The sequence below is a fragment of the Hevea brasiliensis genome, chromosome 16 (assembly GCF_030052815.1).
Source record: "Hevea brasiliensis isolate MT/VB/25A 57/8 chromosome 16, ASM3005281v1, whole genome shotgun sequence".
NCBI lineage: Eukaryota > Viridiplantae > Streptophyta > Magnoliopsida > Malpighiales > Euphorbiaceae > Hevea > Hevea brasiliensis.
Window position 1 is genome coordinate 18444087 of NC_079508.1, and position 144179 is coordinate 18588265.

The window sequence follows — 144179 nt, forward strand, 5'->3', positions numbered from 1 at the left end:
ATCCTTCTAGGTCAATATTCTGCCTATACTTCCATGAATACATACATTTACTCAAGTGTTCCCAAGCTGCCGAAAATTGTCCTTCAACATCAAAGTGCCCTACAATTTACCAATTCCCATCCAAGTGTATAAATCACCATATATATGTGAAATAATTCACTAGGATATTAAATCACCGTGATCAACATTATTTCTCATCAATTATATGCATAATAAATCATTAAATGCGTGACCCCATGGCTATCCAAAAATGGCTATCTCAATAACTATTTAAACTTTAAAATTTCCTTCACAAAACTAACACCCATAACATGAACATAAAGTTTAACAAACGAATTCTCAAAAATGTAAACTTACCTTTAATTGTAACTTGCTAAACCTTGCTTAAACTTCTCAAATTTAGTATCAAACTCTTCCTTGTGATGAGTAGACAAAGTTTCATGAAGGAACCTAAGTGATTGGAGTTGAAATGGAGGGTGTTAAGTGAGCTTGAAGAAAATGGCCATGGAGTTTTCCTTTACCTTCAATTCGGCATGGATGGAGCATTTGGAGAAGATGAAGTTTCTGATTGCATTTTAGGTGTACACATGTCCCACTTAACTCTTAGTTTATTCCTTTAGTGGCCCACTCACTCACTTAATCATATAATATGTTAAACTTTCACTTAATCCCACATTAAACCCTTAATTCTCACTATTTACTTTAGGTACCACTAAATTAATTTTTCATTTTATTTTCTAAGTCTAATATTATTTATTTTTAATGGACATTTAGGTCAAAAGACAATTCGGGATGTCAAATGACCATAATGCCCCTGTTCGGGTTGCATTCCCGATTTTTCGGTAACACCGGGTTTTGTCTATTTTTCGATTTCTCACTTTTCTTTGTACTAATTATTTAATTTTTCTTTGATCTTTCTAATGATATTTATTCTTCTATAAGGGTCTATTTAAGTCCTAAAAATGTTTTCCAGGGTTCCCCGCAGTCCAGGGCTAGTCAACGGTCCACGCCATGACTTCCCAGTGCGGTCACCCATCGTTAGGTTTCCCGGCTCGTTTAACTTGATCACATTTCTTTGCTATTATTTTTTCTTTATTTTTCTTGTATTTTCTTTTCTTGTATTTCATTATTTTATGTCTCCTCCCTCATGTCAAAGTGTAGTTCTAGGCATCCTAGCTGTCCGGACAACACTGGTCACCGGAGCAGTAGAACGCACTACCGAACTTTGGGGTGTTACAATTCTCCCCCCCTTAAATAAATTTCGTCTCAAAATTTTACCTGGCATTAGTCTCTGAATAGCTGTGCGTGCTGTCTCCTCATAACCTCTTCACGTTCCCAAGTAGCTTCCTAGCCTGAATGATGGTTCCACAGCACTTTAACCAGGTGTATCTGTTTGTTCCTCAGCTGTTTCACCTCATAAGCCAGAATTTTTATGGGTTCTTCCTCATATGAGAGGTCTGGATTTACTTCAATCTCTTCAACTGACAGTACATGAGATGGGTCAGATCTGTACCTCCTTAACATGGACACATGGAAGACACTGTGTATCCTTGCTAGCTCTGGAGGTAATGCCAACCGATATGCCAAAGGACCCACTCTTTCCAGAACTTCATATGGTCCGATGAAACGAGGACTCAGTTTCCCCTTTCTGCCAAATCTCATAATCCTCTTCCAAGGAGAAACTTTGAGGAATACTTTATCACCCACTGCATACTCAATGTCTCTTCTTTTCAAACCAACATAGGACTTCTGACGGTCTGATGCAGCCTTGAGTCTATCTCTAATCAATTTGATCTTTTCCTCTGTCTGCTGGACAATTTATGGCCCAATGATCTTCCTTTCACCTACTTCATCCCAACATAAGGGAGTTCTGCACTTCCTACCAAGCAAAGCTTCATATGGAGGCATCCCAATGCTTGATTGGTAGCTGTTGTTATAAGCAAACTCAATCAAAGGCAAGTGTGTATCCCAACTACCTTCAAATTTAATCACACAAGCCCGTAGCATATCCTCCAATATCTGAATAACCCTCTCAGACTGGCCATCTGTTTGTGGGTGGAATGCTGTGCTGAAGTTCAATCTAGTTCCTAGGGCTCTCTGAAGACTACCCCAGAATCTAGAAGTGAACAAAGGATCTCTATAAGATATAATCTATACTGGCACTCCATGCAATTTTACAATTTCATATATGTAAAATCTGGCCAATCTCTCCAACTATAGTCCATTTAGAATGGCAAAAAGTGAGTAGACTTGGTTAGTCTATCAACTATAACCCATACTGCATCATGACTATTCTGTGTCCTCGGAAGTCTCATCACAAAATCCATAGTTATCTATTCCCTTATAATGTTTTCATAGGGTGCCACTTGTATGCTAGCTTGACACTTATTAATGTATACAAATTCTATTAGTGGGATTTATCTGTCCCATCTCCCCTCGGATTCAATGACACAAGTTCTCAGTATATTCTCGAGGGCTTATCACGTATTACATGTTATTATTATCATTTCATTTCATTATTTACAGGAACTCAATGAGTTTCCGAATTTACCTGAATTACTTGTTTCGACTGTCCATCCGTTTGGGGATGATAAGTCGTACTGATATCTTTAAGCTTATAGCAATTACTGTGGTACAGGTAATTCACATTAATATAACTGAGTCACTGACTCTAGCTACCTTACAAGTGTAGTCATTTGATAGGCTAGTTCTGAAGTCTTAATGTAACACCCTCCCGGTAGCAACTCCGTACATTCTACTGTTCCGGTGACCGGTGTCGGTCCGGACAGCTAGAACGTCCGGAAAAATATTTAAACTAAAGTGAGGGACCATAATTAACTCAAATATTAATAAGAAAAATTTAGTAAAAATTTTAGAAATAAAATACAACCAAGTTAAACGAGCCGGTGCCCAAGCGATGGGTAACCAGAGGGAAGTTGCGGTTCTCGCAACGAGGAGCCCTAGACCCGGGGAAAAATTCATAAAATAATTTTTGGGACTCCAAAGAAGGGTCATTGAGGTTCCTATGGCATTAGAATGCCAAGAAAATATTTATAAAAATTTTACAATCGGTACAGACAATTTTGACCCGTTAAGCCAAACTGAGGGCATTTTGGTCATTTCGCCTTCAGAGACGATTTTTGGCCGACTTGTCCAGTTGAGTAAATAATTATTATGACATAAAATGTGAATAAATATTGTTGAAAATTGAATTGAAAATGATTAGAAAAGAAAAATCAATAAAATGCCAAATATGACATCATTATGATGTCATTTAAAAGCTCCACCAATCACATGCAAGCAATGCATTTAATTAACTAATAAAAGAGACAAATAAGGACCAAAGAAATTAAAAAAAAAAACAAACAGAAGCCCTTTCTTCTCCTTCAAAAACGTTTTACATCCCCTCCCCTCTTCCTCCATTGAATCTCAACCAAAGCTCCATTTTCATCCTTATTTTACCACAAACTCTCCTAAGTCCCTTCACTAAAAACTTGTCTCTACCTCTGGGGAAGTGTTTGGCAACCTAGAAAGTGAAGGAAAGTGAAGTTTTAGCTTGGAGAAATCTGCCCTACAAGAGTTTAAAGTGAGGTTAGTGCCTACTTATATATATACTTCTTTGATTCCATGTTAGAAGCTTGAAATAAGTGAGAAATTGTAAATTAAATGAATAAAAGTTAAGTGTATGCATCCCTTGAATTTTGGCAGCCCTAAGGAAGGAACAAAGGTGGAGTGTTTTTGATGGTTTTAATGGACTTAGAATGAATTAGAGATTATGTTTAAGGTGTATATACACATAAATAATGAATGGAAGTGCTTAATTAGGTGTATGTGTGAATCATAAGGGAAAACTAGGGTTTTGAGAAGTGAAAAATTGACTTGGCTTAGGAAATTGTTAGAGAACATCTTAATGGTCAATTAGTGACCATTTTAGGTATGTTGACCATGAATTGGACTGAAAAATAGTATAGCCAAGTGAATGTGTAGGCTGCCTTGTTAGTGCAGCAGAGTGACTGAAAATTCAGTCCACTTGGACTGCCATAACTTGGGCTGTGTAGGTCCAATTGATGTTTGGCCAATTGGACATGAAACTAGGCTTATAATGACACATTTTTGCTGAAGAAACCATGCCCAAAAGACCAAAGCAAGAGGACCAAAGCTTGGCCCCAATCCGGATACCCTGCAAACAGCCCCTGCAGAAATGACCAAATGAATAGTAACTGTTCATTTGGCCATACCTCACTGTAGATATGGTCAATTGACCTGAAATTTTTACAGAAACAAGTTAAGACATAGACAAACAGCTTCCATGAAGAAACCTACCCCAAATTATGACCAGAACCTAATCAAATCATTGAGCAAAGTGAAGTTTACTGTACTGAGATTTCCAGAATTTTCATTTGAGCAGCAATGTTTGGAGGACTATAACTCTCTCTAGAAAACTCGGATTTAGGCGATTCTTAAACCGATGGAAACCTAAGGCATAGTAGAACATTTCATATGAAGAAAGTTAGACCAAATTAGGAACTTAACTTGATCAAATTACTGACCAAAGTTGGATCAAAATCTGCCAGAACCCATGATAGCAGCATGAACAGTGCACGTGAACAGTAAACTTATTTTGGCCATAACTTGAGCTACAAAACTCCAAATGGAGTGATTCAAAAAAAGAAATTGAACTAGACAAAATAAGGAACATTTTCTATGAAGGAAGTTTTATCAAATTCTAACAGTAAATCGACCAATGAAACAGTGCAACTTCGGAGCACAAAAATCGAAAATTGGCAATTTTGCCAAAATGACCTAAGCTTTGAGAAAGTGACCAAAACCAACAAATTTTAAATGAAAAATGTAGTATGTTTGAAGTGCCAAAGTCAATGTATATATTTTCTATGCAAAAGTCAACATTTTAGTTGACTAATAAAGTGAATAGTGACATGAAAACTTGGAATAAGATTGGAAATGGATTTGGTAATTGATTCCAACAAGTTTTAAATGCAAAATGTGGTACATCGGGAGTGTTAAAACCAATGTACCTATTGTCTATGAAAAAGTCAATATTTTTGTTGACCAATGAGGTGAATAGTGACACCAAAACTTGAAATTCAAAATTTGAAATTAGAAATGCATCTAGGGGACTTTAAATTGCAATTGGCAATTTATACTAGTAAATGTAAAACTCAAAATGTGGGATCTTGGTGTAATTAGAATTAATATATCCATTAAGTATAAAAAGGTCAACATTTTGGTTGACTAGTATGGTGAATAGTAATCAAAATGATTAGTGAATTAAGATGAAGACTTAGAACCAATTCTAAGCTTAAATGCTTAGAATTGTATGACAAATATGGACTATGCATCATAGTCAAAATTGTTAAAAAGAAATTTAGGCCATAAATTTGAAATCCATGAAATATTCATGGATTACTTGAAACATGAAAAATAAGTCACCTAATTGATGTGAATAGATAGTTAGGGCATATATGCCCATCACAAATGGAATTCATAAAATATTAGTAACTCAACTTGAAATATAAAATTTGTAATTACATAAATAGATTCTTGAATGTATAAATGAGAAAAGAAAAATGTTTTGAATACAATGGTACATGTGAACCATTGCTTAGAATTGTGATCAATATGAATAACATAATGAATGAATAAATGAACCATATTAATGTATGAATGAGACATTAGTTCTCATTATTGTAGAGAGGAGAAATATTTTGAGTACAATGGTATATGAATACCATTATTGTGAATTGTGATCAATAGGAATGTATGAATATTATGATCAATGTACAAATTATGAAATTTATCGTGAAATAATAAAGACATAAAACACAACATATTAATATTTGATGATATTATATGCCCTTGTATTGCCTAGACATGTGTGTCAGATTGGATAGTTTGGCATGCCAATAGGGTATTGTTTTAGCAGTACTGCGAAAGGCTTTATGCCTGTATTCATGGCTTTATGCCCGTATTCATGGCTTTTATGCCCGTATTCATGGCTTTTATGCCCGATTATGTAATATCATGGCTTTTTAGCCATATCGATCGTGCATACATGGTTGGCGTTCTCGTCCCATGGTATGACGGCCCGAGGCAATCATGTGTCCAAAGGCCAACGACCGTTATCGATTTAGTCGACTGTCAGAGGTCACTTGGGCAGTGTAATTTATTGAAATAAATTAAGACTATTAGTAATTAAAAACATTAGAGATCAAATAAATGAGTTAATAAGACTTCAAAAGAATTAGTTACAATTATGAAATGATCCAAACCACATAAAAATTGTTAAGTAAAATGATAAGAGAGTTGCAAAAATAGGTATAACTTAACTAAATATTTTAAATGTACCTTCTATTGCTATATGAATATAAATTGAGTATTTTTATTAATTCTGTATATCGTACATTATCACTGTGAATTTCGGAATTAAACGCTTCCAAAGCGAAACAAATGAGAACAAAAGATAATTAACACTAGACACATTGTATTAAATTAAATTGATTCTTAAGCATTCAAATTATGCTCTGTTCTTTCTTTATTTGTATATATTATTTCTTGTTATATTATTGCACCACTAAGCGAAATGCTTAGCGCGATGGAATTGCTTCCTCACGCAGTCTTCAAGGTAAAAACCAGAGATCGTCGATCGAGATTTTTGGAGTCCAGATCTGCGAAGTGTCGAAGAGTTCAAGATTGTCACCTCCTCGGAATGCATGTAGATAGGGCTCATTTTATACATGTTATGTATATTGTTCATTCCTAGCACATTGTAAATTATTTGTATATCTTGTACAAAATAAACTCATGTAATTAACCTATGAATTATGGAAGCTATTCAAAGTAAGTATTTTAGTATGTGAATTGAATTTGAGTTATAATGAGATTATACTTGTGAATATTGAGATATTGAAAATCTAATGAGATTTCTGAGAAATCTGGATACTGTATTGAGATACATTATGTTTGAAAATTTTTGAGACTATTAAGTTTGAGAAATTGAGTAGATATTGAAATTGTCTTTGGCAGGTTCAGAAGAACTGTTAGTCCAAATTACGGCCGACACTTTGTCGGATTATCGTTAAAATTTTTGAAATTTCCAATTTAGTTAGATTTTGATAAAAGTAAAAATAGCCTAAATCTTCAATAAAGTTTTTGAATAAAGAAATTAAGGACTGTAATGAAATCAGATAAAATAGAGTGCTCCGGCACACTGAGTGGCATAACTTGCTCGGCTACACTGTAGTCGGGTAAGGGGTGTCACACTTAAATTTCTGACTAAAATTTTCACATTTATTTCCAGTAATAGTATTCTATTCGGGTGCAACTGTATCAATTTATAGATTACTTACAAATATTCTTAATTTATTATACCACGAGGAAGCACGTAGCTCTACACAATAATCCCGTGTCAGTACTGTAATCTGCAGCTTACAATACAAACATCGAGAACATTATATAGTCACTACGTTATAACCTCATGGACTAGTTTTTCTAACATCTTAGCTTTCTCGAATCCACTAATATCCCTAACCGATTCTGATTACAATTTCCTTTGACAGTTACTAACAGTAACATCTTTGCCCTCATCTAGAGCAATTCTATTACTGTAACTTACTTTTAGGTCCTCTTGCCTTACATTAAGTAGGCTTGCCAATTAGCTTTATAATTTACGGTATGTTAGAAAATACTTTTAGCTAACAATTCTTCCAAAATAATGTCAATCATACTTATTATTATAGTTATTACCCTAAAGGACTAGTCACTAATACATCAAAATTCATTCCCATGTAAAGGAATGACAACAGAACATATAGTTCTGACACTAACACACAACTAAGTAGTGCTGGGATCAAATAATAACTAAAATTAAGAACTTACCAGCAGCTACATCTGAAGTTTCTGCTCCTTTTACTTGGCGCATAGTGGACACTCCAACTGGTGCGCTACTATATTCGGGTTGATTCACTGTGTTATAGTGGTGAGGAGTACCAACTCTATTTCTATCTTGACTCTGACTGATGGTCTGTGAACTCCGGAGAGCAGATCGAGGTGGTTTAGCACAATCTTTAGCAAAGTGTCCAAGTTTTCCACAATTGTAACAGGCTCCAGAGGCCTTACGACAAATACCTCCATGATATCTTCTACAAGTTTCACATTTGCGGGAAGGGTAGGAACTTCTAGTTATTCGATGACTAGATCTTAGTGGTCTCTGCCCTGATGATCCGCCTCTATCATATTTCTGAGTTCGGGGTTCCTCAAATTCTTTTCTCTTCCCCAAATTACTGTTCGAACTCTGACCCATAGGTTTCTCCCTCTTTTCCATTACACACCGCCCTTGTGGGGTTGGAGTGCAGATTGGGCTTGGGCTGGCAGATTATCAGCCATTTGTTGAAAGAAAGTGGCCATTTGTTGGGCCATTTGTGCAGTAATTTGTACCGGTAAACTGATACACAAAGCCTTCGACATTTTGTGGAGCTGGGGCTTCAACTTGTTCTTCTGCCATTACAGACTGTTCTATTATCTCATTCTTCTCTTCCATTTTTCTCACAGAATTTTCTATTCCTGTACAACCAACACAAGGAGATTCCACTCCATTAGTTCACATTTATGATGTAAATGTACTATATGTATCAAACATTTGAGCAGTTGTAGTTACCGACAAAAAGATTTCAAATTCACAGTTCAAAATTTACTTTAAAACCATTGCTCTGATACCACTAAAACATGTCACACCCTACCCCTCTGTAAGGCATAACATGATCCCTTAGTATACCTAATGAATTACCAACTCCGTCTACTGATAACCCATTAAATACACTACAAGGGATTTTCAAAACTTTTCTTACTTCTTTTACAGTGGTGAGCACTATTTACAGGTGTTAAAACCTTTTTGAACTGAAGTGATAGAATTGACAAATTTGAATTATTTGGAATTTCTGTAAAAATTTTGGCAGAGTGCCTTCTGTATTTTGGATAAAATAGTTCTTCAGAAAACTGTAAAAGTACTTCAATATGTATTTGCAAATCTCAACTCCAACATATTTCTCAACACAACATTTTTCTCAACTCAAATCCATGATGATTTTTCAAAGACTGAGATACAAGAAATATAATACAAAACTATTCAAGTAAATGAAATCTCAAATTTACATTTACAATAATTTACATTTAATTACATACCAAAATATTTTACAAGAGTTTCTATACAACTGCTCAAATAATTTACATACATATTATTACATGCATACATCAAAACCTATGTACATGGGTATACCTATGATATACCTGGAGCTGATCTGAATATATCTTCAAGGAAATTTACTTACTGCTCTATGCTCTTCTTACCTGCGACAGCATACAGAGCTATCGCTGAGTGGTGAACTCAGTGGTGCACAACTATAACTTAAAACATAGTACAATATACATTGACAAAATTTACAGTAAATAAATTGGGAATCTGAATACTCATCAAATTTCAAAACTCAAAATATTCGTTGCTAATAATGTAAATCATTTGTATAAATGACTTTGATCACAAAATTCAATTTATCAAATCATGACTAACCATTTAAGTAATTCCAACAAAATCAATTATACATAAACCATAATTGAAATCACAATTTCTTACCATTCAAAAGCCATTATGTATCTCAAAAATCAATCTTTATCTCAAAACCATGTTGTATCTCAAAAATCATTCTTTATCTCAAAAATCATTCTTTATCTCAAAAATCATTCTTTATCTCAAAAATCATTCTTTATCTCACTAACCATGCAAGACTAATCCGAAAGGGCCATATTCGATGTGATTCTAACTCCCTATGGTCGGGGAGGTCGAATCATCGTGCACAGTACTATCACAATAATGAATCTTCCGCAAGAGCCATAACGATAAAATAAACTTAGATCTAACCTCAAATCAGAGGAAAATCTAAGCCTGTGCACGTACCATGGTAATCAAAACACAACTAACTCCATTGTCTTCTCAACAAATGAGAGAGACGGGTAATAACCTAGTCAAGCATCTATAGTGAGATATAAAACAATATCACAATCCATTTAGTGAGCATAAATCACAATACAATTCGATTCAAAGTCAATTTCAATATCCAATAAAGTTTTATGCTCATCACAATTCAAATCATACAATTGCATTTTTCCATGAAAATTGCCATCACAATTCAAAACATGTTCTATCACAATTTTCTAAAACATAATTTATTCAATCCATAACAATGCTTAATACTTGTGGAAATACCATTTCACAAAGCTGAATTCATACATACTATAACAATTTTCAATAATCATTGAATTAAATCCAATGCTTGTTAAACATAATACATAAGAAAAATATGTCATTTAATCATATGAAATATTCAAAGTAAAATCAGTTAAAAACTAGTTGTGCACAAACCTCTGATAATTGTCTCCTGGTCTGGACTCAGTGTTTCCTTCCCTTTTCCTGAGTCTTTGGTAACTGAGAAACACAATTCGAAGTGTTTCAGTACTAAATTAAACTGTCTCTAACAATAATGTTCGATAAGTAATTCACTGAAGACTATTATTTGCTCAATTACCTAATATACCGACCCTCGATGCGTTTAAGGTAAATTAGGTTTCAGTGTCATTAATATGTCACATTCGATAGAGTTTTAGGGTTGGTACGTTTTACCAAAGTCATTTCCTTGTTCAGTGCATTTTAATGCAACTTGCTGGATTCCGGGATACTAGTTTGACCTAGCCGGACGACCTAGTTCCCTCGGTTTTCGGGTTTCGGTCAAAACTACAAACTTGTAGATCTATGTCTCATTGCACGCGGGGAAAAATTTCAGGTCAATCCGAGTTAAGTAGACCAAGTTATGGTCATTATACTATTGCTGGTCAAATGGCATCAAATTAAGTAAATTTTAGGTCAATTTGGTCAACTTTGGTTCGGCCAGTTTTTGGACCCGAACTTGTGCAAGCTTTTTGACTTGCTTCTGGTCATTTCTGGGTTTTGGTGTCTTCATAAGACTTGTAGGTATGGGTCTTAACTATTCATGGTTAAAATTTCAGGTCAATTGGACCTGTTTTGAGTGAGTTATGGCCTAAACACTCACTGCTGCCCAATTGGTCATTTTTCAGGTCCTAATTGCACCTAATCCGAATTGGTCATTTTCTTAGGTCACCTTGCAAGCAGAATTTTGGTATGTTTTCTCAATGAAAGTTGGCACATTTTGTGCCTAGTTCCACCTCCAATTGGTCTCATACCAATTGAGGTTACACATTTAAACTTATTGGCTAAAATGTACACTGCCCTTGGTTACTTTGCTTAACACACATCAATTACACACATTTACCTTGCAATATGTTTACTTCCCTACCAATCTGTTTTGGTACACTACCAAAAGCATATTCTACTTTACACTAACATTACTTTGGGCAGATTACAATTACCCTCAACACACCAAATATAATTCACATTTACAAGTTCTAAGTACCATTACATACACACCTAACCATTACAAATCTTACATACACTTTACAATATCAATCTCCATACATATCCATCAATCCTTCTAGGTCAATATTCTGCCTACACTTCCATGAATACATACATTTACTCAAGTGTTCCCAAGCTGCCGAAAATTGTTCTTCAACATCAAAGTGCCCTACAATTTACCAATTCCCATCCAAGTGCATAAATCACCATATATATGTGAAATAATTCACTAGGATATTAAATCACCATGATCAACATTATTTCTCATCAATTATATGCATAATAAATCATTAAATGCATGACCCCATGGCTGTCCAAAAATGGCTATCTCAATAACTATTTAAACTTTAAAATTTCCTTCACAAAACTAACACCCATAACATGAACATAAAGTTTAACAAAGAAATTCTCAAAAATGTAAACTTACCTTTAATTGTAACTTGCTAAACCTTGCTTAAACTTCTCAAATTTAGTATCAAACTCTTCCTTGTGATGAGTAGACAAAGTTTCTTGAAGGAACCTAAGTGATTGGAGTTGAAATGGAGGGTGTTAAGTGAGCTTGAAGAAAATGGCCATGGAGTTTTCCTTTTCCTTCAATTCAGCATGGATGGAGCATTTGGAGAAGATGAAGTTTCTGATTGCATTTTAGGTGTACACATGTCCCACTTAACTCTTAGTTTATTCCTTTAGTGGCCCACTCACTCACTTAATCATATAATATGTTAAACTTTCACTTAATCCCACATTAAACCCTTAATTCTCACTATTTACTTTAGGTACCACTAAATTAATTTTTCATTTTATTTTCTAAGTCTAATATTATTTATTTTTAATGGACATTTAGGTCAAAAGATAATTCGGGATGTCAAATGACCATAATGCCCCTGTTCGGGTTGCATTCCCGATTTTTCGGTAACACCGGGTTTTGTCTGTTTTTCGATTTCTCACTTTTCTTTGTACTAATTATTTAATTTTTCTTTGATCTTTCTAATGATATTTATTCTTCTATAAGGGTCTATTTAAGTCCTAAAAATATTTTCCAGGGTTCCCCGCAGTCCAGGGCTAGTCAACGGTCCACGCCATGACTTCCCAGTGCGGTCACCCATCGTTAGGTTTCCCGGCTCGTTTAACTTGATCACATTTCTTTGCTATTATTTTTCCTTTGTTTTTCTTGTATTTTCTTTTCTTGTATTTCATTATTTTATGTCTCTTCCCTCATGTCAAAGTGTAGTTCTAGGCATCCTAGCTGTCCGAACAACACTGGTCACTGGAGCAGTAGAACGCACTACCGAACTTTGGGGTGTTACATCTTGGGCGATGGTGGGGCAAACCTCAGCGAGGACGCTGAGTCCCAAAAGGGGGGGAGAAACGTTCCTTAGGAAAATTCCACATCGTGAAAGCATGGAGATGGTCTTGGGTTCAAAAAGTAATGATATATAAAATAAAATATGTCACACCTTACCCCTCTGTAAGGCATAACATGATTCCGTAGTATACATAATGAATTATCGAACTTCACCTACCGATAACCCATTAAATATACTACAAGAGATTTTAAAATAATTTTCATTGATTTTAAGGTGGTGGGTAATTTTGAAGTATTATTAAAAACCTTAAATTGAAATTTAGGCTCTAAAGTAAATATTGCTTAATTTGGGTTTTTTTGCAAATTTTACAGAAAATTCGGCAAAGTGCCAACTATAATTTGAGAAAATAGTTCTTCAAAAACCTGTGAAAAATACTTACAATACATATTTAAATCCCAAATCTACAATTTTCATGTAGAAACCTTGCCCTAAAACTAACCATAAGTGGGTGTAAAATTAGGTTAAATCTAGATTTCACACACTGCCATTGTACAGAATTAACCATATGAACAGTACTTGTTCAAATGATCATAACTTGGTGTAGAAATGTCTAAATGACCTGATTTTTATATCAATGAAAAGCTTAGACATAGCATAACAACTTTCATGAAGAAAACAAATCCAAATTCTGACCATAATCAAGTCAAATTGCCAACTAAACTTAGGTCCTCAAATCTGCCAGAACCAGAATTGTGTCCAGAATTTTGGATTTTACCAATCTGGCCAGCCACATTAGAAATAACATAACTTAAGCTAAAAAAACTCCAAATGGAGTAATTCAAAAATGGAATTAAAGCTAGGACATTAAGGAACAACTTTGATGAAGGAAAGTTGGCCAAATTTCCACTATAGAGGGTTTAATGGAATAATAGAAATAAGTGACCCAAAACTGAATATTTGCCAATTCTCCTAGGAAACCTTGAATTGAGTTTAGCAATCAATACCAATAAAAATGTGACTCAAAATATGGTATGTGGGTATAATTAGAATTAACATACCCAGTAAGTATGAAAAGTCAATATTTTGACATGAATAGTAAAATGAATAGTACCCCAATATGCCAAATATAAAGAACTCCATTTTAAGAGAATTTAAAAAGTATAATCAAGTATGCATGAATTTACTTGTTGGATTAATTAGGGGACATGGTATTGAAATACTATAAATTGTGTGTTTCAGTTGAAAAAGAGATTAGAAAGGAGGGAAAGAAAAACGTGAGTCAAGGCAAAGAGGCGACTCACTAGAGGTTTGTCCACAACTAAGTTTATTCAATTAATTTTAATATTGAAAATTATTTTGAATAAATTGTGATTTGAATGCTTTAGATCATCCCAGGTTAGGACAGGAGGCTCCACTAGACTATGATGATATATAAAATGGGAGAACTAATCACTAGAGGCACCTTTTGGTGGAATGGCCTGGAGAGTTGGAAAAACTCCAAGGCTAAACGTACTTGCTTGAGAGAAATCCTAGGATGGGTGACCTCCTGGGAAGTTCTCCATTCCACATATGGGACAAAACCGTGAGGATTATGGCCAAAGTGAATAATTCCTCTAGTGGTTGGAGCCCGACCGTTACAAGGCTAAACACTAATTTGGCTTGGGGATTTTTAGTAAAAAGTGGTTGCAATTGGGAGTATATTACTGGAGCTAGGTTGAGGTAAGTGCTTGTCTAAGCTTGTTATAGAAATTGTTACTTTATGAGTCTTTGGTAGTGACTGCCAGGATAGTATATCCAGTAAGCAGTCTGTACTAATTTGGTTATAAGTTGAGTTATAGAGCTCCAATTAAGATGTAATTTATACCAAACTTTTCTCAAGACATAGACCTACAATTGTTATGCTTTGACCCAGACCTAATTCTTAGGGAAAAATGGTTGAAATTTTAGAGAAATTAGAGTTGCAAAATTGGAATTCCTGGAATTCCTGCAATCAGTCCTATGACCACCGGGTAGTAAATAGGGCATATCTTTCTCTGTACAAATCCAATTGAGGTGATACAAGATGCTTTGGAAACTTAAGACATAGGTCTAAAATTTTGCTTTAGAGACCCTATATGAATTTTGGGTGTAAAGTACTTGAATATTGAGTGCAAATCTGAGTTGGAAATCTAAAAACTTGGAATTCTCAGGACTCTGTATCCATGAATGGTAGGTGGAAATTTAGCTATAACTTATGATTTAAGTCTTCAAATTATGTGATTCTTGAACCATTGGAAACTTAAAAATGTAGAAACATATCATATGAAGACTATTTTAATTGAATCTATTTTTAAGATGGTCAAATTGACCTATGAATAGGAACTATGAATTCTGATTGTATCCAACCTGATCAGGTAGAAACTAGATAGTATGTAGAAAAATGAGCATAACTTGAGATCTAGACCTTCAAATAGCGTGATTCTTGATTTAAATGAAAGGTAATACATAAAGTTAAAACTTTAATGAAGGAATGCTGTCCGAATTGTGGGCAAGTAACCTTAAAATTAATTAGAATATAGGGCACAGAATCTGGAACCTGGTAGGAATGCATTCTGGACTGTCTGGATTTAAAAGGGTGTAACTTACCCTAGGAAACTCTAAATGAGGTGGTTCTTATTTTTTTGGAAAGTTCTAAGGGATTAACTTCTATGAAGAATGAATTGACAAAATTTGATTGCAACTTGTTCAAATTTGGACTCTAAAATATATCCAGAATCTGCCCTGTAATTGGTGTAGTTAAATTTTTACTTAAGGACAGCTGTTGATTAATTAACTATAACTTTTGATCCTTGAATCCAAATTAAGTGATTCAAAAGCTATATTAAAATTAAGACATAGATTTAAAAATCTCATAAAGAAATTTGAATTTAAATCCTGCAATTACTAGGTCAAAATACTTTAGCAAAGTAATGCTTAAAGTCTTATTTTTGTTAGAATTTGACAATGGACAACATAGTTGTAAATTTTGTATAAATGTATAAAATTTACATGCCTGTAATATGAAGATATGATAATGGCATAAATTTATGTGCATACAAGTATTGTTGATCACATCATGTGAAAAATAGAAATGATAATTATCCTATTAAGCCCAGGTAAACCTAGACATTGAATTATAGTTTTGGACATCATTAGCAGTACTACATTAATTATGTTACTAGATTGATGAATGTCTATTAAAGGCATCGAGTGCCCATTATTGAACCGGTCAGAGACACTGAGTGTTCAGTACCGGAAGCTCTATATCCAGACAGTTATACAGAGGCACTGAATGCCCATTGTTAAACCGGTCAAAGGCACCGAGTGTTTAGCACCGGGAGTCCCATATCCACTCCATATAGTTCTGTCATAGGTTACTATGGGTACATGACAAATCTTAAAATGTGATTTTAATTAAAAAAATGCATATAAATATAATAAGAACTATGTTAAACCTTAACATTATTTATAAAATCTCTTATAATATATATACAAGTTTTGCTTTTATTCTTTTTAAATTATTAGTGCACCACTAAGCTGTAAAGCTTAGAGCGTAGGTGCTTCCTCGCGTAGATGTTTTCTCGCGTAGGTACAAAAGGGAAAGAGTAAATAACTAGAGATAGGAGAGGAGGGAGTGGATCTGCAGGAGAGTCCGAAGTCACCTCATACTTGGACTTTGTAGTAGATGCACTACTAACACTAGATTCAATTTTGGTCACTCATTTTTGTATTCCAATTGTCATGTATCAAAATACTTGATATAAATTTATTTTGGGATGATTGTAAATTTAGTACAAACATACTTTATTACATTTATAAATTTATATCTGAACATATGTTATGTAAATATTTACATATGATGAGGAAATGAATTTGATTACAAGTATGATAAGAGCTTATTATCAATATTGTCTAAATTAAAAATATGATTATTAACAGGTGTTATTAACAGGTGAATGTTAAAAGTTTAGGAGAAACTCTTGCAGTTTTTTCCTTTGAAATTTATGATTAAAAATTAAAAATAAACACAAATTAAGTAAATTGTTCAAATACAAGTTTAGGTGCTCCGTGCACAGAATGTGGCATTCTTTGCTTGGTTTCACTATAGATCAGATAAAGGGTGTTACATTTAGTAGTATCAGAGCTTTGGTTTTGGCATTCCTAGACCTAGATAGATAGAAAGACATGACATGTGTGTGATCATGCATTGCATCTATAGGAAATTGAGGTGACACTTATATAGATCTACTCTCCTGTCTATTTTAAGTTAAAGAATGGAGTCAGAATCACAGAGGGCTATTGATGAGAAGGTAGAGAGTCATGCCCCTGGTAGTAAAAGTGACAGAGGCATGAGAGATCCAGTTGCACAGGCATCTGAACAGCCTATACAGCTGCAGCAATTCTTTTTCTAACAAATAATTGATTTCTTGAGACAGATGACAGGAGCCATCCCACAGGCTTAGCCTTTACAGAAGTCCCACCTGGAGAAGCTTAGGAAATATGGGGCAGTGGATTTTAAGGGAAAGAAAGAAGATGATCCAGCAGCTGCTGAATATTGGTTGGAGAGGACAGAAAGGATTCTCCAACAATTGCACTGTACTCTTGAGTAGAGTTTAGAGTGTGCAGCTGCATTACTTTAGGAAAATTCATATCAATGGTGGGATAAAGTATCACATGTGGTCCAGCCTGCTGAGTTAACTTGGGAGTTCTTTCTGGCTGATTTCAAGAATAAATATATCAGCCATATCTATCTTCAAGATAGGAGGAGAAAATTGATTAACTTGAGGCAGAGACACCTCACTGTGGCAAAATATGAGAGGGAGTTGGTTTGGCTGAGCAGATATGCTAGGGAGATTGTACCTACAGAGACTGACAGATGCAAGAGATTTGTAGAGGGTCTTAATGATAACATTAAGCTCTACATCATAGCACTACAGATGAAGGATTTTACTCAGCTAGTTGTTGCAGCTATGAGTATTGAGCGGGTCAGAGATAGTGAGCAGAGTAGGAGGACTCGATAGTAGTAGAAGAGAGGTATTGGCCAGTCCAGCTCCACCTATACAGCTAGTAATAGGCCCAAGGGACCCCAAAGATAGGCACGGTCCCAAAGACAGGGACAGGGGTCTACATTCAGGAGGAGTCAGCTAGTAGCTTTAGTGGCTAATGCTCCATGGTCTACAGTAAGGGGACTAGCCCCAGCCATATATTGCCATTATGGGAAGAAGCATACAGGCCAGTGTTGGCAACTGACTAGAGCCTGTTACACATGTGGTGCCACTGATCACTTTTAAAAAGATTGCTCCAGGAGGAGGACTACCACTGCACCACCAATAGAGAGGTCCATTCCTACAGCACAGAGAGGTAGGAGACCTGGCAGATCTGAGGTAGCTAGGGGTGCTCAGAGAGTTGCATTTGAGATAGTAGAGAGACCTGACACCCGAACACCAGTACGTGCCTATGCCATCAGAGCTCGTGAGGAGCAAGACACACCAGATGTGATTATTGTTATATTTACTCTCTTTGACTCCTCAGTACACGCATTGATAGATTCAAGTTCCACACATTCATAAATTTGTACCACTATAACAGAAGAGAAGGGTTTACAAGAAAGTATAATTGAACAAGATATTCTATCACAAACTCTTTAGGCCATATTGTGGCAGTGAATAGTGTCTATAGGGAATGTCCTTTAAAAATTCAAGAAAATGAGTTTTCAGTTGATTTAATAGCATTCCCTTTTCATGAGTTTGATGTGATTTTGGGGATGGATTGATTATCAAAACACTAAGTTATTGTGGATTGTTATCTAAAAAGAATCACATTGAGAACTTCTGACAATGAAGAGGTGACAGTTATGGGTGAGAGAACAGATTTTCTCTGTAATGTCATATCAGCCATTACAGTAAGGAAATTGATGAGGAAGGATTGTGAAGCTTAATTAGCTAGTGTGGTTGATACTAGGAAGGTAGGACCTAGTATTTATAACATACCCACAGTGTGTGATTTCCCGGATGTATTTCCCAAGGAATTGCCTGGTTTGCCACCAGAGAGAGAAGTGGAATTTTCCATTGAGGTGATGCCTGGTACAGCATGTAACACCCCTATTTGCATAACCTGGTACATTTTACTGTTCTGGTGATCGGTGTCAGTCCAGACAATTAAGGGAAGTAGAACCATGTCTAAGATATCTAGATAAGCCCTGAATGAAAATAAGTAGAGATCGCCAGATAGTTAAGTATAACTAAGAAAAATGGAACATAAAAGGTTAAATGAGCCGGGAGTCACAGCGATGGGTGACCTTCCCAGGAAGTGACTACGAGGTTAGTTTTAACTCGAATTTTGATCCGAAAAATGTGACAACACTATCCTTAGGACTATTTTGAACACAGTGGAAAAGAGAAAATCACAAAAAAGACTTGATAAGTAGGTTAAATAATTAGGTCAGGGATCCAGAAGAAATATCGAATAACTTGCAAATTGAATTAAACTAACGAGGGGCAATTTAGTCAATTCACCCCTAGAGCTAACTCCTGACCTAACTGTCCAACAAAATCGGAGAAATGAAAATTTCAGAATCGAGAATTGAATAAAAGAAAAAAAAAGAAAAGAGAAAAAGTTTTATTGCATCATGTGATGACATCCCTAATGACGTCAAAATTAATTTTATTTTCCCACCATATTTGACTAAGTCAATTACACAAAATTAATCATAAAAGGCATAAAATTAAAAAAGAAAATTTCATCTTCTCTCCCATTCATTTCGGCAGCCCCTTTCTCCCTTAGCCATCTCCATGTTCAACCTACATTAAAGCTTGAACTCAAGCTTGTAAACTCCCATTTAACCTTACTTTACCCCCAAATTGTTCCATTAAGCTTGTTAACTTCACTTGAGGAGGCATTTAAAGAAGAAAAGAAAAGGAAAAAGGGAGTGAAGTGAAGAATTGAAGTTTAAAGTAAAGGAAAGCAACTGAAATTGAAAATTTTGGTTTAATTACTTGTGTTTTGGCTCAATTCACCTAGAAATCAACTTAAAAATCAAAAGAAAACTATTATGGGAGATTAATATGGAATTTCAGCCAGCTTATGTGAGGGTTTGAATTGAATGGATTTGGTACAATTGAAATGCTAATTTAGGTGAATTAAAGTTGTAGACAATGAATATATACTTTGATTTCATTAGATTTTAAAATTGTGTAATTAGGGTTCTTGGCATTTTGAGAATTAGTCAATTGATGCAATTGACCTTAATTGAGTTGAGAAATGGTCAATTGGGACCATTTGTGTTGTGTGTGAATTGGGAGAATGAGATTTCAATTCGGATTGGTTAGTGTTCATATTCTAGCAGCTTGACCTAGGTCCCTTTCAGGGACCAAAAGTAAAAATTTACCAACCCAATTGGTGTGAAGCTAATTGGGGATGAAAACAGACACATAATGGTACATTTTTCATTTAGAAACTATGCCCAGAAAATGACCATAACATAGTGAACAATTAGGTCAAACTCGGGTGTAGTGCACTGCCACTGTACCAAAATGACCATAACTTGGGCTATATAGGTCCAAATGACCTCATTTTTATGGCATTGGAAAGGTATGACATAGCACTAAAACTTTTATGAAGAACACCAACCCAAATTCTGCTCATAACCCGGTAATTTTGCCACCTAAAATTAGTGGTCTAAAACTGCAAGAACCAAAGTAGGTGCTCAGAAATCTGGGTTAGGCCAATCCGGCCAACCATGTTCAAATGGCCATATCTTGGGCTACAAAACTCCAAATGTATTGATTCAAAAAGAGAATTAAAGCTAAGATAATAGGGAACAACTTTTTTAAAGAACGTTTAGCCAAATTTCCACAGCAACTTAACCAATGGAACAATGCAAAACAGGACACCAAAACTAAAAATTTGGAAATGCACTTAGGAGACCTAGAAATTGAAGGGGCAACTAAAACCAACAAATTAGGTAACCAAAAAGTGGTATGGGGGTGTAGTTGAAATTCCCACACCTATTAAGCATAAGATAGTCAACATTTTGACTTGAATAGTGCCATGAATAGTAATACCAAAATGAAAATTTCAAAAGACGTTAATTTACGCATATTAGGACTAGAATTGAGTATACATGAATTTAATTATTGGATTTATTGTGAGATAAGATACTGAAACACTATAAATTGTGTGTTTCAGCTGAAAAAGACCTGAAAGGGATAAGGAACTGAGTTAAAGCCTAGAGGGGACTCACATCAGGTTTGTGCACAATAATTCTTGTTTAAGTATTTTATTCTTGAAAATTTGATTTTTGTGTTAATTATGAATTGTGTTGCCATTTTATGATTGCAAATATGACTTTGGACATTGATCAGATTTCTCACAAATTATTTGAATAAATTGTTTTGAATTGATTTTGTGTTCACACTTAGCATGATAGTACCACATTATTCTTCCTTCATTTATGGGGTTGAGATCAATTATTTTCCTCCCTCTCTGGCTTACCAGTTGAGGTCGAGATCAGATGAGTAATCATTAGCTAGCTAGCCACCTCCCTCATTGATTTCGATTACTGAGGTTGTAGATTGCTTTGTCGTGGTGTTCAACACGACATTGATCAGAAATTTTGTGTCATGGCTTAAGATGTGTATGGATTGGCAACACTGTGTTATTAAATTATTTGACTAAAATTGTGTTATAATGAGTGGTGAAATTTGTGAAAAGAAATTGTGAATTATTAATAAATGTTTTACACTATGCATTTTACATTTTATTGTGCACCACTGAGTATTTTTATACTCAGCGATAGCTTCTTTTGCTATCGCAGATAGAGGAAAAGAAAAAGCAGCAGAGTGAGTTGCTGAATTATTGGGGACTATACAGAGACTTTTGTTTGGGTATTTAATTATATCCTTGTAATTATTTGATGTAAATAATTTTGGAGTCATATGTATTATTATAACTGAGTAGTTGTACAGTCAATGTGTAATCGTATTACCTTTTGGATTTTGATGTCTGTATATTTAACTGTAAATGTAAGTTACTTATTTTGAATGCATTGTGCATAGCTTATTTTAAAATATTTGAGATAAAAAATTTATTTTAAATTACGAAGATGGATGGAATTTGTGTTGATATGAGTTTTGGTGGTTGATTTGGTGAAGTGTAATATTATTGCAAGTGTTTTTTCTACAGGTAAAATTTTTGGTTTTTCTCAATTACTGCCGGCACTCTACTGAAATTTTTCCAGAATTTGCGAAAAAATAAAATTGGTCAAAAATTTCACATAACTTTTCAACTTTAATTAAATATTTTTAATTCCTACCAAAAATGCTCACCACTTCCAAAAAGTATGAAAATTATTTTAAAATCCCTTGTAGTATATTTAATGGGTTATCGGTAGACGGAGTTGGTAATTCATTAGGTTTACTACGGGATCATGTTATGCCTTACAGAGGGGTAAGGTGTGACACAGCACCAATATCTATTGCTTCTCATAGGATGGCACTCACAGAGTTGAACGAGTTGAAAATACAGTTGTAGGAGTTGTTTGATAAAGGGTTTATGCGCCCTAGTGTGTCGCTCTAGGGAGCACCGATGTTATTTGTGAAGAAGAAGGACAAGACACTCAGATTATGTACTGATTACAAACAACTAAATAAGGTGACTATGAAGGACAAATATCCCTTACCCAAGATAGATGATTTGTTTGATCAATTGAAGGGAGCAAGAATCTTTTCCAATATTGATCTTAGATCTGGGTATTACCAATTGGCAGTAAAGGAGTCTGCTATGCCTAAGACAGCCTTTAGGACCCACTATGGGCATTATGAGTTCCTGGTGATGCTATTTGGGTAACTAATGCACCAGCTTCTTTCATAGACCTTATGAACTGCATCTTCCATTCTTACCTAAATCGATTTGTAGTGGTCTTTATTGATGACATTTTGGTATATTCCAAGAACTAGGAGGAACATGATGAACATTTGAGGATTGTACTGTAGACATTAAGGGAGAAAAAGCTATATGCCAAGTTGTCCAAGTGTGATTTCTGATTGAATGAAATTTCTTTCCTTAGACATATAGTGTCAGCTGATGGGATTAGGATTGATCCCAAAAAGATAGAAGCCGTTATGGAATGGAAGTTGCCTAAGAATGTGATAAAAGTTAGAAGCTTCTTAGGGTTGATAGGTTACTATAGAAGATTTGTGAAGAAGTTCTCACTCATTGCAACTCTATTGACCAGGTTATTGCATAAGAATGTCAACTTTGAATGGAATGATAAATGTCAAGCAAGCTTTGAGAAGTTGAAGGAAATGCTTACAGAAGCACTCATCTTATACAACCAGTGTCGGGGAAAGACTTTGTGATCTATAGTAATGCCTCGCACAATGGACTGGGGCGTGTGCTAATGCAAGAAGGGAAAATGGTTATTTATGCTTTTAGGCAACTTAAGACACATGAAAAGAATTATCCCACTGACGATTTAAAACTTGCAGCAATCGTGTTTACATTAAAGATATGGAGGCATTATCTATATGGGGAGAAGTGCTATATCTACACAGATCACAAAAGTCTCAAATACTTGCCAACTTAGAAGGAGCTCAATTTGAGGAAAAAAAGATGAATCGAATTCCTGAAATATTATGACTGCATAATTGATTACCACCCTGGGAAGATGAATGTAGTAGCTGATGGCTTAAGCAAAAAATCTCTGGCAGCTTTGAGATTCATGAATGCTCACCTAACTCTAGCACCAGATAGAGCTACTATAGCTGAATTGGAAGTGAAGTCAAGTTTATTGCAACAAATTTAAGAAGCTCATAAGCTGGATGAAAGATTGGTAACTATTATTAGACAAACACAAGAAGGGAAGGAGAGAGTATGATATCAAAGGAGATTGTCACTTGTATTATAAAGGGAAGATATATGTTCCAAATGATGAAGAACTTAAGAGGAGCATTCTTAAAGAGGCACATAGCAGCTTTTATGCCATGTATCCAAGAAGCATTATTGGTGGCCCGGTATGAAGAAAGACATTGCCGATTATGTGATAAAATGCCTAACATGTCAACAAGTCAAGGTCGAACATCAAGTTTCATCAGGTTTTTTGCAACCAATCGTAATACCTGAGTGGGAAATGGGATCGCATCACAATGGATTTTATCATTGGTCTACCTCTTACATAGAAGAAGCATGATGCAGTATGGGTGATAGTTGATAGGTTAACCAAGTCTGCTCACATTTTACCTATCAGAATTGACTACTTATTGGAGAAGTTAGTAGAGTTATACATAAATGAGATAGTTCAATTACATAAAGTGCCTGCATCCATCATATCTAATAGAGACCTGAGGTTCACATCGAGGTTTTGGAAGAAGTTACATGAAGCCTTAGGTACCAAGTTGAATTTTAGCACAGCTTTTCACCCGCAAACGGATGGTCAGTCAGAAAAAGTGATTCAAGTACTTGAGGATATGCTTAAAAGTTACATTATTGATTTTGGAGGGAGCTGAGATAGGTACCTTCCATTAATAAAATTTGCATACAATAATAGTTACCAATCAAGCATAAAGATGGCACCGTATGAGGCTTTTTATGGAAGAAAATGTAGAACGCCTCTAAGTTAGACTGAACTTGGTGAAGATAAGTTAATAGGACCAGACTTGGTGAGACAAACTGAGGAGAAAGTAAAAATCATTAAGGATAGTTTGAAAGCTACCTCAGATAGACAGAAGTCTTATGCAGATTTAAAGAGGAAAGATATTGAGTACGAGGTTGGCGATAAAGTCTTCTTAAAAGTGTCACCATGGAAGAAGGTGCTTAGATTTGGGAAGAAGGATAAGTTGAGCCCTAGGTTTATTTATCCATATGAGATCATTGAATGTGTGGGTCCAATAGCCTATAGGCTAGCATTACCACCATAGCTGACCAAGATTCATAATGTATTTCATGTCTCAATGCTAAGGAGATACAAATCAGATCCCTTACATGTCTTATCAGCGGAAACCATTAACGTACAACCTGATTTGACATATGAAGAGGAACCAGTAAAGATCTTAGCATGAGAAATCAAGGAGCTAAAGAATAAAAGAATTTCATTGGTGAAAGTGCTTTGGAGAAACTACAAAGTGAAGGTAGCAACTTGGGAGAGCAAAAAGATTATGAGACAACAACATCCGCAGTTATTTAAACTAGGTAAATTTCGAGGACCAAATATCCTAAGAGGGGGAGATTTGTAATGCCCCAAATTTACAGATTGTATTCAGTATATTTCAGTGAGAATTCAAATATTGAATATGGTATGTAAATTAGATTAAATAAGGGGTTAAAGTAAAAATTTAAAAAAGATAAGTATGGACTTTATTGCATAAATTAATGAAGTTTAGGGGAGAGGAAAATTAAAATTTCCCAACTTAGCGCATAATTGAGTTTAATTAGTATCATTAAGAATGATTTATTAAGTTAATTAATCACTAATTAAACAAGTCAAAGAGAGGACCAATGGCAAGCCAACACATGTAAAGAAGAAAGAAAAATCTAAGCATATAAAATAAAATGGTCTTATTTCTTCATCATTATCTAGCTGGCCATACCTCTCTCTACTTCTCCATTTTCTTTCACCTAAACTCAAATACAAACCCTAATTCATAGATCTAAGATGATGTTTTGTGTTAGAATTGAAGGTTGGCATGATCAAAGCATGAAATCAAAGTGAAAGTGAAGAAAGAATTCAAGTTTAGATGAGCTGATTCAAGGGGGCAAAATTGGTGGGATGGAACCAAGGCTAAACACTAATTTGGCTTAGAGATTTTTAGTGAAAAGTGGTTGCAATTAGGAGTATATTTCTGGAGCTAGGTTGAGGTAAGTGCTTGTCTAAGCTTGTTATGAAAATTGTTACTTTATGAGTCTTTAGTTTGTGACTGCCAGGATAGTATATCTAGTAAGCAGTCTATACTAATTTGGTTATAAGTTGAGTTATAGAGCTCCAATTGAGATGTAATTTATACCAAAATTTTCTTAAGACTTAGACCTACAATTGTTATGTTTTAACCCAGACCTAATTCTTATGGAAAAGTGGTTGAAATTTTAGAGTAAATTAGAGTTGCAAAACTAGAATTCCTAGAATTCCAGCAATCAATCCTATGACCTCCGGGTAGTAAATAGGGCATATCTTCCTCTGTACAACTCCAATTGAGGTGATACGAGATGCTTTGGAAACTTAAGATATAGGCCTAAAACTTTGCTTTACAGACACTATACAAATTTTGTTGAGTGCAATTCTAAGTTGGAAATCTAAAAACCTGGAATTCTCAGGACTCTGTATCCGCGAATGGTAGTGGTAATTTAACTATAACTTATTATTTAGGTTTTTAAATTAGGTGATTCTTAAACCATTGGAAACTTAAAACATGTAGGAACATATCATATGCAGACTACTTTGATTGAATCTATTTTTAAGATGGTCGAATTGGCCTATGAATAGGAACCATAAATTCTGATTGTATCCAGACCTAGCAGGTAGAAACTGGACAGTATGTAGAAAAATGAGCATAACTTGAGATCTAGAAATTGAAATGTGGTGATTCTTGATTTAAATGAAAGGTAAGACATAAGGCTAAAACTTTCATGAAGGAATATTGTCCAAAAATTGTGGGCATGTGCCCTTAAAATTAACTAGAATATAGGGCACAGAATCTGGAATCTGGTAAAAGTGCATTCTGGACTATCCAGATTTAAAAGGGTATAACTTATCCTAGGAAACTCCAAATGAGGTGATTCTTTTTTTTGTTGGAAAGTTAAGATCTAAGGGATCAACTTCCATGAATAAGGAATTGGCAAAATCTAATTGCAACTTATTCAAATCTAAACTCCAAAATGTATCCAGAATCTGCCCTGTAATTGGTGTAGTTGAAATTTTACTTAAGGACAGCTGTTGATTAATTGACTATAACTTTTGATACTTGAATCCAAATTAAGTGATTCAAAACTATATTAAAGTTAAGACATAGATTTAAAAATCTCATGAAGAAAGTTAAATTTAAATCCTGCAATTACTAGGTCAAAATACTTGAGCAAAATAATGCATAAAGTCTGATTTTTGTTGGAATTTGACAATGGACATCATAGTTGTGAATTTTGTGTAAATGTATGAAATTTACATGCATGTAGTATGAAGGTATGATAATGGCATAAATTTATGTGCATACAAGTATTGTTGATTATATCATGTGAAAAATAGAAATGATAATTATCCTATTAAAGCCTAGTTAAACCTAGACAATGAATTACAGTTTTGGATAAATTGGCATGCCAATAGAGGACATCATTAGCAATACTGCATTAATTATATTACTGGATTGATGAATTTCTATTAGAGGCACCGAGTGCCAATTGTTGACCCGGTCAGAGACACCGAGTGTTCAGTACCGGGAGCTCTATATCCAGACAGTTATACAGAGGCACCGAGTGCCCATTGTTAAACCTGTCAGAGGCACCGAGTGTTCAGTACTGGAAGTCCCATATCCAGTCCATATAGTTCTGTCATAGGTTCCTGTGGGCATATGACAAATCTTAAAATGTGATTTTAATTAAGAAAATGCACATAAATATAATAAGAACTATGTTAAACCTTGAAAATTATTTATAAAATCTCTTATGATATATATACAAGTTTTGCTTTTGTTCTTTTAATTATTAGTGCACCACTAAGTTGTAAAGCTTAGTGTGTAGGTTTTTCCTTGCGTAAGTACAGAAGGTAAATAGTAGATAACCAAAAACAGGAGAGGAGGGAGTGGATCTGCAGGAGAATCCGAAGTCACCTCATACTTGGACTTTATGGTAGATGCATTACCAATACTAGATGCAATTTTGGTCACTCATTTTTGTATTCTAATTGCCATGTATCAAAATACTTTATGTAAATTTATTTTAGGATAACTGTAAATTAAGTATCAACATAGTTTGTCACATTTATAAATTTATGTCTAAATATATGTTATGTAAATATTTACATATGATGAGGAAATGAATTTGATTACAAGTATGATAAGAGTTTATTATCAATATTGTTGAAATTGAAAATATGATTTTTAACAGGTGAATGTTAAAAGTTTAGGAGAAACCTTTGCAATTTTTCCCTTTGAAATTTATGATTAAAAATTTTAAGTAAACATAAATTAAGTAAATTATTCAAATACAAGTTTAGGTGCTTTGTTCACTGGATGTGGCATTCCTTTGCTCAGTTTCATTGTAAATCGGGTAGGAGATGTTACAAAAATACTTAATTCATCCAACACGTAAGGGTTAAAGAAAATATAATGTGCATTTTTGTCAAATACTAAAGTAGTATACAGTAATTTAAGAACATATTTATAATTAGAGCTGATAAAAAAGGCAATGATCAATATCCTATTAACTATCAAATGCTTTTTTAAAATATTTATTAAATATATATCAATTATTAGTTGTGCTCAATAATTAAAGTAGACACCGCGTTAATGGTTAAAAATGGCTAAAGGTAAACTGACTCATGCACTCACAAATATAACCAATCTTACAAACAAATTTTTTAATTATCAAATCAAAACAGAGAATAAAAAAAAAAAAAAAAAAAAAAGATGAGGAAGAAGCTTTCTTCCGTTAAAACAGAGCAGAAAATGAAGAGAAAATATATTTTATCATATGTGAATCGTTGCTATACAGAGTTTATACATATAAGAAAAAGAATGATTTAGAATATAGCTCATATTTACAATTCTCCTATTGGTTAAATGCAGAACAATATTCCTGATTTGTAGCTCTTTCCAGCTGATTGATTCCATTTCAGTTTCTCATGTCATTTGCTGTAGAAGCTGGATGAAGCAACTAGAAGCAGGATTGAGTAAATGGGCTGGGCTCGATTGAGCCCAGCAATTCCTCTTTATGTCATCAGCCCCCCCTCAAGCTAGAGATTGGGGAAGCGATGAGCTCAATTAATCCCTGCTTGGACACAAGAGTAGATAAAAAAGGTGCTCTTAAGCTCTTTGTGAATACATCGGCTAGTTGATCTTGAGCTGGTATGTGCTGGGGTTTAACAAATCCTTTCGTCAGCTGCTCGATTGTCGCAATACAAGGAGATAGAAAGAGAAATTGATATCTGAAATGTTTGAAGCAGGTAGGACAACCATTGAATTTCATAAACTATGGAGGCCATACTTCTATATTTAGACTCGGCAGAAAATCGACCTACAGTCGACTACTTTTAGATTTCCATGAGATAAGAGATTTGCCAAGAAATATGCAAAAACCTATCACTGATCTTCGAGTTTCAGTGCAGAAGGCCCAATCGGCATCGCAAAAGGCTGTTAATTCATTGTTGCCATTATTTACAGCAAAGAATAGCCCTTTCCCAGGACACCCTTTAAGGTATCGTAGGACATGGATGGCAGCATTCCAATGGAGTTGTCAAAGGCACTGCATGTATTGACTAAGTTGCTGAACAGAAAATGCAATATCTGGTTGAGTAAGATTGAGATACAATAATTTTCCAATGTGCCTTCTATATTTGTCTAAAGCCGGAAGGATGTCACTAGTCTCGAAGGAAAGTTTCATGCCTCGTGGGAGAAGTACTTGAGCTGTTTTTGCATTGCATATACCAAGGTCTTTTAAGATATCCAGAATATATTTCTTGTGGCTAACGTATATACTTGCAGTGGAATGAGCAATTTCCAACCCTAGGAAGAACTTTGCAATTCCCACATCCTTGATTGTAAAAGTTCAATCAAGGAATGTCTTAGTGCTAGAAATATCAGCTTTGTAAGGGCCCATAATCAATACGTCATCAACATAAACTATCAGGGCAAGGAAATGTTCTCCAGTTCCTCGAGTAAATAAGCGGTGATCGTGAGGGCACTAAACGAAGCCAAACTGAAGTAATTTTGAAGTGAACTCCTTATTCCATTGGCGGCCAGCTTGCATTAGGCTGTGCAATGATTTTTTTAGCTTACAGACTTGTCCTTCTTTGGCTTTTATGTATCTGGGTGGTGGCAACATGTAAAGCTCTTCATCAATGGACCCGTGGAGATAAGCATTGTTGATATCGATTTAATGGAGGGGCTAATTTTGAGCAGTCGCAATTGCTAAAAATAGTCGAACTGTGACCAATTTGGCTACAGGGTTGAAGCTATCTTTGTAATCAATGCTTTCAAGTTTATTGAAGCCTTTTGCGACGAGGCATGCTTTGTATCAATCTACACTGCCATCTTGTGTGTGCTTGATTCTAAAAACCCATTTTGATTCAATGGGTCTTTTATGTGTGAGGTAATGAACCAAATCCCACGTTTGATTAATCTCCAGTGCATCAAGTTCTTGTTTCATCACTAGTGCCCAATTTGGGTCCATCTTTGCTTGCTCATATAAATAGGTTCTTGAGCTAATGATACCGATGCAACAAATTCAAGGTGATTGTGATCGAAACAAATATTGAAAAATTGAAAAGGATGATTGTCAAGCTTACCTGAATGTCTTTGAACTAGGAGAATTACTGCCGATATATGGGAAGGATGGACTGATGTTGACAGTAGCCACATAATTGTTGAACCAGGTAGGTGGTACATAAGTCCTCGTGCTTTTTCTTGTTGGTGGAACTGGGATAGTAGTGGTGGTGTCTATTAGCAGTGTGGTATCATGAGTGAGCTTAGCGATGTCATCTTCAGGGACAGGATAAGGAGCAGGTATTTGGGGTTGGTGAACAAATTGGTAGGGAAATATGTGTTCATAAAACTTTACGTTTTTGGACATATAAATAATGTTGGTCTGCAAATCCATGAGTTTGTGAGTCTTATAGCCTGTAGCATGTCCCAAATAAATGCTTTTAATTGCTTTTGGCTCAAATTTTGTTTTGGATGGTTTGGTGTTGGTGCCATAACACAGGCATCCAAAGGTTTTGAGTAGTTGGTAGTCAGGTGGTTTAGAGTGAAGAATTTCATATGGGCTTTTCCAATTAAGGACTGCAGTGGGCAATCGATTTATGATGTAGGTGGCATGAAGAATGGTGTATCCCCAGAATTTTTGCGGCAGATGTGATTGAAACAAAAGGGCCCGTGCAACCTAGAGCAAATTTTTATGTTTTCTTTTGACTACCCCTTTTTGTTGGGGAGTATAGGTGCAAGTCTTTTGATGCAGAATGCCTTTTTGGGTAAACGTTCCTCACATTCATGATTGAGAAACTCAGATCTGTTGTCTATCCGAACGGTTTTGACAGTGGTGTGAAAATGATTTTCAATGAGGTTTAAGAATGTGGTTATGGTGGAGGGTACTTGAGATTTATCGGCTAGTAAATATGTCCAGGTTGATCTGCTATGATCATCCACAATGGTTAAAAAGTAAGATGCCCTTGCAGATATTTAGTTCCGTATGGGCCTCATAAGTCAAAGATGCAATAGTTGAAATACGGTTGAGCTATTGGTGGTACTTGCAAGAAAAGGTAGCCTTTGTTGTTTGGCCAAAGGACAAATTCCACAATCAAATTTTTCTTCACTGTACTTTATATCAACAATATGAGTAAGTTTAGACTCAGAAGCATGTCCGAGCCTCATGTGCCATAGATAGCAATCACAGGTACTACTGGTTACGTTTAAGGATTCAATACAATTATTTGATTGCTGATATAAGTCATTAGATGGAGTGGACACAAAAGGAGGTTGAACTTGGTTGAACGAATCGGTGGTTAGCTTATATAATCCTCTGTCCATCCTTCCAATAGCTAGTAATTTCCTACTCCAAGGGTCCTGGACATAACGATAGTTATTAGCGAAGAGAACATGAATATGGGAATCTTTGGATAGCTGAGAAATGTATAACAAGTTGTGTTTGAATTCTTGAACATAAATTACATTTTTCAATTATAAATGTGGATGTAAATTTGTTGTGCCCATGTGTGTGATTACTTTTGTGGTTCCACCAGGTAGGTGAACATGGCTGGAGGTCTTTTGTTGTGTGAAATTGGTGAATAATTTTCAATCACAACACATATCAGTGGTTACACCACTGTCAATAATCTAATTACCATATTTATATGATGCAGAAGTATTGGAATTCTTACCAGTGAACCTAGGGAAATCCACACAGCCAGCTTCGTGAATCATTTTACCTTTCAATGCTTTCATAACCTCTTGTTGAATTAAGTTGGTAAGGGGCTTCATTGTTCCATTCATCAGGTTGTTTGATGTGCCCTGCAGGTTCATTTGTTGTTTCTTCTAGAGAAGTACTATCAGCAAGATTAGCAGATGGTTTGGGCCTTTCTTTGTTTGAACCATTCTGGGTACCCAATGATTTTAAAGCAGCTCTCCTTTAAGTGTCCAGTGGTCTTGCAATGCTCACAGCATTTATCTTCCTTCTTGAGCCCATCTCTTTTCTTAAATTGATTCTTGCCGCCTTCATAATGTTTCTTAAGTGCTGGTCCCTTGGCCATCCTGGCAATAGAAGACTCTTATGTTATCAATTGTAAAAGTATTAACCTCTCTTTGTGTTTCAACTTGCAGGACCATGGAGTAGGCTTTGTTGATAGGTGGGAATGGTTCCATTAAAAGAATTTGGTTCCATTTCGGACATGGTCATATGAAAGGTTCAATCCCATAAGAAACAGAATCATTTTGGTGTTTTCTTCCATTTTAGTAAATTTCTTTTGATGCTCCACATTCACATACTGGGAATGGTTTAAGGCAAGCTAACTCATCCCACAACTTGTTTAGTAAAGTAAGTTATAAGTGGCATATTACCTTGACTGAGTGAGCATAATTCTCTGTTGATTTGATACAACAACGGTCCATTGCATACACTAAATCTCTGAGCAAGTTCTTCCCAGAGATTTTTAGCTGATGACACTTATAGAAAAGCTGTAACTATTTCTTTTGACATCGAGCTTAAGATCTATGAAATGACCATGCTATCAACCTTGAGCCATTTCTCAGACTCTGGAGATCCATCCTCCGGTTTCTAGCATTCATCATTAACAAAACAAAGTTTGTCTTTGGCCCCCAATGCAATTAACATTGACTGGCTTCAGGTAAGATAGAGGGACATTAACCAGCGACACGCCTGGGTGGTCAAAGTTAAGCAGGGAAAGTTGATCATGCTGCATCACTTTCTTGGAATTTTCGGCCATGATGAAGCAACAGCAAGAGAAATACAAAAAAAAAATAAATAAAATATAAAAAAAAAAAGAGGAAGTGTTAAACAATATTACAGAAGCGCGATCGTTACTGCTCTGATACCATGAATAGAGAATAAAAAAAGATGAGGAAGAAGCTTTCTTCCATTAAAACAGAGCAGAAAATGAAGAAAAAATGTATTTTCTCATATGTGAATCGTTGCTATACAGAGTGTATATATACAAGAAAAAGAATGATCTAGAATACAGCTCATATTTACAATTATCCTATTGGTCACATGCAGAACAATATTCCTGATTTGTAGCTCTTGCCAGCTGATTGATTCCATTTCAGTTTCTCGTGTCATTTGTTATAGAAGCTGGACGAATCAACTGGAAGCAGGATTGAGTAAATAGGTTGGGCTTGATATACTATTTTTCTTTTTCTCTCACATGGGCTTTCTCTTCTCTTGAGCCCAGCAATTCCTCTTTACGTTATCAGAATTAAATTTTAATTTTTTTTCTTCTTTCACTGTGAGATATGTTGAATTAAAAAAAAAAGGGAAAAAAAAAAACAATTATTGCAGGAAGCGCATGCTCATCACACACGTCTCTGAAATATTTAATAAATAGCATCCCACCCACCACTTTTATCTTTGTGCTCCCACATACTATGGTTGGGTCATTTTCTTTGTGATGTATTGAATTATTGGATATAGAGATTTCTTTCTTTGTCATAAAATAAATAAATAAATGATGATTCTTGACTTGATTTGCTTCTCAAATCATGGATTTTGATATTAGTAGAAATGAAGACTTATTAATCAAATAGAAGGGTAAATGCAATAAATAAAAATTCAATTTTGTTATTTTTAAAATAATAAAGTATTTTCACCATTTTCAAATACCTAAAAATTGAACTATTTCTTTTTTTTTTTTTTTAAATGTCGACAATGAATTAAAAAATTTAGACCCAATTCAACCTAACAAATAACCTAAATAATCTAATCCAACCCAACCATTCGAACCAATTTTCATATCGACCCTTCGTATCATATGAAAAGACCTTAATATACGACTTTGCTTTGCCTCCATTGTGTTGTTTCACCTTATGAAGTTGGAGAAAAGCCAAAACAACCAAATATTTAAGCCTACTACATTAGCATATTCTCATAAAAAATTATAAATCATGCTGCGATTCCCAATCAACATAATCAAACATAATACACCAATGAATTCTGACCCAATTGTATTGTAATCATCTCCAAGACTGATTAGGTTTCGAATTCGAGCCCAATAATAAACCATGAACAATTTAGGAGCATACTTGGTAGGGCATTAAATGAAAACTTTAAAAAATTTATCTACGTCAAAAAAGCTATTAAAATATGAATTGAAAATTCATTCTATTCAAATACCATACTTCATATTATCACAATTTTAAGCGTATGCCAAAACAATACCACTTGAGATGAATTCTGGGAAATCCAATCAAAACAAAGACAATATTTAATATGTAAATCACCAAAAATTAATCAAATGAGGTAACAGAAAGTGCTACACGAAGATCATTTGAGGTTCCACATGTGTACATTCTATATGTCTCTATTTCTTCTTTGAAGTCCTTTGGAGTTTGGGCAGCATAATGATGATTGTTCATGCTATCGCGCATAGAAAATATAATTTCCCTGGCAATCGGCTCATGCCCGTTGAGAAGATTACCCATGCTTAGTACTTTTCTCCATGACTGGTTAGGAGTAGGTGGTGTAAACATATCTGATACAATTTGTCTCTCCTGCATTCTTACGTACTGCTTCTTATTGAACTCCTAAGTGAAGCCATTAAAAACTATATTAAGGATATTTGTGTTTTGAAGAATTATGATCTAAGTTCTCAACCTCAGTCAATAATACAAGACAGTAAATTCCATGTTAGGTTGTACTTCAAGTAATTTTGAAATTTCATTCAATGCAAAAAATCAATTTTCAAATTACTAGTATAAATTTGAAAGCTTCCAACATTTTTAACCGAATATGATAATGAAAAAATCCATGAATAAGTTGACTTTTCAAATTTAAATATATGTTTCACTTGAGGGAGAAGACAGATTGAGCTACCTACTGTGTTAAATTGCAAATACAAACAAAATTTAGTATAGAATAGAGACAGTTCACCTTTTCATTGACATCTGAGGAGCCTGTTCCCATTCTTGGAAGATAAAAGTTATAGTAGTCAGTGAAGATATCTGCAGAAAGACGTGGTGCTTGAATGAACTTGCGATGAAGAGAAGCTGCAAGAGTAAGTAACTTCTCAACATGTTCAAAGATGACACACAGCCGTCTTAGGTCTTCGATAGTCTCACTGTTGCCAGATATACTATTTGCTGACACATAGAAGGATAGTAAGTTTCCAAAAAATGCTCACAAAGAGTGTAAATTTGCAGTGAGATAACAAGAAAAAAATGACGAGAATTTACTTTGTAAATCCTTCAACACAGATGCCAAAGTAAGGTAAAGCTGCTCGATTTTCATTGTCATCTGCTTCAACCCTCCAAAATTAGTCTGATTCAGTGTGTCAGCTGATGCTCTAAAGGCAGTACAAACCATTTGCTCTAGCAGTTGATGGGGTCTTAATGTCTCCAGGTAATGAAGGATCTGTGGAGTTCCAGTTGAATTGATCGGTCAAAATAAAGATCCAAAAAAACAATGCGTCTTCTGATGAAAATAAAGGCACAAATAAACACATAGCATTACCATGGGGCCAATAGCCCAAAAGTCCAGTACCTCACTCATAGCACTAGTAGGAGAGCAAGTAAAAATAGCACTTTTCAAAAAGAGTCACCAGACAGCAATAGGCTGTCCTCCATAGTCTGAGTCAGACTAAAAGGGAACATACCGAAAGACATGGATATAATTTCATTGCAAGTACTTTCAAAAGATTTACAATCCCTGAATTTTTTATACATAACTGGCTGCAAACAGAGCTAAATGACAAAGAATAATCCATATAACCAACCCTAAATAGTTTGGGATTAAGACTTAGTTGTTGTTGTTGTATACTTTCATTGCAAGACGTGTGATGCAACAATATGAAAGCTCACTTCTGGTCCTAGTCTCCTAAACAAATGTAATGTATGGGTTTGATCATTATTCCAATAATCTTACAAGCAAGCAAACACTAGTTGGTGCTCGAAAATTATGGAAGTGCTCAAGGAATGGGGCAGAGTAAATTAGTAAAAAATACAATACAAGCTTAAGCTTGATCTAAGCAAGAACTTGATGGCATACATATGGCCTAGCATTGAACTAGGTTTAAACTTGGCAAGAAAGCAATTCTGATTCAGAGAAAGGTAAGAAGAATAATATAGTTACCCTAACCTTTTGCACTACTAGGTAAATACTTGATCATTTGGACAACTAGCCCAATGGCATTTGAAAATGCAGTATTAAGTTTCACTTTCTTCAGATTTGAGAAACGCAAGCAACAATTATTCTCAACTGAAAGTATATCCCTTACCTTCACTTCAAACCCTAAAATTACTCATCCTAAGGCTTTAGACCAAGGAAGCATATCAACTATTTTTATCACGGTAAAACTACCTTATAACTTTGCTTTGCTGAATGTGTTCATGTCAAGCCTCAGTCTAGACGAAAATTTTTTGGAACGGTTACAAGTTTGCAGCACAATTAGAAGAGCTACGTATAAACAAATTTGAAATTGAACACTTCCTGGATTGTTTACATCATTCACAAAGTGTATACATCTACTGATCATCTCCTCATTGACCCATTAACTTGCTACACAACCTCAAAATACAAATTTCTTAGAAGAATAGAAGGACTAATGGCCAAAAAAAGCCAAACCTTTTAGAGATTTTTCAATTTTATCCACAGTTTTTAATTTTGGCAACTTTATCCGAATTTTCAAACATAGTTCCAATTATATTCATATTTTTATTTTTCCAACTAAACCATCAACTCCATTTTCAGTCTGATTCACAGCCGCCCATCACCATCTAACATCACCACTGCCACCAACAACAGCACCTCCACCTCCCAACCTTCATTTTTTTTTTTTTTTATGCACTACGGGTGTCAAGATAAAACTTTGAAAGAGTTGTTGGTAGTGTTGGGGGTCAGATTGTCATGTGTGGCCATGGATCAATCAGAAAATCGAGTTCAAGGTTGTGTCGGAAAAAGTTAGAAATAGAACTACGTGGGCAATTGAAATAAAATTGTCAAAATTAAAAGTTGTTAATAAATTGACAAGACACAAATATTAAACGGCTTTTTTTTTATCATTAAGCCTTTAAAAAAAAAAACAATTATATTTAATTTCATTTCCTTTTTAGTAGCAGAAAAATGGGATTAAAAAAAATAGAGAAAGAAAACCAAAAAAGAACCTTCTCTCCTTCTCGATTTGGATCCAAAAGTGGTTTCTGCTCATAAGCAGGTAAAGCAGGTGCATCATTCCAAATTTTTCGCCATAGGTTTCCGCGCTCAGACATTCGTTGTGAAAGTCGGCCTCGAGGAGGCCAATCATCCTTCAAACCATCCATTAAGTTTCTGGATGGTCCACTTCTTTCTGTCTTATCATTCTCCCAATCTCCAGGAGAATGCCACCGAATAAAATCTTCAAAAATGGCATCGGGATTAGCTGCTTTGAATGCTGCCATGTCTGATTCAAATTTTCAAGTCATTGATTAAGAATCTTTAAATAGTGGAAAGAAACTGAATATGTATTTGAAACGTCAAAATAAATAATAAATGAATAACCAATGAATTTGTCATGAAAGTAAAATAGAGAAAGTGAATCCAAATGAACATCTCAACAATTCCAAGGCACCATTCTTTCTTCCCCATGGATAAATATTAATAACAATAGTGGTAGTAGTAGTTTTAAGAAAAAGTAAAATAAAAAATTAAAAAAAAGAGGACCTCAAGAATAATATGAAGATTGGGGCTTCCCACTGGATTACACACCAAAAGAAAAGCAAAACTAATTGATATTACCAGATTTTGAACCTTATTTACTACCTGATGATAAGATATCTCTCTCCAACTGAGCAGAAAAGTTCTGCAATAAAATAATAGAATGCCAGTTGATGATAATAAATATTCAAGTAAACATAAATACCAGAAATATAACACTTAGAGTTGAAAGTATAAACAAAGACAGAAGATTTTGTAAAAGTTATTTTGCTTGTCAAATAATAGGCACATATATAAAAGAATAAGTATTCAACTGAGCAGAAAAGTTCTGCAATAAAATGATAGAATGCCAGTTGATGATAATAAATATTCAAGTAAACATAAATACCAGAAATATAGCAGTTATAGTTGAAAGAATAAACAAAGAAAGAAGATTTGTAAAAGTCATTTTGCTTGTCAAATAATGGGCACATATATAAAAGAATGATCTTCCAAGCATAAAGAAGGGTCTTAATTTCATCCATGGTCACTAAGCATCAATTTGTCGCATAAAAGTCACTAAATTTTAATTTGTTCCAATAAGATTATTATTTTGAAAAAAAATATATATTTAAAACTGAGCTATGGTAGTTTCTTACTTGGCCATTTTGATTCAGGATTAAAGCTAAAAACAGTGTCCTATTGCATGAGGCTTTCCACATTGCAGGCTCTAGGGAGGCTTGGATTTAAGGCATAGTGTATGCTGGAATCCCACAAGTACAGGAATTAATTTAGTTTCTATATATAGCTGATTCCTAGTAACAATGTAATTAATTTTTGTTTCCTTTCTTAGATTTAGCTTCCTATTCTAACGCTAGATTAATGTGTAGATATATATATATGAGGCATATACATATCTTTATTCATTGAGAAATACACTAGATAATTCTCTCCAAAATCTCTGGTCTTCATCATGGTATCAGAGCTTTCGATTCATTAGGGTGGGCTTAATACTGTTTATGTTTACTGTTCATCAAACCAGTTCAAAGATACTGTTCATTTAAACAGTTCGTAGACACTGTTCACCAGCACTGTTCATGGCAGGTGGACCATTTTTCCAGCTTTTTTTCAACTTTATCTCGTGTCACACCTCTACCCAACCCTTGACCTGACCACAAACGAATGTGCGAAATAGTGGATTACTCTGAAGAAACAAATGATATTGGGAATTTTGTTCAATGAAGAAGCTCAATCCCTAAAGCATTTGTTGTCTTGGCTTGAATCTCAATCTTCTACCGTTGTCTCTTCCAATTTTGTTAAATCAAGCAATACTTTTTTCATGAATCTTGACAAATACTTTTGGGTTATAAATTTTGGAGCAAACAAACATATAACAGGCTTTTTAAATAAATTTTCTACTTATACTTCATATTCAGGAAAAGAAAAAATCCGCATAGAGGACGAATTCTTAGCAATTATTTCTAGAACAAGTTTTATTGCTTTGCACTCCCACCATTGTTTCAAATTGTGGTCACGAGTAAAGGAAACAAGCCAGTAACTGCCTAGCTCTACACAAATTTTTTTGAAAATTTTGTGAAGTTCATAAAAAAAAACTAGATATTGGTAGACACTAATAAAACTAAGATACACAACCATATGAAAAGCACAAATATATCAAATAAAGATATTAAATCTATCATTTTTGACATAATTAGCATTAAACTAATCCTTCAAACTATAAATTTAATAACAAATCTAACATCAACAATAATTTTCTTCAACAAAAATGCAATAAAAAAATGCACATAATGAAAAGAAATAGCCAAAAAACAAATAACTCACCTTTTTCCAAGTAGCTTTGGAGAATAGAGATATTTAATGATGATTTAGATTAGAAAACAATAAGGGAAAGATTTCTAGAAGGAAGGAGAAATTTGGATGAAAATTTGAGGGAATATGAAAGAAACAGCATCTGTGACAGAAAAAAGCACGCAGACAATGAAAAGAGAAGAAAAAATATTTTTTCCATGTGATTTGTAGTAGAAGTATAATTGAAATAACGACCATTACCATTACATAATGGTCAATAATGGCCATTATTGTCCCGTAACGATCATAATGGCTATCACACATACAACTCAAGATTCACCTATAAATAAGGGGGTAACACATAAATGAGCCTTTAAAACCTATAAATAACAGTCGTTACGTTACATAACTACTGTTATTTCAAACCATGACTCCCACGATAAATCTAATTTCTGCTCTTCATGTTCCTAACTTTTCTATTAATATTTTGTCTATCAGCTCCATTACTCAAACTTTTAATTGCAAAATTTATTTTTTTCCTCACTCATTGCATATTTCAGGAGTTGGACACAGGGAAGACGATTGGCAATGGTAGATTACAAGACGACTTGTATCTCTTACATGCCAGTTGTGGTTTCTCGCATCCTAGCATAGACCAAGCTTTTTTAGGACAATCTATGAGTGCTAAGGACCAGATCATTAGTGGCATAAGCATCTAAGACATCCATCTTTTTCAGTTTTAGAGAGGTTATATCCTACTTTGTTTAGACAATGCAAATTAAATTTACTAGTCTGTGATGCTAGTGAACTTGCTAAACACATAAGATATTGCTATTCTTCAATAAATAATAAAAGTTTGGTTCCTTGTTGATTGTTGCACTAGAATGACTTGGATTTATTTGATGAAAGCAAAAAAAACGAAATATTTTCTTGCTTTTAACAGTTTCACAAAATGATTTATACACAATTTAATGTTTAAGTTAAAGTTTTGAGAACAGATAATGGTACATAATATATAAATGGAGTTTTTCGTGCCTATTTGGATTCAAATGGTACATTACATCAAACTAGTTATGTAAATACTAGTGCACAAAATGGGGTGTCTGAGTGGAAAAATAGACATTTACTTGAGGAACCTCAGTCTCTTATGTTTACTATATCAGAGGTTAGTTGGGAAATTGATATATCTCTCACACACTAGACCAGATATAACTTATGCTGTTAGTATGGTGATCCAGTATATGCATGATGCCATGATCCCCATGAATCTCACTTGGAAATGGTGTTTTGTATTTTGAAATACCTAAAATCTGCACTAGGTAAAGGATTGCTTTTTTCAAAGCATGGTATTCTTCAGATAAAAGCCTTTACAGATGCAGATTAAATTGGATCTCTTAATGATAGAAAGTCAACACTGAGCTGTTACACATTTGTTGGAGGTAATCTAGTTCCCTTAGGAAGCCCAAAAAAAATGTGACAGCAAGGTAAAGTGCAAGAGCAAAGTATAGAGCTTTGGCACAGGTCATTTGTGAACTATTGTGGTTGAGAAAACTGATGGAAGAGTTGAAGTTGTCAGAAACAAATGATTTATATTGTTCTGTGACAACAAGACCACTATTACTATTGTCCACAATCCAGTTCAACATGATCAAACCAAGCACATAAAGATTGATACACTTCATAAAGGAGAAGATAGTGGATGGTTCATTAACTATTTCTCACACAACTTCAAAGGAGCAATTAGCCAATGTATTTACTAAAGGTCTAACCAATAGAGAATTCCATACTTTAATTTACAAGTTGGGCATGTGTAATATCCATAGACAAACTTGAGAGGAGTGTTGGTGTTAGAATCCCTTAATTAAGGCATTAGCTGCAAATTAGATTGTAAATTAGGGATATTTGTATTTATTACCTTTTATTATTTTCCTATTTAGGTTATAGCCTTTGTGTATAAATTAGAATCATTGTAAATCAATTGATTGGTGTGAAATATACACAAAAATTCTCAATCCTCCGATTTCAACATGGTATCAGAGCCTTGCCAACCTTTTTGGCATTTCGTTCTTAAGAACACAGACCTAGGGTTTGCATTTTTTGTGGGTAAGCGTTTAGGCAACATTGTGGAGGGATGTGACTGACACCACCCATACCCGTGGAGAGCCCAGTCAGAGATCGGTCTTCTGCCGGAGTCTTATCACCGTCCGGCCTAGCGCGTGAGCTCACGCGCCATCACAAGCTTCTCCGGATCTTCCACAAACCAGGGCATGAACATTTTTCCAGTCAATTTTTCTAGCCGTTTCTTCTTGCCTCCTCCTCTCTTGGCTTTTACGCCTCTAACCCACCTATTCCTCTCACCTAATTTGCACTTTCACTTTTAGGTCTCTCTTCAATATAGTATCTGTTTTAACAGTACTTGTTTTTATTTTTTTACTAAAATGGCTGATGAGAAGAAGGAAATCTCATAAACAAAGGCGGTTTTTGTCAGTGATAATCCTTCTTTACAGATTAGTCCCGTAAAGTTGAATGGAATTAATTTTTTGGCGTAGTCTAGATCATATCTGCTGTTCATTCAGGCTAGAGGACTACAAGGGTATATTACTGGAAATAAGAAAAAGCCAGAAACTGCGAGTTTTACCTACTGTCAATGGGAGTCAAAGAACTCTCTTGTTATGTCATGGGCTCATCAATTCCATGCAACCTCATATAGCTCATGGGTATTTGCTATTGGATAGTGTAGCAATCATTTAAAGTGCAGTTTCTGAGACCTATTCTCAAGTTGTGAACGATGCACAAGTGTATGAGCTTAGAAATAAGATTCATGGTATGAAACAAGGTGAGCTAACTGTTGCTCAGTATTATGCAAAGTTGAGTGGTCTATGGTAAGAACTAGGTTTCTACCAGGACTTTCAGGCCTCATGTCCAGATGATGCTGTTAAGTTCCAGAAGTTGGTTGAGAAAGAGCGGATCTATGAATTTTTTGCTGGATTAAATGTGGAATATGATCAGATTTAGGTCCAAGTACTTGGTAAGGATCCTTTACCTACCTTAAGACAGACTTACTCTTATGTTAACAGGAGGAGGGCAAAAGGAATGTCATGATTCATTCTATGTCTGTTGATAAGGCAGGGTTAGTTGCTAATTCCTCACATGAACAGTCGCACGATCCATCAGATAAAGATCAGCTACATTGTGACTATTGAGAAAAAACCCGACATACTAAGGAACACTGTTGGAAATTGCATGGTCCCCCAACCAAAGGGCGTAGAGGAAAACGAATGAGCTCTGCTAGACCACAAGCTAATGTATTCTAAGCTGTGGATCTTTCTAATGATACTGCTACTACTAGAATGTTTTCCAATGAAGAGGTACAGACTTTAAGGTGTTTGCTATCACAGCTTGAATCGCAATCCACTACAGTTGCCTCTTCTAACTCCGTCAACTCAGATAATGCTTTTCTTACCAATCTTAATAATTCCTTTTGGGTTATAGATTCTGGAGCAAATAAGCATATGACAGACTCTTTGAATAACTTCATATCCTATCCTCCATATTTAGAAAAAGAAAAAGTCCGCATTGCAGATGAATCCTTATCTAGTGTTTTTAAAACTGCTTCTGTTAAATGCACTCCTAATATAAGTCTGAATTCTGTTTTACATGTGCCTAGCTTTCTTATTAACCTTGTAGCTGTCAGTTCTATCACAAAAACTCTTAACTGTAAAATTGAATTTTTCTTTACTCATTGTGTATTTCAGGAATTAAAGACAGGGAAAACGAATGGTAGTGATAGACTACAAGATGGGCTATATCTACTAAATGATCATGTTGGCCGGGCCATGTTGAGACAATCTATGGGTGCTGAGGAAGAAATTATCCAGTGGCATAAGAGACTAAGACATCCTTCATTTACTGTTTTAGAGAAACTTTATCATTTTTTGTTTAAGCAATGCAAAACTGAATTGTTAGTTTATAATGCCTGTGAGTTTGTTAAATATACTAGACAATCTTATCCTACAATAAATAACAAGGCTTCAGTTCCTTTTATGACTATTCATTCTAATGTGTGGGAGCCTACTCAAACTATATCTTTATCGAGTTATGGATGGTTTATGACATTTATTGATTATGCAGTAAGTTAACTTGGATATATTTAATAAAAGGGAAAAATAAAGTTTTTCCTTGTTTTCAGCAGTTCCACAAAATGATTAGTACCCAGTTTAATGCTCATGTTAAAATACTTAGAACTGATAATGGTACAGAATACATAAATAGAGTCTTTCAGAAGTATTTGAAGTCACATGGGATTTTACATCAAACTAGTTGTGTTAACACTAATTCACAAAATGGAGTGTATGAGAGGAAAAATAGACACTTACTTGAGGTTGCTAGATCTCTTATGTTTACTATGAATATTCCTAAACCTTACTGGGGGGATACTATTCTTTTTGCTGCATATCTTATTAACAGCATGCCACTTTAAACATTGGAGTTTAAGAGTTCATTGAAGGTTTTGCATGGTAAAAATTCATATACTGTCCCTCCAAAGGTCTTTGGGTGTGTCTGCTTTGTCCACAAGCTTAATAGTAGGAAATTAGAATCTCGGGCTCTCAAGTGTGTCTTTGTTGGTTATTACAGTACTTAGAAGGAGTATAGGTGTTATCACCCTCCTACACAGAAATATTTTGTGAGAATGAATATTACCTTCAAGGAATCTGAATCTTATTTTCATCCACCTCTTTAGGGAAAGCATAGAAAGGAAGAGGTGTCTTTCCCTTCATCTTTGTCCTCTCCCTATCTTCAACTTCAGGGGAAGAATTTGGATTTTGAGTCTATATCTAACAATAATACTCAGGAGGAGTCACCTAAATCTCAAGGGAGACTGAATAGGCCAGATTTAAGAATATATACTCGGCGGAACAAGACAAATATAGCCATCGTATGAGACTGATGATCAATCAGAATCCCTGGATTCAATTCCTGGACATCCTGAGATATGTGATGAGTCTTCTTTGGTTCCTGATGAGTCTAATTTTAATTCTCAGTCTGTTCTTCCTTCTTCTGATAATGATCTTGATATTCCTATTGCTCTCAAAAACGGTGTCAGAACCTGTACTAAACATTCCATCTCTAATTTCACTTCCTATGATTCTTTGTCTCCATCCTACAGAGCCTTTCTATTGTCTATTTCCTCTGTTTCTATCCCACAGGATAGAAAGAAAGCATGTCTTGATCCAAAATGGAAGGTAGCCATGGTGGAGAAGATGAAAGCTTTGGCAAAAAATGAGACTTTGGCAAGGAATGAGACATGGGAACTTGCTACTCTCCCACAGGAAAAGAAGTCGGTTGGATGCAAATGGGTGTTCACTGTGAAGCATAAAGTAAATGGTTCAATTGAGAGGTATAAGGCCAGACTAGTAGCAAAAGGCTTCACACAGACGTATGGGGTAGATTACCAAGAAACTTTTACTCCTGTTGCTAAAATGAACACCATCAAAATTTTGCTGTCATGTGCAGCAAATCTTGAGTGGGACTTGCAGCAGTTTGATATAAAAAATGTCTTTCTACATGATGACTTGGAAGAATAAGTATATATGAAAATTCCTCCAGGGTTTAAGGATGAGAAGACTAGAGGGAAAGTTTGCAGATTGAAGAAAGCTTTATATTGTCTAAAACAGTCACCTAAGGCGGCATGGTTTAATAGGTTCAGTAATGCGATGATTTCCTTTGGATATTGCCAAAGCAATGCTGATCACATCTTGTTTATGAGACACTATAGGAGCAAAATCACACTACTTATTGTTTATGTGGATAATATTATAGTAATTGGTGATGATAAGGAAGAAATAGCTCATTTAATGGAGTGCCTAGCACAGGAGTTTAAAATCAAAGATTTGGGAAGGCTAAAGTACTTTCTTGGAATAGAGATTGCTAGATCAGGTAAAAGAATCTTTATTTCCCAAAGAGAGTACATTCTGGATCTGTTGGAAGAAACAGGAATACTGGGCTGTAAACCAGCAGAGTTTCCCATTGAGGCAAACCATAAATTGCAAGCCGGAGTTGGAAAATCAGTGGATTTATGGAGCTATCAGAGGTTAGTTGGCCGACTGATTTATCTATCGCACACTAGACCAGACATAGCATATGCAGTGGGTTTAGTGAGCCGATATACGCATGATCATCGTGAATCTCATTTTGAGGCTATTTTTAACATCTTGAAATACTTAAAATCTGCACCTGGGAAAGGATTTATTTTCTCAAAGCATGGCCACCTTCATATTAAGGCCTTTACAGATGCAGATTGGGCTAAATCTCTTGATGATAGAAGATCAACATCAGGTTACTATACATTTTTAGGTGGTAATTTAGTCACCTAAAGAAGCAAGAAGTAAAATGTGATGGCTAGATCCAGTGCAGAGGCTGAATTCAGAGCAATGGCTCAAGATATCTATGAGTTATTACGGTTACGAAAGTTGATGGAGGAATTAAAACTGTTGAAAACTAGTGGTTTGTCCTTGTTTTGTGATAACAAAACTGCCATCAGTATAATTCACAATCCAGTTCAGTATGATCATACCAAGTGTAGAGATTTGACAGACATTTCATAAAAGAAAAATTTGTGGATGGTTTGTTAAGTGTCTCTTACATAAGTTCTAAAGACCAGTTAGCTAATGTGTTCACTAAGGGATTAAGTTGTAAGGTGTTTCATACCCTAGTTTGTAAGTTGGGCATGTGCACCATACATGAACCAACTTGAGGAGGAGTGTTAAAATCCCTTAATTAGTGCATCAGTTGTAAATTAGATTGTAAATTAGGGATATTTGTATTTATTAGCTTTTATTATTTTCCTATTTAGGTTCTAGCCTTGGTGTATAAATTAAAATCATTGTAAATCAATTGATTGGTGTGAAATATACACAGAAATTTTCAATCCTCTGATTTCAACAGTTGGAATCCCATAATTATAGAAATTAATTTAGTTTCTATATATAATTGATTCCCTGTAATCATGTAATTAATTTTTTGTTTCCTTTTTTAGTTAGCTTCCTATTCTCAAGCTAGATTAATGTGTACATATATAAGGCATGTGCAGATCTTTATTCAATGAGAAATATACTAGAAAATTTTCTCCAACAACCTCTGGTTTCATCAGTGTATAGTAGCGATGTGCTGGTCCAGTTTGGTTCTGTTTCTTGCTAAGAACTAAAACCAAACCAAACATAGTTGAATTTTCAATTCCAATTTGGTTCTTTATATTTCAGTTTTTTGTTCTTTGGTTTCAGTTCAAATCTCAATTCTTCAAAAAAATGTTATGTACTCGTTGTCATAGAGAGTCAAACTTGAATCACCATTTGATTCGGGGTGTAAACCTAACTTTTAGTTGCGTTGGGCACAACTCTACTGTCTGTTGCAAAGCTAATGCGTCCACAGAATATCTTCTGACAAGACAGTATACACATTTTGGCGTTACTGTAATGGAGATTTGAAGTGATCTGCAGATGAACCCATACAAACTACGGGAAATTTCTGAGTCTTAACAACTAAATGACCACTGTCTAGTGCCCAACAAATCCAACTGACACTAGATAAATGCCCTCAAATCAAATTATAGAATGAGTGGCTAAATCAAAGCTCATTCCCCGAATTGACCTTTGAAAAAAAAATATCATAAAAAAAGAATTTGAACTTACAAAAGAACCACCAGATGCTTCAACAGCCTGCAATCGTTCTTCATGCATGTCTTCTGTCATCAGTGATGGATCCTATAACAATTTCCAGACAAATACAAGTTATATTATCTATTGAACCTTGTGGGATAATAAAATTGTGATAAGTCATAAGTGATCTAGAGATAGAAACCTGTGTGAAAGGGGCATGCATGCTCTGATATGACTTCAATAGCATCATAGATCCCACCACACCAGCTGAACCTCTCCTGATACGATCTGAAGATTTTTCATCAGTAGATGACGCATCTTTATGCTTCATACTAGACTTTGACTTGATTGGTTCAGAACAACGCAAGCCATCTTGAGTCAAGGGGCTGCATTACATGCAACATGAGCTATAGTCTTATTCGCAAGCCATTTACGAAAATAAATCACTTCAAAAGGTAAAAGATAGTGTCAAATAAACTAAATCTAATCCATTGTGAAGAAACTATATTTCCCTTGAAAAAAAAACCATGCCACTCAAAATTTAGAGAGTTGCTAGTCAGGCCACAACTACACGGTTACATAATTCAAAAGACAAAAAGGAAAGAAAATTCATGAAATTAAAATTTTTGACAAGTATGCAAAATTGCAGATTGATCAACTAGTTGGGATTAAGGCTTAGCTATTGTTGTTGTTATTGTTGTTGTATGCAGATAGATATTCCAAGAGGGTGGCTTTGGTGTTGGAGGTCACTGGTTCAAGCCTCAAAAACAGCTTCTCCGCAAATCAGGGGGTAATGGCATAAAGCTACATACATCAACCATCGCCATAGCCCACAAGTATGGGATGTTTCATGCGCTAGGTCACCCTCTTTTCTTATGGAAACTGATATTCTTATTTCCAACATGCAGGTTCATTCTTAGTTGATCTAATTTAGTGCCCATTTGGTTCAGCTTTTTAGAGCCAACAGTTGGCTATTGAAAACTTCAACCGCTAAAAGATAGGTGTTGGTAAACTGAAAAGAAAAGTAGGAGGTTGAATTTCTTAAAAGCCGCAAAAGTTGTATAAGATAGAAATTCTAGCTTTGGATCCAAAAGTTGGTTTTATAATTATATAATCTAACCATTACCTCAACCACTAAGTTAACAAAAATTACAATCAATTATAACTGCTGACTGCTAACAGCTGGCCTCTAACTGCTACAGCTGAACCAAATAAGTGATTTGCTACATGCCTACACCCATCCACATGATTAAGGAACCTTAGCACCTTTAGGAAAACAACCTAATTGCAAAAGTATCATCAGAACTAACCACTACATCACAGAGGTTAAAGATAAAGGAAAATAATTCTATAATTTATGAAAATATCACATCCTGTGCCCCTCATTTTCAAGCTCATGAAAGATTTCATGTTCACTGACAATGGAGGATTTTTCTTTTTTTTTCTTTTTGATGTCAAAGGAAATTCTCCTATGGAGGAATGACTACACTAATTTTTGCACTTTAATGAAAAATATCAGTACAAAGAAAAATAGTAATAATCTTTTGAAGTCAAACAAATAAAAATAATAAAATGGAAAGCATTCAATAGACCAATAGACCCTTAGAGCTAGCCAATTTTATGTAGAAAATAAAGGAGCTCTCACTTGCTTAGTTCACCTGTCACGAATCCCATAAAACTCTTCCCTAGGTATATGCATATTAGTTGCCTCATTCGCTACTAGACCATCTTCCTGCATATGTAATTGAACAAACATATAATTGTGGAGTTGACAAAACAAGATTCAAATCCAAGTAATTTCAACATGTTAAGCAGCAGAAAGACCAAACGAACAAGGTAAGAAACAAGCAGATAAATCACCTTGATATGATCATTGCTTTCTATACAATCTTGAAATTCTTCATTTAGTTCACACTTCTTCTCAATGCATATAGCAAGCTGAAAAATAAAAAGGTAAGTGAACCGAATTTCTTGCCACCACAAGTGCTTAAAAGAAAATAGACAAGGTACATCAGAAGTTTTCAGATCTTAACATCATCTCAAAATGCCATCTGTACAGATGATTTAATGCCCAAATCAAAAAGAATAATGCAAACATATATTTCTAAAATCCTTGCAATAATGACAGTGGGGATCAAGTTGATATGAAGTCAACAAAAGCTCTAAAAAGGTCAAGATTATAGACTGCTTCAGGATTATAGCCTACATTCAGTGAGAACCTATTTGTGACATTACAGAACATTTTCTAGAACTAGTAGATTCCTATCTTCATGTTTACCCAAGTCAGATATCAGTTCACTATTTCTACTGTTCAATTTTGCTGTTCTACCATATTTTGCAGCTTTATATGCCAATGCTGTTGTAGCTGCCCTCTCTGCTTTTTTGTAATTATTGTGAAGGCAGCTGCTATCTTAGCCCATTTTACTGCTGAACCTTCTCTAAAGAAAAATTCACTGGAGGTTTGGTTGATTAGCTTCCTGTTGTACCAATTACACTTCCAGTTCTTGTTCCTTGGCATGTTAAGCGCTAGTACTTTTGTTTGTGCATTTTAGCCCGTTGGGAATGCAGCTTAGTGTATCCTTATATTGATTATGAAGCCACACAATGAAAGATACCTGCCTTATGGAACTTTCTGCAAAGTAGGTTGTTGACTACATAATCCAGGTCAAAAAACAGTGACTCGTGTTACTGATCTCAGCCCTTTCTTTCATGCCCCATAACCCTACACTCCAGATTAGTTGATTAAACTTTCCCACATAATCAATGACACAATTCCATTCTACAAATTAGCAAATCACCAAAAAAAAAAACCACCTAACTTGAAATTGTCAGGAAAAGATTTTGAGAAAAGTAAAAAGATTCCCTTTGAGCAGCATCTCATGATCACAGGATCTTCCACATTCAGAGAACATCAAGATGGAACTTACAATAACACATCAAACTTCAAGCTGGACAAGATGACAATTGTTGATCAGGAATTGGAAAGCTTTAGTGCTTTTAAGATATGTTTGGTTCGCCTTGGAAACAAAATAGGAATGGAATTGGATGTGATCTAGACATCCTATTCCCAAAATCCAATTTCAATTTATTTTTTCAGATAATTAAATATCATCTATAGACAATGTTAAAAATTGTATTCGAGTTTACGACATTCACATTAATTCAATGTATTCAAATGTAAAAATTTATGACAACTTGGATTCATTGAGTAGTGTACTGAATGGGAAAATGCAATCCTATTTCAAGAATCACATTCCATTTCCACTCTAAGCCAAAACATGTCCTAGGGTTCTGTTTGATGGAAGTAGTATTAGGTTTCAAACTGTGATTGTAAGGATTAGTATTTGGACATAATTTGATCATCAAAAATAACAAAATTAGGTGCAGGATTTCTAGAATAGTACTAATAAGGTCATTATGGAGATTTTTGGGGCTAACTGAATTAGGGATAGATTAGCACTTGAGGTAGGACTTTACAATTTCAAAGATAGAAAATATGACAGTCTGTGGCTGAATTCCTGTAAGTAAAAGGCACATTAATGACTAGCAAAACCACAAACAAGAAACCAAAACAACTGCCACCTCTGTTTTCTATCAAATCAAGAAATAACAAAAGTATTAGCAACTCCTGTATTTATAAAACAACAAACCAGCAGCAAATCTGCTTTAATAAACATGAATATAGCAATTAAAGACACCTTGAACATAGATCATCTTATGAGCCTTTGATCTTAAATCACTGAATATTAAGAACTTTTTCTTGACCATTGACTGTATAATTCTTCTGTAGTCAGAGAAAAGTTGAACCCCGTGTGTTAGAATGTCAAACTAGCAAAACCTTAGCACTCTTGAACGATAACAGAAGTCCTAAACATGAAGTTTAAAATTGATGTCTCTTCTTTAATGGCTTAATGGCGTATTGAACAATTTTATTGCCTCATTCATTGGTGAAGCACAATTTTATATTCCACTACAATGAATTGGTAATGCAGAGTAGATTTTATCACACAGTGAATAGACTTGAAATATGCAAAAAAGCAAGCAAGCGTGTTTTAGAATAACAATATTAATGTCTCTCAAAATCAAAACCTCCAATTTCATTGAAGAACAAACCCAATTTCTTCACAACATGTCAATAATTATAAAGTTTAAACTTCATAATTGACAATGCTTCAGTTATACTGACTTATTTCAATATCTAAGTGCCAAACAATGCTTAATTATTTACATGGTAAACATGGCCTCTTCTGCAAACAATCATCAGCCTAAAAATGTTAACAAATCCCAACTCTATTACAAATGAAAATTAAAAATGCAAAGCATGCAATTTTTGAAAAACCCAACCGTTTTAAATTTCAAAAATGCAGATAATTACCATTTGCAATTTCTGGTTAATCAAACAAGTTGACAGGTCAATGGAACCATTAGCATGCATTTTGGGCAACGGCTGTGACTCCTCCCAACACCAACGGACCTCTCGAATAAACTCTATCCAGAGCACAGCAATAGCTAAAATATACAAATAAAAAGCAGATTCCAGTCAAGAACACTCCCACATTCTTAAGAATTCATATTGAGGAAAATAAAGCAAGCCAACTATCATGCATACCACGAATGTTGCAGCTCCCAACCCATAGTGAATGTAGACAAAACTGCGCAAAAAGAGATCCTAGAGGTGCGCCTTTAATAGCTCGAGAATTCTTATGCTCTCCTCCAGTAAAATCTGGGAGTTGAGATCCTGTGACAGAAAGAGGAAAGTTGAAGACTTTTAGATAAAGGTATTCAATGTGCCTATTTACTAGATTCCAAAAATGTATTAATCAAATTTTCATGCATGCTATGAAATCATTCAGGGGTTATCAAAGAAATGAATTGCGTCGAATGATAATTCCCATGATGACAACAATTACCTTCATTCTTCCCCGCATGTTTTTTATTGGATCTTCTTTAAATCCCAATAATATAGCCTTGCCATGCAACCAACTAAAAAGATCCTATCCAAGTCCAACTAGATGGGAAAGTCTCTTAAAATGCTAAAAAAAAACATTTTAACTCAATTAAATGGTGAATGCGCTCAGTCGCTCGGATTTTAATACTTTTCACTAAAGTGACCTTTGTATGATTGAATTCTCACGTTGGAATAAAACTTTACATTCATAACATCTAATACAATAAAACTTTTCCATTCTTTAGATTAACCATCAGTCAGAACTGAGAAGTGACAAAATTAAAACTATAGGATCTCAGCAACAATCCACATTCCAGAATGCAAAGGAATTCAATGCAGCTTTTGATAACCATAATACAGTAGAAACATTTGTTTGCATTTATGTCTATTTTTAACATGATTAATATTAGAAAGTTATTTTCAATTACAAATTTTATCAATCACATGCTCTAGTCAAAAATAAAAGTTTTTGTAATTAACCCTATGATAAAAAATCAAAGCATGCATCTGCCATATCACAGTACTGATTCTGTTGCTCATCTTAAATTGTTTCTCTTAACTTAATTCCGATTAAAGCCCCTCTTACCTTTTGACCTTGTACTCATTCGGTATGCTCTTATTGGATTCATCATTGATTAAACAAACAAAAACATATATTTAACAAAAAAAAAAAAAAAAAAAAAAAACATATATAAAGATCAAGGCAGAGTATACAATGAACTTCTAGAGCCTAGAAGCAAACAATAGAGCTTAAAAATAAGCACGCACACACACCTCAATGGATGAATTAAAGACCAAAAAAGATTATTGCAGAGCTAACTTTGATTTGGTTACAATATAAATAAGAATCACGAAAAAAAAAGAAGCTCTGGGAAGAAGCGCCACTCAAAAGGAAAAAAATGTACCCTCATGAAAGAGATCTTTGAGCAGCCGATCAATTACTGTTGGTGGGGGTACAACCATGGAAGATTTAAGATTAGCAGAACTTGGGTTTTCAACTGTTACAAATCAAAAACAACCACAAAGGAGTATTACAAGACTCTGATAGACTGCATATGCAATTAATCAAGCATATAGAAATTTATAAAGTAAACTAACAGGATAATACATATGGAATAATTTCAAACCTGATACAAAATCCTCCATGAAATGGGCATCAAAAGACATATCTAATGCATCAACCAAAAGGCGCAGTTGGGAAGCAAATCCAATTCTGTTTCCTTCAGAACTACTGTTTCCTTCTGAACTATCGCTTCACAGGATAAGCGTTTCAGACGTATCACTTTTAATGAAATTGACAAATAAAAATTGTAACCACAAGAAAATAACGTCTATCAAATTCAAAAAGTAGTTTTCCATATAAAATACAGGAGTTGCTATATCCAATTCCAATGACAATATATTTTGGTCCCTTCACTTTCAAAATAGTAACACAAAGCAAAAGCAGATTATTTAACAAAGAATTTAGCGTGATGCAGGACTGTAACAGGTAAAATATTTGGGTGATTCAGATTAGGATTAGAATTGTGAAAACACAATAGGAAATCTAGATAAAATAGGAAAAACAAAATCCTATATAAAGTAGGAAACTTCAATAACTAATCCTAATAGAAATAGGAAAACATCTAAACAAACTCAGCAGCTATATCTTGACAAAATAGAAAGTCCAAGTGAGTTTGGATTGCTTTGCAGGCGAGTTTGGACTATGGTTTCAAATAACGGCTGTTACGTTATTTACAGGTTTTGAAGGGGGCCGTTTTTTATAGGCAAACAGGTACTTGCAGGTGTAACGGCAATCGTAGCGGCCGTTACCGACCATTAAATAACAATAACAAACGTTACTTTGAAGATTCCTCTACCATTTCTTCACACACACACAGTGTTTTGGTGCCCTTTTTCTTGTCTCTGCGTGCAGCACTTCAGTAGCTGCTATTTGGCTTCAATTTCTCTCAAATTTTCACTCAAAGTTTCCTCCTTTCTTCATACAACATCTCTCCTTTTATTGTTTTCTAAGAATCTTAGCTAAGATTAGTAGATTACTCTATTCTCCAAAGCTAATTCTTAGAAAAAGACTAAAAGAGGTGAGTTTTTTGTTGTTTTATACAATTTACTGTCTTTATTAGATATAGTTGTTCTTACTATATAGTTGTGTATCTTAGTTTTACTTGTACTTACCAATATATATTCATTTTACGAACTTTGCAAATTTTTCAAAAAAATTTGCAAAGCATTAGGCCATTACCTTTACATTATAACCGTTATTAGCCTGTTTCCGTTACCCGCGACTATGACCGCAATCGCGATTTGAAACCACGGTTTGGACTGAAAAAACATCAATTTTCCCTCAATTTCCAGTGCTGGACTGATAGGACAGAACATCACACGCCCTGGGCATGTGACTGGGACCTGGATCATGCCGCCTGCCACTGTTGTGCCCTGTGGAACACATCCTGAGTGTGTTCTGGACTGCTGGAACCAGGGGTGTGTTCTTTGCTGTTTGGAACTCCAAACTATTGTATGTTTACTTCTTTATTTTTGGTTTTTATTACCATTTTGCAAGACAAAAATTTAAATTTACAAATTTTTAATTATTTAAATATGAAAATAATTTTATTATTTAAAATATATGATTTTGTTTGCCAAAAATTGTATCCAATTGTCCCTAAAATAAAATTTGCAGACAAATTGAGTAGTAAGTTTAATTTTGGGCCTAATTGGTAATGTAGAACCAAGAACACTGAAAGGAGAAGGAACAAAATTCTCAAAACTCTTATTAAATTCTCAATTGTAATAATATTCATAATAAGCTCTCTAGGAAAATACCTAAATTACATATGTATTTATAGACTAATAATTAAGCAATCCTACCACTGCTAGAATTAGGAATTGAAAAATAAGAAAATATAAACCAATCTAACTAGGAATATGATACCAACACTAATTAGGAAAATACTAAACCTATAAAACTCTTTAAATATTACTAAATAATAATAGATTCAGATAAATCTAAACTTCCTAATTGTACAAGAAAATCTGATTTAAATATCCACATTTCACGATTAACAATTACATCATAATAATTCCTAAATCTAGTCTTCCTTAACTGCATCAATTAAATATTGGCCAAAAGTTCCGGGGCCAATTTGACACTTATTCCTATATTATATAACACTGAAGATAGAGAAAAATGGAAGCCTAAATGCATTTGAGACAAGCCTTTCCTCTCGAACATGACAAGAAAGAAAGAATGGGACATGCGCAAAAAACTCAGAAAAAATTAGATGCCTTAATCCTATCCGGTTGTTATCAAAGCTTGAGAGTCAAATCATCAAAAGATCAAGAGCGCTAGAAAGGGATAAAGTGAAAACTATTGAAATTTAGAATTGCCCATAGTCCAGGGCTCTTTCTTTTCCAATTGAACTCTCTTTCTTTTCCCCAACAAAACAATTCCATTGTTATAAAACCAGGTTTCATGGTATACTCCAGCTCACCAGTTTATTCCAGGTTTGATCAGGTTACACCTAGACAACGTATTACTATGCAGGACAGATTGATAACTGGTTCCCAGTTTTACTAGTCAGAACTTCTGGTCCGGTCCACTCCAATTTCCAAATACTAGTTTACTCCTGCACTTCTTTCTAATAGCACATCAAATGCGCAACCAATTTGAAAAAAACATATGCTTTTTTTTTTCTAATCTTGTTTTAACAAATTCTTTTATCTAGCAAAGAAGAAACTTCAAAAAATGCCAAATAAGACTAGTACGAAAAACTTAGAGCTTAAAACAATAAAAAATGTAACATTTAAAGGACCCAAAAAAGGAAAGAACTCGATACAAGTAAGGTAAGAAAAACCCACTACTGATGCAAGTGAAAAGAATCTCAAATTGGAAAGACATGGGTTAAATTGGGGGATATATAAGTGGCAAGAACTCATAGACCTAATGCCGCGAGATTTTAGTTTGGATACTTGGATTGGATGTGGTCATAAGCTCTTGAGTATTGATGTCTCACAAGGCCTTGCAAGAATTTTCATCAATATTTTGAGCTCCCCCAATTTTAACAAAGTGAAATAACATTAGCACATTTATTTTAAGTCCAAATAAGACTCCATAAAACATGCATAACAAAAGGAGAGAAATTGTTGCAACTGTTTATCCAATATTTCAGTTAATCAATTTTTTAATTAAAAGATTTATAACATCATGAACACAATAAAGTACAGAAATTGAATAACCAAATAAAGTAAAATAAGCAACAACTCCAGTGCTTATGTATAGAACTTATTTTATAAACATGCCTTTTTCTAATGATATTTGTTACTGCCAAGAATCCGAATTTGCTTTATTGGTAATGATTTGTCAAACACAAACCATATTCAGACAATATTTATCATGAAAAACCTATTCTACACAATTTTAATTTCTGCAGGTCCTCACAATGGATTATGCTAAGATGGAAAATGAACTTTCTGGCAAGTTAATGGAAACAAGGTTGTTAAAGTCACTTTCTAGAATTGGTGAGGGGATTTTAAAAATCATTCAAAATAAACTTAAAAAATATCTATATCCATTCCATATAAAAAGTTATACATAAGCTTTCCAATATATTCTTAAGTCTAATATTCAAATTATTTTAACTTAAAATATAACATTTCTTCACCAAGTTCAATAATATTTTTAAACAATTTCATATTTGAAAGTGCAACTCCAACACAAAAATATATGTGCATGATAAATTGATAACTGCCATAGAATAATAGGTATTACTATATTTAAAAACTTAACTCTATAAATGATGTTAAAATAAACAAATGGCAACGATTTTCATAAATAAAAAGGTAATGTTGCAAATTTTGAAATATCAAATATATAAAATTGAAAACTTGTACTCATAAAATCATTTTGATTTGGCTATTTTAAAACATGATTTTGTCTTGATTTCAAGTTTATATTTGTTTTGACTAGTTTAGATGATTATAACTTGTAACATCATAAAATCACATGAGTTGACTTGCAATTTTAACAACAATGGTTGGTAGTAACTGTGACAACAGTATGCATTCAAATTTCAAATAGTATTTCAATCACAATATCTATTGAAGGGGGAGGGGGGAGTTCTTACAAATTTGGTGACAGGATTGGAAGTATCATCCACTTTTCAGCTTCATGGGGTGACGCATTTTCTAATTCAGCCATTTCAAGAGAACTTTCAACCATCTTCTCTGGCCATGTGGCAATTAATTCAAATCCTGAGAGTAGTTAATTTATCACCGATAATAAATAGATCAGTTTCCAGAATCAAAGCTTCTTGGTAGAAGTAAACAAAGAGACGTTTATATTAGCTCATAAACAACATCAAGTACCTAGATTCCCCAAAATAATGGAAGAAAGAAAGGTGATATAAAAAAGAGAAATTAAGGAAGACAATATAAAAAGAGAATTCTTAGACATCTAATTTAACATTCATGCTCAGCTAATTATGATGTAAAGATAGCATGCTCTAAAATAAAGTGCGAATGCCCTGGGAAAAAAATACCAGAATATTTCATTCTCTGGAGGTCACACAACATCAAACATGATGCATAGGAAATCATATGCAACGTTCTGAATCATCAATATTACCTTTTACTGGGTTCTCTGCAGAATACCACTCACTCCAAGGACAATCATCATCCCACTGTGATCTGTTAGATGCGTCAGTGTCACCATCACGAGTTCTTCCATAATCTTCAATTTCTGCAGCAGGTCTCTGGAGATCGTTGTCGTCATCATCATCATTGGGAATGGTTCTGTATGTTGACTTCATTGTAAACTGAACTTTGAAAAGGCGCATAGCATAATCCAGTGTGGAGTAACCCTTAAAAGTCAGATAAATAAACAAAATATCATTGGGAAGGACAAGATCCTAAAATTGACCATTCATGTCAACCTCATGAAACTCTTATGGGAACACTCTTACACACTTGGGCATGAAAGGTCACGAAGAAAGAAGACTATCTTACCTCTCTTGCAGGTCTTAGCTAAGAGTTTGGTGTTTTCAGTTTATCAATTGAAAAACAAGGAACAAAAATAACTATAGTCAAAGGAAAATAATAAAATATAGAAAGGCCATATCATCTGACTATCCACAAGCTTGGTATAGTAGTAACGATAAGAGGAAATGTGTTTATTATTGAAATAATCAACTCCAGTGACAACTTACAAACTTAGAAACAAATAGCTCGTATAAGCCTTCCAAATGCATGAGCTTTACTGGAACCTGGCTACTAATTCGATCTGCCTCAAATCTTCTAGTGAAAACAGTTCCCATATTTTGAATTCCAATATAAGCTTTTCGAGAAGGATCATGTACTGGAACAAATGCCGGCCACAAGCTAAACATTCCATGTAGAAGACATTAGAATCCATGTTTGGTGTGCAACAGACAACAGACCCTAGTTACAAATATGGTTGTACTATTATCAAACATTCTACTTTATTTTAATAGGCAATGATGAAATATATCAGTACGATATCAACCCAAACACATTGTTTATGTTCCACACAATGCTACATATCACTAAGGCCTATAAACCACCATACTTCACTGACAGCTAAACAGCGATATTTTCAACTCAATGCCCACCTGGAACAGTTTGACAAAGCAATTGCAACTGCACTTAAGAGCTTGCTAGCCTCTGGTGCATCAAGAACCACACCGCTGGCACTTTGAGGAGCAATCACCTGGTGATCCAAAGACATTTGTCAAGATAATGAAAGTATTAAACAGTGCTGAACAACAAGATTAAGCATACCAAAAATTCCTTCACACCAAAGCATAACTGCAAATCATGCAAAGTGCAATCCCAATCTGCTATTTTTCCTGTACCAACCAGTATTCAAATAAAGATATAAATGATTGATATGACTGCCACAGAAAGGAAATTTATAAGAATAAAATGTTATAAGTACCACCACTGTTCTTTTCAAAATAATAATCCACGCTATAGCTCTTTGCAGCATATTTCAACTCAAATTTGACCCTATATAATTTCTGAGAGAACTCCAATTGAACCGCACCCTTTTCCTTCAATCAAACAAAAATAAAATCTGTAATGAAGGATAAGGATAAGAAAGTTTAAGAAAATTTGGATTTAATTTACTTAATAACAGGAACAAGCTACTCACATGGTTATGAATAACAAATATTATTATAATAAATGTTCATCACAGTGGCATCCAATTCTTGAGTAAAAGCAACAGAAAAAACAAACTAATATCATATTCATTTTCTGTCATGCTTGTCTGGCAAACAAAACATCTAATAATATTCACAGTGATTTAATTCAAAACAAGATTCCTTTTAAAAACTGAAACCCTGTCCCACATTGGAGACAAGCAAGTCTAGCGGCTTAGTCAAGGGTCCATCCTTCCATGTGAGGTGCCTCTATTAAAGGGAAAAAACTGCAAAAAGGCTCAACATACCCAAATCAAACCATACTTAATATAGACAAACTTAGCCTGTCATCAATGCCACTAGACGAGAAGCCATCATCCTTATAGACTTCCTCAACTTGGGGCTACTAATGAACAATGAGGATTGAACCTCATCAGAAATTGAAGAATGCTGAGCAAGCTTGGTAGATTATAAGCTAGGATCAATCCTTTCCAAGTGAGATGCCTTTTTTCAATGATCACATGTAGCAGAAAGGCGGGGATATTTTCAACTAAGAATAAAGTAGAAGCTACAATATTCAGCATGGTTTTCACGTTCACGGTCAAGGTCGCAAGTAAGGGAAACGGGCCTGTAACAGCCGTAATGTAATGGTAACATTTTTTTTTTGAAAAATTTGCAAAAATATGAAATGGACAAATATTCAAAAAATAATTAAAATTAAGATATACAACTAAATAATAAGCACAAATATATCAAATAAAGACATTAGATGCACCATGTTTATACATCATTAATATTAATCAATTTAAAACCAAAATAACTAAGAAGATAGTAGATAACTAACCTTATGACCACCAAAATGAGTGTTTAGGAGATTCTTCATTATCTTGACTTCGATCATTAGCTTAGGTTATAAACTTACTATGTAATTAGGAATTAGGTTATTTAACTTACTATGTAATTAGGTTGTAAACTTCCTATTTAATTTAGAAAATCAATTTCAAGAGTTAATTTCATGATTATTTATTTTTCTTAAATTTTATCTTGCCAAAGTCTAAATTTATACTTAGCAAATATTATTAAAATTTAAAACTTTCTTTAATATTATTTTCTAATTATTTTTGTATTTATCTAAGAACATTCAAAAATAGCTAAAAAATAGGAAAAAAAAAAAATAACACACCCTTCAATCTCTTTTACTTCAAAACTACCTTGTCTATTTGATGATCCATGCTCTTAAGCTCAAAAATTTGTAGAGAAATGAATTATTTCATTTGAGTTAGTTGTGGAGAAAGTTGAGAGAAAATGGCTTAGTTGCCTAGAAAGAATGAAAATGTGCTAAAATGAATATCAATATACTTTTTTGCCCAAAAGAAGGTTCCCCTACTGCATTTTACTTGAAAGAATTTTTAACCGGAAAAGCAATGAACAGTTACGACCATTATATAATGGTCGATAACAGCCATTACCTTTAAATAACAGCTGTAACGGCCTTTACAGTTACAAATTTAAAAATCCATTAAATAACTGTGGTAACAGCCATTACCTAAGGTAACGACCGTTATTCAAAACCATGATATATTCGGTAATTTTGTATTGCATTTGACTCAAAGTAAAAGTTACACAATGCAATGTGTAAATATCTATCTAGCCGCACAAAATGCAATTATTTCAAATAAACTAAGACCCTCAGAGGACTTATTTTTCAAGCCACTAAATAGGCCATGTAATTCTCCATATTATTCCATTACACAGCAATGTAAATAAACAAAACTAGTTTTCTCCTCCAAATTGACATACCAACAAATTCTTCGGACCATCAGCTAACCACTGCCGACAAACTGCCTCTATTTCAGATATAAATCTTTAAAGAAAAGAAAAACAAAATAAATTAGCCCTTACATTCAATGAAGACTGAAGAGGCAACAGTGTGTGCCTGCAAACTTATATCCATTTGCATGTATAAGAAGAACATAGGAAATTTTATGACAAAATAAAATACCTTTCCCATGAAGAGGCGAGAGTAAAATCATCAAATCTTTCAAGCTGCCAGGAGAAAAGCAACCAGTTCATTTCCTCCTCAATCTTATATCAAGTATTGCAAACAGGGGATGAATCCCAAACACATGATATTTTCTTATTTATAAATTCAATATTTATTGGTGGATATGTGGAGAGAGAGAGACAGAGAGAGAAGGCTGAGAACAAACCTCTTCTTCCTGAGTTTCGTCTTCTCCAGATGGCACCATTCTGCTGGTGGACGCCATTAGAGATCAATTGCCCTCAATTTCCTAAACATATCAATAACAGGCAGTGAGTTTAACTAATTGAGAGAATCCTAAATTGAACAAAGACAAGCTACAGATTTCCTTCTTAGCATGTTAACACAAAAACCAATAGGAAAATTTGCATCAGTAACAGAAAGTCACAGTTAAGCTTAATTCAGATTCAATAAGGAAAATATAACAGATCTTTTTTTTTTTTTTGGGTGACATAACAGATCTATTTTTAACGCCAAAGTTCCAGTAACTTACATTTTCAATTAAGCATATGAAAATAAAACAGTTATCCTCAAATTTTACCAAACATGAAAATAAAACAAAAATTAGGAGAAAAAAGAGCTTTATGAGGATGAACTTTTCCTCGAAAATCTCTCTGAAAAGAATTCTATTCAAACGAACATAATCGAGAGAGAGAGAGAGAGAGAGAGAGAGAGACTGAGACCTGTTAAAAGCCCGATTCAGAAAAGAAACGCGCGAGAAGGCGAATTCGGGGTTGAAATTCTTCCGGGAAAATGAACTTCCCGGAGAAGACAACAGAAAATTTTTGAGATCACCAGCCGCTAAACGAAAAGCGCTCTCCAACTTTCCCAGGAAAAATAAATAAATAAATAACAGTAAGAATAGAATTTGGAGGTACATACGGCCCGGTATCAGAACCAGAATGAAACGGCCTAGTCAAAAGTGAGACCAAAATAAAGGGGAAAATACAATTTAATAACTAGTACTTTGTTTCTTTTTTAATTCAAAAATCGAAGAAAGTTTTGTGATAAATCAAGGATTGAGAGTAACTTATTTAGGGAATTTCATATTTCTAGAAAAATTGTGAATAAATTAGCTTGTTTAGTTGCTAAATCAAAAAGGCAACCAAGGCAATTCTAAGATAGATCAAAGCTCGATCTAAAACACCGAAACCCCAACATGGGGTATTGGGCTAACAAGCCTCATAATATTTAAATTTTTATCGTTAAAAATTTGTTAATTATTTTGGGATTGTAATTTTTTTCTCCTCTCTCCATTTTAAGTTGTAAGTCAATAAGAGATTGTAACTCTTTTCTCCTCTCTCCTTTTCTTAGAGGGCTATTTTATTGTAGTCTCACCCTTGCATGCAAATAACGTAGTAATACTTAGGGAAATTTGGTAAACTTAAAAAAGATAAAGCATGATAGAAATATTGGAGGCACACTTAGGGGATGCTTGCATACTTATTTGTGTTCAATTTGTGCAACATGAATCCTGGGCATGCAAATTAACTTAGAAACGTGTTAATTAAGGCAATGAGATAAATATGGTAAATACTACTAATTTAGATCATGGTATAACATAGAGCTAAAAGCATGTACGCTTATGGTTCATCAAAGTGAGTGAATTAAATGTACATGTAATTTAAAACTTGCATAATGCACGAATAAGTGAAGGCGCAGAAGCGCAGGATGTAAGCAAAATAGGTAATATTATTTTTAATTAACTTAGATGGCACACATTTCATGCAACTCAATTTTCATACTGTTAGCATCATCATGCACCAAACAAATAGTTACAACACTTGTAATCTCAATTGATTTTCAAGCCTATTTTAGAATTAGGAAGCAAAAGAGAAGAATGAACCCTGATCTAGCATAACTGTACCAAAACAAAAGCTAGCTACAAACATCCGAGTAAAACACATTAGGGATGTACAAAGCTCTACACAATAATCCCCTGTTGATATTGTAATCTACAACTTACAGCACAAATAACGCAAGCATTGCATAAGTCACTGCGATACGTCCCAACAGATTGTCATCTGTAATCCTGATGGAAAACCGTCTCTTGATAAAACACTCCACTAATCTCATAAACTTGCCTTAAACGACAGTCTACTGACAACAGTCACGATGGTACCCATGCCTTTACTTAGGGTAACGATATTGACATAACTCATCCTATGCACTCGTGCCTTGTACTAAATAGGCACACCATGTGACGCCCCTTACCTGTCTACTGTATAGCCGAGCAAGAAGTGCTACATTCGGTGCCGGAGTACTCTATCTTATCTTATTATATCCATTGTAAATTTTTAATATCATTTAAAAACAGGTAATCCAGGTGTAGAAAATTTTTTTTTTATTTACAACTTGTTTTTGTGGAGACCCGGACAGAGCCTTCTCTGTTTTGTTAGCATCTAACGGGTTCCACTAATTACCTGTTAACATGTTCATATTCATTTCGCATTTTTTCATATTATATTCTATTGTATCATATCATTCAAAATTATTTATGAGATCTCAAAAGGGTATCATCTATTGCATTCATATAAGAATTCATAAACAATAATTTACAAGTTTATATACAATCTCAAAACTTAATTACAATCCAAAATGAAATACATTATGTATTCATGTACAATGAACAAAAAGACAAAATCTAGACATACATGGGCCCTATTAATAAAATTACAACTGTCGAGGCAAATAGTAGACACTGGCAAATCTGATTGGCCTCTGTATGAGCACTACTGCTGCTGCTGCTATGGCTGCTAGGACTGGTCTTCAGTACCTACGCGATGGAAAAAACCAACGCGCTAAGCATAACTCTTAGTGGTGCATAATTTAAAATAACAATAACTAAATAATTAAAAAGAATAATAATTATATATGAAAATTCATAATATCTACGTCGTTTACATTTTTATTTCACTTTGGAAATAATTAAATTTATCGGGATCTTTTCTGTTTACTTATTGTATATTCAGTCTTAATTAATCATTAGTACTCAAGAAACCTATAACAAATTATAAAAGCTAGATACATGGGAGTATACTAGTTAGATAGCCATATGTCTATCCAGTATACGTCAGTCATGTCAAGCATGAAGCTGCGAGCAAGCATTTAAGCCATATATAATATTAGGCACAATGGCCAACGAATAGGCATAAGGCCTGTAGAACAATCATATCAGACAGATTTTATCTGTTAATGATTATTATTATAAGCAGTACTGCTATCTATAGTCCCTAATTGGTATACCAATTGATCTAAATCAAATAAATAAGTCTAGGTATACTATGGGCAATTAAACATTATTACTTATTTATTAGAAATATTCATGTCACTTTATAGCAGAAAAATAGGTCCCACATACTCTTTCATGTGATTTAATGTTTAGTGGCTTATTAAGGTTAAATTCCTACCATAAGATAATTTATCTCATAAACATTTCTTTAGGTTCAGTTTTTGTATCTTACTTTTACCTATCATTTGATCAGTTTGTAGCCACTGTTTGGCCACAATTCCTTCATGGAAGTTATTTCTCTATATATTATCTTTATTTTCCCTTCTGAATCATGTTAATTGAGTTTTTAGAACTCAAGTTATAGTCGGATAACCATAATGATACACTTGTATTATATAGATATTTTTAAGCACATTTATATAATATTTCATGGCATTTAGAATAGCAATCTCATGCATAGTTATTGCTTTTATTAACTTTTGTAAATTCCAATGCCAAGCTCTAAATTCCATGTTTCTACAGCATTTCAGGTGTTTTGGTGAAGTCCCAAAGCATAGGAGTGCAAAGGGAAGCTTGAAGAGGTCAAAAGACTGAGAATTGCTGCTGATGCAAAGTACACGGGCTGTGTAAGAACAACCACGAACCCACGTAAGATTCTGCCAAAAGAAATTCAGAAGAGCCGTGGAAGAAGTAAAGTACATGGGTCGTGTACCTCGACCCATGTGATATCCCCAGACTTATGTAAGTCTCTGTCAGGCCAGGCTTGAAAAACTTCCACAAGAACAAAAGTACATGGGCTATGTACTTAGACCCATGGAACCTTCTGTAACCCGTTCAGCTCCAGCAATTTCTGGCAACCTAGTCATGGACAGTTTTGTGACCCCACTTGGGCCAGCAATTTGGTTTGGTTTAAGGTATTTTTTGGCTCTATGGTCTTCATGAAAATTGTAGCCCTATATCTAAGCTTTCCAATAGTATAAATTTCAAGTCATTTTGACTAGTATAGAGGGAGTTATGACCAAATGAAAGCGTACTGTTCATTTGATCATTTTCTGGGTTCTGTGCATGGTCATCCAGATTGGGACAGTGTTTAGGTTAAGTTTTGGACAAAATTTGAGCATGGTTTCTTTATGGAAAATGGAGTGTTTTGGGTCTGGTTTCACCTCCAATTGGCATCATACCAATTGGAGCAACACAAATTCAGTTATAGCTCAAAACTTAAGCTGGACTCAATGAGTCCCAAACTTACAGAGAAAAGCACTCCCAATTTTTCAATTTCCTCCAACTCCCTTACTTCAATTGGCATACAAAACACTCCTACAAGCAACAATTTCATCTCAATTAGGTCAATTTCAAGCAACTACACAAAATCCCCAATTCATGTACACAAACCCTAATTTCAAATATCCAATTTATACAACTTAACTCTTTCAAACTTCTAATCATGTCAACTTATCAAACATTCTCATTGAACCAATTTTTTATCACTTAAAAAGCATAAAACCCCAAAGAGTGTAATGGCTGCTAAAATTAAGGTTCTTAAATTTCTTCTCATTTGTTTTTAATTTCATATTTTAGTCACTCATTTCATCATGCTTACAAGATTTAAAGAAGAGAGGGAGTGGTATCTTGCACTAACCTCTTGTGACCCAACTTGTAAACTTTCCAAAACTTTAAATTTCCTTATACTTATGGCTACCTAGAGCTTCCTTATGGTGTGGGGATGATTTTTAGTGAAAAGAATTTAAGGTTTTATGGGAAGAAAGCTTAGGAAATCATGCTTTGAGAAAGAAAAAAGGAGGGAGAGAGAGAGCTTGAAATTTTCGGCCATGGAGGAGAGAGAAGAAGAAGATGGCTTTGGGTAGGTGAGTTTTCTCTCTTGTGTCTATTTATATATATATATATATATATAATTATTGTACTTAATTTTTTTTTTTGATGTCACAATTTCATTTTACTTTCTTTTTCTTTTCTTTTCTCTTCTTCTTGTTTCTTTTCTTATTTTCATAAATCAATTTATACTTCTAATTTATTTTAATTATTTTAATTTCTCTCATTTTTAATTGACATTTAGGTCAAAATTCATCTCTTGAGGTAAAATAACCAAAATGCCATTCGTAGTGCTTATCGAGTTATTTTTGTCTGTACCGATTAATAAATTCTCTTAAAAATTTTTTGACATCTTTAATGTCATTTTTACCTAAATACCTTTAATTAAGTCCCAAAATTATTTTCTTATATTTTCTTAACATTTATTTCATCAATTTATGTCTCCTCACTATAGTTTAAGTGTAGTTCCAGACATTCTGACTGTCCGAACAGACATTAGTCATCAGAACAGTAGAACGTACAGTTTACTTACGGTGAGGGTGTTACAATTCTTCCCCTCTAAATAGAAATTTCATCCTCAAAATTTACTTAATGTGAAGAGCTGAGGGAACTGTTGCCTCATTGTCTCCTTGCTGTCTTATGTCGCTTCTTCTGTGTTGTGGTGTCTCCACAAGACTTTCACTAGTGGGATCCTCTTGTTTCTGAGTTCTTTCACATCCCGTCCCAAGATTCTGATTGGTTTTTCTTCATATGTCAAATCAGGTTGCACAATTATTTTTTCTGCTGAAATGACATGTGAAGGATCTGATCTATATCTCTTGAGCATCGACACATGGAATACATTGTGAATCTTGTCCAGCTTAGATGGTAAAGCCAGCCTGTAGGCTACTGGACCCACACGTTTAATAACATCGTATAGACCAATAAACCTAGGGCTTAACTTACCCTTCTTACTAAATCTTAGCACTTTCTTCCAAGGTGATACCTTGAGAAACACCTTATCGCCAACCTCATACTCTATATCCTTTCTCCTCAGGTCGACATATGACTTCTGTCTGTTTGAGGTGGCTTTCAAATTATCTCTGATGAGTTTCATTTTATCCTCAGTCTACCTCACTCTGTCTGGGCCTACTACTTTCTCTTCCCCCATTTTTGTCCAACATAAGGGAGTCCTACATCTCCTCCCATACAATACTTCGTATGGAGCCATTTTTATGCTGGCTTGATAGCTGTTATTATAAGCAAACTCTACCAAAGGAAGATACTTCTCCCAACTTCCTTTAAAACCAATGATGCAGCTTTTTAACATATCCTTTAATACCTGAATCACCCTTTCTGACTGTCCATCTGTCTGTGGATAAAAAGCTGTACTAAAGTGTAATTGAGTGCCTAAAGACTCCTGTAGCGTCTTCTAAAACCTTGAAGTAAATCTCAGGTCTCCGTCAGACATGATCGATGTTGGCACTCCATGTAGCCGGACTATCTCATCTATGTAAATCTCTACTAACCTGTCCGGTGAGTAGTCAGCTCTAACTGGTAAAAAGTGAGTTGACTTGGTCAATCTATCCACAACCACCCATATAGTATCATGCATCTTCTGTGTCAATGGTAGCCTAGTGATAAAATCCATGGTGATGCGATTCCATTTCCACTTTGGTATGGATATAGGTTGCAACAACCCTGATGGAACCTGATGCTCAACCTTAACTTGCTGGCCTATCAAATATCTGTTCACAAAATCACCAATCTCTTTCTTTATTCCAGGCCACCAATAATGTATTTTCAGGTCTTGGTATATCTTTGTACTTCCTGGGTGCATAGCATGGAAGCTACTGTGCACCTCTTTCAAGATATTCTTCTTCAATTTCTCATCTCCTGGTACACACATTCTGCCTTTATAATACAAGCACCCATCTCCCTTCAACTCATAATCAGTCTCCTTCCCCTCTTGAGTTCTACCCATAACAATTAGCAACTTTGCATCCCTTAGCTGTGCTTCTTGTATTTGCTGTAATAAGCTTGGCTTTTACAAGCAAATCAGCCAAAAGTACCCCATCCTGTGCTAAAGATAACCGAGCATTCAGTGCTCTTAAAGCCATTATGGACTTCCTGCTCAATGCGTCAGGCACTACTTTTGCCTTCCCAAGATGGTAGTCAATCACACAGTCATAATCTTTAAGGAATTCAATCCATCTTCTCTGTCTTAGATTGAGTTCCTTCTGGGTTGGCAAATACTTCAAACTCTTGTGATCCGTATATATGTAGCATTTCTCACCATATAAGTAATGCCTCCATATCTTTAATGCAAATGTTATTGCCGCCAATTCCAGATCATGAGTTGGGTAGTTCTTTTCATGTGGCCTTAGCTGTCTGGAAGCATAGGCAATTACTTTCCCTTTTTGCATCAGAACACACCCAAGCTCATTGTGAGAGGCATCACTGTAGATCACATAGTCTTTCTTTGACATTTATTATTCCAGTCAAACTTTGCATTCTTATGTAGTAACTTAGTCAGCAGGGCTGCTATAAGGGAGAATCCCTTCACAAATCTCTTGGAGTATCCAGCTAACCCCAAAAAGCTTTTGACCTCTGTTACAATTATGGGAGGATTCCATTCAACTATTGCTTCAATCTTCTTGGGATCTACTCTGATCTCATCTGCTGATACAATGTGTCAAAGGAAGGATATCTCATCCAACTAGAAGTCACACTTGGACAACTTGGCATATAACTGCTTTTCCCACAGTATCTGTCGTATTACTCTTTGGTGTTCATCATGCTCTTCCCGGTTCTTAGAATACACCAAGATATCATCTATAAAGACCAATATGAACATATCCAAGTAGAAGTGAAAGACACAGTTCATTAGGTCCATGAAAGCTGTTGGTGCATTCGTCAGCTCAAATGGCATCACTAGAAACTCATAGTGTCCATAGTGAGTCCTGAAAGCAGTTTTAGGAACATCTGTCTCCTTTCCTTTCAGCTGGTGATAGCCTGATCTGAGATCTATCTTGCAGAATACTCCAGCTGTGATGCCCGTTACCCATCCACTGTATAGCCAAGCAAGAAGTACTACATTTGGTGCCAAGGCACCCTATCTTGTTTTATCATGTCCATTGTAAATTTTAATATCATTTAAAAATAGGTAATTCAGGTGTAGAATTTTTTTTTTGTACAACTTGTTTCTGTGGAGACCCGGACAGAGCCTCCTCTGTTTTGTTAGCATTTGGCAGATTTCACTAATTACCTGTTAACATGTTTATATTCATTTCACACATTTCATATCATATTCTATTGTATCATATCATTCACAATTATTTATGAGATCTCAAAAGGGTATCATCTACTGCATTCATATAGAAATTCATAGATAATAATTTACAAGTTTACTTACAATCTCAAAGTTTAATTACAATCCAAAATGAAATACATCATGTGTTTATGTACAATGAACAAAAGAACAAAATCTAGACATACATGAGCCCTATCAACAAAATTACAACTGTCGAGGTGACTAGTAGACACTGGCAAATCTGATCGGTCTCTGTATGAGCACTACTGCTGCTGCTGCTGCGGCTACTGAGATTGGTCTCCAGTACCTATGCGATGGAAAAACCAACACGTTAAGCATAATACTCAGTGGCGGATAATTTATAATAACAATAACTAAACAATTGAAATAATAATTATATATGTTAGTTCATAATTTATAGGTCTTTTACATTTTTATTGCACTTTGGAAACAATTGAAATTATCGAAATCTTTTCTGTTTACTTATTATATATTAGGTCTTAATTAATCATTATCAGTGCCCAAGAAACCTACAACAGATTATAAAAGGTGAATACACGAGAGTATACTAGTTAGATAGCCATATGTTTATCCAGTATACGTCGGTCATGTCAAGCATGAAGCCTACAGGCAGGCATTTAAGCCAGATATAATATTAGGCACAATGGCCAACGGGCAGGCATAAAGCCTATAGAACAATCATGTCAAACAGATTTTATCTATTAATGATTATTCTTATGGGCAGTACTACTATATGTAGTCTTTAATTGATATACCAATTGATCCAAATTAAATATATAAGTCCTAATATACTATGGGCAATTAAACATTATTACTTATTTATTTGAAATGTTCATGTCACTTTATAGTGGGAAAATAGGTCCCACATACTCCTTTCATGTGATTTAGTGTTTAATGGCTTATTAGGGTTAAATTCCTACCATAAGATAATTTATCTCATGAACCTTTCTTTAGTTTCAGTTTTTGTGTTTTACTTTTACCTATCCATTTGATCAGTTTGTAGCCACTGTTTGGCCACACCTCCTTCATGGAAGTTGTTTCTCCATGTCTTGTCTTTATTTTTCCTTTTGAATCATGTCAATTTGATTTTTAGAAATCAAGTTATGGTCAGATAACCATAACTGATTCATTTCCATATTCTGGTTTCTTAACTAGGTAGCTTCTGGACTTAGAGCTTACCTAATTAATGGAACATGTTGCAGTCACTTTTAGGCATAGTAAAAGTGACTGTATAGAAATTATTGCCCTATATCTTATGGTCACTTAGAATTTTTAATCACAATTTTTCAGGTTTTTTGGAATTATTTATGGCCAATTAAGTCCTGGACTCATGTACCCTGTGCCAACAGGAATTCAGTTTCGGTCAATGACTGCAAGTTAACTTTTAAGATTCTCACGTTCATAATTTGAGGAACGTTCCTAAAACAAAGTTGTAGCCTTGTTCCTTAGGTTTCTGGAAAGGTATGGCTCATCCCAATTGGATTTTTCTAGTGGGAGATATGATTAAAAGATTGTTCTGGGGTCAAATAAAGTTTAGTCAGATTCCAGGTTTTGATGTATTACTTGCTCTAGCAATTTGACCTAGTTCTCTTAATTTTTGGGTTTTGGTCAAAATACTAATTTTGTAGATCTATGTCTTGTGGATATTTTGCCACTGGTTTCATTACATTTGAATTCTTGTAGACCAAGTTATGGCCATTTTACCAAAACTAGTCGGATAAGTTTATGTCCAGCAGTTTCTGGACAATGTAGTTCTGGATAGTTTTGTAACCCAACTTGGGCCAGCAATTTGGTTTGCTTCAAGGCATTTCTGGATTCTATGGTCTTCATAAAAATTGTAGCCCTATGTCTAGTCTCTCCAATGATATAAAATTCAGGTCATTTGGACCAGTATATAGGGAGTTATGACCAAATGAATACGTACTGTTCATTTGATCATTTTCTGGGTTTTGTGCAGGGTCATTCGAATTGGGACAGTGTTTAGGTCAAGTTTTGGACATAATTTGAGCATGGTTTCTTCATGGAAAATATAGTGTTTTGGGTTTGTTTCACCTCCAATTGGCTTCATACCAATTGGAGCAACACAAATTTAGTTATGGCTCAAAACTCAAGCTGGACTCAAAGAGTCCCAAACCTGCAGAGAAAAGCACTCCCAAAATTTCAATTTTCTCCAACTTCCTTACTTTAATTGGCATACATAGCATTTCTATAAACAACAATTTTATTTCAATTAGGTCAATCTCAAGCAAAGACAAAATCCCTAATTCATGTACACAAACCCTAATTTCAATTATCCAATTTATACAAATACAACACATTCAAACTCCTAATCATATCAACTTATTAAACATCCTTATAAAATCAATTTTCATCATTTAAAAGCATCAAACCCCAAAGAGTTCCATGGTTGCCGAATTTAGGGTTCTTCAATTTCTTATCATTTGTTTTCATTTTCATGTGATACTCACTCATCTCATCATTTTTACAAGATTTAAAAAAGAGAGGGAGTGGTATCTTACACTTACCTCTCATGACTCAACTTGTAACTTTCCAAAACTTCAAGTTTCCTTCTTCTTATGGCTACCAATAGCTTAATCTAGGTGTGGATTTAATTTTTAATGAAGGGGACTAAGGGTTTTGGTGAGTGAGTGAAGAGAAATTCAAGCTCAAAGCTTAATAAAAATGGTGGAAGAAGGAGAGACCATGGAGCCGGCCAAGGAGAGAGAAGAGGAAGGAAGAAGGTGACTTGTGGTAGGTAGATTTTGTCTCTTATGTCTTATATATATATATATATATATATATATTTGTTGTACTTAATTTTTTTTTATAATGTCAAAAGTCTTTTTCTTTTCTTTTTTTTTTCCTTCTTCTTTCTCTTCTCATTTTCCTAATTCAAATTCATAAATTTTAATTTATGTTAATTATTTTATTCTCTCAATTTTTAATTTGACATTTTGGTCAAAATTCACATCTGGAGGTGAAATGACCAAAATGCCCTTCGTGGTGCTCATCGGGTTATTATTATATTTTTTTGTACCAATTAATAAATTCTCTTAAATTTTATTTTATTTTCTTTAAATTTTTCCTATATTTTCTTAATATTTATTCCATCAATTTATGTCTCCTCACTATAGTTTAAGTATAGTTTCAGACATTAGTTGTCAGAACAGTAAAATGTACAGACTACCTATGGTGAGGGCGTTACACCAGCTCCCCTCAGTTGATCAAATAGATCATCCATCCAAGGTAATGGGTATTTGTTTTTTACAGTCACCTTATTCAGCTGCTGGTAGTCTATACATAGCCGAAGTGTACCGTCCTTCTTCTTCACAAATAGCACCGGTACTCCCCAGAATGACACACTAGGGCGTATGAAACCCTTATCCAGTAGCTCCTGTAACTGAACTTTTAACTCTCTCAATTCAGTGGGTGCCATCCTATATGGAGCAATGAAAATCGGTGCAGTACCCGGCATAACCTCTATAGCAAACTCCACCTTTCTCTCAGGTGGCAAACCTAGCAACTCTTTCGAGAATACATTCGGAAAATTACATACAGTGGGGATGTCCTGTGAACTCGGGCTAGTCTTACTAGTGTTAACCACATGTGCTAAGAAAGCCTCACAACCCTTTCTTATCATTTTTCTGGCTGTTGTGGCTGATATGAAAGTAGAAAGACAACCCGTTCCTTCACCCACAACTGTAATCTCATTCCCTTATGCTGTTTGTAGTGAAATCCTCTTCAGTCAACAATCTACCATCGCCTGATGATGTGATAACCATTCCATTCCTAATATCACATCAAACTCATGGAATGGCAGCTCAATCAATTCAGCTGAAAACTCATAACCCTGTATCCTCAGAGGACAACCCTTGTAGACCCTTTTCACCATGACACATTGGCCTAAAGGGTTTGTAACTAATATATCCTCCTCTAGCTCCTCCACTTGCACCTCTCTACCAACAGGTGGTGCAATGCACACATAAGAATGTGTTGAACCATGATCAATTAATGCTCATACAGATAGATCATAAAGTGAGAAAGTACCCCTTATGACATCAGCTGACTCTATCTCATCTCGAGCTCTCATAGCATAGGCACGAAGTGCTACTCTAATTTCCTGCCTCTGAACTGTCTCTGCAGTAGGCCTCTGTGATGTACCAGCTGTATCTAGCCTCGCAGGTCTTCTACCCCTCTGTGCTGCTGGGGCAGGTCTCTTTGCTTGAGGTGGAGCAGTGGGAACACTAGTACTCCTCTGTGGACAATCCTTCAGGAAGTGATCCGTAGACCCACATCTGAAACACCCACCAGTCAACAATATGCACTCTCCTCTATGGGGCCTCCCACAATGTGTACAAGCTGGTGGTGGGGCTGATCCCCGTGTAACTGTACTCAAAGAACTATCCACTGATGCACCAGACTGTCCTCCTCCTTTCCTTGGAGCAAATCAGGATCTGTGCTTCTTACCTCGACCCTGAGTCTGACCCTGAGACTCCTTAGGCTTCTTACTACCAGTGGTTGCTAAACCAGACTGCCCAGATCCAGAACCCTTGTTACATTGCCTATCCTTTCTAGACTGCTCTTCATTTCTGACTCTCTCCACATCAAGGGCTGATGCTACCAACTAGGAGAAGTTTGTGAAGTGATAAGATGTTACTATCAGCCTGATGTTGTCATTCAGTCCGTCCTCAAACCTTTTGCACTTATCAATCTCTGTAGGCATGATCTCTAATGCATATCTGCTAAGTCTCACGAATTCCCACTCATAATCAGAGACTGTAAGTTGCCTCTACCTCAGTGCCAGAAATTCTCTCCTTTTAGCCTTCAAGTACACATGGCTGATGTATTTCTTTCTAAATTCAGCTAAAAAGGACTCCCGGGTGATCTGTGCAGGCTGTACCACTCTCGATACTGTCACCCACCATCTATATGCATTCTCCTGTAGCAGTGACAGAGCATACTCCAACTACTGCTCTGGGGTGCAGTGTAATTGCTGCAATACCCTTTCTGTCCTCTCCAGTTAATACTCTGCTGCGGCAGGATCATCCTCCTTCTTACCCTTGAAGTCAACTGCCTCACACTTCCGTAGTCTCTCTAGTAGGGATCTATGTGTAGGTTACAGCTGTGGGGGTAATGGTGGCTGAACAGGTGGTGGTGGTGGTAGCTGTGGCTGTGGAGGTGGAGGTGGTTGTGTGATGGCTCCGGTGACCTGACGAAGCAGCTAAGTCATCTATTCCAGGAAGGCCTGCTGTGCTCTCCCGCAGTGCCACGAGATGACTCGGCTCTACTGCTTCGCTCCCTACTAGGAGCAGGTGTGGGTGCGTGACTCTCTACCTCCTCCTCTATCGATCCTAGAGGTCCATGCTCAGAAGGATCAGATGCCATCGATCATATAAAATAGACAAAGAACATATTTGCATTAATGTCACCTTGACTCTATTGAAAGGCCCATGCATGTGACGCACTCTATCTATCTCTAACTATCTAGGTCTAAGACCGCCTAAATCTTTGCTCTAATGCCACTAAATGTGACGCCCTTTACCTGTCTACTGTATAGCCGAGCAAGAAGTGCCACATTCGGTGCCGGAGCACCCTATCTTGTCTTATCATGTCCATTGTAAATTTTTAATATCATCTAAAAATAAGTAATCCAGGTGTAGAAAATTTTTTTTTTTATTTACAACTTGTTTCTGTGGAGACCCGGACAGAGCCACCTCTGTTTTGTTAGCATCTGACGGGTTCTACTAATTACCTGTTAACATATTCATATTCATTTCACATTTTTCCATATCATATTCTATTGTATCATATCATTCATAATTATTTATGAGATCTCAAAAGGGTATCGTCTATTGCATTCATATAAGAATTCATATACAATAATTTACAAGTTTATATACAATCTCAAAATTTAATTACAATCCAAAATGAAATACATCATGTGTTAATGTACAATGAACAAAAAGACAAAATCTAGACATACATGGGCCCTACCAACAAAATTACAACTATCGAGGCAACTAGTAGACACTGGCAAATCTGATCGGCCTCTGTATGAGCACTACTGTTGCTGCTACTGTGGTTGCTGGGATTGGTCTTTAGTACCTACGCGATAGAAAAAACCAACACGCTAAGCATAATGCTTAGTGGTGCATAATTTAAAATAACAATAACTAAATAATTAAAAATAATAATAATTCTATATGAAAATTCATAATATCTAGGTCGTTTACATTTTTATTTCACTTTAGAAACAATTGAATTTATCGGGATCTTTTCTGTTTACTTATTGTATATTCAGTCTTAATTAATCATTATTAGTGCCCAAGAAACCTATAACAGATTATAAAAGCTGGATACATGGGAGTATACTAGTTAGACAGCCATATGCCTATCTAGTATACGTCGATCATGTTAGGCATAAAGCCTGCGGGCAGGCATTTAAGCCAGATATAATATTAGGCACAATAGCTAACGGGTAGGCATAAAGCCTGTAGAACAATCATATCAGACAGATTTTATCTATTAATGATTATTCTTATGGGTAGTACTACTATCTGTAATCCCTAATTGGTATACCAATTGATTCAAATCAAATAAATAAGTCTAGGTATACTATGGGCAATTAAACATTATTACTTATTTATTAGAAATATTCATGTCACTTTATAGTGGGAAAATAGGTCCCACATACCTCTTTCATGTGATTTAATGTTTAATGGCTTATTAGGGTTAAATTCCTACCGTAAGATAATTTATCTCATGAACCTTTCTTTAGGTTCAGTTTTTGTGTCTTACTTTTACCTATCCATTTGATCAGTTTGTAGCCATTGTTTGGCCACACTTCCTTCATAGAAGTTGTTCCTCTATGTCTTGTCTTTATTTTCCCTTCTGAATCATGTTAATTGAGTTTTTAGAACTCAAGTTATAGTCGGATAACCACAATGATACACTTGTATTATATAGATGTTTTTAAGCACATTTGTATAATATTTCATGGCATTTAGAATAGCAATCTCATGCATAGTTATTAATTTTATTAACTTTTGTAAATTCCAGTGCCAGGCTCTAAATTCCATGTTTCTGTAGTATTTCAGGTGTTTTGGTAAAGTCCCAAAGCATAGGAGTGCAAAGGGAAGCTTGAAGAAGTTAAAAGACTTAGAATTGCTGCTGATACAAAGTACACAGGCCGTGTAAGAACAACCACGAACTCGTGTAAGATTCTGCCAAAAGAAATTTACAAGAGCCATGGAAAAAGCAAAGTACACGGGTCGTGTACCTCTATCCGTGTAATATCTCCGGACCCATGTAAGTCTCTGCCGGGCCAGGCTTGAAAAACTTTCATAAGAACAAAAGTACATGGGCCATGTACTTAGACCCGTGTAACCTTCTGCAACCTGTTCAGCTCTAGCAATTTCCGGTAACCTAGTCCTGGACAATTTTGTAACCCCAATTGGGCTAGCAATTTGGTTTGGTTTAAGGCATTTCTAGGCTCTGTGGTCCTCATGAAAATTGTAGCTCTATATCTAAGCTTTCCAATAATATAAATTTCAGGTCATTTTGACTAGTATATAGGGAGTTATGACCAAATGAAAGCGTACTGTTCATTTGGTCAATTTTTGAGTTCTGTGCATGGTCATCCAGATTGGGACAATGTTTAGGTCAAGTTTTGGACAGAATTTGGGCATGGTTTCTTCATGGAAAATGGAGTGTTTTAGGTCTGGTTTCACCTCCAATTGGCCTCATAGCAATTGGAGCAACACAAATTCAGTTATAGCTCAAAACTTAAGCTGGACTCAATAAGTCCCAAACTTACAGAGAAAAGCACTCCTAATTTTTCAATTTCCTCCAACTCTTTTACTTTAATTGGCATACAAAGCACTTCTATAAGCAACAATTTCATCTCAATTAGGTCAATTTCAAGCAACTACACAAAATCCCCAATTCATGTACACAAACCCTAATTTCAAATATCCAATTTATACAACTTAACTCATTCAAACTTCTAATCATGTCAACTTATCAAACATCCTCATGAAACCAATTTTTCATCATTTAAAAAGCATCAAACCCCAAAGAGTTTAATGGCTGCCGAAATTATGGTTCTTAAATTTCTTCTCATTTGTTTTCAATTTCATGTTATACTCACTCATTTCATCATGCTTACAAGGTTTAAAGAAGAGAAGGAGTGGTATCTTGCACTAACTTCATATGACCCAACTTATAAACTTCCCAAAACTTCAAATTTCCTTCTTATTATGGCTACCTAGAGCTTCCTTATGGTGTGGGGATGATTTTTAGTGAAGAGAATTTAAGGTTTTATGGGAAGGAAGCTTAGGAAATCAAGCTTTGAGAAAGAAAAATGGAGGAAGAGAGAGAGCTTGAAATTTTCAGCCATAGAAGAGAGAGAAGAAGAAGATGGCTTTGGGTAGGTGAGTTTTGTCTCTTGTGTCTATTTATATATATATAATTATTATACTTATTTTTTTTTTGATGTCACAATTTCATTTTACTTTCTTTTTCTTTTCTTTTCTTTTCTCTTCTTCTTCTTTCTTTTCTTATTTTCATAAATCAATTTATACTTCTAATTTATTTTAATTTCTCTCATTTTTAATTGACATTTAGGTCAAAATTCATCTCTGGGGGTAAAATGTTCTTATCGGGTTATTTTTGTCTGTACCGATTAATAAATTCTCTTAAATTTTCTTTGACATCTTTAATGTCATTTTTACCTAAATACCTTTAATTAAGTCCCAAAATTATTTTTCTATATTTTCTTAATATTTATTCCATCAATTTATGTCTCCTCACTATAGTTTAAGTGTAGTTCCAGACATTCTGACTGTCCGAACAGACATTAGTCGTCGGAACAGTAGAATGTGTGGACTACCTACAGTGAATGCGTTACACACCACTTGTCCCCATACTAACTAATCGCATCATTCTTGGGGCACATATTCATAATGTGGACCTCAACATGCATGCTAACACAAATTCACATAACTTCATATTTTATGAACACCAAGACAGTGGACAAAAATCAACACACGCTGCCCAAGGAATAACGATGATGCTAAAAGCAAGGAATTACAAAAAAGACAAAACATGATCCTATACTCTGCACGTGACAACTCAAGATACGCATTTTCTTATGAATCTAAAACCTAAGCTCTGATACCAATTTTGTCACGACCCAATGTTATAGGCTAAACTGACACTAGTACTTGGATCAGCATAAAACCCTTGATGGCCCATAGTAAACCTGACTGATCACAAACCCATAAATAAACCCAAACTCATAAACCATCATAAATGATAAAATGAAATATTATAATTAACCTCGAGTCATCTCAGCCTAAAAGTTATCGTACATACACAATTAGGGGAGCTCAACGCAACCCTAATTCTTAACATAAATAATTCATTTAATACCATTAATTAAAATAATATATTTATACACTAATGTCACAGTAGAGTTTTAAGAATTAAATAAATAAATAACATAATAAAAATTAGTAATTAAGTAGTATAACAACATGCGGAGGAAAATGCAAGTTAAACTCTAAAATAAAATTTCTTCCCCTGCAACCTAGGAAAAATATTGAACAAGAGTGAGCATTTGACTCAATGAGTTTACATATTAATTATAGATGCAATTTCTATAACTACCTAAACTAGTGCAATCCTAACATGAAATGCACATTCATCACATATAACAAATAATTCATCCAAAATTCACATAAGAAAAAAATTTAGAGCGTGTAATATATTAATACATAACTATGGGGGCTGATCTCTTATACAGCTCTCTTAATTTAAATCCTACTAGTAAGCTCAACTCAAGCTGAACTTTCACTTATATCTAAGTGTGGGGACTAGTGAGATCAACTCAAAGTCATGCATCATCCCTTTCCATATCTATAATGATTGGGTTCTAGCAAGATTAGCTCAAGTTACAACTACCCATCCAATCCAATCCATATGCATCTCACTAGTCCCCACACTTAGATATAAGTGAAAGTGTATATATATATATATAATATTGAAATTACAAGAATAATCAATATCTAACTCATAGACTAGTCAGCTCGACTATAGCAGATCCAATTGAAAGGAAGAAGAAAGCCATCTCCAATCTCGCATTTAAACACATTGACCTTTATTAACTAACTGACAAAATAACTAATTAATTTAAATTACAAAAGAAAGAATTAATCCTAATGTCTTATCGAAATTTAGGCAGAGTCTTCCCTATAATTAAACCATCTCCCTGCAAGAAAACTCAACTAATCACAATACACAGAGCCTCAAGCCCACAATAATAATCACAACGCCCATCCGAGGCCTATAAGAAATCTAATCTAGGTACAAACATTCAAACTCTAGTTCGAGTCCCTATCTCTTCTATAATCCAAATAATTATTTTTAGCACTTTAAAAATTATGAAAATATTCCTAGAGGTCCTATATATCATCCTTATATTATCTAAATTCATTGTATTTTGTTTCACTTTGTGACACCCTTTACCTGTCTACAGTGTAGCCGAGTAAAACATGCCACACAGTATGCCGGAGCACTCCCTTTATCTTAATTTATTTTCGTTCTTGATTTTATTAATTAAAATGCCTTTTATGAAAAATGCAAATACATAAGTCCTTTATTTATTTATTTATTTTTAAATTTATTTGATTAATTTAAATTTTCATAAATTTTATAGAAAATCTGGCAAAGTGCCGGCTATAAATGTAGGAAACAGTTCTTCGAAACCTGTAGAAAACACTTCCAATAATTTTCTCAACCCACAACTCCAAATAATCATCATTTCTCAATAAATTTCTCATTAAATTCTCAATAATTTCTCAATTTGTCATTCATTAATTTCATATCAAAATCATACTTAGATTATGAATAAATACTCAAATTTTATCCATAAACACAAATTTACAGATAATCACATTAATACAAAATTACATTACATAAGTTTTAAATATACATAATAAAAAAAAGTTTAATTACAAAGTTTACAAAAATTATAAAATACAAAATGTAACCTAGTGTCCTACCAAATGCACTGTAGCCTAAGAAGTGACACAGGACACTCGCAGATCTGATCCTCACCCGGACTGAGGTCTACTGGGATCATGCTCTGTATCTCTAGTACCTACGTATGGAAAAAGTAACGCGCTAAGCAATACTGCTTAGTGGTGCCAATAATAAAATAAAAAGAACTAAAAAGAAATAAACATGCAGTGTATATGTTGATTTCTCATACGGACAAATTTTTTTGGTAATTATTTGTAATATTATTTATTTGGTACTTTTTACTTTAATACTTGATTAAAATTTATCAATATTTATTTTTTTGATTGCCCAAGTAACCTATACCAGTGACTGAACTGGATAAACGAGTAAACTGGCACTAGGTACCAAGTACCTTGGGCCATCACACCATCGGTCATATAGTGTCTCCCGGTGCGCAACAAAACAGCTAATAAGCTGTAATAAATATTAGGCACAAGGTCAAGTATCTCAATAAAGTCCGAATGGCTAAAAGCCATAAAATCACAGAATGGCCATTTAAGCCATGAATTACATAATGGCATGAAGCCATATGTAGTACTGCTAACAGAACCCTATTGGCATGCCAACCTATCCAAACCAATCACACTAGGCCTACTAGGGCATGTTACACTTTTAAATTTTATAATTCTTTGAAATTGAAGTTTAATTGTTACTATTCATTTCATTAGTCAACTAAAATCTTGACTTTTTCAAAGACAATAGGTATATTGGTTCTAATATCCCCAATATACCACATTTTGCATTCTAAAGTTGTTGGCATTAATTGTCAATACCATTTCAAAGCTTAGTGTTGGTTATTTATAATTTTCATATTTCAAGCACTAAGTTTACTATTCCATTGGTTATTTGTACAGTAGAAATTTGATAAAATTGTCTTCATGAAAGTTGTTCCTTTATGTGTCTTCTTTAATTCCCTTTTTGAATTACTCCATTTGGAGTTTTCTAGCTCAAGATATGCTAATTTGAACAAAGCTGGCCGGAATGGTATCTGCCCAGAATTTCTGGGCCGAATCCCATTCTGTCAGATTTGGTAGCTCAATTTGGCCAATAATTTCATTTAGTTAAGTCCAGAATTAGGGTTTGTGTTTTACATGAAAGTTTTTCTAAATTGTCTAATCTTTTCATTGATATAAATTTCAGGTCAATTGGACCTTTCTACACTGAGTTATGACCAAATGAATGAACACTGTTCATTTGGTCATTTTGCTTAGGCAGAATGAATGGTACCCGGATTTGGTCAATTTTTAGGTTAGTCTATTATGGTTTTCTGGGCAGGATTCCTTCATTAAAGTTGTGCTATTATGTATCTAATTCCATGTTCAATTGGCCTTGCACCAATTGAACCTACCCAACTCCAGTTATAGCTGCCCAAATCTGTTGAACTCTCACCTAGTCCTATAGGTCACACTAGGCAACATACCTAACTTCAATTTTCATGGCATAAATCACTTCACTTCCTAATCACACATAGCCAAATGGTCACTAATTGACTATTAGAACTTCCTTTCACCAATACATAAGCAAAATCTCAAATTTGTGCCCCAAACCCTAACTCAAATTTCCAAATTACTCAAACAACATGAAATCTAATGTTCTAATTATTAAATTCATATTCAATTGCATCAATTCACAACTAAAACTCACTTGAATCATTAAAACCCTAGAGTACCCTAGGCTACCAAAATTTTAAGTGAACTTTACCATGCCTAATTTATTTCCAATTTCATACTTTTAAACATAAATTAATGTTTTAACAAAGGATATAAGAAAAGAGTGAACAAAAATGGTACTAACCTCTTTGAAGCCTTAACTTGAGCTTGAAATTCTTTACAATTCCTCCTTCTAATGGCTACCTAAAGGTGATTTGAGATGTGGGAAGAAGTATTAATGAAGTGAGTTTAGGATTTTGGGGTAAATTTTCAAGGAAATTTTAGTGAGAAGTTGGACAAAATGGTGAGAGATAGGAGAAAGAGAGAAATCGGCAAGGAAGAAGAACAACTAGAATTTGTGTTTCAATTTTTGACTCATTTTCCCCTTTTTAATGAATTTTAATTGTGTTGTGAAATGGTGATTGGTGGAGAGCACACTAATCACATCATGTGATGTTAAAATTTTAAATTTTCTTTCATTTTCTTTTCTTTTCTTTGCTACTCATTTTCAATTAAATTTTTAGCAATTTTTATTCATTTTTTATGTCATAATAATTTTTTATTTAACTGGACAAGTTGGCAAAAAATTATCTCTGAAGACGAAATGACCAAAATGCACTCTATTTGGCTTTTTGAGTCAAAATAATCTGTACCGATCTAAAAATTTCTCTAACTATTTTCTTGGCATTTTAATGCCATTGAAACCTCAATGACTCTTCTCTGGAGTCTCAAAAATTATTTAAAAAAATTTTTCCTCGGGTTTAGGGCTTTTATCTGTGAATACAATAACTTCTCGTTAGGTTACCCATCGCTAGGGCACCGGCTCATTTAACTTGGTCGTATTTTATTTCTCAAATTTTTCTTAATTTTTTTTACTATTATTTGAGTTATTTATGACTCATCACTCTAGTCTAGATATAGTTCCAGATATTCTGGCTATCCGGACCGACACCGGTCACCGGAACAGTAGAATGTACGGAATGACTATAGTGAGGGTGTTACACACTTAGCCAGGAATATTTTACAAATTTTATTAGCTAGCTTAATCAAGGTCCTAAACGCCATCGGGCATCTGGACTGAGCCAACAACTTGGTCCTAAGCGCTAGTGAGATGTTGCCTATCCGATCGCACCTAAACAAGGCCCATAAATTGTTAACAATTATCATATAATTATTTTTAATTTATATGAATTGAAAAAGCTCAAAAATCTCACTGAGCAAACTGGACTATCCAATGATCACTTTTCCAAATAGTGTCCAATCAAAGCGAGGTTGGTCCCATCTCGAAGGTTTTGATGGGCTAAGCCATCAGGGGTCATGGATCGCTGATAAAATGATCAGATCGTTGGAAAAATGGCTGAAATGCTTACTGCCACCATTTTCTCTCTCCTTTTTCTCTCGTCGAATCTCTTTCCTCCAGCGTCAGTTCCAAGTGTTGTTTATTAGAAATGAAAGCTGGTAGTGAGGGAAAGCCATTGCCACCCAAAGCTGGCAGAATGGTTATTGGAAATGGCTAGAATCGCTCGAAAAAACCCGACGTTGCGCTCCTCTTCTCTCCCTCTCTCCTCATAAAACTTACATTATTCAGTGTCGTTTGGATCACTAGAACAACACCATGGGGTCTCTTGAGTTCGCCAGCATCTACTGTAGCTGGCTGGAGGCTTGTTAGTGGATGGCCATCGCCAAAGAAGAAAAGCAAGGGGGGGGGGGGGGGGGCATGGGCAAGGTGGTGCAATGGGTAGGGGGATAGATGTTAGGTGGTCGTTGTTATTATTATTATTATTATTATTATTATTATTATTATTATATTTTGTACTCTTTTTACTATATATATTCTTTCTCTCCAAACAATAAAATTATAATAGAACTAAAATAATTTAGCCCACACAATTAACATCATTCGATTTATTAAAATGTTATTAAAAATTTTAATTTACAAAAGAATATTAATATCCCCACATGGAGCATTCAAAATTAAATTTGCAAATCCTTGCATTAGTCTCATAAAATAAATATTTGATTAATAGAAAAACATTAAAATAATCAAATAAAATAATATTTGTATTTCTTAAAATTTTTTAGGGCATTAAATAGATCAATTCAATTGTAACAAAAAAAAAAACTAATAAATCAACATGTAGTATCACATAAGCAATTATTAAGCGATTTTTATTTGTAAATTAGATAAATAGGAATTTTAATTTAATCTATTCCAAGTTAATGGCCTAATTTAGGATAGACCATCAATTATTTCCTAGAGAATCTAATTGATTAATGGGTGGCCCCCTTAACCAATTCAGGTCCCATCATTGACAATAATCAATGAATAGTTAAAATTCATATTAATTTAATTTATTAAGAAAGTGAAATTATTGGTAACCAAAGTAAAATTAAATAATTAAATCAAAATTGATAAATTAAATTAAAAAAGGTCTCAATTTATTCTATCTCAATTCTTGTCCCATCAATTAAAATCTATATTAATTTAATTTTATTGAAAAAAATGGAAATCATTGGTACTCAAAATAAAGTAACTTGATTGATAAATTAAATTAATAAGAATCTCAATTTAATATATTTCAAGTTAGTGATCTAATTTAAGATAGACTATCAATTATTGTCTAGAGAGTCTAATTGATTAATGGGTGGCCCCCTTAACCAATTCAGTCTCATCATTAACAATAATCAATGAACAATTAAAATTTATATTAATTTAATTTAAGGTAAGGAAAGGAAAAAAAAGTCTATTAGTAATCAAAACCTAATAATTAAATTGATAAATTAAATTACTAAGGTTTTCAATTGAATCTATCCCAAATTAATGGCCTAATTTAAGATAGACCATCAATTAAAATCCATGTTAATTTAGTTTATTGAAAGAAAAGGAAATAAAAAAAAATTAAATAATTAAATAAACCAAATCAAAATTGATGAATTAAATTATTAGGGACCTTAAATCTATAGCCTAATTTAAGATAGACCATCAACTAAAGTCCATATTAACTTAATTTAAAAAGAAATTATCAAAATAAAACTCATTAGAATAAAAAAAATTAATATGAATCTTAATTTTACCCTAAATTAGTGGCATAATTTAAGGTAAATTATCAATTAAAATCCATATTAATTTAATTTATTTAAAAAAAGGAAATTATCAATTAAATTGATATGGATCTTAATTTCATATATTCCAAATTAGTAGCTTAATTTAAGATAGTCCATCAATTAAACCCATAATAATTTGATTTATAATTTAGGTCGTCATACTTCATTACAAATAAAAATGAGTTTTGGAAGATGAGACAATATTTTAGAAAAAAATGTTATGGTATTATTCATTATTCATAGGTTGTGCCTTAAAACAAAAATGGATAAGTGATGTTGTTCTCCTCTTCTATGGGTTATGAAATGTTGGAATTGGGTACTAGATCTGTAAGATAATAAAGAGAGTACTAGGTGGGTTAATTAACCACCACTCCTATTTAGAAGCCGTTTTGTCTGAGAGTCCTGATATGATTGAATCTCTGGTTTCAGCGAATATCTTAGGATCCTTATCTTATGAAGTGATCTGAGTATCGTGCTTATGGATGGGCGAGTAACCCTTTGTCCAAGTGTCTAAGTATCCCATGGTTACTCATTACTCGGCTTCATTTTAGTGGCTGTAGAATCATTAAGTCCTCATAGTTTTATTGGAACACATAATAAAAAGATAAATAAAATATCCCTTAGGGAGAAATTATCTAGACGTGTTGTGAAAACATTTTTACAATGAAAATATTTTAACAACTCTAAAACAATCTCCTAACTCTCATTCCTAATTGAGTTGTTGAAGAAACCAAAGGACAAAATCAATGTCGAGCCTACCAATGATGTTAGTGAAGTCAAGCTAGACGATGGAAAGAAAGTCAAATTCGGATCAACACTCACAAGTTCGAGTAAACAGAAAGTAATTCAAGTTCTAAAGTCCAAGATATAAAATTTTTCCCAAAACCCATAATATGTGATAGGTGTAGACTAGAAGGCCATGACACACAGGCTCAATGTTGATCCAACGATCAAGCCTGTATAATAAAAGAAAAGATTTTTTACCCCCAATAAGCAGAAGATCGTAGTTGAAGAGGTCGTTAAGTTAAAAAAGGCAGGGATAATTAAAGAAGTTCGATATCCAACTTCGAAGGTAAATGTTGTCCTAGTGAAAAAGGAAAATAGAGGATGTGTGTTGACTTTATTGATTTAAACAAGGCTTGTCCAAAGGATCACTATCCCCTTCCAACAATAGACCACTCGGTGGATGCCATAGCTAGGCACGCAGGCTACTCATTTATAAATGCTATTTCTGGTTATCACTAGATACTTATGGAATCAAATGATTCGAAAAAAATAGCTTTCATCATAAATGAAGGTGTGTTCTATTGCAAAGTGATGCTTTTTAGACTTATAATCATAGGGGCGACCTACTAAAGGCTAGTAAATGGAATGTTTAAAGATCTGGTTAGGAACACAGTTAAAGTTTATGTTGATGATATAATAATCAAAAGCAAAAAGCTGGAAGACCATACAGTCAACATTGCGAAAGCATTTGACCTCCTAAACAAGGTTTGCATGAAACTTAATCCTAAAAAATGCACCTTTGGTATCAAAACTAGGAAATTTCTGGGATACCTAGTATCATAAATAGGGATAAATGCAAATCTAGAAAAGATCAAAGCAATCATGGAGATGTAGTCCTCGAAAACAATAAAAGAAGTTCAGAGGCTCAATAGACGGGTAATAAAACTCGAAAGATTCACATCATGCTCGGCTAGAAGGTGCAGTCCCTTCTATAAAGCTCTAAAGGTCAAAAAACTGTTTAAGTGGGGTGAAGATTCCAAACAGCTTTTGAAGAACTTAAAACTTTTTTTACTCAACCACCTCTCCTCAAAAGAACAAGGGCAGGTGAAACCCTATACTTGTCTATTGCTAATGAAACTGTTAGTTTTTTTATTGGTTTTGGAAGATCAAGGTGAGCAATTCCTTATTTACTATATAAGTCAAGTATTGAAAGGGGTAGAGTGTAATTACCTAGCACTGGAAAAAGCTAGCTTTTACTGTAGTCATTGCCACAAAGAAGCTCATACCATAAGTCGAGGCACATATTGTGGAAATTTGAAACAATTACCCACTTAAAAAAAATCTTACATCAACTAAAAGCTACTGGGTGAATTAGAATGGGTGATCTACCTAGTGGCATATGATGCTCGATATGGCCCCAGACTAGCACTTAAAGCTCAGGCACTCATAAACTTCAAAGCCAAGCTTACCTCAGTTACCCACCCAAACTAAGAACCTAAGTAAGAGTGGAAAGTTTGGGTAGATGAAGCTATCAACTTAGATGGGGCTGGAATTGGGATAATTCTTCAAGGACCATACAAGGCAAAGCTTCAGTATGTAGCCAAACTAGCATTAAAAGCCACTAACAATATGGCCAAGTATGAAGCTCTCCTCATGTCACTATGAATACTGAAAGAAGTTGGAGCAATGCATGTGACTATAAGTTTTGAATTACAATTTGTTTTTAATCAATGTCAGGGCAATTTCCAAGTTAAAAGTAGAATCAAAGCAAATACGAGGTCTAAGTACATAAGTTTTTAGCCGATATACAGGAAAATGTAGGAAGGTTGAAATTATTCAAATCCCTAAGGACGAGAACTTTGAAGCAAATAACTTGGCCAAGCTCGCAGTAGCAGGCGAGCAACACTTAACTCGCCTAATCTCCTTTGAGGGAAGTAAATGCCCAACAGTTGACCAAGAGGAAGTCCTTCCCATTGATATTGGGGAAACATGATGAGCCCTTTATTTTATTACCTAATTGAAGGAACCCTCCCTTATGACCCAATGGAGGTAGGTAAAAATATCAAAAAAGCTTCAGGATATGGCATTTCTAACAGCCAAACTGATTTTTTTGAGGGGAGAAAAGAGAAGGAAGAAGGAGAGGGTGAAGAGAGGGAAGATGGTGGTAATATCCCTCCTCCTGGTGGGTAAACAAGGGCAGTGTCCCCTGAAAGTTGTATTTATGTAACCCCCTTTTTTAATATGAATCAAATGAATAGTTTTTGCTTCTAAGTCTCTTTCATAATTTTTTGTGATTTATGAGCATGTCCTGATGGTAACCGAGCCACTTTGAAAATATAAGTATCCTGACGTTCGAGTGTCTTAGTAAATAAGCTAAGGATTTTTTTTTTTCTAAAGACTAATGTGTGAGTAACCCAATAAATAAAATACTTGGGAATTTTTCTAAGGACCAATGTCCAAGTAACCCTATAAGTAAAATACTTGAGATTTTTTCAAATGATCAATGTCTGAGTAACTTAGTAAATAAAATATTTAGGATTTAATTTAAGGACCAATGTTTGACAATCCTAGTAAATGAAATACTTGAGATTTAATTCAAGGATGAATGTCCAACTATCCTAGTAAATAAAATACTTAGGAGTTTTTCTGAAGACCAACATCCAAGTAACCCAGTAAATAAAATACTTGGGATTTAATTTAAGGACCAATGTCTGAGTATCCTAGTAAATAAAATATTTAGGACTTTTTCTAAGGACTAATGTCTAAGTAACCTAACAAATAAAATACTTAGGATTTAATTTAAAAACCATTGTCTGAGTATCATAGTAAATAAAATACTTCGGATTTTTCTATGGATGGAAGTTCGAGTGTTACCTGGAGTGCTTTGGTGTGAATTTTTCTTATGTAGTCTTAGTTTGTCATTGACTAGCTTTGTTTATCTAAATTACATGCTTTGAATGGTTTTTCCTTTGTCGCTTAGGTGAACTTACGCCTTGAGTGTGTTAGTAGTATGCCCTAGAGCATATCATTTAGTATGTATCTAGTACATATTTTATTAATAAAAGGCAATTTCACTTTTCTGTTTACATAATATATTTATGTGTAATAGAAAAGGTCCATTGATATTTTGTTAAAAATTTTATTCTTAAGTTTTTAAGAATATGAGTGATAGTATTTCTAGCATAAAATATCATAAATTGGTTCACAATCGAGGATACTTCACACAGGATATGACTTATCCAGAAAGATTATAATCATGTTTATTCCTAAGGTATTTATATGAGATATAAATAAGATGGAGTGGTGAGTCTCATGCCACATAACAAATATGATAGGCACTTATACATGATAAGTAGGCCGAACCAGTGACGCTTATGACAAGCACATGGAGTTTACTCTTGCCAATGCATTGTCATATATCATATCAGTACATATAATCTTTAGACCTGAGATAACACAATTATCTTGTATATAGGTGGTTTGAGTTTCATACTGCTTTCATACTTGTACTGTGTATGGGTATATGGGTATGTGTTGGCTCCTACTAGTTATATATGGAGATAGGTGTTGATCAAGATGGAATCTGTTACTCTAAGTAAATAGGGATAAAATCCTACGTTCATTTAATTGTTCTTGATGTTTCAAGTTCCTGGCCAGGACAGACAGATTTAGTCAGAAAAGAGTTTCTGACAAGAAAATCTAATTAATCAAGAACTAGAATTAAAAAAGAATATAATGTTCATAGCAAATGGGCTTTGACATTAACCATGACTCCAGTTTGAATTGGGATTTTGTAATAGAGAGATTCTAGTGCATGGTAACATATGATTATAGGTTCATTTAAGGTATTCCTTGTTACTGATTGGGTTGCTATGGCACGCTATGCTAGGTGTCAACCATGGTCTATAAGATGCCTAAAATGATTTAGAGAAATCATTTATGGTAAGAAAAAGTTTTGATGATATTAAGAGTTAATATCATATCTCATTGCCAATTAGTAATGAGTCTAGTGAGTCACACACATACACAAGTTAATCACCAAAAAGAATGTGATTTAATTGATTAATTAAAGAGTTTAATTGATTAATTAAATAGGTTTGGTTTGCAATGAGATTGCAAAGTCCCTAGTATGGCTTAAAACCAAATCTAGGTTGTTGGATGTATAGTAAAAGTTAAATTTATATTTAAAGTGTTTAAATATAAATTTAATTGTGAGAAATTAATTAATGGAGATTAATTAATTAATTCATATTTGATATAAATTGATTAGAATAGGAGAAATAATGATTTTGGATTGAAAACTCAAAATTAGAACATAAGGGTAATTTGGTCATTTCACATGGTGACATATAGCACCATGAGATGGTGACACATGGCATCATATAAGTTTGCCATTTGTCTTCCTATCATGCAAGGTAATCAAAGTCAATATTAAGTCTAGCTTTAACACTTGGCTTAATGTGATTAAGTCAATTAAAAATAAGATGCAATGTGGTGGTGACATGTGGCAAAGGGTTTAAGTGATTATTTGACCTAAGTATATAAAGAGAAGTTATAAAAAAAATCAGCCACCTCTTCTTTCTCTCATATATGGGATGGCACAAAGGTCTCTCCCTCTCCTCTTCTTGCTTTCTCATCAATTCAAAGAGAATCACTCCATTTCCTTTGAATTGAAATTGCTAGAAATTGTTTCTAGTGTCCTATACACACATATAACCTTTCTAAAAGCAAAACCCTAAATTATAATTGGTTGCCAAGGCTTGAGAAGCAAGATTGGGGGCTGCCCATTGGTGATCTTGGTGTGGACAAGCTAGAGGGACAACACTTGGGGTCCTAAGAGCTTCCTAAAGGTGTCAATTGCATCCATAGTGCATCAAAGAGGTTAGTGCCCAAATTCTTCTTTCAAATTAGGGTTTAATTGAATTAATTTATTAATTCACAATTTGAAATGGCAAATAAAGATCCTAATACACATTAAAAGTGTTTTAATATGCTATTGAGCATTGAAATTAATTAGGCACATAATAGATGTGGCATGATGCATGAAACCCTAGAAGAAAATTTTTAAAATTCAATGCTCCAATGCACCAATTATCATGCTTTCGCTCCTTCAGAATGGTTTTGTCTATACTACTTAACTTATGCATTGAATGGCTTTGTTAGCACCGTTTGGGCATACTTGCACCTTAAATGGCTTTATCCATGCTGCTTAGGTGAAATTATGCCTTGAATGGCTTTATCAATGCCACTTGGGCAGACTTGTGCCTTGAATGGCTTTATCTATATTGCTTGGGTGGACTCATGCCTTTAATGGCTTTATCAACATTGCTTAGGTAGACTTGCACTTTGAATGGCTTTGTCTATACCACTAAGGTGGACTTATACCTTGAATGGCTTTGTCAACACTGCTTGGGCAGACTTGTACCTTGAATGGCTTTGTCTATACCTCTTAGGTGGACTTATACCTTCAGTAGCTCTGTCAACACAACTTGGGCAAACTTACACCTTAAAGGCTTTATCTACGTCGCTTGGTTGGAGTTACACCTTAAATTGCTTTGCTTATGCCACTTGGACAGACTTATGCCTTAAATGGCTTTGTTTAAGCCACTTGGGCAGACTTACACCTTGGATGGATTTGTCTATGGTGCTTGGGCAGACTTATGCCTTGAAGGACTTTTTTAATACTGCTTAGGCAGACTTGCGCCTTGTTTTATTTATTTAGGTGTGTAATGTTTAAACAATGTAGTAGGCAAAGAGTATTATCTTTATTGAAAAAAAAAAAGAGAGGCATTTTACATAAGTTGTAAAAGAGCAAGCTAGCCTACTGCTAATACTTTTTGAGGTTGGAGATGTTCTAGGCCCTAGAAAGTTGTTTGCCTTTCATGTCTGCTAATTTATATGCTCCTAGGCGAATGACTTTTATGACTAAGGAAGGGCCTTCCCAATTTTGTCTGAGCTTTTGTGTTCCAACCTTGCCTTTTTCTAGACTAGCTCTTTTAAAAATGATTTCTCTTGCGTAAAATGCTCGACCCTTGATCTTTGCATTAAACATTCGAGTCATTTTTTGCCTGCATGCTACCATGTGAATGAAAGCTTGCTCCCTTTAAGTTTCTAACTGAACAAAAGTGAATCTCAGGTCTTTATCATTGGTGGCAACTTTTGGGTTTTCCACTCGAGTTGTCAGAGTATGGAGCTTTGCTAGGATTACTACTTCTACTCCATATATCACGGAGAAAGGTGTCTCGCCTGTTCCTGATCTGGGTGTGGTTTGGTATGCCCATAAAGCACTTGGAAGCTCATTAAGCCACTTTCCTTTTGCCTTATCTAGGCATTTCTTCAACCCTTACAAAATGGATCTGTTTGTTATATCGGTCATTCCATTATTATGGATTGTAGACTGATGTGAAATAAAGGTTAATCTTGAATTCAGCGCAAAAGCCTTTGAATTTTTTGGATTCAAACTGGGTGACATTGTCAATGATTATGACGTTGGGGACACCAAATCTTATCAAGATGTTAGTCTTAACAAATGTGATGGCCTTTTTTATTGTGATTTTGGGTGTTGCTTCAGCATCTACCCATTTTGTGAAGTGGTCAATGGCTACAATCGCATATTTGCGTTGTCCTGAGGCTTATAGGAAGGAGCTAATTATGTTAATTCCCTATGGATAAAAGGACCATGGGTTGCCAATTTTTCTACAGGTTGGTAAGGGATGTGATTAAATTCTTGACATTTTGAATAGGCTTGGACTAGCTATTTAGCATCCTTGACAATAGAATGCCAGTAGAGACTATTTTTTTGTCTATTATTCTAGCACCCTCATGGATACTACATATTCCTTTATGTATTTCCTTTAAGCCAAGGCTATAGGTATGACAAGTGACAGAGCCAATGTTAATAATGCCATATCTTTAAGCTTTTTTTGGATAATTTTATCTGCCTCTATTGGGTCCTAAGGGAAGGTTCCTTTAGTTAAGTAATAAAATGAAGGGCTCATCCATGTTTCACTAATATCAATGGGAAGCACTTCCTCTTAGTCAACTATTAGGCATTCAATTTCCTCAAAGGGGATTGGGTGAGTTAAATGCTGCTTGCTTGCTACTGCTTGCTTGGCTAAGCTATCTACTTTGAAGTTTTCCTCCTTAGGAATTTAAACAATTTTAACTTCTCCTCCATTTGCCAGTATGTCAACTAAGAACTTATGCACTCAAACCTCATACTTCCTTCAATTCTTATCTTTAACTTGGAAATTGCCCTGGCATTGATTAATAATAAGTTGTGAGTGAAAATGTATAGGCACATGCATTATTCCAACTTCTTTTAGTATTCGTAGTGACATGAGGAGAGCTTTATACTTGGCCATGTTTTCAATGGCTTTGAATGCTAGTTTGGTTGCATACTGAAGCTTTACCTTGTATAGTACTTGAAGAATTATCCCAATTCCTGCCCCATTCGAGCTGGCAATACTATCTACCCAAACATTCCACTCTTGCTTAAGTTTTTAATTTGGGCGGGTAATTGAAGTAAGCTTAGCTACGAAGTCTGCAAGTGCCTGAGTTTTGAGTGCTAGTCTGGGGCCATACCAAACATCATATGCCCTGAGGTCGATCACCTATTCTATTATTGGCCTAATGGCTTCTAGTCGATGCAAGATTTTTCTAAGTGGATAATTATTCCGAATTTCCATAGTATATGCCTTAAAGAATGGTCTGAGCTTCTTTGCGACTGCGACTACGGCAAAAGCTAGCTTTCAATACTTGACTTGTGTAGTATATAGTGTATTACTCACCTTGATCTTTCCTAACCAACACAAAACTAATAGTTTTATTAGCGATAGACAAGTACGAGTATAGCGTTTCACCTGCCCTTGCTAAGTCAAAGAAAGGTGGCTAAGTTAGAAAAGTTTTAAGTTCTTCAAAAGCTGTTTAGCCATCTTTAACACACTTAAACTGTTTTTTAGCCTTTAGAGTTTTGTAGAAGGGAAAGCACCTTCTAGTCGAGCATGACTTGAATTGTCCGAGTATTTTTACCCATCCATTGAGTCTCTAAAATTCTTTTATTGTTTTTAGGGGCTATATTTCCATGATTACTTTGATCTTTTTTGGATTTGCTTCTATCCTTTTTTTCGATGCTAGGTATTGATACACTTGTATTATATAGATGTTTTTAAGCACATTTGTACAGCATTTCATAGCATTTAGATAGGTAATTTCATCAAATTCATTAACTTTTGTAAATTTCATTACTCTGCACTAAATTCTATGTTTTCTGCATATTTTCAGGTGTTTTGAGGGAGTTCCCAAGCATACGAGTAAAGAAAGAAGCTTGGAAAAACTCAAGAAGAAGAGCATTGTTGCTGATACACTTTACACGGGTCATGTAAAAATACCACAAACCCGTGCAACTTACTGCCAGGAGAAAACCAATGAAGTAAAAGAGGAGACACAGTACACGGGCCATGTAACACGACCCGTGTAACCTGCAGAGACCCGTGCAAGATTCTGCTTAGCAAAGCTTGAAGAATTTCCAAAAGAACAATAGAACATGGGCCATGTAATTGGACCCGTGTAACTAACCAAGGCCCATGTAACTAACCAAGGCCCATGTAACCTTCTGCCCAAATACGAGATGCAACCTTCAAGTTCCAGTAAGTTACACGGCCCTAGGCTGTGTAGTGACACACGGGCCGTGTATCAGCCGACAACCAGTTTCCTGATTTGATTCCAGCTCTAGTTTTTACACTCAGAACAGACTTTTGATGCCTTTGGGACTCTAAAAACTTAACCTGAGGACATTGAATATAAATAGAAGTAACAGAAAACAGAGAAAAGGGGATCCCCATCTTTATACACACATCCTTATATACATACATGTTCATCATTCTCTCCAAGCTGTCTTGAAGAACAGTGCATTAATATCAAGGGGGAGTCCTCAGCCGAAGTTCCACAAGTTCAAAGCTGCAGTAATTCTCTTTGGTTCTTTTGTTCTACTTCTTTAGGCTACTTTTTATGTTCTTTTGTTTTAGTTTTGTTATGTTTATTAAACTCACCATGAGTGAGTAGTTTCTTTATTTTGAAATTAAAAGAGTAACGCTTGTAATCATTATTATGGATAAATATTGAGTTTTATCTATTAGATTTGAGTTTTGTTCTTTAACTTAATGTTCTGTGTTCTTAATGCATGCTATGTGCCGGTACTTACTTAGACATGATATAAGATACTAATTGAAGAACTGAAAGGTGAAGGTTAGTATTGGAAAATCAGAGTATTAAACTTAGGAAATCTGACCTAGATATAGGCTAAAATCCTTCGTAGAATTCCATCATTAATCATAGATCTTAAAGGATTTTTATTAGGACTAATCACCAATGAAAGTAAGGTTTAGCTCTAATTGAAATACACCTTAGGTGCCTTGAGAGAGGACCTAGGATACCTTAGGATTAATTTCCATCAAAGCAATGATTCTTAATCCAATGAATAAACAAAATTGAATCCATAATAAGGTTAAAGTGTGAAATCTTAATTCTGGAATTGTTTTAATAGATTATTTCATTTTAAGTTCATTGTTCTCTTAGTTTTTAGCACTCAAAATAAATTAGATTCACTCTCCCATTATATTTGGTAGCCTAGACAATCATAATTATTGTGTAGTTTAGTACTTGCTAATTAAATTCCTCGTGGGACGATACTCTACTCACTACTTTATTACTTATTAGCGATCCATGCACTTGCGGGGTTGTAGGGTTGTAAAACCAGCAAACAGGTATCCTAGGAATTTCTCAGCTTTAATCCTAAAGGTGCATTTTTCTTAATTAAGTTTCATGCCAACATTATCTAGGACATCAAATGCGTCCACAATATTAACTACATGGTATTCTATCTTTTTGCTTTTGATTATCATATTATCAATATATACTTTAACTGTCTTCCCAACCAAATCTTTAAACATTCCGTTTACTAACCTTTGGTAGGTCACCCCTATGTTTTTAAGTCCAAAAGGCATCACTTTGTAATAAAACACAATTTTGTTTATAATGAAAACTATTTTTTCTAAATCACTCAATTCCATGAGTATCTGATGATAACTAGAAATAATGTTTACTAATGAGGAACTACGTGCCCTATTGTGGCATCCAACAAGGGGTTTATTATTGGAAGGGGATAATGATCCTTTGGACCAGCCTTATTTAAATCAGTGAAGTCGACACATATCCTTCACTTTCCATTAGCCTTCTTCACTAGGACAATATTTGCCACTCAAGTTGAGTATCAAACTTCTTTAATTAGCCCTACTTTTTTTAACTTAGTGACCTCCTCAACTATCACCTTTTGCCTATAGGGGTAAAATATATTTTCTTTTATTATGCAGGCTTGACCGTTAAGTCAATGTTGAGCCTGTGTGTCATGACCTTTGAGTTTAAACCCTTCACAGAAAAAAGTTAACATCCTGGACTTTAGAACTTGAATTACTTCCTCTCTACCTAGACTTGTGAGTGTTGATCCGAGTTTGACTTTTTTTTCATCATCTAGCTTAACTTTACTAACATCATCAGTAGGGTCGACATTGATTTTGTCCTCTGGTTTCTCCAATAAATCAATTGGGAATGAAAGTAGGGAGATTGTTTTGGTAGATTGCCTATAACATTCCTAGGCAGACTTTTGACTTCCTCAAGCTATTGTTATTCCTTCTACTACTAGAAGCTTTAGGCATAGCATCTCCATATTAATAATAATGTTGTAGTTACTCAGCACTGGCCTCCCTAAAATTGCATTGTAGGAAAAAGAAATACTGTAAACTCAGTGTAGATCTCCCTGTTGAACTGCTCATAACCAATAATGATGGTCATATTTGTGGTGCCCAATATAGAAATAGATTTATCATCCAAACCCATTAAAGGCTAGGGGACTTTTGACAAGTCTTTTTTTTTTTTTTAAGGATAAGTTTTTCATATAAATCGAAAGTCACCAAATTAATCGGGCTTCCAGTGTCAATTAGTACTCGTTTCACCATATATTTGTTCATTCAAAAACCAATGACTAAAAGATCAGAATGTAGGCGAATGACCTTATCATATTCTTTATCGAAGGTTATGTGCAAACATATATGCTTATTAGAGGATTTAGCTTAGATTTTAAACCGACATAATTACATCACTTATACTTAAGATAAAACATTAATCAAATCTTGAGTACCAGTATAGTAACTATCCATTTACAATTTACTTGCCCATTAAAACATGCAAAATACATATAAATACTCCATAACTACTTCTGTTGCTTAATCTCCAAAAGGGCTTTTCTACTCTTGTACTCCAGCACCTGGGGTTAGGGGAAAAGGGTAAGCTTACACAAGCTAATGAGTAAACTAACCAACATACTTTAAATTTATCTTTTATTTCATATATGTGCAATTCAACATTCAAATGGGTTTTCACAGCATAAACATTTCACATAGGATGGACTTGTCACTAGTGACTCTCCTAATCCAATGTGTCTAGCTCATACAGAGGCTGCTCAAGACTTTCGCTTAATATATCTAATGTGTCTAGCTCATACAAAAGCTCCTTAGAACTTTTGCTTAAAACATAACATGCATCATGCACTAGGGGCATCGTAAAGATCTCCCCTTGGATTTTATGGATCCATAATAGACATAACATAATATAGTCATAACCATGGGAGAAGTTAGTGGATCACCCATAATCCATCATGCACCAACAACAATTATGTAATTATGCAACATATTCATGTTCTAGATACATACACCCTAAATAAATATGACATGATGTATGAGGATGATCATAAATTAAATTAAAAAAATTTAATTTATTAAGGTTAGAATTACTTACCTTTTGTAGCCTACCAACTACCTAACTCAAACGGTAACTATCCTTGGATCCTTAATCTTCTGAGTCCCTCAAGTCCGATCCCATAACATCGGATCTTAAAGAGTTATAAAAGGTTCTAAAACTATATACACATAATAAACATCTTATTTTAGGCCCTTAGGAACCATGAACTATGTTTTGAAACCTTAGAAAAGAAAGTAGAAAAAAATTAAGCAGCACCTACTTTGGCCACCGAAGTCTCAGGCTATGAATAGCTTTTTTGTCAAGTACCGACAGCGGTTGCTGAAGTCTTAGACTTCGGCTGTCAAACCTAGAAAATTTCTAGATTTTCCTAAAAAATTGCATGCTTTGGCTGTTGAAACTATGGTTTTTAGTTGCCGAACTTAGGAATTTCCATAATTTTCAAGTCACAAACTTGCAGAATCCTTCTCCCATCAACATCTAAACTCACTTCAAATTTCTAAAACTCAAACCAAACATATAAATAAGTCTCTAAGGCACAAAACAACTTGAAATCATGCTTAATTCCCACATCCCACATACATTAACCAAAAACACAAATCCTAAGTTTTCCCTACACCCAATATAACATATTTAAGGATTCCCTCAAATTTATTCAGGGAAACTAGCCATTTAAGGCTCAAAACACTTTAATATGATTAAACTAACAATAAACATGCAATTTCAGCATAAAATCACAAAACTCTAACCCTAACATGCATAAACTTTCCAAAACTCATCTTAAACATAACTTCACATGAAAATAAAGTTATAAAAACCTAATTCCTCAACAACCTACTTAGATCCACCTATTAGATGAAAAAGAAAAGAATGTTACCTATCTTCTCAGAGCTTGAAGGTGAGAGAACCAAAGACCTCAAAACTTGAATCTGCTCTCCCAAACTTCTATATAGAAGAATCCACCTTCAAACTTTAAAAGTGTCAAAGAAATCTGCTCAAAACCCTCCTTGCATGCTCCAGCAGTTGAGAGAGAGAGAAGAAGAGAAAAACCTAAGTATTTTGGCAGAAACACAAGCTTTGGTCCCTTTATACCCTTATTAGTCGAGAGACTTTCACTACAAGAAAATATCGAAATAGAAACTGAATTTAGAAACGGATTAAAGTCGGTTTGTAATTTAAAACGGCTTTTGAAATGGAAATTGAGTAGAACAGGTGAAATATATCATAAACCGATTAGAAACGGATTTGAAACCGAAATTTGAAATGGAAAATTATCGGTTTCTAAATTACTCATCAAAATTTGGCAGCAAATTTAGCATCAGTTTAGAAACTAATTACAAACCGACTTCTGAAACAGAATTTTGTTCCGTTTCTAATTTAAAGGCTCAAAATTAGTTCAATTATATTTTAGTCATATTAGAAACCGATTCTCATCGGTTTCTAATTTCTTTTAGTTTAATTTAGAAATCGATTATTTTTTGTTTCAAAATAAAAGTATTTTTATTTATATTTAGAAACCGATTTATATCGGTTTCAAAATTAATATAATTTTTTACACTTAGAAACCGATTGATTTTAGTTTCAAAATTTATCTATTGTATATTTTATTTCATAAATTTTAAAGTCAAATATTTCATAAATTTTAAAGTCAACTTAGAAATCGATTTCTATTGGTTTATATTTCCCTCAGTCAAATTAGAAACCGATTCTCGTCTGTTTCTAATTCTTTTAGGTTAATTTAGAAACCGATTATTTTCGGTTTCAAAATAAAGGTATTTTGTATTTATATTTAAAAACCGATTTATATCAAAATAAAGGTATAATTTCTATTTTATTTATTAAATTTTAAAGTCAAAATAGAAACCGATTGCTGTTGGCTTCTAATTTCTTTATTCACACTTAGAAACCGATTGATTTCGGTTTTAAAATTTATTTATTACATATTTTATTTCATAAATTTTAAAGTTAATTTAGAATCCGATTCCTGTCGGTTTCTATTTCCCTTATTCATATTAGAAACTGATTCTCGTCCGTTTCTAATTCATTTTAGTTTAATTTAGAAACCGATTGTTGTCGGTTTCAAAATAAATATATTTTCTATTTATATTTAGAAACCAATTTATATCGGTTTCAAAATTAATATAATTTTTATTTTATTTATTTAATTTTAAAGTCAAAATAAAAATTAATTTTTAATTTTTTTTATTTATACTTAGAAACCAATAGCTTTCGATTTCAAAATTTATTTATTATATATTTTATTTATCTATTCTAATAAAATTAATGAATTCAAGTAGTATGCGAGTATTATTAATTGGATTCATAATGAATTAAATTATTGACTTAATAAACATTGCCAATTAAATTATTTTATTTATTAAATTTAATTTTTAATTAATTTTTATTGGCCGATCAACTTGTTTAAAGGTTATTAAAGTACTTAATCATAACTGATTACAACTTGAATTTAAAAATAATGGAATATTTATTATAAATAAATATAATTATAAATTTATTATTTATTTTATAAAGTTAGTATATCAAGCATATTTTAAAAAGTAATGTAAATGAATCTTTAATTATATATTTATTTAACATGGTAACCCGTTATCCTATGGATTATAATAAAAATAAAATATTTATTTTAATTATATATTGGGCCACAACCATTTTGAAATATGGTAACTCGTTATTTTCTTCAACCCTCACTATCAGTCCCTCTTCCATTGGCACCGAGGGAGAGTAACAAATCCGATCAACCAAATCCCGCCTGAGCTAAATTCACCAATCACTTCGTTGAGTGATTTGCTATTTGTAACCGATGGATCCAGCGACACCGTAATTTCTAGATACAATTGATAATTCCTAGGCCAGGGTTAGGGACTCAAACCTAAGAACTTTTACAGGTTTGCTCCTTAAATTTCGCTTACCATCTTTTGGGTTTCATGATTCTTTGATTATAGATATTAGGTTGGAATTTTCTTTTCAAGGTTTTGTTTTTGAATCTTAGGAGATTGGGTGTCACACCCTACTCCCTATAAAATGTAACATGATCCCGTAGTACACCTAATGAATTACCGTACGTTGCTTACCGATAACCCATTAGATATACTATAAGGGATTTCAAAACAATTTTTGTGAAATTTAAACCATCGATTAAAATCTAGTGTTATAAAATTTTTTTCAAAATTTCGGTAAAGTGCCGGCTGTATTTTGAGAAAACAGTTCTTCAAACTTGAAAAGGAAAACATTCCCAATATGTTTTCTCAAATACAACTCCAATAACTTCATTTCAACTCACAATTCAAATCTCAATAATCAAATCAATTCACTTTCAAATCAATCTCATCATAAAGAATATTTCATTGATTACAAGACTCAAAATTAATATTACAAAACTATTCAGGTAAATGAAATCTCAAATTTTCATTTACAACAATGTACATTTAATTACATACCAAAATATTTTACAAGAGTTTTTATACAACTGCTCAAAAAGTAATGATATATAAAATGGGAGAACTAATCACTAGAGGCGCTTTTTGGTGGAATGGCCTAGAGAGTTGGAAGAACTCCAGGGTTAAGCATGCTTGCTTGAGAGAAATCCTAGGATGGGTGACCTCCTGGGAAGTTCTCCATTCCACCCATGGGACAAAACCGTGAGGCTTATGGCCAAAGCGGACAATTCCTCTAGTGGTTGGAGCCCGATCGTTACAATTGGTATCAAAGCCGCTCGCGTGTCCTCTTGGGTGATGGTCGGGCAAACCTCAGTGAGGACGCTGAGTCCCGAAAGGGGGGGAGAAAGGTCCCTTAGGCAAATTCCACATTGGCAAAGCACGGAGATGGTCTTGGGTTCAAAAAGTAATGATATATAAAATGGGAGAACTAATCACTATAGGCGCCTTTTGGTGGAATGGCCTGGAGAGTTGGAAGAACTCCAAGGTTAAGCGTGCTCACTTGAGAGAAATCCTAGAATGGGTGACCTCCTGGGAAGTTCTCCATTCCACCCATGGGACAAAACCGTGAGGCTTATGGCCAAAGCGGACAATTCCTCTAGTGGTTGGAGCCCGATCGTTACATTGGGGATTTTTTACCCTAAATTTTCAATGCCCTAACTTTAAAATTTATGATTTTGGTTTTGGGACAATTATTATTTCAATATCAGCAAATCCTTCATTTGTCCATTGGGTTTTTTTATTTTTAGTTCATTCAATTATTTAATTGTGAACATGGAAGTCCAAAGGCAACGAAATGCATGGCTTTTAATATTGAGTCTTGTGAATGCATTTTCTTCTCTTGTACATGCAGTGATTCGCTTCTATAGCCAATAGTCTTTTTACAACATAGGGCATCAAAACTGTCCATCAACTTAATCCCCACTTCAATCACTTATATTTCTTCTTCTGCTGCTTGCTGACTTCCTTTGTTGTGAATTTTATTATACTGATCAGCCATAACAGCTTAGCCTTTCTCTTATTTTAAAAAGGGCACTTGATTATATTTTCTGTGGTGGTATTTTGAATCATGTATGGTCTTGTAATGAAGCCTAATGCTCATGCACCAATTCCTTTGCTTATCGTCCCCTCTTTGTTTTAGTTAATGTTTCTTACATTATAATGTAAATGGGTATTTGAAGAGATTTGTGTGTACATATTTTTTCTTTTAACCACTATATAATTTAGAGTAATGAGTCTGTTTGGGGTTTGCCCATCTTCATAGAAATGAGACCGATTGCATCAAACTAGTGTAAAGGGAAATCTTGAATTTATAAGCAGAGAATGCACATGATTTTTAATTTGTATTGCAAAAATTGGAACTTTACTTAATTACCCTAGTTGCGTTCTTCATGGAAGGTGATATAATTATTGTGTATTGACAGTGTCTACATTCTGACACTCTGGTTCTTTCCCCATTTTATGAATTGGCCGGGGAGGATGGTTTTTTAATGTTATTCTTTATGAACTCTGCTTTGTCAACGTTGATTTCTCAATCACTTGCACTGTCTCTGTGATATGTGTCTATAGAGAGAGAGAGAGAGATGGATGTTGTTTTAGTGTCTAGTGTTTGCTCTTGCACAGTTTCAACTTCTATTATTTGAGGTAGTTTCACTTTTTGTGCAAGTTAGGTCATTTGCTTTATTCCAGGGGAAAGTTCTTTTTATACTATATAAATATATCATGTTGAACTTGGAATGTAATGTGCTTTTTGCTAGTACACCAAATCTGTTAATGATCATACCCACATCAAGCAAATTTATTAATGATCATGCACACAAATTTCCTTCTCTGGTTGGATGGAGAAATTATAACACCCTCACTTTAGATAGTCCGTATATTCTACTGTTCCGGTGACCAATGTCTGTCCAGAGAGCTAGAATGTTTGGAACTATATTTAGACTAGAGTGAGGAGTCATAAATAATTGAAATAACGATAAGAAAAATTTAGGAAAAATTTTAGAAGTAAAATACAAAAAAGTTAAATGAGCCGGTGCCCCGGCGATGGGTGACCCAACGGGAAGTGACTGTAAAGATAGTTGTCGACCCTATACCCGTAGGGAAACCCTGTGAAATAATTTTTGGGACTCCAGAGAAGAGTCATTGATGTTTTGATGGCATTAGAATGCCAAGAAAATGCTTAGAAAATTTTTTAAATCGATACAGACAATTTTAGTCCGTTAAGCAGAATGAATGGCATTTTGGTCATTTCGCCTTCAGAGACGATTTTTGACCAACTTGTCCAATTAAGTAAATAAATTATATGACATAAAATATGAATAAATATTGCTAAAGATTTAATTAAAAATGAATAGAAAAGAAAGAGAAAGAAAATGAATTAAATACCTAATTATGACATCATAATGATGTCATTTAAAAAGCTCCCACCAATCACAATGCAATAAGCTTTCTTAAAAAAATTAAAAAAGATAAAAATCAAAGAAAAAAAAATCAGATTTTCCTTCTCCTTCTTCAGCTTGCCGAGACACTTCCATGAGCCTTCCACCATTGATGAATTTTTCATCTTTATTTCCTTCCTTTTCTCACCCCAAACCTACTAGTTGTCTTCATAAAAAATTAATCCTAGCACATTAAACAACCTCTAGGCAGTAAAAAGGAAGGGAAACCAAGAAGTTTATCAAGCTTGGGGTTAGCTCTCAAAGAGGTTAGTGCTATTTCTCTTAACTTTCTCTTTAGATTTCATGTTGGGAGCATGAATTGAGTTGAAAATTTAAGGAATTAAAAGAAAATAATCATGTATGGACCAATTTCAATTTTTGGCAACCTTGATGATTAAAGCGTTTGATGAGTTTTGAATGAGTTAAAATTGTTTATGGGTGACTTTGAATGTGAATATGAGACTTATAACATCATTAAGTATACTGAATTGACGTATGTGCATGAATGGATACTTTAGAATTAAGGTTTAAGGTATGAAGTAGGATTTTGTTCATGTGTTGGTGAATGAAAGTCCTAATGGTCAATTAGTGACCATTTAGCTGTGTTTGATGAGGAATTGAAGTGAATTATGGCTTTGGATTTTAGGTTGGGTATGCTGCCTTATAGGACCTGCAGGGCTGGATATGAGTCAGCAAGTTTGGGCAGCTATAACTTGAGTGGTTTAGGTTCAATTGGTATAAGGCCAATTAGACATAAAACTAGATACATAATGGCACAACTTTGATGAAGAATCTTTGCCCAAAAAATAAACTTAGGATACCCTAAAAATTGACTAAATCCGGGTAACTAACCTGCTAGTCTTGAAAATTGACCAAATGAACAGTGTTTATTTGTTCATTTGGCCATAACTCAGTGTAGAAATATTCAAATGACCTGAATCTTATATTAATGGAAATATTAGACAATTTAGAACAATTTTCATCAAGAACATAAACTCAAATTTTGAATCTAACTAATTCAAATCGCTAGTCCAAGTTAGGACACCAAATCTAGTAGAACCAAATTTGCCCAGAAAATCTGAGTAAGGTCTAATTCAGCCAGTTATGGTAAATTGACCATAACTTGAGCTACAAAACTCCAAATGGAGTAATTCAAAAAGGAAATTAAAGAAGACACATAAAGGAACAACTTTGATGAAGAAACTTTTGCCAAATTTCCACTGTAATAATGATCAATAGAATAGTAAACTTAAGGTATGAAATCTGAAAATTTTAAATAACATAAAATAAGCTTTGAAATGGTATTGGCAACTAATGCCAACAAAAATAAAATGCAAAATGTAGTATCTTGGTGAACTTAAGCTTAACAAATCTATTATGAATTAAAAAGTCAACTTTTATGTAGGAATGGCCAAGTAAATAGTAACAACCAAAATTAATGGAGTGAAAGGTACCTCACTTAAATGATTTAATGAATGTTTAAATTATATAAATGTGTAGATGAGGTTTGTATTCTCATCACAAATAGAACTTAGGAGACATTATTAATATATTTTGAAATGTGATTTGGAAATCAATATAAATGAAAATGTTGAACCTAGGGACATGTAAAATAATATAATAAATTAGATAAGGAATTAGAAAGGAAAAATAGATGATATAATTGATAAATTGTAAATTATATAAATGATATTTATGAATATATGCATTAAATGAAAATGAGTCTAGATATTGTACTTCCACTAGGAAATAAAGTTTAGAATGTTACAACAAATATATATAATGGAATATATAATGAAATAATTGTTATAAATTGTAATCATATAAATGACATAATGAATGAATCATGTTAATGTATGAATGAGATATTAATTCTCATTATTGTAGAAAGGAAAAGTACTTTGAGTATAATGGTTTATGAGAACCATTGTTGTGAATTGTGATCAACACAAAGGATATAATGAATAAATATATGAATTATGATGAAGGTAAAATTTATGTAGAAATATACTTTAAAAATTTATACTTCTGTTAGGAATAGAATTGAAATGTTATAAATTATAATTGAAATTTGTCATGAAATAATGAAGTCATAAAACACAATATATTAACATTTAATGATACTAATGTGTCCATGTATTGCCTAGACACGTGTGTTAGATTAGATGAATTGGCATGCCAATAGGGTATTATTTTAGTAGTATTACATAAAGCTTTATGCCTATATTCATGGCTTTATTGTAACGCCCTCATTTTCGTAGTCCGTACGTTCTACTGTTCAGACGACTAATGTTTGCCCCGGAAAGTCGAAATGTCTGGAACTACACTCCAATGATGGTAAACAAGCATAAAATAATGAGATATATGATGAGAAAAATTAAGGAAAAATAAAAGAGATAAAATGTGACTAAGTTAAATGAGCCAAACCCGTAGCGATGGGTGACCGCACCGGGAAGTTACGGCGATAACTGTTGACTAGCCTTAGACCATGGGAAACTCAGGAAAATATTTTTGGGACCTAATTAAAGGTCTACTGAGGTATAATTGATATTGAGAATGTCAAAGAAAAATTAATAAGTTAGTATAACAAAAAAAATGAAAATTAAAAAAATCGGCGGTACAAAGAGTTAATCGATAGTATTGAAAAATCCAAAATATAAACCGAAGATGAGCATTTTGGTCATTGACACCTAGAATGGACTTTTGACCTAAATGTCCATTAAAAATAAGTGGTATTAAATTTTTGGAACTCCATGAAAAATGAAATTAAAAATGAAATGCAATTAAAAGAGAAATGGGGAATTAGTTTGCAAATATTAAAACCTTGGATTAAACTAATGTATAATTATTATTAGTGGACAATTAGTGGACCTTAGTGGGGGTATAAATACCCATAAGTGGACAGTAATGACCACTTCAACATTCATTTCTTCATTTTGTACAACCATGGCCGAAACATATTCTCTCAAAGTCTCCATGGAAGGTTTCAATCAAAGCTCTCAATCCTCACCATTTTTCCACATAAAACCACAAGGTGCCTTCACAAGAACTTGTCCTTACCTCATGGGCAGCATGTAGGAAGCAAAAAGAAGAAGTTTTGGTGAGGTTTAGCAAGCTCCAAATAAAAGTTAGTGCTTAATCTTTCCATTTTCCTTCACTAATCCTTTGTTGAGCTTTGGGTAAGTTGAATTGCTAAGAAAAATTGAGGAAATAATGAGTATTGGTGAACCTTGGTTTTGGCAGCCATGGAAATTTAGGGTTAGTGACTTATTCTTATATGTATTGGATGGGAATTAAGGTTGATTAACTCAAATAAAAGTTGTAGCAGGTTAATGTCCAAGTATGTGCATGTTAATGCTTGAATTAAGGGTTTGAAATGGGACCTTGATGCTTTGGCAAACTGCCATGTTTGGCAGCCTATAATTACCCATATCGAATCATATCCTCACGTGGTACAAGGCAACCCAGTCACAAAATCCATAGTAATCATTTCCCACTTCCATTCTGGGATAGGGAGCTCTTGCAGCTTCCCTGACGGTATCTGGTGTTCAAACTTCACCTTCTGACAAGTCAAGCACTTGGACACAAAGTCTGCTATGTCTCTTTTCATGCCATTCCACCAATAACTATCTTTCACATCATGGTACATCTTGGTGGAGCCTGGGTGGACACTGTATAGTGTATAGTGTGCCTCTCGCATGATTTCATTCCTGAGGTTGTCCACATCGGGCATACATATCCTAGAACCTTGTACTAGGGCGCCATCATTGGCAAATCCAAACTCACCACCTTCACCTTGCTGTACTCTCTCTATAATCTTCATTAATTGTTGGTCTCTGTGCTGGGAAACTCTAACTCTGTCCCTCAAGTCTGGCCTCACTGAAAAGTGAGCCAACAATACCCCCTCATCTGAAAGATCTAGGATTAAACCTTGATCCATCAACTCATGTACCTCCTGAATCAATGGTCTCTTCTCTCATGAAATGTGCCAAAGCGCGGAAGATTTTCTGCTCAAAGCATCTGCCACAACATTGGCCTTCCCAGGGTGGTACTGGATGGTGCAATCATAGTCTTTCAGAAGCTCCATCCATCTCCTCTGTCTCAAGTTTAAGTCCCTCTGTTGGAAGATGTACTTTAAACTTTTGTGGTCGGTGTATATCTCGCACACTTCACCATACAGGTAGTGTCTCCAGATTTTCAGTGCAAAGACTACAGCCGCCATTTCCAAATCATGGGTGGGGTAGTTCTGCTCATGCCTCTTCAGCTGCCTTGAAGCATAAGCCACTACCTTTCCATTCTGCATCAAAACACACCCTAGGCCAACTCTGGAGGCGTCACAATACACGGTGTATCCTTCACCACTCACAGGTAGTGTCAACACAGGGGCAGTGGTTAGACACTCCTTAAGCTTTTGGAAACTCTCCTCACAGTCATCTGTCCAAATGAATGGAACATTCTTCCTGGTCAACTTAGTTAGGGGAGCCGCTATCCTGGAGAAATCTTGTACAAAACGCCTATAGTAGCGGCTAAACCGAAAACTTAGCACCTCGGTGGTATTGTAGGCCTAAGCCAATCGATTCTGACTTCAATTTTCTTGGGATCCACTTGAATACCGTCACTAGAAACCACGTGTCCCAAGAAGGAGATGCTTTCTAGCCAAAATTCACATTTTGAAAATTTGGCATATAGCTGGTGCTCCCTCAAAGTCTGCAACACCATCCTCAAGTGCCACACGTGCTCTTCCTCGGTCCGAGAGTTTACTAGAATGTCATCTATGAATACGATGACAAAACGGTCTAAAAATGGCTTGAACACCCTGTTCATCAAGTCCATGAAATTTCTTTGGTGCATTAGTGAGTCCAAAAGACATCACCAAGAACTCATAATGACCATATCTTGTCACGAAGCCGTTTTGGACACGTCCTCATCCACGATTCTCAAGCGATGGTAGCACGATCGTAGGTCTATCTTGGAAAAGAATCTAGCTCCTTGAGGTGATCAAACAAATCATCGATCCAGGAAGTGGATACTTGTTCTTCACAATCACCTTGTTCGGTGTCTATAGTCAATGCACAACCTCAATGACCCATCCTTCTTTCTAACAAATAGAGCAGAGCACCCGGGGTGAAGTGCTCGGACGTATGAAACCCTTGTCCAAAAGCTCCTGTAGTTGCTCCTTCAGCTCTTTCAATTCTGCTGGTGCCATCCTGTAAGGTGGCATGGATATGGGGTTTGTACCCGGCACAACATCAATACAAAACTCTATTTCCCTTCCTGGTGGCAACCCTGGAAGCTCCTCTGGGAAGACATCCATAAATTCTCTGACAACAGGAACATTTTCCATGCTGACACCTTCTACAGATGTATCTCTCACCAATGCCAAATACCCTTGGCATCCACGCCTCAACATTTTTCTAGCACTAATTGCTGACACCAAATTATATGGAGCCACGGTCCTGTCACCATCAAAGCTAAACTCTTCCACACCAGGTATGTGGAAATACACCTTTTTGTTCCTGCAGTCTAAGGTGGCATAATGAGTTGCCAACCAATCCATCCCCAGGATTACATCGAAATCCATTACTGGTAGAGGAACCAAGTCTGCTGGGAGGATCTTTCCATCCACTACCACTGGGCTACCCGGAAAAACCATATCTACATCTATATTGTCACTAAGTGGGGTAGCTACCGACAAAGGGCATTCTAAAGTTGTAGGGTTTCTACCCAACCTCATGGCAAACACAGGGGAGGCAAATGAGTGCGTAGCACCCGGATCTATCAAAACACGAGCCTCATAAGAACAGGACTGAAGAATACACCACAACCGCATTGGAAGCTTTGAGCATCCTGGTGGGTCGGGGTGAAAACCCGAGCTTGACCCTACCTGAGTGGCGGAACCACGATCGACTTCTACCTCCTGATCTGCCTCCAAATCCACGTCCCCCTTGTCCTCGGCCCTGTTGGCCACTGAACTGACTGCCTGCCATGTTGGAAGCACCTGGATACAACTGGCGAGGAACATTTGCAACAGAACCCTGTGACCCCATCTGTGGCTCACTGAAAACGGGGCATTCTCTAGCAAAGTGACCCGGTTGGCCACACCTGAAGCATACTCCTGATCCCATCAAACAAGGTCCTGAATGTCCTCTTCCACACTGTGCACAAGGTGCCAAGGAGGATCCTGAACCAGACCCAGAACTGCTGTACCCTGAACTGTGACCACTGCTGGATCCGTACCCTGGTCTGAATCCTCGAGGTTTGTGTCTAAAACCACTCTTCTTGTTCCTACTTTTTCCTCTGTAATTACTCTGGCCACCATCAGGAGTACCCATGGAAGGACACACGAGAACCCTACGCTCTGTTTTTCTTTGCTCTTCCATTTGTCATCATGGCATAGCTAATCTCAATCATGCAGCTCGATCAACCACCACATCAAAAAGGTGATTAGACATCATTGCAGGTTCGCATACCTCTGTTAAGCCCCTTTAGGAATCTCTTCACCTTCATAGTTTACGTAGCTACTGCTGCGAGGGCATATCTGCTCAATTCGAGTGCAGTAGCATATTCATCTGGACACGCCATTTTGTCTTAAGGCATCAAAGGCCCACTGCTTCTGATCTCTGAAGCTTTCTGGCACAAACCGATTGATAAAAAGTTCCACAAACTGAGCCCATGTCAAACCCTCCATTCGGGGTAACACGTAGTCATTCATCCATTGTCTAGGCATAGGCCCCATGACGTGCTGCATACACTCTATCAGTCTTCCATCGATCCAATCGTAATTACATTTCTGCACATGCGAGAATCCAAAAACCGGTATGCATCATCTGACACATCATAAGTACCAGGCACCAACTTCTTGAAGTTTATGATCTGTTTGTAAGGTTCCCCTCTTGGTGCGGTGGACTGCTGCTGCTGTGGAGGATGGACCATATACTGCGCCATCATGTCGATGGTTCTCTGCAGACCAGCTAGAGTAGCTGCCATGGGGTCCATGGGACCCTGTGCCATAAAGGCCCATTCTGAGCGGTGGCGGTGCTCTTCTACTTGGCGACTCTAGGCCTCCTACCCGCCTCCTTGGGGCGGCGCCTCATCTGTCTTGACACCTCGTCGGGCACATCAGCTCTGGTGCGATGGCGAGCTCACCTTCTACGCATTTTCCTGAAATTCAGCAGCATTAGCCCACAAAATTCAAACTGCACATTACACAGCTCTATAGACTCATATTTATACATAATGCATGGAGCAGAAACTAGAAGCAAAGATGACAATGCAAGACGAATGTGAACCCTATTTTTCCGCATGTGACTCCTAGTAGACTCTTCCCAACACTTTAGACAACTTTTCCCTAAGAATCTGGAGCCTAAGCTCTGATACCACATTTGTCACGACCCAACCTATGGGCCTGACCGGCACTAGGACACAGGCGACCTAAAGCCCCCGAGGCCCGTAGTAAGCCTAACTGTTCATTAACCCAACTCTAAGGCCCATTTGGGCCCAATATCAAGAAAACAAATGGACAGAGTCCGGCCATAAAATGGACTTACCAACGGGGAGTTTTCGACTCACCCGACCTGTAAACACAATATAGTCAATTGGGGAGCTCAGCTCACCCTCCACATACTCATCAACATAAAAATAAATGGGAGCTCAGCTCCCTCATCCAATCCATCAAGCATGCATAGCATATTTAGTTTACAGGTCCCAAAATAATAATTTAGTTTACAGACACAAATCAAATAAACATTTCTAACACATGCGAAAATTCTAAGATTTAACAAGTTTATACAAACAGTAATAATTGACCTGCGAGGAAAGGGAGCAGGTTAACCTCAAAAATATCCTCCTGTGGCCTGGAAAAATATTGAACAGGAGTGAGCGTTCGACTCAGAGAGTAAAATATCAATTTTAACCATAATCTCTATAACTATCTAGTACTAATGCAACCTGTGGAGTGAAATGCAACAGCAACAACATTTTCACATCATAACATCAAAAAGGTAATTTGGAGCACTCACGCACCCTGTAGCATCAATCATAACATATGGGGTGATCCCTATCTGACTCTCTTAAATCCAACTGGTGCGTGAAGAACTCAAGCGGACTTTCGCTTAATAAACCAAATCGAGGTCCCAGTGAAGAACTCAAGCGTGACTACCCCTCGAAGGATCGGGTTCCCGTGAAGAACTCAAGCGTGACTACGTCCTATCCATAGTCCACACCACATCACACGCATGCGCCAACGCACTGCTGCTCCAAATTACCACAACAACACTCATGGCACGTTACGATTATGAATGCGACATAAATCGTGCCTAGAGTTTAACTACATAAATATATGCATATAAGTGATGCATGGGCATCTTTGAACATACAATAATATCGAAATTACAATTAAAATTAATATTTTACTCACGGACTTGACGACAATCACTTTGTGGCGGTGGGCGGAGGAAGAAAGGCTGTCGGCTCACGACAATCATATTACATTTATTTAATACAATATGACTCAATACAAACAAAGAAAAGACCAATTCGTCCTAAGTCGTGCCGAAAATCCAGTGAGTCTCCCTATACCTAGGACCTACCCAACTGCAAAGGGCTAAAAGCACTTCTATATTCACAATCCATATATCAACAGTTCAATCATATCACACGGCCCCTCACAGGCCCATCAAATCGATCATCCATCATGTCATAAAATTTCAATTTAGTCATTATTAATGATCATTTTAGCAAAAATTATCCAAACAAGCTCTAAAAATTATAAAACTTTGACCAGCGGTCCTTAGCAATATTACTAAGATATTGCAAAAAGAATCGTAATATTCTAAGCTACCACGAATATTTTATGGATATTTAATCCTATTTAATCACAATAAAATTACGAAAAAGAAAGGTTCGGGTTTACCATTGACGATTCCGACTTGAGGGCCTTTTCGGGGCGTCGACAATGGGGGCTAGCCAAAACCTCGGTCCAATTCGGAGACTTTTCGTGCAGTGCATGCAGTCGAAAATTCACAGACCCGGTCAACAGTTGAATTTTCGCGAATCGAGGATACCTACACGAAGCCCATAACACGGGGGTTAGTACATAAATTTTTCAGAATTTTCTAAGCTCATTTAATGCTCAAAAATACACTGCGAAGTTCCGTGGGACCCACCGAAAAACGGTGTCGAAAAAAATTCGAAATTTATGTCGTTGCGAAGCTCTCGACGAATGGAGTGTGCTGGTAGCCTCGGTTTTCTCGTGGGATTCACGGTTTTCGAGAAATCTAGCCCAAAAGCCGAAATGGGCTAAAATCTTCCCGAGCAAAAATCGGACAAACCGCTAGATGGATTTTGGCGTTCTTGGTGTCTATGGAAAGCTCTCGCCGAGTAGATAATTTTAGACACAAGACCCGGTCCAATCGGTGGCCGGATCGGCCGGTTGGCGGGGAAGCTGGCGCGCAGCAGGCGCCGCGTGCGTTTCCGGCCGTTTGGGTGGTGGCGGCCATTGGTGGGGTGGCCGCCGATCTGTGAGTGGGCGGTGGCCGTGGTGGGGGTGGGGAGGAGAAAGCGAGAGAGAAAGGGAGAGGCCATCGCGGGAGAGAGGAGAAAAAGAGAAGAAGACCGGTCCGATTCGACCGGTCCGATCCGGTCCGGTTCGATTCGGCCGGTTCGATTCGAATATAAAATTTTGAATTTTTACTCTGCCTCGGGACCGAAAACGAGGTTCAAAAATTCCGAAAAAATTTCAGAAAACTCAAAAAAATACGTAGACTCCAAATATATTTTTAGTTTTGCCACGTGGTCTTTAAATTAATTTTTAAAAATCGTCAAAGTTTATATTTTCGGAAAATCGAACCCGATTTTTAAAATCCGAAAAATCTCAAAAAAATTTCAAAAATTTAATAAAATTAAAATACTGAAAATGCTCATAAAATTAAAAATTTTAGGGTGTTACACAAATGAATTGATTTGATTAATTAGATTTGAATTGTGAGTTGAAATGAAGTTATTGGAGTTGTATTTGAGAAAACATATTGGAAGTGTTTTCCTTTTCAGGTTTGAAGAACTGTTTTCTCAAAACACAGCTGGCACTTTGCCGAAATTTTAAAAAAAAAATTATAACACCAGATTTTAATCGATGATTTAAATTTCACGAAAATTATTTTAAAATCCCTTATAGTATATCTAATGGGTTATAGGTAGGCGAAGTACGGTAATTCATTAAGTGTACTACGGGATCATGTTACATCTTACGGGGGAGTAGGGTGTGACATTTATGCCGCACTTATGGATTTTATGCCCGATTATATGTTATCATGGCTTTTTAGCCATACAGACTGCATACGTGGTTGACGTTCCGCGTCCCATGGTATGATGGCCCGAGGCACTGCGGTGTCCAATGCCAACGATCCGTTATCCAGTTTAGTCAGCCTATCATAGGTTACCTGAACAATGTAAATTATTGAAATTATTTAAGAACATTGGTATTGAATGAAATGAGGAAAAAGATTAGCAATGGAAACATAACAGAATCAAGTAGCACAAATGAAATTTTCAAAATTGTAGAAACCGAAAATACAATACTCCTAGAATTAATCTATATATCGAATATTATTACTGTATAAACTCAGCACTTCCAAAGAGGGACAAAATAGAATATAAGATAGTTGATATTGGAAATATCATACCAAATTTAATTGATACCCAAGGATCTAAATTATAGTTTAGAATTATACTTCAGTCTTTCTTATTTGTATATATTATTTTCTTGTTATATTATTGCACCACTAAGTAGAAATGCTTAACGTGATGGATTTGTTTCCTTCGCGCAGATACTGAAGCTAAAACCCAGTGGACATTTGACTGAAATTTTTAGAGTTCAGATCTAAAGAAGTGTCAGAAATGTTCAAGTTGTCACCTCTTCAGCAATGCATGTAGATAGGGCTCACAAAAGTTATTTTATGTATTTATAATTAGTTATGAATTGTAATGTAAATTATGGTATTGTAATTAATTTATACATCATGTAAATTATGAAGTTTGAGAATTTTGATACATAAATTGAGTATGAATGGATATGTATGCAAATGAGTTGCAAGGATTGAATGTGTGATGAGATGATTATGAAAATAACTGATGAGATTTTATTGTGAAAATATTGTTGAAATTTCAAGCAGATGAATAGTGAAATACGCCAAATGGTAATAGAAACAGGGGAAATTCCGCTAGTTTCTCTTTAAAAAAAATTGATATTAAAACATAACGAGAACAACTTTATTAAAGGAATAAAGTAAGATAAAAATAGGGTGCTCCGGCACCGAGTGTGACATGCCTTGCTCGGTTATACTATAGTCGAATGAGGGGTGTCACATTTAGTGGTATCAGAGTACGGTTTAGGCGTTCCTAGGCATCGATAGATAGAATGAGATAGTGTGCATAACATGCATTGCATTCATATGAGTCAAGGTGACACTAATACAGATATGTTTTCGCTGGTAAGGTGAAAAAATAAGGAGTTAGCAGTTCCTTGACTACTTACGTCTGGTAAATTCCGAGGACGAAATTTTTGTTAGAGGGAAAGAATTGTAACACCCTCACTTTAAATAGTCCATAAATTCTACTGTTTCGGTGACCAATGTCTGTCTAGAGAGCTAGAATGTATGGAACTATATTTAGACTAGAGTGAGGAGTCATAAATAATTGAAATAACGGTAAGAAAAATTTAGGAAAAATTTTAGAAATAAAATACAAAAAAGTTAAATGAGCCAGTGCCCCGACGATGGGTGACCCAACGGGAAGCGACTGTAAAGATAGTTGTCGACCCTATACCTATAGGGAAACCCTGTGAAATAATTTTTGGGACTCTAGAGAAGAGTCATTGAAGTTTTGATGGTATTAGAATGCCAAGAAAATGCTTAGAAAAATTTTTAAATCGGTACAGATAATTTTAATCTGTTAAGCAAAACAAATGGCATTTTGGTCATTTCACCTTCAGAGACAATTTTTGACCAACTTGTCTAATTAATTAAATAAATTATATGATATAAAATATAAATAAATATTGCTAAACATTTAATTAAAAATGAATAGAAAAGAAAGAGAAAGAAAATGAATTAAATACCTAATTATGACATCATAATGATGTCATTTAAAAAGTTCCCACCAATCACAATGCAATAAGCTTTCTTAAAACAATTAAAAAAGATAAAAATCAAAGAAAAAAAATCAGATTAATAATTAGGGAAGGGAATCTCCTTGTCCTTATGAAAGATAGAATTTCATCTTTTACAAGTTATATACGGCTAGATATTTTTACTAGACCAAGTATTTTTTAATTAAGTACAGAAAATTGACAACATATATATATATTTGTCAATTATTACTATATTTTAAAAATAATTAGAGCTAGCAAAGGCATATTCCGTCTACTTTATTAGAAATGGATCAATTATGATGTTCTTTGAATTGGGTTTATTAATGTTTAATGCAATTGTTCTCATCACCATCTATTGGTCCATTGATAATGATTGGCATTTTCATGATCCAAGAATTTGCAGAGAAAAAAAAATCATTCATTAATTAAAAATATTAATTAATGATAATTAATTTGCATGCGTCTATCTTTGGACCATTGGCTCAGATTGTGTCTTGCGCGTAGAAACTTTGGAGTTTGATTTGTTTATACTTGATCTTACGATAGCTAAAAAGTGCACATAGTGACCTTGAAATAGATGTTGTTATGAACAATTAAAAATTTATTTGTTATTATTATTATTATTTTATGTTTGTATTGTTAAAAGTCCTGTGTTGGAAGGATAACGTAATTAAGGCTTCAATTATGTTATGTCCTTGCTAATGTTTTATTATTTGGATTCCAAGCCAGGATAGGAACATTTTTAGCAAGAAATTTGTACAATTTCATTAATTTTAATTGATGCTAATACTTGATTTTGACCATTAATTATATTACCATTAATGATAATTGATGTTGATTCACTTTTATTCTCACATTATTTTGTTTGTTTATTGCTTGATTGAGTGTTCATTTAATTGAGTGATTGATAATTAATTTTTAATTTTTCTACCCTAGCTCATCGTATGGATCATCTTCTACTACATTCTATCGCACTCAGTTGGAGGCAATGGAGGAAGAGATTCAACAATTGCATCAGATTATCGCAACGCTAAAGGATAGTCTAGCTGCAATGAAGGAGAGAGATTGGCAGCGCCAGTTGATACTAGAGGAGAGATACTGACAATGCAAGTAAACACTAGAGGAGCACATGCATCAAATGATACAGAATATGATGACGCAAATGATGCAGGGTACGCAGTTTACAGTCGCAGCTCTAGATGTGACTCATCATAATAATGGTAGAGAGGTCGATAGTGGTGATGAGTGATGATATTGTTGATGACAAGTAACTTGCTTTTTTGTTATTATGATATTTTATTTTTTTCGTGCTACATTATTGTCATAACCCTTCACTATCATACTTATATATAATATTGACTGATATTTGATATGTGATGCCTGATATTGTAAATATTGTGATATTGAGCATTTACAATTAATATTATATTAAATGCTTCAATGTAAGAAAAAATGTATTAAATAAAAAAAATAAAAATTTTTATAGTAATTTGAATCAGATTAGAAACAAATTTCTATTTCTTATGCAACATAGCAAAATTTTCGGTTTTAGATTTTAGAAATGAATTTGAAACGGAATTTCTATTTCTATTTAAAAACCAAATGCATTTCGGTTTCAAAAAGTATTTTATTTATTTTTACAATTTAGAAACCGATTAGAAACAGAAATCCATTTCAGAAAATTGAAACAAAAAAAATCAGTTTTTAAATTGAAATGGATTTATAAACCGAATTAATGCGGTTTCTAATTTTGAAACAGAATAGCGGTTTGAAAACGGTTTCAAAATTTGAAACGGACATCATTTTCTATTTCTAATTTATTTAGAAACATACAGATTTAAAATCGAATATTTTAGTTTTAAATCAATTTCTAAAACCTATTTTTACTTATTTGAAACCAAATATTCGGTTTCAAATCTCCTTTTTTCTTGTAGTGTTTCAGTTATCGAAAGCTATGCTTGCAGCTACTAAAAGTCATGCTGTACAAAAGGGACACTTGAGTTCCTCACTTCCTTCCTAACCCGAACTTGGTTCTTCCTAAAGCCTATATGCACTTATACACAACCAAAACATATGTTTATACACATATACATATATATAGTTTCACATCTTATCGCCACTCCCTTGTGTGTGGAGTTTTCATTTTCACAAGAATATTTCATCAATGACAGATATTCCAATATTGAAACATGGTAGGTATTACAATACCTCCCCTTGTAGAGTTGACTTCAAAATTACCGATTTTTTCTTTGCCTTTCTATTGTTAGGCATTATGAGGATCTAGAACGGCACTATTTTTATGGGCTTTTAAATTTTCTAGTTAAATATTTTGACTTTTCAAACTAAAATTTTCTGCTTCTAGTTATTTGATACGCTATGTCATTTGTTCAAAGGTCATGGAAGGTTGAGGTGGGATAGTTTTTGTAATAGTGGCATCGTTGGTGGTACCATTCTTAGTATGAGGGTCAATGGGGAGCAGTGGTGGATCAATGGGTAATGGTAAATTTGAGGCCATGGTAGTTTTGGTGAAGAAAAGAAACAATAATCACATAATTTATTTTGATGAGAAAAGATCATTGAGGTAATCTTTCCCACAGACGACGCTAATGATGTTGTTCTCCTCTTTTGTGAGTTATGGAATGTTGGAGTCAGGTATTGGATCTGTAATATAATAAAGAGAGCACCGAGTGGTTTAGTTAACCACTACTCCAATGCCTAAGTTAGTAATAGGAACTGGACTATCAATGGATTGAATTAATTGATTAGTACACATACCTGAAGGCCCTTATATAAGCTTTGTGTAAATACTTACTAAGAGTAGGAGTTAGTAATTTAGTGGAACTAGGATTCTATCTTGTTTGAGAGTCCTGATGTGAATGAATCTCTAGTTTCAACGAATATCTTAGGATCCTTATATCGTAAAGTGTCACGACCCAACCTATGGGCCGGACCGGCACTAGGACCTGGGCTAGCATAAAGCCCCCAAGGCCAGTAGTAAGCCTTACTGTTCTCAAACCTATGACTAGGCCCACAATTTAGGCCCAATATGCATATAAAATAATTTAAATTAAACTGTTATAATTGTATTTGGGGCCAACTTAACCCAGTAATTATCAGAAACTAAAATTAGGGGAGCCCAGCTCAACCCTGTTACCTCATTTATAACCATTTAAAACTCATAAAAAAATTTTCATTTATTAATACGAAAACTTAAATTCATGCAGTCCCTGACAGGCTTAATGCTACTACTAGCACATGCGAAGTCCTAAATTACAAATTTGGAGAATAATAATACAATTAAGTAATCTTTTCATAACCTGAGAGGAAAGGGACAGGTTATGCTGAAAAAGGTCTCCTCCTGTAGCCTAGAAAAATATGGTGAACAGTGGACTCAGAGAGTAAAATATCAATTTTAACCATAATCTCTATAGCTATCTAAAGCTAATGCATCATAGGGAGTGAAATGCAACATCGTCATCAATTTCATACAAATCACATCAAAAAGGCAATTTCGAGCACTCACGCACCCAATACTGTCAAACAATACATATATAGAAGCTGATCCCCTATACAGCCCTGTTAATCCAACCTGTGCCAGCGAAGAACTCAAGCCGGACTTTCGTTTAATAAACCAAATCGGGGTCCCAGCAAAGAACTCAAGCCGTGTCTACCCCGAAGGATCGGGTCCCAGCGAAGATCTCAAGCCGTGTCTACCCATCCTATCCATAGCCAACACCACATCACACGCACGCCAACGCACGCACACTGCTCCAAATTATCACAATAACATCCATGGCACTTTAACATTTGTGAATACAACATAAAACATGCCTAGAGTTTAACTACATAGACATATACATATAAGTGATGCATGGGCATGCTTGAACATATAATAATATCAAAATTACAATTAAAATTAATATTTTACTCACAGTATACCGATGACTATTGTGGTTGCTAGTTGCAGAAAAATAGCTAATCTCGATCACCTAATAATTAAATTATAAATTTATTAGTACTAAGTTAAGATAAAACTCTAAAGAGGCAACAGACAGCCTAATTCATGCCGGAAATCCGGCAGAGTTTCCCCTATACCTGGGACCTACCCAACCTGCAAAAAGGCTCAAATACACTTCTATATCCACCAATCATACAATCGTAACTCATTCACATCACAAGGCTCCTCCTGGGCCCACCCAAAATAGTCAATAACCATAATTCAAAAAAATTACAATTTAGTCCCTATAACTAGCCTTTTTGCAAAAACTATCCAAACGAGCTCTAAAAATTCTAAAATTTTTCCTCGTGGTCCTTAATAATATTATACAGCTATTGCAAAAGAAATTATAATTTTTCGATCATCCACGAATATTTTATGAATTTTATCCTAAATTGATATTAGCAAAAAATGAGCAACTTAGAGTTCGGGTTTACCTATGTTAATTCTGACAGTTGGAACGGGTCCAGAATGTCTGAAAATGCTAGGATTGACTATAATATCGACCACGTTCTGAGACGGGCCGTCGGGCAGCCGGATCTAGCTGAAAATGCGGTCCCGATGCCGGTGAGCTATCCTCGATCCAATTGCATCTAAATTAAGTCTAAATTGTGTTAATAATTATTATAAAATTATTTTTAAATTTTGGGAATCGAAAAAGTTCAAAAATCTCACCAAACGATCTGGACCGTTCGATTATCGCCTTTTCCAAACGGTATCCGATCGGAGCGGGACCGGTCCTATCTCGAAGATCTCGTCGTCCTGAGTCCATCGGTGGCCTTGGATTTCCGATCCCACAGTCGGATCGCCGAAAAAGTGGCCGGAAAGCTCGAAACCCATATGTTTTTCTTTCAACTTTCCCTCACCAGATCTTCTCCCTCCGACTACCGTTAGAGGCGAGGCTGGTTGGGTCTTGAAGCTTGCTGTGCCAGGAGTTGAACGAGCCCAGCCTCGTCGGAAACAACCACCAGATGATGTTGGAACGAAGCTTGAAAGTGGCAGCCTCGCACATGCGTCCACCTCCCTCTCTCTTTGAAACTAGCCTCCATTGCCGCCTTGCTTGCTGCCATAGAGGCTCGCCGGAGCATACTGGAGACTCACCGGTCTTCATTATCAGCAGTGATGTCCTTTGTCGGTCGGTAAAATGAAGAAAGGGAGAGAAAGAGTGGGTGAAAGAGAGAGTTGCGTGGGGGTGAGGGGAGGGGTTGCATGGGTCTGTTTCAAAATTTCCATTTCATTTTTTTTTTTTAACTGGCAGTGACAGTGGAAATCCACTGTCACACGCCAAGTCCCATCCCCCTTTCCCCTTTTTTTTTTAGGTTATTACATTCTTCCCCCCTTATGAAAAATTCGTCCTCGAATTTTCGAATAAATAAGAGATAAGGAAAAGAAGATTATTAGAACAAGTGCAATCATTACTCCTTTAGCTATGCAGAGATTGGTAAAATATTTATTCTTCAAAGTCCTCATATATTATATATGACATTCTACTGCTCTCTGATTCTACTATAATGTCCTATTTGTCATCATCTCTTTCTAGAGATGCTCTTATCTCTTGGCTATTCATTGACCATTTTTCTGACATCTCAAGTATTCACTATACCTCCACTACTCTCGACTTGATATCTGATAACTTTAATCAACTTTGGCGCTTATCTCACTTTTGTTACGTCCTAACGTGTCTCTTGATGACTTCAGTCCTCATTCCTTTGTTTCAATAATCTCTGTTTCCCCAAAACATGACTTATGTTCCTTATCCTAAGGCATCCTATGAGTAGCTTTCCTATAGCACCTAATCCAGGCATTTTGTTCGAGATCTTCACTCTTCTTATAACCTCAGTGGTCAATACCTATAAATCTTCTCACTCCCATGATACTTCAAATTTTTAATCTCTTTTGTGTCATTACTAAGGTCTTTAGACCAACCTTTGTCCATCTTATGTAACTAGTTAGGTAGAGTTCCCTCCAAGGGTTAAGTGTATCATTTATCAACATTGGAAAGTGAACTGGGTCTCTCATTCTAGGTAACAAAAGTGTTTATATTCCATGACAACTCAATCCATGCGACTTTATCAATTCTCACTCCTCCTCTGGAATGAGAATATCTTGACTTTTTCCTAAAGCTTCTTAGTATGTGGCCTACTTCTGACACATTGGCACTTAGATCGAGGCTCTACTACTTCTTTAATCTATCATCTCATAATAACTTGTTTTAAACATCTCTTAGTGTGTTCCTAGCATACCTATTCCTTCTTATCCTCATTATTATAACTAGCTCTACCAAGCTTTCTTCTTGTCCTTTGGATCTTATCCACTTCCTTTTTCCTATTTCTGGTATTGTTGATATCTTTTCAACCTACTGTACTTATTCATTAATCTTAGTCCTATTTCACCCTTACACCTTTTTCCTTCAAGGATGTCCATCCCATCATCAATTTTAACTTTCATTTTATTTCTTAGTCTTATCTTGATTACTAATTCCATTACTTCGGGAATTCTAACCTTACGGTTTACTCTTACCAGCACATTCTTCACCTTTTGTAACACTTATAATTAACCATAGAAATTTCTTTTTGTATCCCCTTTCCCAATTTAACTATCAGAATATTATCATTTCCCACCAGCCTTAGTAGGAAATTGCTCATTCTGGATGGATAGGAGCCATTGAAACTATAAGTTCCATCTGAACTAACACGGCTATGGGAAAAGTGTGCCATGCCTTAATTCTAAACAAAAAACTTCATGTGTTCATTCTCCTTAATATAATCACATATACTGCCTATAGCTTTCCAAACTTCAGCCTTAACTTTTCCCATTAGTAACAATTTCATCTATTGAAACTCATCCAAAATTAGTATTCCCTCTAGCTCATAGTTTAAAACGGTTGCAAGCCTTAGTAGCTAACTCAATTTAACTCCTGTCATTACTCTGATCATCCTTTCATACTTAACACTAGGTATGCACTTACTGTCATTCTCATATCAGGAAATTGTGTATGAATTGGTGCCTACCAAACTCTCAAATAACTAGGTCTCCTTGATTCAGTCTCTGTTCCTTATATAACCCTCTAGAACCAAAAGCACAAGCTAAACTTGAAAAGAAAGAAAAATATCCTCTTATATTCAACTACGCCCGATCGTCATATTATAACGTTTCACCTATGTTTCTTGGTTTTTCTCTCCAAATTTCATCATCTCCTAGCACAATTGTGCTCTACCTATAAGGTATCATCTGCGTGAACCCTTTACCGTACCATCGTCCTTCCTGATTTAATATTTTATAATTTATTAACTTTACTTATACTCGACCTATGATTCATATCTATCATCGTTTATATTGTGCCCTTAACTTTTGTTGATTCCTGAAAGATTTCTCTCACTAATAGATTCTTCCAACACTAATTCCACCCTTATCTATGGTCATTAATTTGATCCTTGAACTTTCTAGTGATTTATAACCACCCAGACTTGTCACTTTTCGTTCTACCCCTACTGTTGTCCTGTCGTTATTGCTTCACTACAAAGTGATTCTATTGATCACACTAAAAATGTTTGCCTGACATTCATAACGAACCTCTAACTACCTTCTCACTATCTCAAAAGTCTAACCTAAAGCCTATGTGTCATTATCTATAATTCTTTCCACTCATCATACCTATTTGATCCCTTAGATTAACTTTTATTCAACTTACTACTTACTAACTTCTTTTTCTCTGCCTAATTAGATAGTCCGCAATATCATCGCACACCTTCTAGCTTTTGCTCATTATTATTGTATTCCTCGCCTAATCTCTTGATATTGTTAACAAGTTAAAAGAATCTTGCTCCATTGCTATCCACTTCACTCTAGAAATAGGGAACGGATAAAGTATGATCCAATCATGTAACTCCAAGCTCTACATTTTAGCCCCTGGCACTACCTCAACTACATCATGCTATGAGTATCACATTACTAGATTCCACACCTCCATCACTATCCTCACTAATGTGGTCCCATTTTGGGTTCTCCATCCTTGTTATTCACCTTGCCAAGAATAACACTTAGCTTACCCTATATCTTAACTTTGTTCCTTTTATTATACGCCCTTCAGATTGTCCTTTTATTTATTTCTTTTGTCTTACCCAAAATAGAACTTAACTATTTTATCCCTGGTTCCATTCTTCTTCCTAACATGACAACTGTACTTGCTAACTATATCTTTCAGAGTCTCTATCGCGTTATCATATGTCTGTGCTACTCAGATTTGATCCTTTGACCACTCTAGCTAGTACTTCCACTGGCATTTAGATTATATTGCATCTGCAATTAATTGTCCAAACTTTCATTCTGCACTTTCTTTATCTATTGGCCTTCTATGATTTATCTTTGCTAATTTATTACTCTTAACACTATTATAATTAGATTATACTATTGTTTTGAACAATATGAAGTTAGAAAGGAACTCAGGAAATTGCAGTCATACCTTTATCGCATGATTTCTATTCTTATCCTTTAGCTTACATAATACCCTTACTACCTCAAGAACTGATTCTGCAGCACTTTTATTTATTTGTTGTTGTTGTTATTATTATTATTTTTTTTTTTTTTTTTTTTTTTTTTTTTTTTTTCATGTTTACTCAGTTAGCCAAAACTTAAGATACCAGGCACCCAAACCCGTCATCCAATTCAAAGGATTTACATCCATCATGATCTGATTATATATATGATTCCTATAATGGAACTTGTATCCTCTCCAGGATACCCTAGCCAACTACTCTCTACCACACTCTATAATCCCATTTGGGACACTAGTCCATAAGTCATCATTATTAGTAATAAACCCCTATTCCTCTTGAAAGAATAAGACCACTTTACATTATAATTGACTGCGAAAAAGGTACTACATCTTCCACCTTGCCAAAACCATGTCAAATTAATGACTCTCTTATCCTATCATAGTTTTGTAATACATCAATTCACAGTTCCAACCTTTTCTAGGTAGTAGGGTTGTATTTTACACCTTGCTGATACACACAAGGTATACTATTCTCACTAAGCTCTAAGCAAAACATTTGTCGTATTGCAAAAACCATTCAAAATTCCATACCGAAAACCAGATGGTCTCACTCTATAGATGTCACCTTTACTTGTAACTAATCCGCAACCTCTGGTCTAATGGCAACTCTTGATGTAACTTTAGCTCATGCTAGGGTAACTGAGTCACTGACTCTAGTTATCACCCATCTGTGACCTTTCAATATTCTAACTCTAGACTCTTAACCAGGAGTTCCCAACTCCTCTGCAGATATAGAACTCTGTTTCAGCATAACTGTATCAAAACAGAGGCTATCCGCAAACACTCTCATTATGGAGCACCACAAGGATGCACGCAGCTCTACACAATAATCCCATGTCGGTACTGTAATCTGCAGTTTACAAAGCAGACATCGAGAACATTGTATAGTTACTACGATACGTCCTAACCGACTAGGTCTCCCAATTTCTTATCTCTCTTGAATCTTCTATTATCATAAACTTATTCTGACTGGGTCATCCACTGATGACTGCCAGCAGTAGTATCCTCATCCTTATCTAGGGCAACTGTACTTTCAAGCTCACTTTTATGTACTCGTGCCTTGCACAAAATGGGCACACTATTTAAACCCATATAGACAGAAACATAGCATTTCTTGGAGTACGTATCCTCATGACAGACCTCAACATGTCTGCTAACTCTATTTCACATTTCTATGTACTCCACGAAAATCAAGACACTAACTGAGGCACTTTTATATTTCCTGAGGTATAACGCAGAATCTAGAAATAAAGAATTACAGAAAATACGAAATAGAATCCTATACTCCGCATGTAACATCCTAACAAGACTCCTTTTTACACTCCCAAGTATATTATTTCCCATGAATCTAGAGCCTAAGCTCTGATACCAACTTTGTCACGATCCAACCTATGGGCCGAACCGGCACTAGGACCTGGGCCAGCATAAAGCCCCCGAGGCCAGTAGTAAGCCTTACTATTCTCAAACCTATGACTAGGCCCACAATTTAGGCCTAATATGCATATAAAATAATTTAAATTAAACTATTATAATTGTATTTTGGGCCAACTTAACCCAGTAATTATCAAAAACTAAAATTAAGGGAGCCCAGCTCAACCCTGTTACCTCATTTACAACTATTTAAAACTCATAAAAAAATTTTCATTTATTAATACGAAAACTTAAATTCATGTAGTCTATGACAGGCTTAATGCTACTACTAACACATGCGGAGTCCTAAATTACAAATTTGGAGAATAATAATACAATTAAGTAATCTTTTCATAACCTGAGAGGAAAGGGACAGGTTATTCTGAAAAAGGTCTCCTCCTGTAGCCTGGAAAAATATGGTGAACAGGAGTGAGCGTTCAACTCAAAGAGTAAAATATCAATTTTAACCATAATCTCTATAGCTATCTAAAGCTAATGCATCCTGGGGAGTGAAATGCAACATCGTCATCAATTTCATACAATCACATCAAAAAGGTAATTTGGACCACTCACACACCCAACACTGTCAAACAATACATATATGGGAGCTGATCCCCTATACAGCCCTCTTAATCCAACCTATGCCAGCGAAGAACAATTCTTCCAATTAGCTTTATAATTTATGGTATGTTAGAAAATACTTTTAGCTAACAATTCTTCCAAAATTAATGTCAATCATACTTATTATTATAGTTATTATCCTAAAGGACTAGTCACTAATACATCAAAATTCATTCCCATGTAAAGGAATAACAACAGAGCATATAGTTCTGACACTAACACACAACTAAGTAGTGCTGGGATCAAATAATAACTAATTGTTTCTTTCAAAAATTAAGAACTTACCAGCAGCTACATCTAAAGTTTCTGCTCTTTCTCCTTGGCGCATAGTGGACGCTCTGATTGGTGCGCTACTATATTCGGGTTGATTCACTGTGTTATAGTGGTGAGGAGTACCAACTCTATTTCTATCTCGACTCATCGATCTGTGAACTCGAAGCGGTCGAGGTGCTCTAGTATAATTTTTAGCAAAGTGTCCAAGTTTTCCACAATTATAGCAGGCTCCAGAGGCCCTTCGACAAATACCTCCATGTAGCTTACCACAAATATGGCAGAAACGGGCAGAATAGGAACTTCTGGTTGTTTGACGACTAGATCTTGGTGTTCTCTGCCCTGATGATCTGCCTCTATCGTATCCCTGAGCTCGGGGTTCCTCAAATTCTTTTCTCTTCCTCAAATAACTGCTCAAGCTCTGACCCGTAGATTTCTCCCTCTTCTCTATTTCACACTGCCCTTGTGGGGGTTGGAGTGCGCTTGGGTGACAAATTATCAGCCATTTGTTGGAAGAAAGTGACCATTCTTTGGGCCATTTGTGCGATAATTTGTCTTGGTAAAATCTGTACAGACCTTCGACACTTTGTGGAGCTGGGGCCTCAACTTGTACTTCTGCCATCATGGACTGTTCTATTGTCTCATTCTTCTCTTCCATATCTTTTCACAAGATTTTCTATTCCAGTATAACCAACATAAGGAGATTCCTCTCCATTAGTTCATATTTATGATGTAAATGTACTATATGTATCAAACATTTGAGCAGTTGTAGTTACCGACAAAAAGATTTCAAATTCACAGTTCAAAATTTATTTTAAAATCATTGCTCTGATACCACAAAACATGTCACACCCTACTCCCCTATAAGATGTAACATGATCCCGTAGTATACCTAATGAATTACCATACTTCTCCTACCGATAATCCATTAAATATACTACAAAGGATTTTAAAACAATTTTCGAGAAATTTAAGTCATAGATTAAAATATGGTGCTATAAAATTTTTTCAAAATTTCGGCAAAGTGCAGGCTGTATTTTGAGAAAACAGTTCTTCAATCCTGCAAAAGAAAATGCTCCCAATATGTTTTCTCAAATACAACTCCAATAAACTTTATTTCAATTCACAATTCAATTCTCAATAAACAATCAATTCATTTTCAAACCAATTTCATCATGAAGAAATATTTCATTGATTATAAGACTCAAAATTTATATTACAAAACTATTCAAGTAGATGAAATCTCAAATTTACATTTACAATAATTTACATTTAATTACATACCAAAATATTTTACAAGAGTTTTTATACAACTGCTCAAATAATTTACATACATATTATTACATGCATACATCAAAACCTATGTACATGGGTATACCTATAATATACCTGGAGCTGATCTGAAAGTGTCTTCAAAGAAACTTACTCACTGCTCTATGCTCTTCTTACCTGCGACAGCATACAAAGCTATCGCTGAGTGGTGAACTCAGTGGTGCACAACTATAATTTAAAACATAGTACAATATACATTGACAAAATTTACAGTAAATAATTTGGAAATCTGAATACTCATCAAATTCTAAAACTCAAAATATTCATTGCCAATAATGTGAATCATTTGTATAAAATGACTTTGATCACAAAATTCAATTTGTCAAATCATAACTAACCATTTAGGTAATTCCAACAAAATCAATTATACATAAATCATAATTGAAATCACAATTCTTTACCATTCAAAAACATTATGTATCTCAAAAACCATATTGTATCTCAAAAATTATTCTTATCTCACTAACTATGCAAGACTAATCCGAAAGGGCCATATTCGATGTGATTCTAACTCCCTATGGTCGGGGAGGTCGAATCAGATTCTAACTCCCTATGGTCGGGGAGGTCGAATCATCGTGCACAGTACCGTCACAATAATGAATCTTCCGCAAGGGCCATAACGATAAAAATAAACTTAGATCTAACCTCAATTCAGAGGAAAATCTAAGCCTGTGCACGTACCATGGTAATCAAAACACAACTAACTCCATTGTCTTCTCAACAAATGAGAGAGATGGGTAATAACCTAGTCAAGCATCTATAATGAGATATAAAAAAATATCACAATCCTTTTAGTGAGCATAAATCACAATATAATTCGATTCAAATTCAATTCCAATATCCAATAATTTTTATGCTCATCACAATTCAAATCATAAATTTGCATTTTTCCATGAAAATTACCATCACAATTCAAAACATGTTCTATCACAATTTTCCAAAACATAATTTATTAAATCCATAACAATGCTTAATACTTGTGGAAATACCATTTCACAAAGCTAAATTCATACATACTATAACAATTTTCAATAATCATTGAATTAAATCCAATGCTTGTTAAACATAATACATAAGAAAAATATGTCATTTAATCATATGAAATATTCAAACAAAATTAGTTAAAAACTAGTTATGCACAAACATCTGATAACTGTCTCTTGGCTCTGACTCAGTGTTTCCTTCCCCGTCCCTGAGTCTTTGCTAACTGAGAAACACAATTTGAAGTGTTTCAGTACTCATTTAAACTGTCTCTAAGAATAAGGTTCAATAAGTAATTCACTGAATGCTAGTATTTGCTTAATCAACCTAATATGTCGACCCTCGGTGCATTCTAGGTAATTTAGGTTTTAATGTTACCAACATGTCACATTCGATAATCTTTTAGGGTTGGTACATGTTACCAAGTTCATTTCCCTGTATACTGCATTTTCTTGCAATTTGCTGGATTCCGGAATACTAGTTTGACCTAGTTGGACAACCTAGTTCCCTTGGTTTTTGGGTTTTGGTCAAAACTACAAACTTGTAGATATATGTCTTATGGAACGCGGGGCAAAATTTCAGGTCATTCTGAGTCATGTAGACCAAGTTATGGTCATTTTACTATTGCTGGTCAAATTGCATCAAAATTGGTCACTTTAGGTCACTTTAGGTCATTTTAGGTTCGGCCAGTTTTTGGACCCAAACTTGTGCAAGCTGTTTGAATTGCTTATGGTCATTTCTGGGTTTTGGTGTCTTCATAAGACTTGTAGATATGGGTCTTAACTATTCATGGTCAAAATTTCAGGTCAATTGGACTTATTTTAAGTGAGTTATGGCCTAAACACTAACTGCTGCCCAAATGATTAATTTTCAGGCCTCAATTGCACTAATCCAGATTTGGTCACTTTTCAAGTTACCTTACAAGCAGAATTTTGGCAAGCTTCCTTCATGAAAGTTGGCACATTTTGTGCCTAGTTTCACCTCCAATTTGTCTCATACCAATTGGAGCCACACAATTAAAGTTATAGGCCTAAAACTCAAACTGCCTTATTGCACTTCTTGCATACACATCAAGCATCACTTTTAACACTCACCAAACTTAACATTCAAACCAATTCTAGTTGTACCACAACCTAAACATAATTTACAACATATTACAGGTTATTTTGGCAGCCTACAATTACATTCAATGTGCACCAATAAGTGCAGAATTTGTCCAACTCAATTTACAACAATTCAATCACCAATTCATGCTCATTTACATGTCCAACTTCACACCATCATTCATGCACTCAAACTGCCATAACAACTAACAAATTTTAACATCATTATTCCATAAACCAAGCATGAATTCCAGCATTCCTCAAGAGTTAGCAAACTGCCACAATGGTACACTTACATTCCATTACTTTCCAAGCTTTAAATTTCATTTTACATTTACATATATTAAGTATACATCACCCAACAATTTCCTACACAATATATATTTAATCAATCATTTAATTCACCATTTACAAGCACAAATAAACTGCCTTCAAGGTGCTTCCATGGCTGCCAAAAGTGCACATTTCCATTCAACATCAAAACTCAAAAATTTCTCCATAAATCAAACACCCATAATATCCTTACAAACTTTAACAAAGCAATAATAAAAAATACAAACTTACCTATTGTTGGGACTTATTAAATCTTCACTAATCTCCCTTGATTTTGGTATCTACTTCTTCCTTGTGAGGTGGGGACCAAGATTAGTGAAGAAACTTTGATGGTTGGAGGTGAGAATGGAGGAGATTAGGAGCTCTCTCAAGTTTTGGCTATGGAGGCTTTAATGGAGTTCACTTCAGCATGGGAGAAGAAATGAAGATGATGAAGTGTTTAGTGGGTTTACATCTGCCCACTTAGTGAATATTTTAGTCCATAGTGGTCCACTCACCTTAATTAAACTATATTATATGTTTTAATTGATAATTACTCCATTTACACTCCACTTTTGGCTATTTACATTAGGCACCCCTAAATTAATTTTTCATTATATTTTCTAAGTGTAATATTATTTATTTTTAATGGACATTTAGGTCAAAAGACAACTCGGGGTGTCAAATGACCACAATGCCCCTATTTGGGTTGCATTCCCGATTTTTCGGTCACACCGGGTTTTGTCCGTTTTTCTATTTCTCACTTTTCTTTGTACTAATTATTTAATTTTTCTTTGATATTTCTAATGATATTTATACTTCAATAGGGGTCTATTTAAGTCCTAAAAATATTTTCCAGGGTTCCCCATAGTCCAGGGTTAGTTAACGGTCCACGCCGTGACTTCCCGGTGCGGTCACCCATCGCTAGGGTTCTCGGCTCGTTTAACTTGGTTACATTTCTTTGCTATTATTTTTCCTTTGTTTTTCTTGTATTTTCTCTTCTTGTATTCCATTATTTTATGTCTCCTCACTCATATCGAAGTGTAGTTCTAGGCATCCTAGCTGTCCGGACAACATTGGTCACCGGAACAGTAGTACGCACTATCGAACATAGGGGTGTTACAAGAACTCAAGCCGTGTCTACCCCGAAGGACTGGGTCCCAGCGAAGATCTCAAGCCGTGTCTACCCGTCCTATCCATAGCTAATACCACATCACACACATGCCAACGCACACACACTGCTCCAAATTACCACAACAACATCCATGACACTTTAACATTTGTGAATACAACATAAGACATGCCTAGAGTTTAACTACATAGACATATACATATAAGTGATGCATGGGCATGCTTGAACATATAATAATATCAAAATTACAATTAAAATTAATATTTTACTCACAGTATACCGATGACTATTGTGGCTGCTGGTTGCAGAAAAATAGCTAATCTCGATCACCTAATAATTATATTATAAATTTATTAGTACTAAGTTAAGATAAAACTTTAAACAGGCAACAGACAGCCTAATTCATGCCGAAAATCCAGCAGAGTTTTCCCTATACCTGGGACCTACCGAATTTGCAAAAAGGCTCAAATACACTTCTATATCCATCAATCACACAATCGCAACTCATTCACATTATAAGGCCCCTCCTGGGCCCACCCAAAATAGTCAACAACCATAATTCAAAAAAATTATAATTTAGCCCCTATAACTAGCCCTTTTGCAAAAACTATCCAAACGAGCTCTAAAAATTCTAAAATTTTGCCTCGTGGTCCTTAATAATATTATACAGTTATTGCAAAAGGAATTATAATTTTTCGATCATCCACAAATATTTTATGAATTTTATTCTAAATTGATATTAGCCGAAAATGTGCAACTTGGAGTTCGGGTTTACCTATGTCAATTCTGACACTTGGAACGCATCCAGAATGTCTGAAAATGCTAGGATTGACTATAATATCGACCATGTTCTGAGACGGGCCGTCGGCAGCCGAATCTGGCTAAAAATGCGGTCCCGACACCGGTGAGCTATCCTCGATCCGATTGCACCTAAATTAAGTCTAAATTGTGTTAATAATTATTATAAAATTATTTTAAATTTTGGGAATCGAAAAAGTTCGAAAATCTCATCAAACGATCTGGACCGTCCGATTATTGCCTTTTTCAAACGGTGTTCGATCGAAGCGGGACCAGTCCTATCTTGAAGATCTCATCGTCCTGAGTCCATCGATGGCCTCGGATTTTAGATCCGACGGTCGAATCGCCAGAAAAGTGGCCGGAAAGCTCGAAACCCATATGTTTTTCTTTCAACTTTTCCTCACCGGATCTTCTCCCTCCGGCCAACGTTGGAGGCGAGGCTGGTTGGGTCTTGAAGCTTGCTGTGCCAAGAGTTGAACGGGCCCAGCCTCGTCGGAAGCTTAAAAGTGGCAGCCTCACACATGTGTCCACCTCCCTCTCTCTTTGAAACTAGCCTCCATTGCCGCCCTTTGCCGCCTTGCTTGCTACCGTAGAGGCTCGCCGGAGCATGCTGGAGACTCAGCGATCTTCATTGTCGGCAGTGATGTCCTTTACCGGCCAAAAAAATGAAGAAAGGGAGAGAAAGAGTGGGTGAAAGAGAGAGTTGCGTTGGGGTGAGGGGAGGGGTTGCATGGGTCTGTTTCAAAATTCCCATTTCATTTTTTTTTTTTAACTGGCAGTGACAGTGGAAATCCACTGTCACACGCCAAGTCCCATCCCCCTTTCCCCTTTTTTTTTTTAATTTTTTTTTTAAGGTTGTTACGTAAAGTGATTCGAGTATTGTGTGTATGGCTTGGTGAGTAGCCCCTTATTTGAGTATCCCATAGTTACTCATTACTCGATACCATTTTGGTGACCATAGCATAAATAAGTATTTATATTTTTATCGGAACACACTAACAAAAAGATAAATAAATGTCACTTGATGAGAGATTATCAAGATGTATTATGAAAACATCTATACAATGAAAATATGTTAGCCACTCCAAAGAATTTATGACATTGATGAAAATAAAAACTTATTCTTAAAGCCCTCAATATGTTTCTTCAATGCAAGCAAATATCAAGATACAAAGATCACAACCACTACTTTAAGCAAAACCACAAATGGTTATGCAAAATCCAAAGATACATTTTCTAGAACATAGTCCCTAAACACATAAACAATAAAAGGAACTATTCTTAAAGGAAGTCTAAGAAATTTAACTCATCAAATCTAGTTGATAAGCTAATATGACAAAATGCGATGTATCTTAGGTATTCCACACAGTGTAATAACTCTTTCAATACTGTAAGAAAGACATAGCTTCCTAACTCTACTGTGATATTAAAACAAACTAAAGATCAACAAAATGACCTTAATATTACCCAAATCGCTTACAAAACATAAGAGTTAACACCTTTTTTTGCCCAAATTTGAGATACAATCTATTGACATGAAATAAAATGCAACACCACATACCTAATATCATTTTTCAAATGATTTATCATGCTTTAACCTAAAAACCAATAATTAAGAACCAACCATAACCAACCAAAGCATTATCTTCAACACATGACAGTAAGGGACAACAGCATAAAATTATCCCAAAAGAATGAAAAAGCATTTCACACATCACAGAAAACCCATTATACCACAACAAACATAATATAATAGAATACATAAAATACCCATAAACATTAATAACCACATGAGTTCCAGTCATTTGTAAAACCTCTTAAAAATTAATTGAATGCTATTTCAAATCAATAAAGCAACCAAAATAAACTAAAGTCATTTTATAAAAAATTCCCCAGGAAACGAATTTGATTTTTACTTAAACCCAAGTAGAACGAATAATCTAAGCAAGAAGTGATGAAGTGAAAATATAGACAAGTCATAATGCCTCAATTGGTAGAGTGTTAAAGGAAGAGTTGATTGTGGGGTGAAAAATCTAATGGAGATTTTATATTACAGCTGCTCAAAGGAGGAACAGACTGATTGGTTTGATTCAGCTGTTATGAACATAGTGGTGACCTTCAAAAATGCATCTCGAGTGGCGACTGTGTGCAGGAGAGGTCCTTCATCAAGACAAAGCAAATGGGATTTCATGGGTCTGATTACAACTTGAAAGACAATGGTGAAATTTGTTGAAGCTGGGTTTGATCTCTTATGCAAGGAAGCTATTTGAGTTTAGATGTTTGAAAACATTATTTTAGGGTTGAGTGTAGTGGGTTTTGGGAATAGAGGAGCCTCAGCTATGTTGTTAAATGATTCTTCTCTTTTTTTTTTTTTTATATATCCTTCTGCTCATTTCAATTTTCAATTTTTTGCTCAACATTACTCTACCTCGCAAAAAGGATTTCTCCTCCTCCATAACTAGAGAAAAACATAGTACTTATAAGGAAGTAAAGCCCTAAAATGAAAGGTTAAGATTTAAGATGAAAAAAAAAAGGATTTAATGAGCACAAAATTTTGTTTTTATTTTATTTTATTTTATTTATTTATTTATTTATTATTATTATTATTGTTATTAAAACTCTAAATTTAATGGTACAAAATTAAAGAGATTAAAAAAAAAAGAAAGACTTAGATTAAAAGAGGACTACTCTATTTTTATCTCTTTTGATCCAAAGGTCAAGAATCTGTTCTTACAAATTGAATCAATGGTGGACATCAAAATACACTAGTTTTGTCTTCTTTACTTTAACTAATTTTTATCCAATGTTGGAAATTTAATCTCTAAAAACAATAGGGTTGGGATTGATTTGGGTATTTTATTTTAATTACTTTTTAATCCTGAGGTCTAGATTTGTCCTTACAAAAAGAATCAATGGTCAAAATTAAAAGGTACAAAATGCTTTAACTAATTTCAATCTAATGGTTGAAAATAAACTCTAATAAATTTTGATGGATGAGATTGCAAGGAACAAATTTGTTTCTTCCAACTTTAATCTAACGGTCCAAAATCAACACCAAAAAAATTAAAGGTCAATATTAAAACTTTTTCATTTTTCTTTTTTTTTTAACTAAAATTAAATGAAAATCAAAGTTAAAATGAAAGTGGAGTTAAAATTAAAATTAATTGAAAATCAACATCAAGTAAAGTTGAAAAATAAACTAAAATTGAAATATGAAATGAAATAGAAAATTAAATTAGAATTAAAGTAAAGACTAAAAATAACAACTTGATTAATAATTGCAATTTTTTTTGAATTTTTATTTTCTTTTTGAAATTTTTTAAAAGGCCCAAATAAAATATAGTGTCTTCACAGTGCTCTAGCACCAATAACGGTTCATAATTGGGCCATTATAATGTGTATCCACCTTAAGCAAAATTGAGGCAATAACCTTTAGAACTCAGATAAGCAAAATACGTTGATTGTGTCTTTTACACTTGTCCCTGAAGGGAAGACATAAGAAGGAGAGTGAGCTGAGGGCTTATTGAGTAAAAGCCTGCTTAGGAACGAAATATATTACTAAATAAAATAGTTCATGCACATGCTGATGTAACACACACATAGGTTTTCACAGCACAAACCAATCAACCAAAATAGTTCATGTCACCAGTGGTTCCCCCATCCCATATCATATCATATATAATATGCCTAGCCCTCTATGGGAGCACTTTAAGACTTTCTCTTTATCATTCATAACATTTTAGTGATGCTAGAGGCACAGAATTGCCTTACTTAGCATTCCTACATCATTTACATGATGAGCTCATTTGCATGCATGCCTTTATTTGACTTTCCTTTACTTTGTCATTGGGAACTAGTGGATCATTCATGAACTACTGACACATCACAAACAAATATACAACACCTTCATAATCATGCAATACTTACGATCATAAAAATAGTTATGTAATTATTAATATGATAAGATAAATCATATCCATGTCATAATGCATGAACATGCATAGAATAGAATCAAGTAATTTAAATATTCAATTAAACTATTTTAAGCAGGTTCTACTTACATACTGGTCAACCCATTACTGCTACTAATTAGATAGGGACTACTGACATGGTTAGTTCAATTGACTTATACAGACATATTAATACTTTATTAGACACTGACCATTTACATTACTACAATTGTAAAAACAGAACAACGGTTTTGTAATTATGTTGAAAATTCGACAGAGTTTCTTTTATATCTAGACCTATCATCTTTGTAAGACAAACTCAACAAAATGACCTCAAGCCCACAATAACATCACAATACGCATCCAGGGCCTACAAAATCCTAATATAAATCAATTATTCAATTCTCAAGTTCAGGTCTCTAACTTCTTTATAGTCTAATTAATTATGCCTAGTATTCTGAAAATTGCAAAACTATTCTTAGAGGTCTTTTACATTGCTCTTAAGTCCTTACAATTCATTTTTATTACATTTCATTAAGCCATTAATATTTTATTAATTAAGTCAACTACCTTATTTCCTAAGTTAAACCATTTAAGTTGAGGTCAAGTTTACCAACTCCAATTATGCTACTTAGAATGCATCTGGAGCATTTGAAAACACTAGGATAGAGTATAATATTGGCTACCTTCTAGGGCAGCCCATCGAGCTCTTCAAACTAGCTGAAAATGCAATCTCACCACTGAAAGGCTTTAATCAATCTGAATCTATCTACATGAATCCAAACTATGTTAATAATTATCATATAATTATTTCTTAGAAACGATGATCGAAAGGCTCAAAAATATCCCCGATCAATTTAGGTTGTCTGATGATCATTCCTTCAAAATAATGTCCTATCAGAGGGGGGTTGGTCTTATTTTGAAACTCTCATAAAGTGGAGTTGATCAGTGGTCTCAGATCGTCTTGGTGATGGATATATTGGTGGGACAATGCCTTAGAAGGTGGCTGTTCTCTCTCCTTTAGAGAGATTAATTGGGAAAAGGAGCTTGGAGGATGAAGAGTCCAACGTCGGTCCAAGCTGATCCATCTCGCAAAATATCACACTTGGAAGTCTCGGTTCTCTCTCTCTCTCTCTCTCTTCACAACCCATTTTTTGTTCCTCTATTGTCGCCAATGTGCATTGGAGGGGAAGGAAAGTCTCGCTAGCACCAATGGGTGTTGGCCAAAGAGAAGTAGCAAAGGAAGGGCTTCCTATAACACCCCTCTCCATAACCTAGTCATAAGAATAGTATCAAATCATAAGAAGTGGTATCAACTAGGATAGCATGGAATATCTAACTTTAAATTTCTTACATTTAAACCTAAATGAACCTTTGGTTGTCAAAGTATTTAATTTCAACCACTGAATGATCTAGGATTTTTTGTAAAGAGAAAAGGGAGGGTAATTGGAGATTTTTTTAAAACCTAACATTCTAGAACCTTCTTCTTTTCTTTTTTCTCTCCTTCTTCCTGCATCTCTCTTTACCTAGCACTTCCCCAAAACACTTTCCTTCTCCTTTCTTTTTATTAATCAAGTTAAACTTCTTTGATGTCAATAACCCCATTGCTAGCAAAGGAATGGAAAAGTAAGGAGATGGTAGGAAACTCAACAGTTCTAAAGTTACTAACAAGTAAGTGTCCATTCCCTAAAGTCCTAAATCTATCAAAATTCTAACGAATAGTTTGGTTAAATTGATACAAGAATATGTGAAGATGAGAATAAAAAGAAATAGATGGGTAAGGATCATTTTAGGGTAGATTTAATTACTATAAATATACAAGTAAGAGTATATAATAAAAAAAATTAACTTCTAAAGGATGATAATGTGTTAAGAATAATTAAATATAATACAAAAGGGGATTTGGAGATTTGAAATCATTAAGTTAAATGAGAAAAGATGTCTAGGGCATTTGGTAATAATGTAGGATCAGTGCCCCCGAAGGGATAACTTTGGCAGCTTATTAATGAAGAAAAGGCACGTAAGAGAAAGGCCTGCCAGCTTCAGCCATCGAATATCAAATATTCGATAGCCAAAGTGGGCCTTATCCCATATAATAAGATGTAATGTCTAATTAAATCATGAATTAAATACGCTTCATCTACTTTTCTTCTTAGCTAAGATAATAGAATAAGGACTAAGGGGGAAAGGGAGAGCTAAGGGAGCATTCCACCAAAAAATAAGTGTCAAGTAGAAAGGGATAACTACTAAGGTGAGTAGAAATTACAAACTATTTTCTTAAATTATTATTTTACTTGACATATGCATTTATGAATCATTTAACTATTTTAAACTAGATATATGTTGCTTATAGGATTGCATTGTATAATTCATGAATGCATTTATAGGATTGCATTTATGTATTTAATTCATGAAAGAGTTGCTCTGTTGGTAGTTATGGATGACCCAATGGTTCATAATGGGAAAAATAAAGAAAAGTAAAGGAAAGGAAAGGCATGCATGCATTATGAACTTACATGTGAAATAAAGGAAATGAATGTCTAAGTAGGGCAATTTTGCATCTCTAGCATCCAGGATAACTGGGTAATGCAATTGTGTGTCTACGGTCTCATTGATTGATATGATATGTTAAGAGAAAGTCCTGAAAAGCTCCTATAATGGACTTGTCACATTGGATATACGATATAATATGAAAGAAAAGGGACGGGGGAACCTTGGTGATACAGTTGTCTTGCTGTGAATTATTTGTGTTGTGAAAGTATACATGAGAATGGTGTATTCATGTGCTTAAATATGTATTATAATAGTATGTTTTCCTTCACTATGTAATTCTCTACTCATTGGGTTTATATACTCACTCCCTTTCTTCTGTTTACTAACAAATTTTGTGATAATTGAGCTCCAAGGTTTTATGTAATTAATTTTACATATTTTTTACCATTTTGTAGAGCAATTATGAGACATGCATAATTTTGATTTTGGCACTGTGCTTGCTACTATTATTTTGTAATAAGATTTTATTAAACAAATACTTATAATATTATGAGAAAGTATATTATTTTTTTAAAGTGATTATGATAGTATGGGAAAATGAGAAGACCCTTTTACACAAATTCCAGTTTCATAGAAAGAATGTAAATTGAATGTGATAGAAACCTTGCGTAGGTCCAAATAAAATTAGTTCCTTGAAATAAAAATAGAATCTATTGGTAATCGAGGAATAATATATGAAAATATGTTCCTTGAATAGTGTGAAATGGATCTCATCCATTATAATTATAAAGGTGTAATATAAAAAGTAGCTTAGGCATGCTATGGATTTTGGTGGCTACCTTCTAGTGCTCTAGCGCCGATAACGATCCAAATTTAGGTTGTTACACTCTCATTGCTCATGAGAAGAGATCTATTTTGAGTTCAAGTGATGCGATTGAGCAATTTTTCTTTTTATTTTTTATAATATCTAATTATTATTTATATTATATATAAATGTATGACGGAGGGGGAACATTGGCATTACCCAAAATGCCCTTTACAATTTATTAATATGACCATAAAAAGTAAATTTTAATTGGCTATTAAAAATTAATTAATTTTAAATTTTTTTATTTAAATTAGTTTTAGAGTTTATATAAATTAAAAATTCTTAATTGTATTTGTACCTTACTTTTATTTAGTTTTCACTCAACGAAGTTTTTTTTCATTGCAATTTAAAATAAATAAAAATATTATTAAATTTTTCTATTATTTATTACAATATTAAAAAATTTATAATATCATAAAAATATCATTTATATAAAAAATAAAAATAACTATCTTGCAGAAAAAAGTTTTTTTCACTAAAATAATACAATCATGATTAATTCAGAAAAATAAGATTGTATTATTATAATGAAAAAGACTTCCTTTATTTTTTTTTATTATCATACGATTTTTAATTTTTTAATTTAATTATATTTTACAAATATATTAACATAATGATCATGTATGTATTTAAATAGAAAATAATAATTTAATTTTAACTTAGATTAGATTAATATTGTTAACAAAGTGCTTATTATAAAAGGACAATTCAATGTTCTTTTAGTTATAAATCATTAATGTATGATGAGTAGATAAATATTATATTATATAGAGAGATTATTATTTATGTATTGAGGTAAATAGTATTTTACAAATTAACATATATATATTGATTTTTCTTGAAAATTTAGAATGTTAATAGGTTAATAGAAACAAACTCCTTATATATTGGTATCTTGGTAGAATACATGTTCAATTTGAAAACAAATACCCTTATTGATTGGTTTCATGAAAAGCAATTATTATGGAGCTTGAGACCATGATGGCATTGGGATTTTTGGTTTTGGGTTATTTGGTGAAAAAGAGACAAAATAGGCCATGAAAAAGGCTACAAAGAAATTGAGTAGATTATGAGTACATCAAAAAAATGTATAAAACCAACTTATTTATTCATCGAACAAGTATATGAGCACTCATTCGAATCCAATTATAAGAAAGTAATATTTATAGAGATGACATCGCATAAGTTATAAGATTTGATTTCATTTATGCATGTACATTGGGATATAACTTGTGGTTTTAATGAATATTTTACACCCATTTTTAATTTTAATGAGGTTTAACCTCTTGTATTATAATGCAAGTATTTAGCCATACTATTACACTTGATTTGTTAAGATAAAGTTTTATAAATAGATTGGCCTTAAACTTATATTTAATGATATTAAAGATACTTAATGAGTTATCACAAACTTAGAGTTATGGCATTAATTTATACCTATAAATATATATTTTTGAAACAATTCTCTTATATATTTTAAATATAATTAATTAAATTTTATTAGAAAAATTGTGATTGAATTTTGAAATTATAATAAAATTGATAAAATTATAAAATTTTGAATAAAATTATAAAAACAAAGATCTAAATGGAATGAAGTTGTAAAATTTTAATTGTTAGGCTAAATGATTATGAGCTATAAATCTTTATAGTCATTTTTAAAAATAGGCAAATCAAACATGTGTTATGATTTCTTATTTGATGTTATTATTGTAATAACTTCTCTATTCTTTTTAATTAGAAATCCATTAAATTATAATATTAAGAACTAATTGGAAGAAAAAATGAGTTAGCATGTTAAAAGAATCTAGGATATATTATGTAAAAATTAAAAAGAAAATCTTTATTTTTAGTAATAAAATAAAAAAATGACAAAATAAAAACGTAAAAATAAAGATTTATGAGTAAAACGATTACATTTCGTTATAAATTAAAATTATTCATAAAATTTTCAATAAAAATAATTAAAAAGAAAAAATGGTAATGAATAATTAAAAAAAAGAATTTGTAAAAAAAAAATTAAAAAACGCTAAAAAATTGAGGGGTTCCAAGTCACTGATCCCTTGAACACTGAACAGTGACTTCGGGATTCCTTTTCGTCTAAAAAAATATATTATATATATGTGATAAAAATTATATAATATTTCAAAGTTACAAAATTATTAAGTTAATTACAAATTAAAATATATAATTAAATTATGTATAGATATTAACCTCTTTAAAGTCATCTTTAATAATTGTTTGTGATTCAACATCAAAGAATCATGGAGGATCACACATGAAAATTAATGAATAGTAATATAGTATTATCGGTGAGGTTTAATTTAATAATATCAGAATCATTATATAATCAAGAGATTTAAATTTTAAGTATTAATTGACAGAAAATATACTCAATTAAAGTTCTAATTGGAATGATGAACTAATTATTAATTAAAATATATTTAATATTTTTCTCTCCATACAGAAATTATTTTTTCTCTAAAACTATCTATAACTATTAAAATATATAAATTAAAATTATTTATATATTAAAATTATTAAAAATCATGTGCACAGTCAATAATCTAATTTTAATCTATTTTAAAATTGTATTCTACACGTTTTCAAAGAATTTGAGTTCAAGTTGAAAACCAATTATGCAAAAAAAAATCATATAAAAGGAAGTCTAAAAAAAAAGGATAATAAAAAATTATAAAACCTAGATTGAGAGGAAAATTTTAAGTTTTTAACACCATGACGCCAGTCGGCCTTCCTCTTCCTTATCCATGTTCATATTATCTTAAGTTTCAGTTTTTGCGCTTTTACTTTCTACTTGAATTGATTTTTTTTTTTTTTGTGGGCTTCATTTTATTAATTGAGTTCATCTCAATGAGGAAAATTTTAGAGCTTTTTCATATAAGAAGCTTTAAAATTTTTAATTTTAAAAAAAATCATTTATTCTTGCTGTAATGATGCTATGTGTTGATGAGTTCTTGTAATTTTATTTCTAAGAAAATTAAGGTCATAGTTACTCACCTTTTAAAGTCTATTTACTACCTAACTCGAATGGTAGTTACCTTCGGATTCTTAACCTTCAAAATCACTAATGCCCGATCCTATAAAATTGGATTCTAAAGTGTTATACAAGATTATAAAACTTTATACATATTATAAACATCTTATTTTAGGCCATTGTAAACCATAAAACCATGTTTTGGAGCTTATAAAAAAAAAAAAAAAAAAAAAAAAAAAAAAAAAAAGAGAAAAAGTCAAGCAAAATCCGCTTCGGTTGCTTAAGTCCTGAACTTTTGCTGGTGAAGTCTCAGGCTTCGGAAGCCCTTTTTGGTCCAGAGCTGACTTCAATTGCCAAAGTCTTGGACTTCGATACCGAACCTAGAAATTTTCTAGATTTTTTGAGAAACTGCATGCTTCGACTGCTAAACCTTTATTTTTCGGCTGTCAAATCTCTAGTTTTCGGCAGCTGAACTTGGGAATTTTTAGAATTCTCAAGCAAAAAACTGGCGGATTTCTTCTCCCAAAAGCCTCAAATCTCAAGCCAAAGTTCCAAAACACAATCTAATCACAAATACACATATCTAGGGCCTAAAATAACTTGAAATCATACTTAATACCTGAAGGAGCAGAAGCATGTAAATTGTTAGATTAGAACATTGAATTCAAAAATTTTCTTCTAGGGTTTCATGCATCATGCCACATCCATTATGTGCCTAATTGATTTCAATATTCAATTGCATACTAAAACACTTTTAATAAGTATTAGGATCTATATTTGCTATTTAAGATTTTTAAATTAACAAATTAATTCAATTAAACCCTAGTTTGAAAAAAGAATATGTGCACTAACCTTTTGATGCATTGTAGATGTAATTGGTACCTTTGGGAAACACCTATGACCCCATGTGTTGTCCCTCTAGCTTGTCCATACCAAGATCACCAATGGGCAGCACCAAAACCAACTTATCAAGCCTTGCCAACCAATTATAAATTAGGGATTTGCCTTTATAGAGGTTGTAGATATGTATAGGACACTATAAATAATTTTTAGCAATTTTAATTCAAAAGAATTTGGGCAATTCTTTTTTAATTGCTGAGAGAAGATGAAGA

At 34.5% G+C, this 144179-nt stretch overlaps 1 protein-coding gene and 1 long non-coding RNA gene across 6 annotated transcripts; both read right to left on the minus strand.

Moving 5' to 3' along the window:
- Window positions 1-31212: 31212 nt before the first annotated feature.
- LOC110636794 (uncharacterized) lies at window positions 31213-33292 on the minus strand. Its single transcript, XR_009144974.1, has 2 exons — window positions 31898-33292; window positions 31213-31583 (listed from the first exon to the last, which is right to left on the minus strand). It is a non-coding gene; the product is annotated as an uncharacterized LOC110636794 (long non-coding RNA).
- Window positions 33293-34325: 1033 nt separating this feature from the next.
- LOC110636792 (uncharacterized) lies at window positions 34326-62337 on the minus strand. Of its 5 annotated transcripts, none has more exons than XM_021786638.2 (23): window positions 62148-62337; window positions 61634-61714; window positions 61426-61469; window positions 61224-61287; window positions 59225-59333; window positions 59062-59129; window positions 58893-58990; window positions 58470-58641; window positions 57890-58124; window positions 57390-57516; window positions 53394-53518; window positions 53172-53264; window positions 51928-52056; window positions 51694-51827; window positions 49179-49256; window positions 48977-49050; window positions 47521-47704; window positions 47352-47423; window positions 37981-38020; window positions 37347-37621; window positions 35421-35598; window positions 35119-35327; window positions 34326-34772 (listed from the first exon to the last, which is right to left on the minus strand). In XM_021786638.2, exons 2-23 carry the CDS (start codon window positions 61688-61690, stop codon window positions 34476-34478), a joined length of 2862 nt encoding a protein of 953 aa, XP_021642330.2. In that variant the 5' UTR covers window positions 61691-61714; window positions 62148-62337; the 3' UTR covers window positions 34326-34475. The 5 variants fall into 5 exon arrangements, with proteins under 5 accessions (XP_021642330.2, XP_021642328.2, XP_021642329.2 ...); XM_021786636.2 differs by having other exon boundaries at window positions 59222-59333; XM_021786637.2 differs by having other exon boundaries at window positions 53394-53512; window positions 59219-59333.
- Window positions 62338-144179: the final 81842 nt, after the last annotated feature.

What these genes read in the sequence shown, in the direction of transcription:
- LOC110636792 (XM_021786635.2), bottom strand. Translation starts at nt 61,690, where the DNA reads ATGGCGTCCACCAGCAGAATGGTGCCATCTGGAGAAGACGAAACTCAG. An exon ending in ACGAAACTCAGGAAGAAGAG is followed by an intron (nt 61,470 to 61,633) that starts GTTTGTTCTCAG and finishes TTCTCCTGGCAG; the next exon opens with CTTGAAAGATTTGATGATTT. An exon ending in TGGGAGCTGCAACATTCGTG is followed by an intron (nt 51,828 to 51,927) that starts GTATGCATGATA and finishes TGTATATTTTAG; the next exon opens with CTATTGCTGTGCTCTGGATA.